This window comes from Mytilus californianus, unplaced genomic scaffold, assembly GCF_021869535.1.
Source record: "Mytilus californianus isolate M0D057914Y unplaced genomic scaffold, xbMytCali1.0.p SCAF_4, whole genome shotgun sequence".
NCBI classification, from domain to species: domain Eukaryota; kingdom Metazoa; phylum Mollusca; class Bivalvia; order Mytilida; family Mytilidae; genus Mytilus; species Mytilus californianus.
In genome coordinates this window covers 15,682,281-15,826,459 of record NW_026262690.1, presented here as the reverse complement: position 1 = coordinate 15,826,459, position 144,179 = coordinate 15,682,281, and the positions used below count along the sequence as shown (strand labels likewise).

The following is a 144,179-nucleotide window of genomic DNA, read 5'->3' as shown; positions in this document are numbered from 1 at the left end:
AGATCATTATGAATTCTTTTACCGTGAATTAATTTTGTTTACAAAGTTGTTTATACTTATAGTTATTAATGTTCAAGAAAACACAAAATATTACTATGAAATAAGTTTTTCACATTGTAAATCAGAGACAAACTATCTCTAACCTGACTTTTTTCTGGTACCATCTTCGTGTCCGGTGCTTTTATGGCCTACATTTGAAATGTATCATCCTAATTCAACAAATGGATATATTGGCTTATAAATAAAAAGATGTGGTATGATGAAAACTTTCCGTCAATTGAAAGAACAAAATACGAAGATGTTAACAACTATATGACACTGTACGTCATTTAACAATGAGTAAAACCCAGTTATACATGTTATAAAAAGTTATGTTATAAAATGCCCCGGTATGAAAAAATGAGAAATCATTTAAAAGAAAAAAAACGCTGTATCTGTATTACCTTTAGATACTGATGTTTATTCTTAACATAAACCCATATTGAAAAGAAAAGATGGGAGTAATATGCAAAGACAAGACACAATACAATTTCATATGAAACTCATAAATCTCGAAAACATATGCGGTGTGAATCTAAATTTTTCAATAAACTATAATAGAGCTTCATCTTCACATGTTTATTCGGGATCGTTTTCCGTCTTCCTCAAGCAAGTTTAAAAAGCAATTCATATTGATGAAGATAACAAATGTTTTCATATATATTTACCTGCAAAATAAATAAGTTCATGAAAAAGCATTATAGGTCTGCTATATACAACTTTTTATACAGCCATTGAATGAGGGTTCTTTGAATTTTAGACATAAACAAAAACATGTCTATCCAAAACAATTTTGTAATCACATAGCCCGGTAAGCAGAAAGGCAAAATAGATTTTCAAAAATATTTAATATGCACTCATGTGGGATGGTCATTTTTATATAGAATTGGAACTTAGACGATTTACTGGGAGAAAAAAGGCATAGGATAGCAAAATTCGGTACCAAAAACAAGATGTGTGGCATAAACTTAAACAAACCAGAGTTAAGTTCTTTTCTAGAACTTGTCTGTTTTGTATTTTCTTTTATGCACGTTCTGTTAATCTATACTGAGATTCATAAGGGGGAGGGTTGAGACCTACAAAAGTAAGTTTAACTCGAACACATTTCCATATACATGTACTGGTACCTGTCCAAATTTGGGGACCTCGTAAGTTGTTGTCGTATGTCATATCTTATTTGTTTTCGTTATTTGGAGAATGTTTGTGTTTATAACAGACCTTAAGAAAAATAAGAAGATGTGGTATTATTGTCAATATTAGAAAACAATCCACCAGAGACTGAAAAACGAGGATGTAAGCAAACACCACATAGTTTTTTTTTTAAATTCACATTGAACGTATTGACTCTGGGCGATTTAGATCTTGACATTTTTATAAAGGCATGTCTATTGTTGAGTATCTAAGTTGCCCTGTAAGAGCCTGTCTTTTGGAGAAGGCTTTATTTTGCTCTCTAGATGTCTTAAGTTATGTATGTGCATGGTTGGGTTGCTATCTCATTTACCAGAAGTTCATGACTTCTGCATTTACTTATACCCCACATCTACCTTCATTCATAGAAAAAGTTTGGTCTGATAGAAATGATTACACTGATATTGAAAGGCAAAGTAATTTATTTTTGAAAAATCAGAAAACCTGTTGCAGATATCAAATGATATGTCAAAGAGAGTGCCCAACTGTTTTTGAATTTATTATTATAATTTAACTGTTGAATAAGTTTTTTTTTTTATATCATCGGACATTTGAATGTTCTAGATGCACAATTAACATATTGGATAGAAAATAAAAGGATATGGACTCCGTAAATGTACATGGGACAAAATCGCACACAATACATAGAAAACATAGAAAATTATCAATGGACAGGGCTTTTATTCCCGTTCTTCATCTTGATGTAGGGTCTTCAACAATGAACGAATCATTCCAATATTTAAACATTCAAAATTTTGGTTAAATCTCTCATGCACACAAGACATGTTAGACGGGGCTATATATGTTCATGTATAAACATCCCTGAGTACAGAAGTTGACGGAGTTATACGTTACGTGTACATTAAACTTTTAGTACTGTCATGGAAGTATTATATTATATAATTTTTCGTTGGAGTTCCTGTCAATATAATACTTCCATGGTACTGTCAATTGATATTCAAAATCAGCATGAATGTCGGTCTACATCTTTCATTAATTGAATAGCTGGCAGATGATAAAACAACGGGTGGTTGTTGTTTAAACTCACACCTTAATATGGTTAAGATAAGAACACAATAAACGATACTCATGCCAAGAAATCCTCGCTAAAAATTCCGGTCGACCTCCTACGGCATCCATTAGTAGTTAAAGATTTGATTTCATTCAATAAATTAATTTATGACCCGCGTGTACGTCTCACTTAAAACACAGCCATATACCAAATGGTCAAAATTAATCATCCATGTAATTTGCTCTATGGGATGTTTGCAAAATTTCAACGGAGGCAATTTCTTGGCATGGGAGAAAGGAAGAAAGACCATTCACAATTTGTCTTACATTTGTTTTTCTCTCTTTCAATTAAATAAAACAAAAATTAAACCTTTCAGATGTAGAGTTCATAAGAAGGAAATATTCCCTGTGGAACACCCCCACCCCCACCCCTTTTTTTGTGCTCTCTATTTTCAACCCTCTAATCTAATTAAAACTAAAACTTTGATTTCTAACCGATCTATTCATGTACCGGACCGGCAACTTTTTTTATTTAATAAGAAAATCTACAGTGCCGTTCTACACATGCATGTTGATTGCTTGGAGTCCCCGCCCGAAAAGAAAGAAATAGTCTAACTCCAAGATACTATATTCCTGAATCACGTGATTTTTACTACGTGGAGCTTAAATTAAAGTAAATACCGAATATGGAAAGTGAAACTAAAATTCATAACATAAAGTCCGTTGGCAAATAGAAGAAAAAGAAGATAATTTTTGGCAAAGGGTACCGGGGTAATCCTCTTTGTGTTCAAAATATACATGAAATATTTGCCACTGCCGCTTGTCTCGGTTCTATGAATGTTTACCCTGAGTTTTCTATCTGTTACATGCCAAGAAATCCTCGCTAAAAATTCCGGTCGACCTCCTACGGCATCCATTAGTAGTTAAAGATTTGATTTCATTCAATAAATTAATTTATGACCCGCGTGTACGTCTCACTTAAAACACAGCCATATACCAAATGTTCAAAATTAATCATCCATGTAATTTGCTCTATGGGATGTTTGCAAAATTTCAACGGAGGCAATTTCTTGGCATGTGAACATATCTTTTTCCTTCCAATAAATAAAATATGTATTATACATTATAAGTGTTTACAAGAAAGAAAAACAATTAAATGTTACTTTTCCCGAACCCTACAAAACTTTAATAGCAATACACAAATGCTATGCTTTGCATTTTTAATTAATTCATCATCCAACTTTTAGTACAGAATTTCAAATTCATATTTTTTCCTTTGTCATTAGGTGTGTACTGCAAATAAGCTCTTTGTAATTCATTTGCAATTTTTTAATCATACAAAATGTGTTTAAGTTCTATCTATATATTTAAATTATCCGGATAATGTTTAAAAGTTTAACAATTTTTAATAAGGACTAAAATTCAATTTAACATGTTCGTCATCATGAATTTATTTTAAACAATAATTGAAAAATTATTAACATTATTATTTTTTTTTTTTTAAGTTTCGACGCTATCTTATATCAAACATTTTCCGTCTTTCCCAATATGGTATGTATAGATATCGGTTTCAGTTCTTTACAATATACGTATACATGAACTGATGTTTGATAACGAAATAATCACCATATTCAAACTTCAAGGGACACCATCAAATGTAAACTTAAAATATTTTTTTTTGCAACTTCAGAAAGAAGAATTATACAAAAATAACCTGGGACATGGCGAAATAATGTCACTGCAATAATGAATTTTATAGGATTTTTTTACTACCACTCGTCATCATTGAATTTGGTTAAGTTATGTAGGAAAAACGTATCTTTTCATGGGAAATTTTCAAATCATTAGGGACACCACTTTAAAATAACATAAAATAATTTTTTTTACATCAAAATAAAGATAAATCTAATAACTTTTTCACCTGCCATGGCAATAGTTTATGATTGTACAAATAAAATGTTGACAAATCATTTTAAAGCAACTGTCATGTTTTTTCCATATACAACAATGTAAAATTTTATCAGTCCAAAAGTGCTCCGTTGTTGGTCACTGATAACGCTACCCCCGCTGAGCTGTCCCTAATTCTTGTGTATGCATACAATTAAATCTAAACCAGTCAATTAAAACAGCACTTTCTCTTTCAAGTGTACACAATAAATTTTCAAAATTGTTGTCAGCATATGACAGAGTATTATCATCAGCATAATTATACAGGGTACGATGTTCAATAAAATAGAATATGTCATTTATAAAAATATTAAATAATAGGGGTCCCAGGATTGAGCCTTGGGGTACCCCTTTCTGGATGTCAGCCCAACTGCTGAGTACTCCCTGAAGTTTGATTTGTTGCCTACGATCTGTAAGATAATTTTGAAGTAATTTCACTGATTTAGAAGAAAGACCGTAGGCAGATAATTTACTTAAAAGAATATCATGTGGTAGTCTACGTTAAGTACTGTATATTAAAGTTTCCCGAGTATAAATCCTTGTTTATAATATCATAATTAGGAAACCTTTAACTATATATAAATACGTTTGAAGTCCCGAAATCTACAAGGAAAAGCACCAAATTCAGTATTTCCGATTTCTATTTATCTACAAAACGAGAGTATTTTATTTTTACCAAGCAAGGAGAACAAGCACTTTAAATGAACATGGAGAATAAGCACTTTTAATCTCGAGGCATGTATAGTTAAATCGAAGGAACATGCTGAACGAGGCACCCGTCTTGCACGACCGAACGTAGAATAAAAAAGTAAAAACACGTTGATCGTTAAATTAAAAAAAAAACGGCGAAGACGTTGTAAGAAAATTACCATTAACAATCTTAAGTTTATATTAAGTTTGACTGGACTGTTTAAAAAAATCTGTTATGACGACGTATGTATGACTATACATATCTCACAGGATAATCATAAGAATGACTTGTTGCCCAAGAACGTCATATTTTATTTTATCAGTTATTTTGAAATCTTCAGAAATGTCAGGTTAAAGAGGCATTGCAGCCGTAACAATTGTGTTCTGACACCCCGAGGACTCAGCTATTTTAATGTCTGCATCAGCAACACAATCACGATGCTTGTTCCGTACATGAAAAAAGTAGACTAGTTTCCGGAACGAAATATAGTTACAAAGTGATTATTAGCATATTTTTTATAATACTTTTTAATTAATTCTATTACTTTAGTTTTATTATTACTAGATTTGCCATATTTTTATTTTTGTCAAATTTCCGATGTGTACGCAACTGCGTTTTTGCGTACGGGTTGCTACGCGACTGGTAGACAGTCAAAAGCTTTCGAAAGATCCATAAGTATAGCTGCCACATACATATTTTTATCCAAAGCTGTTTTCCAATCTTCAAGGATTCTAAGCAAAGTTGTCTGACATCCATGACCTTTTCTGAATGCACATAAAAAAGCATGAAATATATTTTCAAAAAATTCAGTCAACCTAGCACGTGGGATTGTCACGGGTTTCCTACCGAAGATCGGTGATTCTCTCCATGCACTCTGGCTTCCCACACCAATAAATGACCACCACGATATAGCCAATAGTGCTGAAAGTGGCGTTAAACACTAACAATCTATCAATGTATTTTTAATTGGTAAAATTTAGTGTACTCCAACTATCGGAGGGAGATATAGAGGAAAGAAGATCTTTTCAGCTTGCAGCATAATATTGTTAGTTTCTTTCCCCATTACTTATAATTTCCCAGTGAAGCACGACTTTAAATGTGTTAATCTGAACAAATGGCTCATAAAACTTCGAAGCCGTCATGCAGCATCAAAAAAGAAAAATTCCTTATTGATAAAGTCCCATTTCAGCAGTTTCTTTCTAAATCCACACTCTTTAGATTTTTCAAGTTTGGTAGTAACTGTAATGCAAATGCAAACCATGCGTTTTCCGGTGCAACCTGCGATCTAAAGAGGAAAGTAGACCAAAGAGAAAACCAGTGGTATGGAATTTTGATGTCTCAGCTATTTGAATCAGGATACAGTTTCCTCCAGTCTAAGCTTGATAGGAAAAAATCAACTTGTTCTGATGAGAAATTGACAGCATTGAAAATATTGATCAAATTCTTTGCTGAAAAAGGTAGATACTGTCATACATGTTGACACAAGGTATCAGGTCCTATTGCGCCCAATACACTTTCGCACCCATCACGTTCGCACCCCACACGTTCGCACCCTACACGTTCGCACCCAATTTTTATTTAAATTCAAGTTGAATTATTAGATATTTTATTTATATGTATATACCCAAAAAAAAAATATTTTCCTGAATAAAATTGGGGAATTATTATATGAATGTTTTTTGTTTTTTTTCCCCATCAATTTGATGATTAATTATTAAATGTTAATTATGTACAAATGTATAATTACTGCTAATTGGTATTTATACACAACCAAATTTGGTATTATTGTTGTGTGTTTGAAAATCATGATTGTTGTTTTAACTTGCTTTGATGTAAAAACTGCATGTATTTAGCTTAATTGGTATGAGTAAAACATTGAAAATTTTAAAAGAAAAACACGATAGATAATTGATTTTAACAGCTTGGCCCCTTTGATCTCACTTTAAATTGAAACAATGAAAAAAATATATCTAACTAAAACATAGTTTAAGATTTATTCAGCACAAAAAAAACGTGAGAATCTCACTATATTTTGAAACAATGAAAACATAAATTTATAGCAATACACTAACCAAAAGATGATTAAGATTTATTCAACACAAAAAAACAAACAATGTTAGAATCTCACTTTATTTAGAAATAATGAAATTTTTTTTTATAGAAATACACTAACCAAAAGATGATTAAGATTTATTCAACACAAAAAATGTTTTCAGAATCTCACTTTATTTAGAAACAATGAAATTTTTTTTTATAGAAATACACTAACCAAAAGATGATTAAGATTTATTCAACACAAAAAATGTTGTCAGAATCTCACTTTATTTTGAAACAATGAAAAAAAATATTTACAGCAATACACTTACCAAAACTCCATTACAAAATTATTAAACACAAAACCAATAAAAAGGGTGGGAACGTGTAGGTGCAAACGGACTTTGGGTGCGAATGTGTAGGGTGCGAAAGTGAAAGGGGGCGAACGTGAATGGGCGCGAACGTGTTTTTGGGCGAACGGACCCAGATTCTTGACACAAGAACAATAAAAAAAGTGACTCTAACATTGTCTTAAGAAAAAGTGGAAAAAAATCAATAATTTGTTTACACCTGTAACCACATTGATGACATTGATGAAAAGTAATTTTTAAACCATAATTGTACATTTACATTTTATAAATGAAAGTACCTTTATCTGTTGAAATATGTTACATGTATTTAAAATATAAATGCAAATACATAGTGTCTTATGTTCATTATTTATCAAGGTAATTGCATAAGAAGCTTGTTACACTGAAATTTAGAGAATGTTTATCTATATCCTGCATATTGCATTATTGATAGAATAAATTTGGGAAAAATCATGAACATACAAAATCTAAAGCTCTTTCCAGCCACCAATTTCAGAGTGTTCCACATTGTCCTTAGCATGTTACAGATTTAAACCTGTTTCCCACAACTAAGTTTTCAAGCTCTACAACCTGTTCATTGTCATGAGAAGTTTCAATATACATGTATATATATATTGTCTGTGTTTGAATATAATGATTTGAAAGTTATATTTGTCTGTTCAGGTTAAAAAATTAAAATGAATTATTTTTACAAAGTAGATTATTTGTTAGAAGATTTTTCTTATTTTTTTTTGAAATTTTAAGATTAGATCATCTCGATTATTGTACATGTATGTGCAGTCTTCTTGATGAATTTACATGTAATGTTAACATGTTGAAGGCCGTACTTTGACCTATAATGGTTTACTTTTACAAATTGTGATTTGGATGGAGAGTTGTCTCATTGACACTCATACCACATCTTCTTATATCTATCATAATAAGGTCTGTTTAAATTTGCCTTTAACTAGTTTCAAAGTGTTACTCTTTGCTGCATATAAATCAATAATGTGGTATTTTTTCCTGTCTTTCTATACTCATGATACTTTTTTGCCACTAGATTCCCAACTGTCATGACTTTACATACATTTAACATTTTAGGGAAGAGTTTCATGAGTTATAAGTGTTTTTTTTAATGTTATTTCTAATGAGAAAAACCACGGTGGCATGCATCATTTTAAAAACTATGGATTATTGTGGGAAAATTGTCATCGTGAAAAAAATTTATTTCTTTCAAAGTCTTTATACAATTCATATTTAATTTCATAGTTAATTGTAAAAAAATTGCAATTGAAAAACTGATGGAAAAAAAATATTTGTAATAAAAGTAACGCATCCATAGCAGGAGATGCTTACCCTGTCAAAGCACCTAATTTTGCTCTTTAATTTGAGTTCATGCGATTCCCATACAGAAAAAATGATAGGATGGCCAACTGCATTGCTCAACTGGCTGCCAGTTGAACAAACAGTTGAGGGCCAGTTGAGGGCTAGCTGGCCATCAGTTGAGCAAATAGTTGAGGGCCAGTTGAGGGCTACCTGGATTTTTGCCATGCAAATTAGGTAGCCCTCAACTATCAAATGCTCAACTTTATGCAAATTAGTTGAGCAAGGTTGAGAAAATATCATAGTTAAGGGCTAGGTGTCCAACAGTTGAGCAATTAGAGTTGAGGGCTACCTGGCCAACAGTTGAGGACCAGGTCATTAAAAGTTGAGGGCTAGGTGGCCAATAGTTGAGGGCCAGGTCATTAAAAGTTGAGGGCTAGGTGGCCAATAGTTGAGGGCCAGGTCTTTAAAAGTTGAGCATTACATGTATCTGGTCATTGCAAACTGATGACTACACATTGTAGAAAAAATAAATTTAAATTGTGTATTTTATATAGCCAAAATACTGCTGAAAGATCTTAACACACAACAGACTACATGACAGCTTTATCCTTGCTTTTTAAAAGTTATTATCTAGTAAATAAAATCTAATAATTGTACTATTACTAATATAAAATATAAGAAAATACTACTTATCTATATGAAACCCTGTTCTTATAGATATTAACAATATCGGGGTACCTTACTGTTAAAGCTGTAGCGGTAAGGTCATTGTTAACAGCTTTAGTGCAATAAAACTTTATTCAAGTGTTAAAAAAAAAAAAAAAAAAATAAAATCTAGTTAATCCTGCAGCCATATTAATCTTTATGCAAGGAGAAGTATTTAGATATATATTGAAATACTCAAAACAGAAAGTGTTGTTCAACCAGAAAAAATTATATATATTTATCCGTCATTTGTGGATAGATGTCTTATTTTGCAGTCATACCCCAGATCTCTAGTTTTATACCAAATACTTTCTAAAACAAATTGTCTTAATAATAAAATAAATATGTCTCCTGTCTTACACATTTTGATAATATATAAATTAATGCATAAATATATTGTCTAAAATTTTTCTTCACTCTAAAAAGTTAAGAAGACACTTTAAATATCACTATTTTGAACTAAAAGAGCATATACACTTATTCAAAATGGTGGAAATTCTAATCCAATGTACTTACCAAAAGATGTTTCCATAAATATGTGTTAAAACATCAATCTTCCTAAATCCAAGAGTCATGTCATCAGAAGAGTAACACTGCACTATTCAATGTCAATACAGTTATTTGTAACTTTTTGATCAACATCCATTGTAAAATTCATATTTTATTCATGATAGCTAGAAGACATCTTTGCTTGCCATGTGCATGCTCAAGCCCAGTTAAAATTTTAAATGTTTGAGGTTGTTTAGGGTATTTTGACAGTGTGATCCCTTTGAAATTTGCCCCTAATAATAGCTGTTAATTACCGTAATCATGAATATTTGATATATCTTATAATAAAAAAAATACTGTTTGTTTTTTTAATTTATCTTTATGTTATGAGTTATAGTTAAGTTAAAATACAGAAAAATGTATAAAAACATGTGCTTCCCTTAATTTGGCCTCAAACTCTGTGTACATTTATAATAGTACTTCCTGTCTACTTGCATTATACACAGAGATAAATGGAAAACAGATGGCACATAACATTTATATCACCAGCTCATATTTCTAATTGCTCAACTTTTGCTCAACTATATGAAAAATTAAACCAAAGATCAATTGCTCAACTACAAAAAAAATCAAAGTCTGAATGCTCAACTTTTCTTAAACTACAAAAAATTCAAAAAATTCAAAGTCTGAATGCTCAACTTTTGCTCAACTATATGAAAACCAAAGATCAATTGCTCAACTTTTCCTCAACTTAATGGCCAGCTTCAGTTGAGGGCCAGTTGAGTGACATCTATCAAACATACAGCGCTTGGCCAGGTTTGAGTTGAGCTAAGATGCTCAACACCTAGCCCTCAACTATTTTGCTTAAAACAGCTAGCCCTCAACTGTCCACCACATGGCCCTCAACTGGCCTTCAACTTTTTTTTTCTGTAGGGGTTCCCACAGTTTATTTTTTTTTATTTACCATAAGCATGATAAGTATCTTTGAGATTTGAACAATGGTAAACTACCATTACCTCTTTCCTCTATATATAAATGTATCGATATATAACATTGGGTGCAAAATTTAAGAATTTAATAGACGTAACATTCAATCATATTTATTCAAAGAAAGTGTATTATATTTAAGCACTTATATGTCTTATAGTCATAATACAACATCTATAGACCTGTTGAAACTATTACTGTTACAGCTTTAAGAAAGAGGATTGATTATAAGTTATTCAGTTTTATAAGAATTATATATATTACTATTCAGTTGACATGTTGACAGGTCATGAGTTGAATTTTAGGTACCATAATTGTTTTGTTTCGAAAATGGTGACTTTTTTTTCAGATATATATGCATGTATGATGTTGAAAATTCTATTGAATTAAATGATAATATTATAAACATTGACCTATCACTTCCTAAAGCTGTAAGTGCCATGGACCACTTTTGTGCCATTTGACCTGACTACTGAGATCACTGCCATGGGGCAATAAAAAATGAAAACAACACATTATTAATTTCATGTCCGAACTTTTGGGATGCATGTTGATTTTCATAGGATAAGGATACATAGACTCTTCATTTTTTGTGTAGTCTGACACTACACGAATTGAGGACCAGTCCATTTTTTAAATGGATTTCAACTGTGATTTTCATTTGTTGAAAAGCATTATATTTTTACCTGCTATATTGAAAACAAAACTGAGTGAAGAATGACAACTTCAATAACAAATATCTATATCATAGAAACATTTTGTTTCAAGGATAAAAATTATTAAGATAATGTCAAATGTCAACCTGTCAACTAGTTATTCTAATATACTATATCTACTTGCCAACTGTCCACCAGTCAACCTCAAACTTTACACAATGTCTTCTTTTCAAATGTCCACCTGTCCACAGCCAACCTTTAAACCTCATTATCTAATGTGTATTGATATTTTCCATGCTAAAATATGAAAATTTCATGGTCCAACAACCTAGCTGAAGGTTTTATTTTATTGAAAGGACAATGTTAAGGGGTGAATATAGCATCAATTGTAACAATTTTGATTCATGTTTGTTGTACTGATTTTGTGTCATGGGTGGATACCCTATATCCTTTCTTTTCTATTATTCTATATCTATTTATCATGCAGTATCATCAGTTGTTGAAGTAAATCTGGAATCTACAAAATGTATAGCTTAAAAAATATTGTGATAATTCTAGCTGACTACACTAAATGATGTTTTGCTCATGTATGTTTTCTATACATGTAATTAATGTTCAAATTTTGTATACACACCAACAACTATTAAAACTTGGTGAAACTTTTGCTCATGTTTGACCAGAGCCAATCCTTTTAATTTCTGCCATTCTGATATGTTCTGCATCAAGTGTATTCATGGTTGACATATCAGAATGGGAGTAATTAAAGGATCTCATTCTAACAAGATTAAAGCAGAGCATATTGTTAAACCTCAGTGCTTTATCCAACCACATAACAATGTACTGATGTTTTTATTCAGCTGAATATTTATGTCTTTCTGCTTCTAGATATTCATGAGAAAAACATACAGAATACTTTGGAAAAGATGAAAAGTACAGAAAATAAACAAAGTGTACTGGCAATGGCATTAGCAGAACACTTGTTTGGGAAGCTTTCTCCGGGACAACAGTATGTTGTTGATTCAAGGATAAAAGACAAAGGAAATAATTGTCAAGAAAAAATAGATAACAAATGCAAGTGTGGCTGTGACACAGAAATCTGTTTTGGTGCCACTGGAATAGGTAAATAGTAGCATGTCATTTAGTTTTCTATGAAATCATTCCCTACCAGGTTTAAAATATTGTACTCGGACATAGTTTCTTCTATAAAAGAAACATCAGTGACGCTTGAATCAGAAAAGTTAATAAGGCCAATTGACATGATTGAAGTATGAAATTGAAGAGCATTGTCAACCCAAATTCCTTAAGGTTTTCCAAATACAGCTATTAAAGGTAATTTATTCCTAGCGTAGAAAAATCCTTAGTATTTCGAAAAAATTCAAAGTTTTGTAAACAGTTAATTTGTAATTATGTCCATATCAATGATAATTTATGTGAATACAGAAGTACTAACTACTTGGCTGGTAGTATGGGCTGGTACCATTCTTGAGAGCCTGGTATACATTTGTACATACATGTATGTAATAGAAAAACAAAGGATATGGTGTATCCATCCATGACACAAAATCAGTACATACATAGCAAGCAAAGGAACAGCACTTTTATTGCTGTTTTTCATCTCAAAGTCACAGTGAGGCCTTCAACACAGAGCAACAAAAAAAAGTTGCCTCACTGCAAGTTTAAGACAACCCCTAGCACCAGTTTGAGCAGAATTCTTTGCAAAACGATTCGGATAGACTTTGTAAGATATGTATCACCACAAAATGTTTACATATATTTCACCTTCAGCCAGGGTCAGTACTTGTTCAAATGAATTTTATTTACTGGTTCAGGTAATAATTTTAGAGTCATCTCCCTTTGTCATTAAGTTTTTGATTTACTTAAATGTGTAAGAAAGTAATATCTTCTTGATTTTCTCTTGATTTCATTGCTATATTAGGGTGTCTAATAGCCTGTTTTTAAGGGTTTCTTTGCTATTTATATATAAATATACTTTCATGGACAATTAAAATCTTATTTGTTTGTGTTTTTGTTATTTTCAAGAAGTGCTTATTTACCAGCCTCCAGAGAACATTTTGCCAGTTACTTAAATTCTTTGCATAGAATAGTTCTTTGTTAAGTTCTTCAGATGTAAAAGTTCAAATTCTAGTTAAAATCATTACACAAATTACACAAGCCTGGAAATATTTGAGACACGTTTATACATCCCAAAACTTAATAATTTTAGGGATTGTAAGATAATTACTTCTATTTTTTATCATTTTATAAGTATTGTAAAGAAAATTTACATCTGTCAAATTTTCTTTCATCTTCCAATATTTACAAATTCACTGGAACAAGTATAACCCCAAAATTGTTGTTATATCAGTGTTAATATCTGATAAATGTGTTTTCTTCATCAATCAAATTTTACAGTGAGTAAATCACAGTTTTTAATCGCAATGTTTTCTACAATATGCTTAAAATATTTAAGCCTATACAATTTTCTTTATCAGGTCTTTGTCTTACCTGCAATGAAAGTCCTGGAAGGCGAGAAATACATTATAGGTGTTGCTTTTACCGTGGCGTCTTTATTGCCAGTATCAAAAATTGAAGTTTTCAACTTCAGTCAATTTGATTGGAACTACTTGTGATAGATCAATGATATTTTTTATTAAGTTGCATTACTATTTATACATATCAGTTTGATGACTATTTAAAGCCCTGCCTCCTAGGTCATGGTCCATTGACTTTCAATTAATAAGCAATTTTCAATGTTAAGTTTTCTACTCAAGTTAGTTTGATAGGAACTACTTGTTATAGATCAATGATATTTTCTATAAAGTTGCATTACTATCAGTACATCTCAGTTTGACGATCATTTTGGTGAGCTACCCTCTTTGTCATGGTCCAGCAACTTTGAATCAATCAGCAATGTTGCTGTCCATCAGATTGTCTTTCATAAATTGTTTGCAGACCTGAGAGATATATCTGTGTCAGAGGCAACAGTTTATTTTTCAATTTTCTTGATTTTAACATTTTTCTTAGAAGTGAAATAAGTTATTTAGTAGACCCTTGTACTAAATATCTGTGTCAGCATTGATTCTTATTTTCCAATAGTCTTAATAGGCTGACTTGTGTATGTTATCCGTTCATGCCTTTAAGTTAAGAAAAAATAACAATTTCTGGTTGCGAAATTGGTGGATATAAATGTAAGTAGAGTTTTTAGGCATATTTGACATTTATCTAGCACAAGCAATGACAATGTTTGTTTTGTATGTTTGGATGCTGGTTAAATGCTATTCCCTGAGGGTATCAGCAGTGTAGTCAGTGCTTTTATTAATAATATACCTTCTCTAAATGGGTTCTCAGTTGATAAATTTAGAAATTATTGAGAAACTAAGGTTCAAAATTCTTCAAGCAATGTTTAATCTACAAAAATTTTACTATATTCTTTTAAGGTCCTTTCTCGTCATACAGCTTTCTATATGTAATCAATCAGAGATGGCTTTGAGAGTTTCTGATGAAAGTTAACCCAGGAAAGCACTTTGGGCCGCACATTTATATCTGTTTTTTTTCAATTTTGATTCTTAAAAAGATGTTGTTGAATTATAAACATGATAAATGACATTATTTTTAAAGGACATGCAGATGTATGGCACGGATTTGTAGACATTATGATGACATCCTCAGATCACAAGCCAGAATCAACAGCCAGTGTATATTTAGCATTAAATGATGATGGGCCATCTCAAAATAAAAAAATCAAGACCTCAGGTAAAAGTGTTCTAAAATTATTAGTCAAAGATCACCATTAAAATAATATGTTATTTATGGAATCCTTATGTTGACTTTTTATAATTGCTTATCAAGAAATGAGGATAATGTTGCTAGTCTAAGACAAAGTTCTAATTATAATGTGCTTTCTATGCAAAAGCATATGGTATGAAAAACTGTGCATGCATTTTTAAACAGAAAAATCTTGGACTGACAAAAGTTCTAGATTGTTACTGTTTCTGTTTAATTAAGAATGGGCCACAACTAAAAATAAATGAGTGTAATTTTTTATTAGCATAATTGAATTCTTAAAGATTTATAAATATATATAATGGTAATAAATTTGAAATCAATCTTCCTTCCATTTACACGAAAGGAGTTGGTTAGCTAACTCATAATTTTGGCCCTAAAAATCTGATTTTTTTTTATTTCAATAATGTTGTGAAAATTAGATGAAAACATATGTTACAATGTCCAATTTCAGTTAAAAAAGATTTCCACAAATTGTGTTATTAGTGATGTATTTGTGATGTCATAAATATACATTATTTCATTAAAACCTGATTTTTTGCATAATTTGGCAGAATTTATGACATTTTCTTTTTAATTTACAGTGGTGCCACCCCTCTCCCCAAAATATTTTTTGCTGAAGTATTCATTATATATACTATATTCTTTCCTTTTCCAACAAAATTTTAATGGTTGAAAATGGTGACAAATTTCTAGAAAAAAGACTTATAATAAATGATATATATTCCTATTTCAGGCTAATATATTTATAGTATATGAAGCAGATATACAATTTTTATCACGCCTGCAATGCAAGTCCCAGAATGCAAGACATAGGGATTACTATCTGGCGGGATCAGTAATGTAGGTGGTGTAAACTTTTTGTTTAAAGCTTTATATTTCAGAAAGTCCTGGATATTTCATTCCTTGTATGCAGATACCTTATGTTATGAAGTTTGTGTCCATTGTCCTTGACCTCATGTCCATGGTTCAGTGACTGCTTGAAAAAAGTTTTTTTGTCATGTGAATTTCTCACTTATTATAAGTAAAGGGATAACTATATTTGGTCTACATGTCTGTCTGACAGGGTTAACCTGACTTCGATCTCATTTCATGGATCAGTTACATGATTAGGTCTGTTTCTCAGATACTATAAGCAGTAAGTCAACTATATTAGGTGTATGGAATGATTGTAAGGGGTAAATGTCAGTCTGGCAGGTTTCATCTGACCTTGAGCTCATTTTCATGGTTCATTGGTCACTTTTTTTTATTTTTGTGTTTTGATCTGTTATCAAATGCTATAAGCAATATGTCAGCTATATTTAGTGTATGGAATGATTGTAAGGTGTACATGTCTGTCTGGCAGGTATTATTTGTCATTGACCTCATTTTCATGGTTCATTGGTCAATGTTAAGTTTTCTGTAGTTTGGTCTTCTTCTCAGATACTATAAGTAAAAAGTCAACTTTAGTTTGTGTATGGAATGATTGTAAGATGTACAAATCTGTCTGACATGTTTCAATTGACGGTGACCTAAATTTCATGGTTCATTTGGTTAATATTTAATTTTCCTGGTTATGTCTGTTTATTAGATATTATAAGCAAAAGGTCAACTAGATTAGGTGCATTGAATGATTGTAAGCGGTACTTGTCTATCTGACATGTTTCATTTTACACGGATCTCATTTTCATGGTTCATTGGTTAATGTTAGGTTTTCCTTGTTAAGTCTGCTTCTTAGAGACTTAAGCAATAGGTCAACTATATTTTGTGCAAGGAATGATTGTAAGGTGTACATGTCTGCTAGGGTTAATGTGACCTTGTTGTCATTGATTATTGATAATGTTTAGTTTATGTGATTCTTGTATTAAAATTTTATTTTAAAGACTTTCAACATTAAATCAATCATGGACATGTCAGCATGTGCACTCTTGTTCTTATCTTACTTTCAAAAACAATACATTTAGGAATACATACACATTATATTTACTCAAAACAATTGAAGTTTTTATAAATACATGTTTACAGGGCTGTTTATTGGGGTTACTGGCTCTAGTCCTTTATGCATGGAGACTTTGCAGGAGTTATTACCCTGAAATGGCTTTTGTAACCTTTTTGTGCCAACTATCTCTCAATTTTTTTTATATATATGCCAATTTAGGGTTTTGACCAAAATTTTGCAGAACATCGAAATGGGATAGTGCGCTAAAGGGACATTGTTTATTATGAATTGTCAAATTATGCAACAATATCATACTTATTTATCAATAAGAAAATACACACGAAATGCTGATATATATTATCAAGTCTATGCATTGTTAATTGTTTAGTTTAGACTTTTTTTTTAAATTTGATTTAAGTATGTAATAAATGAGAATTTAAGTCAAATCAGTAAACATGAATTTGACAGCTAATACCCCTTTTAAAAAAAGTATGAATTTAAGAATTAAAAAATTAAATCTAAACCCCCAATTCAAAACTTCTTTTTCCTAATCTTACTAACATCTAGCAAAAAGATGTATAAGCAGTTCAACTATTAAATTGAAATATCAAAAGATATAGCCAAAAAATGAAAAAAGTAATTCCCATTTCATACACCAAAACAAAATATGCCATCCATCCATCTTCAAAGTCATGTAATTTTATCAGAATCAGTTATCAATCCATAGAGGAGTCAGGAATAATAGCATATCTATTTATATGCTCCCTCCGTAGGTAATGGGGGTCATTTTAAAAGTGTTACCCTTGACTGTCAGTTCTTCCGTCTGTCTGTCTTTCCGTCCCCTCTAACCTAAGTTTTCCTCATCTAAATTTTATGAAACGCATACACGATGCTCAGAACCAAAACTTGCAGACAGAATTCCAACAAAAATTTTAGTCACACTTTTGGAACTTTCAAACACCTTCTTCCAATTTCACAAAATACTGATAAGGCTATTTTGGACTGATGTCTCAAGATGTTCAGTGTCAACTAAGTGGATTTTATTGCCTCTTTTTCTGATAAAATTGTTCATTTCTAAACTTTTATGATTTCAGAATTCTTCACTAAAGAGATGGATTTAATTTGTAGGTTAAATAAATACAACATTGATTAATGTCTTATCATCTGATAATAAGGCATAATCATTATTTGTTGCTATCTTAATCTACATATAAAGAGCTTTTGATTTTCATTTTCTACAAAGTTATCTTTTTATGATTTATGCATTCATCAACCATTTTCCTATATTTTGTAATTTATTTATGAACAAGATAAAATAATGTTTATCAGTCTTTTCAAACTTGCATCACTAAGTACAGTAAATTAAAATAGAGTCAAATGATTTGTGCATTTATATTCATTGAAGCATTCACATTTAATTATATTTATAAATTCCAGATGGAAATGAAGAGGAGGACGATTACAATTTAAGTGAAAGCGTTAAAGAATCTTCTTTGAATAAAATCCAGGATAGAGCTACTTCAGAAACTGTTGTGTTTGCCCTAGCATACCAGATAATAAATCCAATTTCTGCAGTTTTCATACCAAACATTATCATTTGTCCAAATGAGTTTTATATTGTAATGTATGAACCTGTTCATGATGTTTTAGTGTGGTCCACAGAGTTTCCACTGATATGTCAGTCAGATTTTAAATTACAAGGTGTGTCAATTGTTGCACTTTGGATGGTTTTGAATTACAAATTATTTTGTAATGGAGTTGAAGAACTATTTGATGATGTCAGTGAAATAAAAGCAGAATTTTCAAACCAAATAGATGTTGAAAATTGGGAGATATACAAGAGCAAGTTGGAGATTGGAGTTCAATCATTTGGTGCAGCACCACATATAAACCTTGTTCATTCTCTTCGTGAAGTTGACTTTGTTTTTCCAAAGTTGAAATGAAAAAAATAAGAATTGCTCAGTGTTTTTATTATCGTTAATGCATTGTCTGTTATTTCTTCATGGCAATCATAAGGTCGTAGTTATTGAGTTCTTCCTGCAAAACAGTTGAAGTATTCAAGTTTGTAAACAAAACATTGAAATAAATAGGATCCATGTACAAAACATTTGACCTATGTAGGATCTATGTACGAAAATTGACGTATATAGGATCCATGTACAAAACATTTGATATAAATTGGATCCATGTACAAAACATTGACGTATGTAAGATCCATGTACAAAACATTGATGTATGTAGGATCCATGTACAAAGCATTGATTATGTTGGATCCATGAACAAAACATTTGACCTATGTAGAATCCATGTACAAAACATTTGACTTATGAAGGATCCATGTTCAAAACATTGACGTATGTAGGATCCATGTACAAAACATTTGACTTATGTCCGATTCATTTACAAAACATTGACGTATGTTGGATCCATGTACAAAACATTGACGTATGTAGGATCCATGTACAAATTAATTGATGTATGTAGAATCCATGTACAAAGCATTGAATCTTATGTATGTAGGATCCTTGTACAAAACATTTGACCTATGTAAGATCCATGTACAAAGCATTTATGTATGTAGGATCCATGTACGAGACATTTGACTTATGAAGGATCCATGTACAAAACATTGACGTATGTAGGATCCATGTACAAAACATTGACATATGTAGGATCCATGTACATTGCATTGGATGTATGTAGGATCCTTGTACAAAACATTTGACCTATGTAGGATCCATGTACAAAGCATTTATGTATGTAGGATCCATGTACAAGACATTTGACTTATGTAGGATCCATGTACAAAACATTGACTTATGTAGGATCCATGTACAAAACATTTGATGTATGTAGGATCCATGTAAAAACATTTGATGTATGTAGAATCCATGTACAAAGCGTTGATGTATGTAAGATCCATGTTCAAAATATTTGACTTATATAGGATCCATGTACAAAACATTGATGTATGCAGGATCCATGTACAAAACATTGGCGTATGTAGGATCCATGTTCAAAACATTTGACCTATGTAGGATCCATGTTCAAAACATTAATGTATGTAGGATCCATGTACAAAACATTTGACCTATGTAGGATCCATGTACAAAACATTGACGTATGTAGGATCCATGTACAAAACATTGACGTATGTACGATCCATATACAAAACATTTGATGTATGTAAGATCCATTTATAAAACAATTTTTTTTTTTTTTATTTTGTAATGTGTTTATTGGCAAAAGCTTCATATATAAATCATCATAGTAATTAATTCCTTAGTACATCAGCAAAATTGAGACAAGTACATATAGTTGATATTTTTAATCATTTGACAAACTTAAAATTAATAATAATGGTAAAAAAAAGAGAAAACTAACCTGGGTAGCATGGATTGGGTAGATATATTTATTACGTAAAAGTTTACTTGTATAGTCATTCTATTAGTTGGAGCCAGGGGTTCCAGCAGGAGTACGCTCCTTGCAATGGTTAATTTTATAAAATATTATTTTTTCAATAAACAAATTTTCTTTAAGATAATTTTTTAAGGCTACAATATTTACTTGTCCACATTGCATTTTTGTTTTGTATATATAATATTTAGTTAATAATATTATGAGGTTTCTTATGTAGTTTTTTTCTGTTTTTTCTAATATCCCAAATAAGACTATATCTAAATTAAGTGGTAGTTCAATTTGGACTTCTGAATATATCCATTTATTAAGGTCTTCCCAAACATCAAATACTTTTGGACATGTCCAGAATATGTGTTCTATAGTTTCTATCGAGTCCGTACAGAAAGTGCATTTATTGTTTTATGAGACTTCAATTTTGTAGAGTAATTTATTTGTTCCCAAAATTCTGTGATTAATCCTGTATTGGAGCCACTGTAATTTTGAATTTTTAGTAACTTAAAATGGCAGTCTATATACTTTATTCCAAATAATATTCTGTCTATTTAGGATTACTGACCACTTTTCCTGTGATGTGATATTTATTATTTTTTGGTTTAAAACATTGTACATGTCTTTTGATCCTTTTGTAGATTTCAGAAATATAGCAATAGTAGTTGGTATAATTGGCCCATAAAGCTTTAAAAGCTGATTACATTTAATATTAAGACTTTTCATATAGGAATTAACTGCTGAGATTACTCCTTGAAATATAAGAAAGTTGGTATCAATATGATATGTTTTTTGAAATTCCGGCAAGTTCATTAAATGCCCATCATTATCAATTAAATCATTTATTAGCCAGACTCCCTTTTCAGTCCATTTTTTATACAGAGGGATTTGATTACCAATCTTAATTTGTTTATTATTCCAAAGATTAGATACGGTAAAGTCATATTCGTTCTTAACAGCCACTTTAATTTGGAGTTCAGTCCAAGCATTAAAAACCTCCTGCCAAAATGGATTTCTTACTTGTGTTCTTGGACCATCATTGAGCAATTCATTTAATTTAATTTTTTCAGAACAAGTTAATAACTTACAATAATTATTATTCTGTTTAATTATTCTTCTTATCCAAGTTAGTTTTAATCCTTTTATATATTGTTTTAGATTTAACATGTTAAGTCCACCCAGTTCATATATTTGAGCAATTGTTTCTCTTTTAATTTTGTCTGGTTTACCATCCCAAATAAAATAAAATAAATTTTTAATAAATTGATTAAGTAATCCATTGTTAAGATTTGGTAAAGTTAAAAATAAGTGATTGAGTTTTGAAATTATAAGACTTTTAATTATAGTAATTTTTCCAATTGGGGATAAATATTTGTTTGACCAACTTTTCATTGTTCTTTCTATCTCTTTAAGTTTGGGTTCGTAATTTAGTGTTTCCATTTCTTGTAAGTCAACCGAATATTTAATACCCAGGAGCGTAAATCTGTTGGAACCCCACTCCAATCCCCACTGTGCACACATTGTATCTTGGTTATATTTCTTTTTCCCAATCCAAGCTACCTTTGTTTTCTCTAAATTCATCTTGAGACCAGACCATTCAGCATATAATTCTAAAACACAAAGAGATGCATCTAAGGATGTGGTGTCATCAGCATATTGCGATATCAAAAATTCTGAGTCTTCAATAGTAATACCTTTAATATTTTCGTTTTTTCTAAGTAGTATTCCTAAAATTTCAGCACATAACAAAAAGATGTAAGGGGATAAAGGATCCCCTTGCCTGCAACCTCTCTCAATTGTAAAAAAAGTCTGAAAGAAAATTATTCTGTGTTACTGCTGATTTGGTATTTGTAAAAAAAGTTTTAACCCAGTGTTTTATGGAATTTCCAAAGTTTAAAAAATCAAGAACCTGTTCTATTAAAATCCAGGAGATAGAATCAAAAGCTTTTTCAAAATCAATGAGGAGGAGAATGCCTGGGATATCATTTTCTTCGGTGTAGTGTAGTAAATCATATATCAATCTGGTATTTTCACCACTAAATCTACCAGGTATAAATCCTGTCTGATCATTATTAATTAAGATTGATAAAACCGATTTTATCCTTTCTGCAATGCAACTTGATGCTAATTTGTAAATAGTATTTAAAAGACTGATCGGACGCCAATTTTTCATGTATTGCTTTGGTTTGTCACCTTTTGGTATGCAAGTTATAATACCTTGTTTTTTTTTTTTAGTAATAGACATTTCCCCTTGATTATAACCATATTTAATTGATCTATGTACAAATTTACCTATATTTATCCAAAAAAAATTTAGGAATTCATTTGTGTATCCATCAGATCCCGGGCTTTTCTCATTTTTCATTCTTTTAATTGCATCAGTCAACTCCATAAATGATATTTCCCCTTCTAAGGACTCTTTCATATTTTCCGATAATTTTGGTATATCTTTATTGGGTATAGCATTATTCAAATTAATAGATTTTATTGTCTGATTTTTGGAATATAGATTTTTGTAATAATTTTTGGCTTCGTTTATAATTTGTTTTTGGTTTTCAATTATATTTCCTGATTTATCAATTATTTTAGGAATTGTTTTATTTAAGTAATTTTTTGTCTCTAAATTCATGAACTATTTTGATGGTTTCTCTCCTTCTTCTACCCATTGTGTTTTTGACCTTATATATTGACCCCTCAATTTAGTTTGTCTTAGAATTTTGAGATCTGTTTTCTTTTTTTCAATCTGTTCCAAAATTTCATCTGTTTGGGTTATTTCTTCCAACTTGTTTATATCTTCAGCTAGCAGATATTCTAATTTATTTGTTTCTTTCTTTTTAAATGAAGCATATGATATTGTTATTCCCCTTATTTCAGTTAATAATGTTTCTAAAAATAATTGATTACTAATTGTGAACTCGATATCACTAGAGTCTACTAAGTTTAGGTTTTCTCTGTTATATACAAGAGAAGCATATTGCTCTTTAGTTTTATTTATAACCTCTTTAATAATATGGACATAATCTGGATCATACAGAAGAGAGTTGTTAAATTTCCACAAACCCCTCCCAATACTGAAGTTATTAAGTTTTATTTGTAAAATAATAGGCGAGTGATCTGATCTATAACTATTTTGTATCTTTAAGTCATGTATATTTGGGTAAAGGCTCGGAGAAACTAAAAAATAATCTAGTCTGGCCTGCTTTATAGGGTTTGGTTTCCTCCAAGTATACCTTTTACTCTCTTGATATAATTCTCTTAAGGGATTAGTTAAATTATAAATTTCCTTTATATCTAGAACTTTTTCTTTGGCTTTTGGATTATTCATATTTAAGTAATTAAAAGTATCAAGGTCTTGATTTTGCACTAAATTATAATCTCCCGTCACAATGACAGTCTGATTATCAAATTCCTCAATTATTTCACCTACTTTGTCATAGAAATCAGGGCTGTCACTACTTGGACCATATAATGTAATTAAAGTAACATTGTTATCTTCAATTTTAATATTCAATCCTAATAAATTACCATTTTTATCTTTTTTACTTTGTAAAATCTTATATTCAAAATTATTATTAAATAAAATGGCCACTCCTCTTTGATTTGAAGAGAAGGAACTAAAAACACATTTTCCACCCCATTGATTCTTAACAAATTGTCGTCTTTTTCAGAAAAGTGAGTATCTTGAAGACAGTACATGTTACAATCTTTTGCTCTTAGATAGTCTAAAACATCTCTTCGTTTTTCAATTGAATTAAGTCCTTGGCAGTTGTATGAGACAATCTGAATAAGATTATTTCTCATTCAGAGTATATATGACACATTTGGTTTGATAACATAATTTAAATATAAAATGACTGAAAAATGTCCCACACAACTGACAATAAGTAATGAATATCTTAACCAATGTATGTTGTGTAGTAATGGTCTGGTCTCTGATTCAAACATGATACTAATAGTAATCCTGCTGCTATGATTTTCTATACTTATATTTGCCAATAAAATAATAAACAAAATAATAAAACATGGAAAAGAAAAGAAATGAAAAAATGTTTAGTAAAAAATAAATAAAAATAATAAATAAGAGTAAGTTAAAAAATACAAAATATATACCTGCAAAGGGTATAGTCACCCAGTTTACTGAAATTACCGTTTATGCTCAGCTGGAGGGGGTATTTGTAATACTTTGGATTAAAGGTTTACATTACGAAGTGTACATTGAATTGAAAATATATCTAGATTTATGAGTAAATAAGCTGCACTCTTCACATAATTATTTTCAAGTTTAAATTTGTTGATATTTTTTAAATATAGCACAACTCTTGTTTCCAAAAAAAAAATTTTCAAAATCGTTTTTTTTTAATCTTGATTAAGGAATGCTTTAATTTTCAATATCAAAGTTATAAAGGACTTATCACTGTTCATTAAGAAATTACTTCAAATATTGTTATTATACTCTATATGGTTATGTCAACATTGTTTTATTGCAACCACAAATATGATTATGTATTTTGCCTCTTGTTACACATGTATGTGTCTGAGTGTTTCAAAATAAAGTATATTATATAATTATATGTATCAGTCATTTTGAACTGATCAATATTCTTCACATAGGATACATGTAAGTAAGTCATGGTTTTATAGCGAAAGTTTTTGTAAATCATTACATGTGTACATAAGTAAATCTATTTTCTATAGAACCTATATATCATAGAGAACAATACAAAATTAAAAAGTTCTCCAATTTGCCATCTCAGAATCCAATGCATTGTGGGTGAAACGTACACCAAATTATTTTGATTTGTTTATGAACAATATAACGTAACGTCATTGGCCAAAAATCCATTGTTCGTACACCAACAATTTCAAGAATAATCATTTTACCCATAAGCCTTTGGTTTCCGAAACAGCGAATTGTCAAGTTTAATAACAAACATGCTAAAGGCAAACGTAAAGCTAATAAAAAAAAAAATTAAAAAAATAAATAAATAAAACTTTGGTTTAGATAAAAAACAAAAGCAAGAAATTTGCATATCAAAATAAGCTAATAGCTATGATCAAAAAGCAAATAAACAAACACACAAAAAAGCAAAGAAAAAAAAACACAACATAAATAGCAAAAAAAAAAGTGCACAACAAAAAAAGAAAAGGAAATGCAAAAACATAAAACAAGCACATTGTATACTCAACACTGTGTGTCACATTTTTACTTACTGTTCTTTTTTTTAAGCCTGAAATATATATAATGAGTATGTAATTTTGAAAGCATGCATATACATGTGTAGATCTAACTAGCTTGTGGGAAAATTAAGTGTAACATGGAGGCAAAAAAAAAGCTTAGTAAGGTAAGTAACAGAGAGCCTCCCTCCTTAGAAACCAATTATCTTTTGAGTTTGTACGAGTTTGTAGGAGAATACGGGTCCCGATAATCTTGATTCTAGTTTGCAGATGTTCCTCATTCCTAATTTTGTAAGCCATCTTTGCAAGTTCATGCCTCGATTCTTTCATGACTGGGGGTAGATCATCAACAATGCGCATTCGTTTGTCAGACAAATTGTAACCTGTAGATATGGCATACTGTTTGTCTGCATAGTGCATAAAGCGGATTATAATAGGAGCAGGCCTTTTAGTTTGGTCAGATGTTTGCCTTGACGGAATACGATGGGTGTTGGCAATCGGGAAGCTATCAGCCTTTTCTTTATCGATTTTTAGGTCTTGAATGAAAAATGTTTTAAGCACCTCGTATATATCTTCATTTTCACTTTCCGGTACTCCATAAACAAGGGCGTTGTATTTTCTTTCATGTTTTTCTAGCAAAACCTGTTGCTCATGCAGAATTGAATTTTTTTTTTCTAGACTTTTTCTGAATAGATCCAACTTCTTATTTTCTATCCTGTTTAAATCTAGTTCAATTTGTTCAACACCATTCACTAGCTCAAGATGATACTCCCGTAATTTTTAAACCTCAAGTTTTGTGTTTATAACATTGGTTTTTACCACATCTACCTCAGATTTTTTTTCTATTACTATGCGCGTGAAACGGTCCTCTATATAATCTAACTTGTTGGATAAAGTGCCTACTTTTCCGTCTATACCGATAATAAGCTGCTTCAGTTCAGAAATAGACTCTACGATAGCCATGGTCATAAAAGAAAGAGTTATTGAGTTTTCTATGCGATGAGAGATAAGTCTCTCGTACCTTGTTATTTGTACATGTTCAAAATCCCCTCACAATAACATCACCTGCACAAACTTTGAATTAAATCATGTTCTCTATATTACGTGTGCATAAACGGTATAAAATTTTGTTGTTATTTACATGTTTTCTGAGTGAAACTATACTTTTTTTCTACTCGTCAATTTTTTTCCATGGGCAGCGCCATTACAGGGGAGATAAGCTTCACTGCTTAAAACATTTGATGTATGTAAGATCCATGTACAAAACATTGACATATGTAGGATCCATGTACAAAACATTTGATGTATGTAGGATCCATGTAAAAACATTTGATGTATGTAGAATCCATGTACAAAGCATTGATGTATTTAAGATCCATGTTCAAAACATTTGACTTATATAGGATCCATGTACAAAACATTGATGTATGCAGGATCTATGTACAAAACATTGGCGTATGTAGGATCCATGTACAAAACATTTGACCTATATAGGATCCATGTACAAAACATTAATGTATGTAGGATCCATGTACAAAACATTTGACCTATGTAGGATCCATGTACAAAACATTGACGTATGTAGGATCCATATACAAAACATTTGATGTATGTATAGGATCAATTTATAAAACATTTGATGTATGTAGAATCAATCCATTTTCAAAGCATTGATGTATGCAGCATCCTTGTACAAAATATTGATGTATGTAGGATCCATGACAAAACATTGATCAATGTAAGATCCATGTAAAAAAAACATTTGACCTATGTAGCATCCATGTATAAAACATTGACGTATGTAGGATCCATGTACAAAACATTGATGTATGTAAGCTCCATGTACAAAATATTGACGTATGTAGCAGAAGGATGGGGTTGATTACTTTAAAATTTATTCAATTAAATTACAATTACTTTGCTGATTTAAGGTAATCGATTACATTACAATTACACCTAAATTCAAATGTAATACATTAGATTACGTTTAAAAAAAACATTTGACCTATGTAGCATCCATGTATAAAACATTGACGTATGTAGGATCCATGTACAAAACATTGATGTATGTAAGCTCCATGTACAAAATATTGACGTATGTAGCAGAAGGATGGGGTTGATTACTTTAACATTTAATCAATTAAATTACAATTACTTTGCTGATTAAAGGTAATCGATTACATTACAATTACAACTAAATTCAAATGTAATACATTAGATTACGTTTCTTTAAAGTAATCATGATTACTTTGGTTTACTTATGATTACATTGTATATTGTTATATTAAAGAATTTCTTATAAACTTTTTATCCTCACAAAAAAGCTAATTTTTGTGAAAATTTTTGTTTTTTTATTTCATTAATTTATTCATCTTATTAATAATTTAGACTAAGAACTGTGTTACATGTGTACATTTTGATAACACAGACAAGTGTCCTTTCTCTGTAAAAGAAATAACACTGTTTTTTTTTTAAATTGGCCAACTGCAAATTTCCAATTAACAAAAAACCTGAACAAATAATGAAAAATTGATTAAGTAGTTTTATTGTCTGTGGGGATATACTTGACACTTACATATGTTTTTACAGGTATTAATCATTAGTTCAATATTTTTGACAAACAATACGTGAGCTTGGGTATTAAAAATTAATTGTCTTAACTTCAAAATCAATAAAGTCATTAGTAGTTTATTTTCAAAAGTTATATAATTGTTTGAAATAACTATTATAGTTATTTAGCACATATTAAATAATTTATGGAAACAAAATTTATACCAATTGTAAAAACAATAAATTTCCATTAATAATTAAGTGGGCTCATTTATGATGATTATCAAAGTCAAAATTGGAACTAAATTCCCTAGATGTTCTATGCTATTTAATTTTCCTGAAGTTATAACAAAATATTGTGTAAACTAAAATTGGAGTCAATATCAGAAGTATTCAATCAGGGAACATAAAATGCTTTCAAAGCATTTTCTTTTATCACAATGACTCAATCTCACAATGAAACATTTGGAAAGGTAAATTCCTTTAGAGAACTGTTTACAAAATAAATCACACATTTCCACTCTACATGCCCAACTTGGTTATACTGAACTTGTTATATAGAAGATATGATCAATCATATTGAACTATGCTCAATCATAGTAAATACTATTTTGATAATTTTTTTCATTCATACTTAACATCTTATTTTTATATTGTAAATCAAACACTATTTTCATATACAAAATTTGTAATAAGCAAGTAATCATATGAATGTAATCACAAAGTATTCTAAAAGTGATCATGGTTACGCCTGATTTCTACATTGTAATTGATTAAATTACGATTACTTGTAATCAGAAATTGCATGATTACTGATAACATGCGATAACATTGCAAAATGTAATTGATTACAGCTGATTACGGTTACCCCATGCCTGATGTGGGATCCATATAAAAACATTAACGTATGTAAGATCCATGTAAAAAATATTGACGTATGTAGGATCCATGTACAAAACATTGATGTATGTAAGATCCATGTACAAAACATTGACGTATGTAGAATCCATATACAAAACATTTGACCTATGTAGGATCCATCTACAAAACATTTGACCTATGTAGGATCCATGTACAAAACATTTGATGTATGTTGGATCCATGTTCAAAACATTGATGTATGTAGGATCCATGTACAAAACATTGATGTATGAAGGATCCATGTACAAAACATTTGATGTATTTAGAATCCATGTACAAAACATTTGATGTATGTAGGCTTTATGTAAAAACATTTGATGTGTGTAGGATCCATGTACAAAACATTTCATGTATATAGGATCTTTCTAAAAACATTTGATGTATGTAAGATCCATGTACACAAGATTTGAAATATTCACATTTCATTTGAAGTGTATGTGGGATGTATGTACGCATCATTTAAAGTATGTGGGATCCATGTGAAGTAAGTGTGATGTAAATACACACATTTTAAGTATTCTTGTTCTTTTTGTAAAACTTTGAAGTATATCTGGTGTATATAGACAGCATTTGAAGTGTTTGTGATGTACATGTAGGTGAATTGAAGTATGTATGCAATAAATGGCTTTTTTACTGGAAGGCTTCACCAGGAATTGTCTTGCTTTTTACAAATGTTTAAGAATACAATACATGGGTACGCCTATCCGGCAGCATCGACACCTTGCACACACTAGAGTATGGGAAGTTTATTAATTAGAAGGTGGAAACACTAAATAATCCATATCTTCTATACAGATGTCTTAAGGTCCCCAGTTTTTACATGGAATGTTGATTTTCTTTGACCTACTTCTATTTGTCCATTTAAATAATTATTTGCTATTATTTTGCATCTATTGTCATCAATCGTCATCGTAAACTTTGCAATAATCTTCTCTTGTGAAAATGAGAAGATGCGGTATAATTGCCTTTGAAACAACTCGCCTCAAGAGACTAAATGACGTAAAAGAGAGCAAATATAGGTTACCATACGGTCTTAAACAATGTGTAACCTCCATAATGCATAGCAAGCTATGAAAGGCCCTAAAATAACAAATGTAAAACAATTTAAAGCAGAAAACTAAAGGCCTCATTTATTTTCAAAACAACAAACGACAACCACTGAATTAAAGGTTTTGACTTTGAACAGGCACATTCAGAATGTGGAGGGATTAAACATGCCGTTTGTTGGTGCCAAACCCTCCCCCTTACCTGAGACAGTGGCATAACAGTATTACATAAGCACAAACTATTTAAATCAGTTGAAAAGCACTTAACTCAATAGATCGATGCAAAGCACAATAAAGCTCTTAAAAGATGCACAAAAGACACAATGTACAAATCTGAGAGTACTCGCAGTTACTGAAAGCTAGTTCAGAGCCAATAGAAACTAATAAAAAAAATCATGTATCTAAGGATGAAGTATCAATCAGTACACATCCACCATCCTATGAATTTAGACATTAACAGTCAGAGAAAAAACAGGACCTTGTGCAATGCACAAATATAGGTATACATGCACTGATTGGACAGGACCGTGAATGAACATATGTGTACAAGGCTTATATTTATTTTGGTTTTAATGTATTGATAACAAGCTCACTATTTATACATATAAAACAATATTCAAAGAGGATAGTGTTGAATTGGTATCCTTTTAGAAGATAAGTTAATTTAAAGGATTTATAAGCTTACCAGGGTCGTATCTAAGTTTTCGAGCTCGGTAAACAACATCACCGTAAAAACTGGGATTTGCTATCCTGCTTGAAATAAGTTTTCTACAGGTACAGCCAAACTTCCAAACCAAATGAAGAATTTAGTAAATGTTTTAAGTAATATGTGGTTTCACAGATGACGAAAGGTTTTTGATGCAGCCATGCTGGATCTATATGTTCACTCCGGTTTTTAAGATGGTGTAGAACTCTAGGTCGAAGACATATCATGAAACTAGCCAAGTGTTTTTATGACTTGCAGAAACTTTATACACCATTTAATCATCAACTGCCAACTTTTGACATGTTATTTGCACTTAAATTTAGAAAAGATTAGTCGAACAGCTACTGTATTTTAGATCTACACTTGCATATAGTTTCCTTTAAATCAAAATTTATATTAAATTACTATTTATGAATTAATTCGAAAAAGTAATATATCAAATTTAAGCGGTTGGTAGGAATTATGCAAAGTATTTTATCAGTATCTTATACTTGTGTAAGTTATTGAATAAAATTTGGTACAAGATGTGTATAAATTGATATCAAAGTTGATTCCCACACTTTTTTGAAATGCTATTATTCCAAATCTTTCCTTGGGCAAGTAAGAGTACTGATACAGTAACATTATGATAGACATTATTTACAAACAATTTCATTCAAAGGCGGGAGTATTAATTGGAGTCACCTCCATTTTATGCCAATCTTAATTGATCTACTTTGAATAAAATTATTCTGTAAATTATGTCTCAAAAATAAATGATTAAGGATTAAAAAGATACATTTCGTGATAAAAAAAAATATTATGTATAAAAAAGCAAGTAGGGTCTATTTTAGTTGTAAAATCAGTGTTATAATCATCTGATATTAGTCAATAATTTAGGATAATTAAGTTATGCAAAAATCATTGAGTTGCTTGAAACAATGAACACAATTGCAGAACTCTAACCTGGACATTATCTGCAATCAAATGTATTTGTTTATTTCCCATTATATTGCTATTTAACAGTGTGAGGTATTTATACATGTATTTTTGAATACAGAATTTTTTTTTCTCAATGAAAAAAAACACCAATTCAAATAAAAGTCAGTTATTTAATTTTTGTGTTGTTAAAGTGCATTTTCGATGCCTCTTTCTGGAAATTATCAAGTCAAACTTCCATAAAAAATTGAAGATTTTTGTTTCAAATCATGTCACAATTATTCAATTGAAAAAAAGAAAATTTTAAAAATCAGTGCTTCTTCTAAAAATTGAAATATCAAAATAATGTGTATCAATATTGAAAAATGTTCCATCTTTGGGCAATTGGATTACAAATGTTTTAGAAATGTTATGGAAATGAAATAAAATCATTCAGCTTTAGTGTCATATAATATTTAACAAAAATCAATAAATGATCCTATGAGGAGACAGAAAAATTGCATACTTTGTTTAAACACAGAAAAACTCCCGAAAACAACCATTTACAAGTAAATTAAGGGAAACAAGCTGGAAAAAATTTAATGCAAGAGTGATATACATGTATCACATTTTTTTTGTTCACCACGATACATGAGAATATGATTTGAAATTATGCACACAACTTTTCCAGTCATTCTATCAGTGATTTCAATCACTGTTATTGTCAGAAGTACCTTAGAAGAAGGACACTTTTTTGAGAATTTCATGAGCTGAAAGGGTTGACATTAAAAAGGAAAAATAACATTTGTAATTTTTTAGTATAATAATTAAAATGATGACGATCTATGTTTCAATCCTTGTGTTGTCTGTTTTTTTTTAACATGATTTTAGATTGTCGCTTGGTTTCATCTCTGTTTAAAGTGTTTTAATACTAGTTAACAATTATGGCCAACATCACTTATCCAAAGTTTTTGACGGTTGTCTCTAAAGGTCTTACAGGAGCTTGTATAAAGAAAAAAAGGTTGAAAAATGAGATCAGTAAAATGTCGGACTATCCATAGTTTAAAATGGCTGGATCACAACACCAACGATACTTTGATTTTTAATTGTCGTAACCACTGTCCCGTCGACTTTCCCCAAATGTTACATCCCTAAATGTGCAATTGTTATGGGCAACACGACTAGTATCATCCTTCCGAAGCACCTGAGATCACCTAGGGTTTTTGTTGGGGTTCGTTTTGATCATTCTTAAGTTTTTGCTCATGTTTTTTGTAGACTGTTTTCGAGTTAGGAAAATCTCTTTGGTATCTTCCGCCTCACTTTTATTAGCGTTATTGTCCTTACATATCGATTTTTGGTGATAAGATTGCTGTCAAGAAATCTGAAAATAAACTACTATTGACTAAACGTTTATATCGACTTTCCAAGACGCTCACGTCAACTGTTTTGTGGTTTACATTAATGAATAACTCAGATTCTTCAGATTGTTTTGAATTAAAGAGTAAAATAAACAAACAGATTGAATCTAAACAACTATCCGTTAATTTTTTTTTCAGAATCCTCATGTTTTAATATCTCCCTATTTTAGTTGCGTTTATTTTTACAATTCGAAAAATCAGTATTAAGCAATGTCTATATTCAGCATGATGTCAATTTGGCAATTCCGCTGCATTCTATAGTTGAAACTATTTCTGTCAGGTAAATACTGAAGTCAGTACTCAAGTGGTGTATGGTGTTGTTCCAATCAGGAATTGATAAAACTTTAATACTGATCTTAAATTTGGAAATGGAGAACTACAATTGTCTCTATCAAAACATAATCCAAACGGTCTGTTTGTGTATTTAAGCGCATGCGTAGTTTTCTTGAACTGCTTATATAATACCTTGGGGTTCATCGACTACTAGTAATTACTTGTAGTCGATGAACCTCGATCAAGGTATTATATTCAATTTGGATTTATTTCCTACACGGAAAATTGCGGATACGTTTTATCAGATGAATCAAAAGTAATGTATACTTTAAACTTGAAACTGTGAACATTGTTTTGAATGAAATATGAAATTGGAATTGTTATACCAACTATTGATCCCACATTCTTGGATCTCACAATCAGCAAATTTTATTCACTAATATAAATGTTTATCATAATAAGGAACTGCATTGCTTGCAACTGTCTGCAATATTGCTGTATTGTGAAGTGTTTGTCCATATCATACCTCAATATAATTTGAAATTATTCAACCAGTTTTCTTATCCTTCCGCCCGTTATTTCGTTTTATCAAGTGAATAAACAATCCGAGGAGGGGTTAAAAAATTGTAGACACATGTTGTACCTCTAAAATGCTTTAAAACAACCAATTACAGGAGATTTTTGGGAGAAAATGATATTGAAAATTAATTTAAGTTTCATGTCCCTGTTTCTTTTGGTCCAGATTCAATGAGTGTAAAGTGTACAATACCTTCTGGTAGAGTACATCGTGATCCCATTTTCATGTTTGTTTAATTAAAATTAAGTTTTCGTTATTATGTCAGTTAATATCAGTTAAAAGGTTTATTCGTCGCCCTTTTTATGAGTTCGCCTGACCCTTAAAGACATACACAATTTTAAACAAAATCTTCTCTGAAACCACATACCCCAAACATTTGAAACTTGACAGAAATGATATAGCACATGTCAAAATGGCCAGTATAAAAAGATCTACATATAAACATGACCAAAATCGTAAAAAGATTTCTTATAGGAGTTATTGTCCATACAGTACGTTTCTTACCAATTTATTACCATCATGCGACGAAAGCCAAAAAGCAAGACATAGCGATCCTTATCAGTATCGGTCTAGGTTCCGTCAACTTCATTCAGGTTTTGACCCTAAATATGACCTTTATGTTATGACCTCTTAATCAATAAGGATTTTCTCTAACTATATTTGGCTACAATCTCAATTACCCTAGTTACGGTAAAAGAAAAAGAAAATCGGTATATTCTTAGTAATAATGCCCTTGACATTAGACTTACCTACCTCAAAAGTAATCGGAATCTTTGTATCTTTATGTATGATCATATATCTAATATGTAATGATGAACACTGACATAATCTATAAGAATGAGCATCAGAGACTCACGTACTAAATTTTCCTCTAACCGTAAACATTCAAAGCATTTCGTTCTGTAGTTTTTCTTAACTTGGTTTAGTCCAACTCAAGCGCTTAAGCCTTTGCTGTCACTGAATTAAGTAACCGTGATAAACGAAATACAATCAGGTCAAAAAAACTTATAAACAAGCAAAATTAGTTTTAGTTTGTTGAATATAATAATTATGATCGTCACAAATTATTAAATAATAAAAAAAAACTATTTACAGTAATGTTTAAAAGTTGTCAAAAGGGACGGTTTTAAGTTCTGAGAATAAGTGTGAATTATATCTAAGGTAAATAGAATAATGGATTGATTACATGTTTTATCATTATAATGAAGACGTTTTCCATTTTGAAAAAAGAGTTGTTTGATATTTGAGTATTTACATCATCGATTTGGTAAATTACTAATTGTAATCACTATACAAATAGTAGCTTTTGTTGGGACGATTATGACATTCAATATTGTTTATTCTGTTTTTTCTAAGTCGTCTCAATCATTGGATAAAAAATTATATTTCTATTATTGACTGGAGTAATTATCAAATTGGTATTGATCAAGTTTGACAATGTTCTAGCATTTCGATGACTTCATTGGTGGCTATACTATGAATTAGTCTGTCATTAAGGTTAATTTTCATTAAAAACTTTGACAAAATGTAAAAAAAGTAGTATTACTTTATTAAATTAGTCAACTTAATATGAAGATGGCTATCTCATGAACGAAACTAGTGAACAAATGATGGAAAATGAGGACAAAAAACAAAATGATGAAGACTCTTATTCAGAAAAAGAAATCTGGATAAATTTTACACAAACAACTGGATTTCACGGATTAAATAAGATTACTTTTGAGAGAAATAACCCTAGACAGTTGATCAGAAGGTAAAATGTTGTCTAAAATTAGATTATTTTTGAGAGAAATAACCGTAGACAGTTGATCAGAAGGTAACTTGTCGTCTTAAAAAGATTACTTTCGAGAGAAATAACCCTAGACCGTTGATCAGAAGGTAAAATATTGTCTTAAATAAAATATAATTAATTTATTTGTTTTGCATTTTTTAGTTCCCTATCTATTGTTAAGTTCAGAACTGAAAAACGTTTGTATCTTTTTATTTGTTCCGAAATTTAAGCACACAGACTTCAACATTGGTTTTTTGAGGTTTATTTCAAGTAAATTCTTATTTATATAATCTTTTATATGATAGTTCGAAAATAAAAAAAAACAACTTTATAAATTGATAATTTAAAGAACAATACATTATTAAATACTTTAAGTGTATTTCAATGCAAACACACTGTTGTTTCTATTTACAGTATTTGTTGGATAGTAGTTTGGCTAATATGCGCTGTTTTCCTGATTTACACAGTTGTTGGATAGTAGTTTGGCTAATATGCGCTGTTTTCCTGATTTACACAGTTGTTGGATAGTAGTTTGGCTAATATGCGCTGTTTTCCTGATTTACACAGTTGTTGTGGAATTAAAGAATTACTACAGCTACCCGACAATTTCAAATACGTATATTCAACTTAAAGAACAATTGTCATTCCCGGCCGTCACCATTTGCAACTTGAGTCCACGTTCAAGTCAAGGAATAAAAAAGGATGCCAAAACTAATAACCTTTATATGGCTACAAGTGCTTTGTTCATGTATAGCCAAAATATCAACTGGAGCGACCCATTCTATGAGCAGGAAGGATATTTTGCAGCAACAACAAACAAAGACCTTTACACTAGCTCAAAAAATGTATGGGAATCAGTTTACTATTCACTATTCGACAACAATCATGTACAACAGAAAGATGGATTTTCACCAGTGTACACTGACATGGGCTTATGTTTACGATTTAACTCGGATGGTTCCCAATACACAACCATGTATGGAGCAATGTTCAACCTACAATTGCACATTAATGTTATGACATATTATGATTATTTCAGTCATTCCCTTTCATCTGGAGTGAAAGTAAGTAATTTTCAGTATTTGCTCCTGAGAATTTGATAAAAATAAAACAGTTTATTATTAAATGAAATGAAAAAGGCTTATGACTAAAAATCGAAACAAAGGAAAATAACAATTATTCTTACATACATCTATTTTGTATTCTTCTTGCAGTGTAATTTGTATTAATTGATACTTGTAAGCCATTTCTATGTAACATGTTTTACATGAGAAACAATTGATTTGTTTAGGTAGCTGTCCATGACCACAGTGTAGAACCAATCATGACAAATGAAGGACTTGTTATTAAGCCTGCTTCGGAAGCTTTCATAGAAATACGAAGGAAAGATGTGTGTAATATTTAAGTATAAGACGTAAAGAAAGAAGAATTGCATTTTCCAAGTAGCATTTTTTTTTTAATTGTCTGCGCAGAAAGCTCGAGATAGGGATAGTGATCCGGCGGCGGCGGCGGCGGCGGCGTTAGCTAACTTCTTAAAAGCTTTGTATTTTAGAAGGTGGAAGACCAGGATGCTTCATATTTTGTATATAGATGCCTTATGTCACATGTCCATTGTCCATGACCTCATTTTCATGGTTCAGTGACTACTTGAAAAAAAGTTAAGATTTTTTGTAATGTTAATTTCTCTCTTATAATGAGTAAAATGATAACTATATTTGGTATGTGCGTACCTTGCAAGGTCCTCATGCCCGTCAGACAGTTTTCACTTGACCTCGACCTCATTTTATGGATCAGTGAACAAGGTTAAGTTTTGTTGTAGTCAAGTCCATATCTCAGATACTAGAAGCAATAGGTCTAGCATATTCGGTGTATGGAAGGAATGTAAGGTGTACATGTCCAACTGGCAGGTGTCATCTGACCTTGACCTAATTTTCATGGTTCAGTGGTTATAGTTAAGTTTTTGTGTTTTGGTCTGTTTTTCTTATACTGTATGCAATAAGTCTACTATATTTGGTGTATGGAATGATTGTAAGGTGTACATGTCTAGCTGGGAGGTGTCATCTGACCTTGACCTCATTTTCATGGTTCAGTGGTCAATGTTAAATTTTTGAGTTTTGATCTTTTTTTCTAATACTATATGCAATAGGTCTACTATATTTGGTGTATGGAAATCTTTTATGATGTACATGTCTGTCTGGCCGGTTTTATTTGACCTTGGCCTCATTTTCACGGTTAATAGCTCAGTGTTAAGTTTTTGTGTGTTGGTCTGTTTTTCTATTTCTATAAGCAATAGGTCAACTATATTTGTTGTATGGAAGGATTGCAAGCTGTACATGTCTGCCTGGCATGGTTCATCTGACCTTGACCTCATTTTCATGGTTCATTAGCCAATGTTTAGTTTTCTTGGTTAAGTCTGTATCTTAGAAACTATAAGCAATAGGTCAACTATATTTAGTGTATTGAATTATTGTAAGGTGTACATGTATTTCTTGTTTGGTTTACATGACCTTGACCTCATTTTCTTTGATCATGTTAAGTTTATGTGATAGTTGTAGTAAAGCTTTATATTTAGAACTATCAACATAATATCAATGATTACAATGTAGTAAAGAAGGCGAGACATTTCAGCGTGTGCACTCTTGTTTATCTTAGAAATGTAAACTGTCAATTGTACATAGCTATTAGTCATTCCATTAAAAACATGTTTGCATTGCAAAAAAGAGGTGAATTATACCAAAGGGACATTAAAGCTCATAAGTCGAAAATATACTGACAACGCCATGGCCAAAAAAGAAAGTGACAAACAGACAAACAACTGTACACAGAACACAACATAGAAAACCAAACCCAACTAAAAACTACGGGTGATCTCAGCTACTCCGAAAGAGTAAGCAGATCCTGCTCCACATGTGGCATCCGTCGTGTTGCTCAATGTTAGTACAAATCCGGTGATAAGTCTAATTCGGTAGGTCACATTCGGGCAAAAAGGGAACGAGATTATAGTTACGACAATTTGAACATATCCGTTGTCATCTGTGAAACGGATACTCCATAACAGTCAACCAACTCGTGATGGCGTCCGTAAAATTTACGAAGGGATGATTTCAACTTTACAAATGATCGGCTCACCCATCCGAATGAATTTCGACGTCTTTAACTTAATCCATTTAGTGTGCTTTGTTTAATCTATGAGTATGGGAAAGCCCGACCTTGTAAAAATTGAAAAAGGGCTTTGGACTATTTTTCAGTTTGTTTGGTTTTTTTTTTTTTGTTTTAGGGGAGGGGGTAGTTTTGCTTAGTTTTTTAAATGTTTTGCGACACTGACGTCAAATAGAAGCTGAAAAATGAAAATAAAAGTAATTCCAAATAGACAAAATATTCAGGAACAAATATTATAGCATGGTTTATAAGTAAGTTTGGAGGCACGTAGTATCGTAGACATTACCAATATCCCATATTTGGAGAGGTTGGGCGCTCACAAACCGGTTCAATCCCACCACATTCGTTATGTCACAAAGAATGCATATGCCAGGAGGATTACGTCAAATGGTAGTTGTTGATTTCTGTATGCCATTATAGTTTTTCGTTTAGTGATGTCACAAATGTAGTTTAAGGTTTCAGATTTATTTGCTACAACTCATATAAAGCCTTCTGTAATGAAAAATGGAAATATCCTAGATATTCTTACTGGAACTGTGTTGAGATTATTAAAGCTTTAAATTTTCTTCTTGACAACATTATGGTCATGATGCACGTTTCAGGAATAAAGTTTATCGACAGGTTGTAGATATTCCTATGGGCACCGATTGGACCCCTTTTTTAGCAGACTTGTTCCTGAATTCTTATGAATCACAGTTTATGCCCAAACTAAGTAAAGATCCGCCTAAATGACATTTAATTGATGAATTTAAAAACACTTACCGTTATATTGGTGATATTTTTGCTTTAAATAATCAAGAAATTTAGCATTTTACTGCGGAAATTTACCCAAAGGAACTTACTTTAAATAAATCTTACACAGACAGTAATAATTGTCCTTTTCTAGATTTTAATATTTCAGTATCACACAGGAAAATTTATACAATAAATTTACAACAAAAGAAACGCATTTTTCATTCCCGACGGTTTTCCCCTATTGGGACGGGGATGTTCCTTTGGTCCCTTCTAAAGGTGTGTTTATTTCACAACTTGTTCGCTATGCTCGTGTCTGTAGTCGCTTTTCGGATTATGCTCGTGTCTGTAGTCGCTTTTCGGATTATGCTCGTGTCTGTAGTCGCTTTTCGGATTTCAATAAACGTAATTTGTGTATAATAGTATAACTGATAAATCATTAATTAAGTCAAGGATTTAGTTACCACAAATTAATTACCATTTTTTTCATAGATACAAAGATTTGGTTAGGAAATTTGGCTGTACCTGTAAAGGTCTTATTAAAAACGGGATATCACATCCTAATTTTTACGAAGCCCGTATATTTAGATACGATCCATGTTAACAAATTAATCCTATGAACAAATTATTCTTAAAGTTTATCAATTTAGCACAGAAGTCATATCTTTATATATTGTTGTATTGGTACTAACATTGAAATTGTTTTTGAAAAATTAAACATAATTTAATATATATTCCTATATATGTACAGTTATGAGGACATCTACATCTACATCCTGTCGATACTGTTTATTTATATGTTGGCATTGCACAAGGTCGTGCGTTTCTAAGAATGTTTATGACGCTTTCACGCTGGAAGTGTACTGATTGATACTTTAGTCAAGGAGAAAATGATTTATTTATAAGCTGTAATTGGCTTTGAACTAGATTTTAGTTATTACAAGTACTCTTATTTCGGTGCTTTGTGTCTATTGGTTTTATCTTAGTTGGTTTTGTGCCAATGATCTTTTGAGTTAAGCAAATTGCAACTGATTCTTTCAGTTTGTTCTTATGGTGTGCCGTTACACTTCTGCCCCAGGTCAGGGGAAGGTTGAGCGCTCACAAACATGTGCCTGTCTGAAGTCAGGAGACTGTGTTTCAGTGGTTGTCGTTGGTTCATATCTGTCATATTTTTTTCGTACATTGTTTTGTTATAAATTAGGTCGTTTATTTTCTCGTATGAATTGTTTCACATTTTTCATGTCGGGCCGTTTTAGACTATACGATATGGGTTTTACTCATTGTTGAAGACCGTAGTTATTTGCATCCTTTATTGTTAGTTTTCATATTGACAGTCATACATTCATAGAATAGAAGTTCATTCATTAAATAAGTTTCAAATGGAATAAATATTATTTCCACTGAAACAAAATATGACAGTATCTGTTTTTGACGGAATAAAGGGTATAGAATAGTTGTCGTAACTGGAACGGATATTCAATCTCATACTTGCATTAAGAAGATACAAATCAAGGTAACAAACAAAAACTAAGGGAATTGCATGAACTTCAAAAGGGACAGGTACTTCGATAGGATAAGCTTCTCCTACTATTCTTGCTTCACTGCCATGCCAATCCACATTCAAACAAAATGTCACAATCGGTAAATTTACAGATCAGACGACTATTCTGGTATCTAAAGACCTAAGACCTCGAAAAAATGTTAGTGAGACAAATAAGATGTATCGGTCTACCAATTCGTGATGGTAATCATAAAGGTTATGTAGTATAACTCTATTGGAACAGTTTTTGTGTCAAGAGCACACTCCTGATATTGAAGTCTGAATAGTGTGAACATGCACGAGTGTAACGTATTGATTGAGATATGCATACGCCATACGAAGGGACAGAAGGCATGCTACTGCTGAGAAATGAGAATATGACAAAATTAATTTGAAATCAACACGTTTGTCATAGAATATAGTTTAAAGTCGTTCACATGTGTCGATATCTAGGAAAGGATGAATCAGTATTTATACCAAAGTTTAAGAAGGAAAATCTGTAAGGAGGATACTTCGGCAATGCAACATGTCCTTATTTCTATATTGAAAATCTAGTCTAGAATTATACGCGAGGTAATTTTAAAGAATTTTCTTTATTTTAAGTATAAGTTTTTACCTGCCCCATATACAGCTTTTGGAAACAATACCTGTGTGAACAAACCCGATTACAGCTCCTCTAGTTGTTATCAGGCATGCTGGAATGAAATAATTCAGAATAAATGTGGCTGCACAGATTTTTTGTCAAAAGGTAAGAATAACCTAACATAACAAGTTTGTAGGATACCGATGTTTTTACATATTTGTGGAATTAAGTATATTTGGTCAAGTACCCTCGAGATTGAAAATACAGGAAGTCGAAAATTTAAAACGTTTTGTACCAAAACCAATAGGACCTAAACAGAACAGCAAAAAACATCCAAAAGTCAACTGTTCATTTCGAAGATAAATCTTATAAAAGTAAGCTTTATCATATTAACATAACTTTGAAATAGAATGCTTAGGTTGTCAATTAAGAAACACTGGCATTTACACATCCATGGAGAAACAGCAAGAGATCAAGTCAAGTGATGATAAAATTCCCCCTTCATTCAGGAAGCTTTTATTATGTCCTATTCTAGTATTTAAATATTAATTTTCTGTACAACGAATTTTTCTAAGACCCATAAAATGGCATGAAGTTATTCCAATCAGTTACTTAACTAAGGGTGCTTGATGGTTTTGGTTATCTCTTCTAAATGTACACAAACACTCGATGTTAGGCTAACCGTCACGGAATATCAGTCCCACGGACGTCCATTAGTATACTCAATTGGTCGTCGAAAGTGAAGTTAATGTCCTGTTTTATACTACATATTAAATTTTCACCGTATGCGACTTTAACACTTATTGTGGCACAGAAAGTTAATACCTTTCCGGAGTACCATTGCTGTAGGGTAGTCTGTACATTTGTGACTTTTCATTTTGATTGTCTTTTTGGTATCATCTTAATATTTTAAACAAAAACCCACCAAAACACTATATATACATTATAACAATCTGAAATGAAGTTGAAATAACTTTTTATACTGTTTGATGTCTGAATTCTTTGGTTTCACCTCTAAACAAATATAGGTTGGAACGATCCAATATTCTTTTCACATGTGAAGACCAGCTACTGTAAGCGAGGTCGAATTTCCGACTTCGAAGAATTTAAAAAGCTAACACCGATGTTAATTCGTATAAACATGCATACAACGTGTTCGGTACTACATATTCATTTTAACTCTTCATATAATAAATGCTATGAAATAATTAGGCAAGATCAAGAGACTAAACCTACATGGAAGCCAAATCAACCATACCAAAAGCAGATTCTAAAGAAAAGAACTTCACTCTCAATTCATTTGTTTGTTTTCTTAGCGTTCAGTATGAAACATTCTTTGTCAGGGCAAATACGAGTCCGATAGCTAAGTTCTGCAATGTGAATCTATATATTGGACAGGTAGGCGCAATTCCGGACTGCAGGTAGGGCAGAAATTTTGTCTTGTAAAAAACACCTAAGAGCCCTACAATGCGTTGTTACTATGGTTCTTTATCTAAGATAGAGCGTAGATGTTTTTCATATAAGAGGCATCTGCTATACCATCCACATTCTAAACGGACATGACGGAGAAAGTAAAGAGTTAATAAGTTCATTATACGACGAACGAGACAAAATCAACAATTAATTTAGCGAAATTCGTTCATCTAATTTCAATGATTCATGAATCTTCAACTTTTTATAGTTTGAATATTGATAATAAGATATGCCTATCCAATTTACGTGTCCTCGATTCGATTTTTAGTACACACTTTCGAGTGCAGCTAAGGATGATTGTTAACGTGGTTTATGAATATCGGTATTATCATATTGCATTAACGAAATATACATTTGAAGATGAATTAATGTCAAATACAACCTCTCAGAACTATTTTTTCGGACATTTCAATTGAAATCTGAGGAGAAACTATCATATAACGATATAATACAATTGAAATAAATATTAAGGATTCAGAAACAAGCAAATTTGCTTTTACAAATATGTCTCCTAGTACACAAAAGATACACTTATTGAGCAATACATAAATATAAATATTGACCTGCTTTGCAATAGATATATGAATATGAAAAAGGTGAAAAATACAATATAGAAAAAAATTAAGAATAAACATGAATTTTTGTAATGTATACAGTGTGAAATGCTTGGGTTTTTTTTATCTGATGATGAAGCAGTTACATCAAGGGTTAAAACGTTTGCTTTTGATAATGTATTTCTGCACCAAACTAAATATATGACTTTTTTGCTCGTCTGAGAGTACCGTTGAGCCAAAAGGCAAAATTTTGTGTCAACTTGACAGGAAGAACTGAAACAGAAGCTAATAGTTCATGCCTTAAATCAGTGTATATGGACAAGATAACAGGAAGTGATAATTTGTTTCGAAATCACCACAACGGCAGTTTAGGGAGTCTACTAAATTACGAAGGAATAGATGAGAATTCAATGAACTTGAATCCATTCTTAAGCGAGCTTGAAGAATTTGATCAAGACGACATCCTGCATAGTAATACATTGGGACCTTACTATTTTGGGGTGCGAATTTGTTTTTGAATAATAGTAGAGATTCGCATTTTCTTATGTTTAAGTTGAGTGTGTTCCATAGTGTTGTTGTTGCCTGGATAAAATATTCAGAATATAAACGGGTCGTGTTGACTTGTGTAATATTATTTCTTTGTCTTGTATAATGGTCATGTCTACTTCCCCACCGAATCAGGCATTAAGTCTCTTGAATACTCTGGAGTTTTATTATTCAACATTTTGTGAAAAAGAATTAATCTATGATTGCATCGTTTATCAGATTATTTTTCCCATCGAGTTTCCGCATATAAATTATTAATACTGGTAAGTTTAGTACCCCCGTAACGATACGCGCCGCATCAAGCTAGATATTTTCAACTTTAGTAATAAAATTCTGATTTTGAGAGTCTTAATCTGCATAATCGAGAACAGGGCGAACAATTGATATGTAATTTTTTTCAATTGTAAACCTATAAAGAATTTTTTCTTTTTCTTTTTTTCATTTTCATCATTATATTTATTCTTTTGTAAGATATAGAAAATATATATATTCAACAGGGTCATTCCAGGATCCGTTGCTGGAGAACATGACACTTAATGTTTGTGTTTATTTACTATTTGTAGCTCTTGGATATTCATTTTTAATGAAGGATGGTAGGGTCTATTTAGTTTTTTTGAAATTATCATACTTTTAGTCTGTTGGGCATTGAAATTCACTAGCCATTTCTTTTACCAATTATAAATTTTATATAATCATTAATCAAAATTGTAGCTGCTTCTGTTGGATATTCAAACATGATATATGATAAAGCATCTGCAAATAGTTTAATTTGAGCTTGAATGTATTCGACAATTTATAAATATAAAAAGGAGAGGACCCAGAATGGACCCCAGTTGGACGCCTGCATTTACAGGTAGCCATTGAGAACTTGAACCATTAATTATCACCCGCTGGACTCTATTTATCAGAAAATTTTCAAACCACTTTGATAAAGAACCCGATATGCCCGTTTGTTGAATAGCAGTCCTTTATGCCAGACACGATCAAAAACTTTACTTATGTCACAAAATACTACCCTAATTTTTTTATCGCTATCTAAAGCTTTTCCAAAATTTTCTCCTTGAATTTTGTATCTCCATTAACAAGAATTAGTTGTAAGTTGTTCCCTTGTTTTTGTATGAATGATTGAGGTGATACTTGTTCATGAAAGTTTTTAATGTCGGGTAATTCGTGTAAGCGATTTTCAATTCCTTTGATTTTTATCAAGTTTACTCAAAACATTACCCAGTTTTGGTACTAATGTGTGATATTAGATCTGGAAATGTATGATATTCAGTTGTATCTTTAGACGAACATGATTACACCAAACCTTCAAGCGAATTATTTCACGAATGTAACATTGTGCCGATTACACTAAGAATACATTATCATAAATCATTACTAATGTATAAGGCAAAACATGGCTTAGGTCCAGAATATATGTCCAGTCTTATTTTATCAGCTTCTGCTAACCAAAAATACAATACGAGATTTTCGTCCTCAGATAATTTTATAATTCCAAAACCAAATACAGAGTTGTATAAGTCTAGTTTCTCGTACAATGGACCAAAAGTATGGAATGCTCTTCCTAATTCAATTAAAAAATCAAACACAGTATTAGTATTTAAACATAACTACAAATCTATGTACTTTTAACATTACCATGATATTTGTACTGTAATGCCATATATAATAATTGTTTATTGTATTTAAATTGTATTACATCTTTATTTATCAATATTATTGAATATGTATTGTTTATTTTTAATGTAATTATTATTGTATTAAGAGAGCCTTATTGAAAATTGGTGTAATCCAAATGAGTTACTCTCTCTAAATAAAGATATTATTATTATTATTATTATTATCGAATTTAAAATCGCTCTACTGCTTTTCTACGTTAATGTATGACGTAGCTAGGATTAACTAAATTCGGATCTCGTGTAAAAAGTCATTACTTTGTGTTCAAGTATTTTTTTTTTAAATTATTGCAACAAAGTAGTCAACGATAGTGATATTATATGTTCTTTATCGAAATCATTCAAATAATGTCTTTAATACAACAATTGATGTTTAGTTGTACTATGTTTCCCAAGCAAGTTAAAGATTTTACCAAGAAATTACTTTATTTTTTTCAAAACTGTTCAATTCTATTATACTCGATGATCATGAATTCGTCGATGCGGTATAATTTTATTTATATTAAATGTGTATTTTGTAAACAAGAATACAACTGTAATGAATCTGATAGGATATCTTATAAGCAAACTAAAAAAATAACCGCTGCATTTGTTTGCACCTGTCCTAAGTCATGAACCTGATGTTCAGTGGTTGTCGTTTGTTGATGTGGTTCATAAGTGTTTCTCGTTTCTTTGGTTTTTATATAGATTAGACCGTTGGTTTCCGGTTCGAATGGTTTTACACTAGTCATTTTTGGGGCCCTTTATATCTTGCTGTTCGGTGTGAGCCAAGGCTCCGTGTTTAAGGCCGTACTTTTGACCTATAATGGTTTACTTTTACAAATTGTGACTTGGATGGAGAGTTGTCTCATTGGCACTCATACCACATCTTCTTATATCTATATAAACGCTCTTTCAGATCAACACTGTTATTTTTTTTTCAATTTTACAGGAAGTGGCCCGTATTGTTCCTACTACGATTACCAGACGTGCTCAAATCCAACATTTTGTAAGTAAATCCTATGCTTTTGTTTTTATCACCCATGTATGTGTATCATCGAGTTTCTATGTATGTCATGCACTAGAATTAACTTATTCATATTTAGCTCACCTGACCCTTCCACCTGACCCGATGGGTAAAGTGAGCTTTACCCATCATTTGGCGTCCGTCATCGTCGTCTTCTATTAACTTTTACAAAAATCTTCTTTTCTGAAACTACTATGCGAATTGGAACCAAACAATTATCATTGGGGTATATCTTTGTCTGATGATCCTGCGTGCCAAACAACACGGCATAATAAACTTAATATATACCATAGCGGTTAAATGCAAGTCTTGTCTAATATCTTGAAAATCACTATAGATAGAGAAACCTGTCAATGACAAAAATGTTCAGAGTGCTGATATCTACCTACTGTCTATTAACACAAAACTGTCTGGCGTCTTTTTTTTATAATTTTGCATGCTATCTTGAAAACTAAAAGAGAGAAACTTTATATAATGATAAGCAAGACAATATCTACATGACCAAAATCGTCAGTTGACTCCCAATACGAGTTATTTCCCCTAAATGACCGTTTTTATCGAAGAAAATATGTTATTGCTATTTATTTTTGAAAAGAATAATAGAAATTTTTAATAACAAAAATGACCCGAAAGAAAAATTTACAAACAAGTCAATATTGCCTTAATCGACTCTTCAAATGAGATATTCCCCTTAAATAACAAATATAATTGAATAAAAGAATATGCGGTAAACACACCAGTGATACAAACTACAATTTATAGAACAGAACTAGAAGTTAATTATACTAGAAAGGGGAAATATTAATGATAACTAATCAGTGTAAGCGTTTCATAGTATACTATTAATATACTTATCATTGCAGCTAACTGTTGTTTATCATATTAAGTATAACTGAATCAACCCTTTTTTCAGGGCACCTACTGATAACATACCATAAGGAGACATGCGACTGCCCCCAAGCATGTCAGTATACAGCATATGACTTTTCATTCTCAACTGGAACATATCCATCCGAATTCTTTGTGTCACAAATTTCTGAAATAACTGGTTACCCCGAATGGTTTGTCAGGTATATATTTACAAACCACTTTTCTTATAATATCAAAACTGTTCAATACAGAAAATCACATAATTCATTACCTTAGTTACACAACTAAATGAAGGTAGCACTCCACATTTAGGAAATGGACTTAAAATTTACTGTCATAATTTCTTACCATCCTGTTTTCCTGGCTTCGTGACATATCAAGATAACTGTTTGTGACATACATGTTTATATATATGTAATTTGTGTCTTAGATAGATTTCCAATAGTACAAGTGTTAAGATATTTTTTGTTGGTATCCGTGGCAACTTTAGCATTAATTTGTCATGAAATATGGAGAAAAGAGGCATGCAAATATTAAATGTGTCTCTAAAATTCAGTCCAAATTATAATTTAAATTCTTATGAGTGAAATCTATTCTGAAACTGTAAGCTCCATATAATATTTCCATTTATTTTAGTATTATTTCTGCACTGTTATTACAATAAATAACAAAAGTAACATTGATACATGTACATATATGTAAATTACAAGGTTATGTAATAAAGAGCAAACATTTGTTTGATGAAAGAAACGTATATTTGAAATGTATTTTTTTATTCATTATATGTTTTAAATTAATGTAAGTCAAATACACTTTATACTGCAGCTAGTGTACACTTCATGTTAAATCTTTATAAACCATATATAGAAACAACTGGATATTTCGTGCAATGCCGATTGCATGTCACGTTACTTTTCTTCACAATCTGAGGTACGTTTTTTTTTGTGTTAACATTTTCATAAACAAAATGTTAGCAATATTTTGCTACAGTATAAAGCAATATTAGGTCAATGACAGAAAAATATCAACAGTTTTGTATTCGGCACGAATTTGTTAAAGGGCTCGGTAAGCCTCACCCCAACCCAGTTTATAAGCTTCATACAAAAAAGTTAATACTTTTCTGACAGTGTCCGAATATTGTATATAAATCAGATATTTGGTCATCTTTGTTGATGTAATTTAAAACATTACAATAACACGTTGTCGAAAGTTTTCTTCCATTCTCTAAAAGTTTGGTTGTTCTCTAGTTATTCATGATAAGGACCATTCACAGCATTATTTGTATATTTTAAAGTTAAGTGACGTTTATCGGACTTCTGATGGATTTGTATTGTTTTAATGTTGTATTGTGGACTTGTTTGTCCTTTCGTTGTCTTTCGTTTTCAGCTTTGGGTTGTAAGTTTCCCTTCGACTTATGCGTTTTGAAGGTCCCGTAGGTAAAATCCGCATATTTTCTATGAATAGAATACATACATATATATGGCACCCTCGTTCCCCCATTGCCAGGGTAACGGCAGCCATTTTGAAAATTCCAAAGTCAAAGAGCGCATCTACACATTGTAGACATTACGCTCAATATTGATGGTTTGGAGAAGGCATGAATTCCTTAAAACTGTAAGAGTCCTGTACTGAAGCCTGAGTTACATGAACCAAGTGATGGTAGGGACTCATTCTATGTTTTTTTCATTAATGCCCTCTGCGGAAACTGTCCTTAACTTTCTTATCCAAAAACTTTCCTGAGCAAGTCTGCCGGCCCTTGACCAACCCTCGTTGTGGTCTATGATAGTGATGGTAAGGTTTTTAGATCAGCTTGGGCGTGCCCAGGTGATCTCAAATGACGAATTACGGGGAGGTCGGGCTTGCAGGTGTAGTCACTTCGATGACCATTCATATATATATATAACATATTCATATTTGTGTTCTATTGATTTTCCTTTCAGGACAAATTTTGCACTCATCCGGATTTATTTCAAAGATTTGTCTATCACGATGACTGAACAGGTTGCGAAATATGAAAATGCTGGAGACATATTTGGTAAGGTCCATGACATTCTTCAAACCATCTCAGTTTTTAAAACAAAACACTATGACATTGCTTTCCGTGCATGCGACACGTGAAAATGAAACAACGGAAATTTGAACACAAAACATTATGTAAAACAAGAAATGAAATGTGCACGGTAAATAAAAAGATGTCAAGGGCAAAAGAAATTGCACCGAAGACCTACAGCAGTATGACCGACAGGACAAAAAGATAAAAAAAAAGTCCATAAAACACTATTCAGAACGATAGTCACTGAGCAACATGAAAACAACACAATCTGGGGTTTAATTCGGATGCTCTCCTAGAGTGAGTAGTGCGGGTTGTACCTCCATTTTTGCTGTACTGTTTTTACATGAACACTCAAAGATTTTTTAGGCATAACAAGACGTATGAGTTTATTGGTAGGTACCAAACATGACCATTTGTGAATCATAAAAAAAACACTCATAAATGGAAGTTGCAAACTATTTATTTTTTTTGGAAATGAACAAAATCTGAATTTTTCAAAAAGTCAAAAATCGTTATCGAAGTCAAAACAGAGGATTCAAAACAGATGATACCCTCGAAGACTATAAGTCTACCTACAAAACTTGTTTCCACCATGTTTGGATCCGAAATTATATATACATGATATAGTATTATCAATTCAAATTAAGTTGGTTTACATTAGATTTTTGCTTTTTGCAGCAAACCTAGGAGGACAACTAGGACTGTTTCTATGAGCCAGTATTTTGACCATTACCGAACTTTTGGAGTTTATCATATTTCTTATTTGGTCTTTCATACATCGGGTCAAGAAAAAAGGAAGCGATGATCAAAGCAAAACACCTGTGGAAAGATTTAAACCGACCAAATACTGAACTCTATTAACAATATTGAAATCAGATATTGTCACTTTTGTTGTTGAAATACCCATCTTTATACGATGTACCAATAATTGCAGAAGTATGCCATGTCCTGGCTTTTTCTCCCTGCACAATTATGCAATAGGGATTGAACTTAATAGTGAGCATTTGGATTATATAAATATTTTATATCAAGTTTATTTATTCTAATACTATTAGTTACATAGTGTGTTAGTGACATAATACGATATAAACGGGGTCAGTAAATTCCATCCCGTATATATCGTATTAGGTCACTAGCACACTATGTAACGAATTTATTCAGACTAGAGTTGTCTCATTTACAATCATACCACATCTTCTTATTTGAAGAACTTCTTCCATTAGTCTGCATAAAAAAAATAATGTCAACAATAACAATATAATATGAACAACCTTGGTATAACAATATTAAACAGAACTTTCAATACATTTAAATAATCAAATAGTGTAAAAGTCGTAACTCCACTACTAACCGTGTATTGAAATAAGCCCCGCCGCCCTACTAACCTAATATGGAATAAACACGGTCTCCACGCGGACGCTTTTAACCAATCATATTCCTAGAAACGTATAGGAGGTAAGATAATATTACTTATTTTAAGAACATTATTTGTATCTGCTATATATCTTAGAAAGTATTTTTGTGACTTATGTTATTGACAGTAAACATTAAATTATATGATCCTTATATACAACAGTGATACTTTTAAAAGAAAAGCGAAGGATAAAACCAAGTTCTAACTTTTTTTATAAACAAAAAGATTAATTTCGATGTAGATAGCTAGAAATACAAAAAATAACTAAAAAAGTTTCCTTCCTTCTGAAAAATAACGAATTTTACTCACCTCAAAACCTAAATAGTATGACGCTTGTATGTACTATTACCTTGAAGTAAAGTTAAGGATTGGAAAATATAACAAGTAAGTTACATCATTACGTATTCATTGCTACGGTTTATGTTCTTATATAGAAAAGAGTAAAATTTTAAACTAAGAGTAATAATCACGTTTTATATTTTCGCCGATATCATTATCAGCTCAAAAGTTCGTGGCCATAAACTAGCAATTATAATCTTAGAATGATTAGTCTGCAAGTAAGTGCATCCATTCATGTTTAATTCATATTCTTTTAATAGATAATACGTATATTCCTACTTACTAAAAGCTCTTGTGTCTTGTTTTCCCCTTTTTCCTAATGTTTTTTTGGGTTCATTGCTATTTAGATTAGTGGGATGATTGGAATGATAAATATTAAGCCATTAAAATAATTATTACTTCACAATCAATAAACAAAAATGATTTAGCAAGATTAATTGGAAACTAATATATAGAGAAGGATCAATAACATGAATATAAAACCATTGCATCCTAAAATATAATATGCTTTCAAAACAATTAAATTGTTTATGTCAGCACAATATCCATCAAAATATTATCGTTTTTATAATGTTTATATTAAAAGAATTGGAAATTATTCGGTTCAAATAGAACACAAGTGACATAGAATTAAATGATTTTTTTTGTCCGTTTCAGAAATTGAACTCAGTAAAAGGAAAACAATGTAATTGTTACATGTATGATTTACGTCATAAAGAATCGAAAACTTGAAGCATATACTCTTAAATTCAAATGCTAAAGATAAGAAAATAGTTTATTATTTTTCACATATTGATTGTGGTAAAATAAGCAACATAATTTACATATATATACTGTACACATTAAACAACCGAAAAGCAGTAAAAAATGCTGGCAAGTGTCCCCTTGATAAAAAAAAAATCCCTTGCATAAAAGCCTCCTACACAGAATCACTTATCCCTTTTAAATATGTGTGATGCATTTTTGGATTTTCTTTTATAACATTTTTAGTAGATATTTTATATTATTAAAGTTCTTTGTAAATTTCGATTTTATTCATTGCTTTGTTACTTTGATTCCTAGGGTAGCATTTGTTTGGTTGGTGGCTGTCTTCCTGGAATACTTACACTAGTGGGTGTCTTCCTGGAATACTTATACTGGTGGGTGTCTTCCTGGAATACTTACACTGGTGGTTGTCTTCTTGGAATACTTACACTGGTGGGTGTCTTCCTGGATTACTTACACTGGTGGGTGTCTTCCTGGAATACGTACACTGGCGGGTGGCTTCCTGGAATACTCATACTGTTGTTTGTCATCCAGGAATACTTACACTGGTGGTTGTCTTCCTGGGAGGCTTACACTGGTGTATGTCTTCCTACAATAAATACAATGGTGGTTGTCTTCCTGTAAGACTTACACTTTAGACAATATCTATTCTTCGAAACAAAACAACAAAAATCAAATAGACAATAAAAATCAGGCGAGACAAAAATTTGATTGAAATGAAACGGAATAAAAAGGAAAATAATCTAAAAATTAAAATATTGAAAATAAAACTGAAACAAATATATGGAATAAGTTGCATATATAGCTGGTTTTTTTTTAATAAAATTTAACAAAATGGAGGTATATACTGTTACATAAAAAAATTAAAATTGTGAAATGTGACTATTCATTATGTAAATTTTACACAAATATATGACTTGTGTCCTTAATTTATGTTATTGTGACATGCGCTTTTCTATTATGTGCTTTTGATTGTTCTTTATTTTCATTTATATTTATGTGTTTATTTACATGATTATAAGAATCCTTGACCTATAAATTAATTCGAGTCATCCGAGTTTTTGACACGACCGAGTTTGACACATCGAGGTTCGACTGTTTATTGAAATGATTATAAAAATAAAACATATTTCCTATGTAAAACATTTTGTATTATGAAATCATCACCGATAAACAATCAATAAACGAAAAGGAAGTCGATTGTAACAGAAAACCCAGCAAAATATATACCCGTCTATTCCAGCGTTTTCAATTTTTAGATGTTGGTTACTTAAGTTATGCTGAGAAACTTATATGGAATCTCGGGGTGAGGATGCCTATATACAAGGTGAAAGGACGTGCCGCTAGAATAGGTCACATTTTGCAGCTTGGAAATATCTGAATAGGTAGGGAAAACTGTCAGAAATATATGATAAGGTCAATAAAGTTACCATTACTTGTTATATGAAAAACACTGTATTTTTTCACAGCCGAAAGTCTCGCCGTAAGTAAACGTTACATAAGGAGTCTGAGCCTCAGATCTGAGCTCTGAGCAAAGGTGATATTTGCTAAATTATGCCGGAATGTGATTCTCGTCCGCTCCTGGAATAATAATTAAAAATTATCACGTATCAAATTTTCCCTCTGTTGACACTTTGGTATTCCACTTATCCAACACACCACACGAAACCCAACCGATTTGGGAAAAGGTTACATTTTTACCTACATAATATATGAAAGGTGTACATTTTTAAAATCTAAATTATATGCAAAGGGTGGGGCAACAGAACCACAGCGACACCCCTACCAATTAATTATTGAAGCCACTATCCCTCTGAGTATGGAATACTGTACGACATTCAAGTACTGCGCTTCATATCACGATTTCCTGCAGATAGGGCTTCATTTTACAAGAATGCCATTGAGTACTTTATGGGTAAGTTTGAAGTCTTAAAGTGTTATGGACACCACCATGTTTGCATTGGTCATTATCGAATAATTGTGTCATAGGTCTGATCACAAATATGTTATGTATGTCGTGAGACATACCACGCCACGGATACCCATAGTAGATCGAGATCTGTTTTTCATTCCAAAGCATATGAGGCAAACCCGGTTTTTGTTTAGATTTCGTTTCTTTTCTTCACCTTAACGCTATTCTATTCCTTCTCCCCTTTTGTGTATCCTTTTCTTGTATGATGATGTAGATGATGATGGATGGCTGCTTAACGTCCAGCGGCAAAATAATATACATATTCAGGACGACAATTTATTGTTATATGAATTTTCCCCCATGCTGTGTACTAGACCGACACGCTGAGCCGACCAGTCTTTGCTCTTACTCCTCAATGCCGCGTGCATAGCGAAGAAGCAGCAAATACTAATTTAAAGTCTTTGTTTTGACCCGGCCGGGGTTCAACACGCTACCACGAGACAACTGAAGCGGTTTTTCTTGTATGCAAATATTGTAACGTCAAAATAAGATATTAACTTGAATTGGGTCTATTGCAGATCTTTGACATTTTCTATTTTATTAATTCATAACTTTAATAGAAATGTCGGCACATCAATTTTATTAATTTGCCGAATACATATAACGGTATTGTACTATAAAACGAAAACTGCTGTTTAATCCAATACAAAGAATTAAAATAGTTTTGTAAGTGGTACTTTAAATAAAGCATCAAATATTGAAAGTTAGGTCCTTAGTGATGTTTCTTTTACTTGTCAATGTTATTTTGTATGCAATTTTCGATTTGGTAGCCCCGTGTGGTAATCATGCGGTCTCGTTAATATTTACTCAGAAGTATTTGTCTTACCCTATTTCGACAAAGAAATTAGAAATGATTTAAAAGGCGATTTGTGAAAATATTTTAGGACATTGAAATTAAAACTTTTACCAATATTTTGCTCAATACATATATTTCATTTCTAATACCTCTCTTAACAAATCCTACATTTTAGCTCACCTGGGCCAAATGAGCTTTTCTCATCACTTTGCGTCCGTCGTCGTTAATTAGCACTACAATCTTCGCCTTTGAGACTTCTAGGCCAAATCTAACCAAAGTTGGCCACAATCATTGTTGGGGTATGTTTTTTAAAAAGTGTGTCCGATGTCCCCGCCGGTCAACAAACATGGCCAACATGGCTTAAAAAAGAAACCGCTATAAAAAGAGAAAATCTTACATGGTAAAAATTTTAAAATGTGGAGATCTACTTATTGGACATTTTTGGCATATTTAGTTTACATAAAAACTGTCAGACGACTTTTTGAAGAATTTATTGCCTGTACATGACGATTTTTTCCTCTTTTTTTTCCGTGTTTGCCTTTTATCATGAAAACTATAATAGATAGAAAGAAACTTTTATAGCGAAAATGTTCAGTAAGACAAGATCTACATCAAAGTCAAAATGACCGAAATCGTCGGAAGAATCGTTAGCGCTATTGGAATAATAGCTCTTTAATGGCGATTTTCAGTGTTGGAGCTTTTGATTTTGCCATTTGACAAAATACTTTCCGTTTTGAATTTTCCTTTGAGTTCCATATTTTGTTATTTTACTTTTGACTTTTATTTTGAAAACTAATAAATTGAGAGAAACTTTTAACAGCAAAAATGACCATCAAAACAAGACCTACAAATAAGTGACATGTCAAAACTGTCCGACGACTCCTTGTAAGAGTTTCTGTCCCTTTGATTTTTACCAATTTTGTTTTTTGCGTTTATGCCTTATATCTAAAATATAAATAAGCAAAATTGATCAGCAAGAGACGATCAACGAGTAAGTAAAATTGAGAATGGAAATGGGGAATGTGTCAAAGAGACAACAACCCGACCAAAGAGCAGAAAACAGCCGAAGGCCACCAATGGGTCTTCAAAACAGCAAGAAAATCCCGCACCCGGAGGCGAGCTTCAGCTGGCCCTAAACAAAAATGTGTACTAGTTCAGTGAAAATACCTTGTTAGGACGGCCATGTTCCTCTTTCCGCATCATTTCTTTCATTGCAACTTGAAGAAAGGTATTAATAAAATACCGATCTTTAAGGTAAATTCAAAACGGGGGAAGTTCATGAAAAAAAATTCAAACGGTAGACACTATCAACCAACAGAATGGAAAACAACTGTCACATTCCTGTCTTGGGCAGGCATTTTCCGAAAAACAAATATTGGGTTAAACCTGGTTTTATAGCTAGCTAAACCTCTCACTTTTATGACATTTGTTTATAGTTCCGTTATATTGACAAAATTCGGTGAGCAGCCCAAACAGACATAATAGATTTATGTGGCAAACATTGGGATCCAGCAGTCAAAATTGTGTAAAGATACATCACAGACATACAACATACTTGATTTAAAAATTCAACCAAACATACAATAAATCTGAGAAAGACACCAACAAAAACGTTTTTGTAGTAAATACTGTATATAGTTTACACTTTCTTTGTAAAGTGCAAATTGAGTAAAATACAAATACAAGGGTAAACAAAAATGAAAATAACACTGTAAACACCTCTTGCGCGTTCTAATGCCATCTTTGAACCAACCAGCACCAGGAACACTCGAGGCCAAAACAAGCCATTAAAGGGAAAACTGTAAAGTAAATAACAATATATTTAACTTCAGCACCTAGAATCTCGAACGGTTTACAAAACATGTTTTAATAGAATTTTCTTACAATTTGACGAAAGTTACATACACTTGACGAATCATAAGTAAGACCTGTTTGAGGGATCCTTTTATTTGACTTTTAAATTTTTGTCAAAATATGACATATTTATGTAATCTTAATCGCGACTTTCATGGGACCTAGATAGCGTTTCGAAAAGTTTAACACAATAACTTGTTGTTTTTTCCTTCACCCAGTTTTTTTTTCATAAATTTTGTCCTTACATTGTAGAGGCTTTGTCTGACAAATCTTGATGATTCACATTGACAATTTTATGATGGCATACTCATTGATAAAACTGATTGTGAATATTGTCCTGAAATTTAGAGCACCATACACCTGACTGAGACTTAGGTCTTTAAGTTTTCTTATGATATCGTTTTTTATGCGTGTAATACATGTATACTGTTTAATCATCAGTATTAAATCCAGAAAATATATAGATTGTTCATGTGTTTTATTGATACACATTTGAACATCTGAGTGTATATGTATGTCAAGATCTATAATTAGTTGATCTATTTATAATTAGAGCTCAATGGCCGATTTAGGAGAGGGACGCACCCAACGAGTCTCCACTCGGCAGACATATTCCTATTCTGGATCCCCGCCTTGGTCTATTACATGCACAACTAAACCAGAGAAAGAGATGGAGTAAACTTCCGCAACACCTTTTTCTAGGTGTTTTTTTCTAACTTGTTGCTTGTTTAGGTGTCAGACCACCAATTGAAAACCTCTATATCAACCAATTTTATTCTCAGCTTTCTAAATATTTTATCGTAAGTTAAACTTCATATAAGCCGATGCGGGTATATTCTGAATTGTACATATATCACCTTTCTATAAGGCAATTTTCAACAAATGTGTAACGTCTTGTAGTGAAAAACGACTTTTCAGTAGTCTACTGCGAAATCTTAAACAAGTACAGTTCTAAACTGTCCTTAGAACAGTTCTACCCTAGAACTGTTCTAAGTAGAACTGTCAGAATCAATTCTAGGTAGAACTCTCAGGATCAGTTCTAGGGTAGAACTGTCTAAACCTGTTCTAGGTAGAACTGTCCAAAACAGTTCTAGTCGTAGAACTGTCAGCATAACTGACCAAATCAGTTCTAACCGTAGACCTGTCAGAACTGACTAAATCAGTTCTAACCGTAGAACTGTCAGCAGAACTGTCTAAAACTGTTCTAGCCGTAGAACTGACCAAACCTGTTAGGATTGTAGAACAGTTCTAAATGACGTCACTGCAATTTTTTAATATATATTATATTCTTTTGACTTATTTATATTTAAGACAAAGAGTTCTTAAAACTGTTCTATGGATAGAACTGACTAAATCAATTCTAGCCGTAGAACTGACCAAATCAGTTCTAATCGTAGAACTGTTCTAGTCGTAGAACTGACCAAAGATTTGGTCAGTTCTAGGTAGAACTGTCTGAAACTGTTCTAGGGTAGAACTGTCAGGATCAGTTCTAGGTAGAACTGTCTAAATCAGTTCTAGGTAGAACTGTCTAAATCAGTTCTAGGTAGAACTGACCAAATCAGTTCTAGGTTAGAACTGTTCTAGCTAGAACTGTCTAAAATGTGTCAGGATGACAGTTCTACATACTGTCCTAGAACAGTTCTCCTGACAGATTCTGACAGATTTGATGAGAGGTTATAAGTGATCTCCACAGTATATTAGGAAGCGCATTAATCCTCAGTTTGTAATGAAAAATCAGAGACAAGTAAATTGTGGCTCAAAATGGTTTGAATATTTTTCTCTTTCACCAAAATTTTATTTCTGCAAATTTGTTTGTTAATTTAATAAAACAATGACATCAAAAGCACTATTTTAGATTCGTTCTTAATTGGAGTCATTGAACTAGTGGTTTGACTCCTTTATCTTTTTTGTTTTGAATCTTTTAAAGCTTGCTATGCAATGTGGACTGTATACAGTGAAATAACGTTCATATGGAACTCTTTTTGCATTGTTGTTGATGATCATCTATTTTTTGGTAGGCTGTTTTCTCGTGGACATTTATTCTATATCTAACTACAAGTGTCTCAATCAAACCAGTTGTGCATCTAGGATGAACTGCAGATATTACTAGTTGAAAACAAACCATGAAAATCTTTTAAGAATACAAAGGCATCGACCATTTACCTTTTAACTTCAGAGGGTATAGTTTTTATTCTATTTCACATTTGTTACATGCGGTCACAAGTTTCGCATTATTTTTATGATTAACATTTAAATTTTATGTAATGAAAAAAAACCTTCCAATTTCATCAAAACAACTGTTTTTTCCCACTTCTTTTAGAATTTTTTATAAATCTGTCCTTACATTATAGTATCGTTGTCTGACAAATCTTAATGATTCACGTTGACAAGTTGGTGATGTCATCCTCGTTGATACAAATGACTGTGAATTTTGTCGTTAAAATAAGAGTACCATACTGCAACAATTTCATTAAAATATTAATGGTTTCAACATTTAAATACTTGAACAATTCCCGCTCAAATGTGTGTAATCGAGGTTAAAATAAGCAATGTATCAGACGTAACTGTATTTTAACTACGTTTCTTTATTTTCAGATATTAAATGCGTGTTTTATTTGCAACATTCTTTTTTAAAGACACATTTGATTCTGAGAAGAATGCCGTTTTTTTCTTTAGGTTAAAACATAGACTCTTTTTTATCGTGAGAATGTAATACATGTTCCTTTTACGTTCGTACGTACCTTTTGTCAAAAGCTCTAATAGAGATTTCCAATAAAATGACATACGTAATGTTATTGACATACGGACCTAATGGGACTGGTTATTGCCAATCATTGAATTTGATTAAATACGTCGCTCAAGTTTAAACCAAGTATTCCAAGACTTTTAAAATCACACACTGGAATTTTCGTCCATATAAAATATTTTTATCATGACGAAAAATGATAGAAATCTTGCATTTTCATTTATCACGTGGTTCTCCAGATTCCCGCTTTTATTTTCACTGACATAAGATCATATAAAAACACGTATCCTATACCTATCATACGATCGATTTGAGTTATTTTTCATGGTTTTTTTATAATGACAATTATTTTTCAATATACTTTGCATATGAACACCCCATTATGCCTTTTTTTTTCGTTATCCGATGTTTTTCTTTCTTTTTTCTTTATCCATCTTTCTATTATATTTGTTGCGGGGAAAACATTTAGCAGGATATTTTCGGACAATTTCAGAAATATCGAAACAAGTGTTTGTCAGAATCTGTCTCTCTATAAAAGTTGAAAATTGAGATAAAACTGTCGCTTCCATTAAATTCTAAACGAAAGTGTTTTTCTTCTATCATAAAATGTATTGATAAAACATTCCTTATATAGGTTGTATTTTAGAAGGTGTGCTCGATTAAGGATTGTTATGTGTTGTTTTGTTTACGGGCATACGATACAGTTTTGATCCCACGGTGATTTTTTTACAAGCTATTTTTCACCTAGCCAATTCAAATATGCAATAAAAAACATACCTTCATGTGCTACTTTAAGAGATAAATGGTGTCGAAATTTTAGACATTAACTAAAAATTTCGTTTTATGGGAAATTTCTATCCTTTGGATAGACAAACCTAACTTTTTTGTTTCAAAAGACAAACAAAAGCGGATTTTTGTAAAAACATTTGGAAAATTTTCTTTACATAAATATGCTCTAAATTTGTATAACAATTCTTTGGAAATAATTATTTTTTTTCAAAGTTTCATAATTTTAGAAAAAAAACTGCATTTTTGCTGTATATTCATCTAATTTAAAAAAATTTCAGCAGTAATTTTTTTATAAAAATTGGTACAAATAATCTTCATGCGTAATCAAACCTACCTAATTAAAAAAGAGGGGTCCATGAACTCGTTTTAAAGTTAAATCAGCCTGAATGATAAAAATCAGTCTAAAAATACATCTTTTCACGATATGTCACAGTTTGACGTCGCGAAATAGCATTTTACGTTAGCAACGTCATTAACTCCCCTGTAACTGTATCGTATGCCCTTAACGAGAATACTATCGGAGACAATTCCAGGCATTTTTTTTAATATCCCTTGAAGTAAATTAACTTATAGTATTTTATCCATTTTATAGATAAACAATTAATGGGGGGTCACCGAATTCGTTTTACTGCATAAATCATTAACTGAAATGTGTTAGGTAAGAAACATGGAACAACATAAATTTATAAGATTTCGTTGCCAGATGCGGATCCAGGATTTTGAAAAAGGTGGGATCTAGCCAACGTTAGAAGTGGAACATGCCGCTTTCCCCTTAATCCTCCTTTTGGATGAGCTATGCAGTCAAAACAGCTCTCTTTCGACGTTTAATTCCCAATGCAGTGTAGAATATGACGATTTTGCGCAACGCTAAGATATAAGTATTTATAGGATGCAGGGCCATGTATATAAGTGTTCGTTGCATATGTATTTTACATATGCATATTTAGGACGAGAAGATGAATATGAACCAGACTTTGTATTATAACACAGGAAGACATGTCACCCTACCCGGACACATGATTTTGACTCAGGACCGACCAACCTTTGCTCTTAATTATTATATTCCATGCATTTTGACAAAAGCGCTAAACGTATAAAGTTAAAAGACATAGTGGAACTTAAACTTTAAAATCCCCAAATCTGTACAAAAGCATTTTAGAGGAGGCCATACATATAATTCTGTCAATTATTTTTGTTTTGATCAGGACCTGTTTTTAATTCAATACTGAGAATTAAACCAACAGTTTCATTGGAATATATTGATTAATGCGCATTCGAAATATTATTATTTCATGATAAAATTCCACAAATCTAGATTTATATTTCATAGACAAGATCTGTGTGCTAGTGTGTGACCTATCAAGAGTATGGTCATCTACCATCCCCTCTTTTGGGTGTTTCCTTAGCGTTGCGGAATGTACCAGTATGTACTCTATACAAGATTGTATTCAACATTATAACATGCTTAGAAGGGTCGTCCGTTAGGTTGTCCTGGATGTTTAAATACACAGCCACGTCCAGTAGCAGTGAGGACGTCTAATCAAATCTAATGTAGGTGCGTACATTAGTTCTACACGGAACAGAACCAGGGATCCATAGGGGGCCTGTTGCAAGACAAAATGTCTGCCCCTTTGTAACATGCTCTTTTTTCCCAGGTACGATTGAAATTTATGCTGTTATCATGGTCGACCTAGTATACATATCAATGGTATTATTTTGTTTTACTTGTCCTGAATATGCATGCAGTTTTCTTCTTTTAATGCCCGGCAACAACAATCAATTAATTAATTAATCAAACATGATTAAATTATAATTTTCTTGCATTTGTAAATGCTGAAAACTATTTTTCTATTCAGATTTTCAATTAACTGTCCACTCCCTACTGGCATTAACGTCTTTTAACCAAGTTGAGGCTTTGACTGCCAAGATTCAAATCATTTGCTTCACCAGAAATAAAATTCAAGTAACGCTACTGTCGATTGATTGATAGTTGGTTGCTTAACGTTCAATGGCAAACATTTCATGCATATTTAACGTGCGCAGAGAGCGTGGCATTCTCTCTACAAGAGGCATCTGAATTAACGTCCTCACTATGACCGGACGTGACTGCGTACTTGTACATCCCGCACAGCCAAAATGACGCCCCACCTTGGCATTGGTTTAACTGCCGGTCGGAACAAGACCAATAGTGACAATATTTCTATTCCCCGCTCACCCTGGAGGGGTTATTGTTGAGGCGAGCACGCTACCACAAGACCAATGAGACAGTAATGAATATGGAAGAAACATATTCATTTACATGTATTAATCAAAACATTTGCAACAAGAATATGTGGCATTTAATCTTAAGACACCGTGCCACTTCACATGATCATTATGTTCAGTGCACCGCTTAATCCGGGTCAAACTCTAATTTGGTATATAATTTTAAACGTTACTTTTATATTTTGAACGGAACGGAAAAACTGACGGATGCACTGAACAGTAAATATAATATCCCTATTGCTATCATAGGTTGGTCATTTAAAATAAAATTACCATCCTACTTAACAAAACTTTAAACAAATATCCCGTGCATGTTCTTTTTGCATACGTATTTGCATAAGTTAAACGACAAACATTTTAGAAAAACAATTAAAGGGCAATGACGTTAAATTACGCATACGTTTGTAAGGACACTTCCTAGTATCAATACATCACTATAATTAAAGACAAGAAGTAAAAACATTAACTGAATCAGTAAAGTGAAATCATATTTTTTCTTAAAGATGCGTCCTCATAAATTCCATTTGGTAAAATTCTACGGAAAGGTGACAAAGTACTACCAGAAATATGCATCAGTGATCTGAATTTCTACCTCTGACAAAAGTATCTTGAAATAAAATATAGAAGTATGCTAAAAAAAAAAGAAGAAGCAAGTCGTGTACACCTTTTACATTCCGGCGTGTTTGAAATTCTTTTTTTAATCTTATAACTTATAAAATGAAAAATGAGAATATCATCTCGCTTCAAATTCCATTATTTTTATTTTTTCAAACTTAATTTTGTTTTAGTTGCTTTAAGAATTTATTGCTTGAGAGATAAATATATGGGTCAAGTGAAATGACGAAGTAATGATCGGTGCATTTGATTACCGGTAACTGAAATAATTATTCTCTTGAAAGGTTGTTGTCAATAAAATTATTCCAAATTTATTAACAAAATATGTAAAGAATTAAAATAACAGATTTTGCTAATTTTTAAATAGAATCTGTTGCAACAAAGTATGTGTATTCAACGAGCCAAAAACTTATGCAGTCTATGCTCCCTTCCGTCGTCCTTTAATGCAATAGGCCGAGATATGGGAAGATAGGTTGGTTATGTCGAGTAATGTTATTTTATTGGAAATCTCTATTGAAACTGATTCTCTCCGATGTAACCTTGTATTAACACAAAAGTACAGATATCACTTTTAAATACATTCTAAAACATTTACCGTTGTTATTCGCATCTTATTAGTAATTATTATGTTTCTCGTACACAAAATAATATTAAACTATATTTGTCACCCTACATTTAACTGTTATATCTTTAATAGAACTAAACAGTGAAAAATGATATATTCAGCTCTGAGAAAATTATTCATTATTTAAAAGCAAATGCGTGAAATACCTTCTCATACAGTTAAACAGTCTTTCTTCCGATGATCTGATAATTTTAACTTCTTACTGGCCTCTCACATATAATTCCGATTTCAATTGAAATTTATGATAAGTTCGAAACACCACCAAATTAGTAATTAAACAAATCTGTAGGAAGACAAATAAACTATAGTTGTTAATTTCTATGTCATTTCGTCTCTTCTGGAGAGTTTTCTCACGGGCAACCATATCACAGCTTCTCTTCTTATTTTAAAAAATACAAATAAAACATTCAAGTTTTCACGCACAGTGTCTGTCAACAAACCAATAATTTTCTACCGAGAGCCTTAAAGAGAGAAAATTAATTTACCATGATAATTCTCTGCATAATTTGTTATTTTATATCAATGGTTAAGAGTGCTAGGTATAACAGTACACATTTATCATTTTAGTTACCTTATTCACCATTAACGTAATTTGCGATGCACTACTGCACCGTGACATTGTGTGCCAAAAAGGTTAGCGCTGGTAGGTTAATCTCCCTCCCATAGGGTATGCATCGAATTGTTGATCATTACAATTTCTTTTTTCACAACTTTTTTAAATAGATATAAGAAGATGTGGTATGAGTGCCAATGAGACAACTCTCCACCCAAGTCACAATTTGTAAAAGTAAACCATTATAGGTCAAAGTACGGCCTTCAACACGGAGCCTTGGCTCACACCGAACATCAAGCTATAAAGGGCCCCAAAAATGACTAGTGTAAAACCATTCAAACAGGAAACCAACGGTTTAATCTATATGAAAAACGAGAAATGAGAAACACTTATGAACCACATCAACAAGCGACAACCACTGAACATCAGTTTCCTGACTTAGGACAGTCGCAAACAAATGCAGCGGGTTTAAACGTTTTAATAGGCGCCAATCTCCACCCTAACCTGAAACAATAGTGTAACATCACAACATAGAAAGACACACTATAAAATATCAATTGCAATGGCTTAACTCAATCAAAAGACATATTAACAAAAACAAGTGAACATACACTGAACGAATAAATTTGATCTATGACACAATGTTAATACAAAATTAATAAAACAAGGGGTTAGATGTAAAACAATATCAGAAAGACAACCATAACCTTGGACAAAATGCCGCCAAATAAAATAACGTAGACAGGTAAATAAAAATAATTTTGTTGTAAGGTATACATAGAGTACGGAAATATTTTTTACAAAATAAATAATTTTGTTGTTCATAGTACGAGAGCAGAAGTGAAATTTATCGTCATACTAAACACTTATCAAAGGTGGTAAATATTGAAAATAATGAGACGAATTATTACACAAAATAAGTAAACATTAAATAACAAAAATACATTACAAATTGTATCAACAGGTCAAATAACACGAAAGTACAATTTGAGAGTACTCGCAGTTACTGAAAGCTAGTCAAAAGCCAAAAACAATTAATAATAAAAAAACTTATTAACATCCAATTATTTATTTTCTTGATAAAAAATTGCAATTTTTTGTCGTACAATGTTGCAAAACCAGTATTGTTTTTATTTGTTAGTTTTGCTGGTACTGTTTTTTTTTTTTTTTTAATTAACACTAGAAAACTAGTACTTTGGATGGGAGACCGAGTGAAACTTTGCCATTCTCAATATCATTGAAATAAATGGATCTTTAAAGATCAAAAAACTTAAGGTTCTGTCAATGCGATAAATACTAATATTCTGCTTCTGTATTGATCTTTTTTTTATAAAATAAAGTAGAACATTTTTTATGTTTACTTATAGGGTGAATGTAAAAATAGAAAATCGATCTTTGTCCTGTGTGAATAACTACTGGAGCAGTTGTGAATTTTGATGTGCTTTATTTTAAAAAATTTCACTTTCATGATTTTATAGTATGCCTTCTTCTGTAAGACTGTTGTGTTAATTAAGGATGTATTCTTCTGACGTTTCAGTCTCGTTGAAATCTCGTTCTGGAATTATTTCCAAAACATGTGATAAAAGTGGAAAATATCAATGAATTTAAAAAAATTTATAATCAAACTTAACTCTGTGAAAAAATTATGTATTTACAATAAGTAATTTTTGAGTGAAAAAAAAAATCAAATTTTATAAACCAATCAAGTCAGTCTCATAAGCCAAAATGTTGAGAAAATGGGTGAGGGGTACAAGAAATGATTTTACCAGATACATGTACATCCCATATCAATTTTTTCTTTTCAAATTTCTTAGATGTGTATTTTTTCAATCATTTATAACAAAGAATTTGAAATGACATGCTTTTCGTTCTACAAAAAGAGAAAAATCCCAAACTTACAAAATTGTCAACATGGTAAATTTGTCACGAAAAAGCAACAAAATTGTATAAAACTTTCTTATATTAACACCTACCCATAGTTTTTTTAAGTTAAGTTTTTTTTTATTGTTCCACTTCATCTTAAGTGAAATTATGAAAAAAAGTTTAATTGTGAAATTGTGATTTTTTTCATGATAATAGCCCAAAAGTGGGTAAAAATTGATGAAAAATGGAAAAATCATCAAAATTGGGTACTTTCAAATGGCTGTAGCAAAAAAAGAAGTTCACCACTATATGATTTTTTCTTCACCAATTATCTTTTAACAGTCATATAAACCCAAAAATCAGGTTAAGAAAAAAAGTTTAATTCTAGAAATTTTTGGCTCCTCAGAGGTGTACATCCTTTATAGGCAAAACATAGATTTATGATAAAACTTGACCTAAACACTTTTAAAATATTTATGTCTTCTACAGACAATAGATAAAATGAACTTTGCGTCGTAATATGTCTTTTATTTTTACGGTCTGCAAGAATTAGCTGGAAATGAATATTAACAGCACTTTTATGACGTCAAATTTGTTCTTATTCTCCACTTATTCGATACGAATTCTTTGTTTGACTTCTTCTGTAAAGAGGAATAAAACATAACACGACTCCGCTAAATATAACCAGACCGCCAACAAAATAAAAAGGAATGCTGTAACTGCCGGTGCCATCATATAACCAACCTGAAAGTAACATTTCTATATATTATATAAACACATTAAGTTAGAAATAAACTTCAATCTATAACATGTATGAGATCACATCTTCTTATATCTATAAATAAGAGCAGTATTTCAGACTGAAATATGAAGTATGCCCTATTTGTTGAAGCTTAATTTTTTTGTGAATCATATAACAACTTTATTTTTGCATGGTTATGGTTAATTTTAACGTTTTTCGTATTGCCAAAGGCTATAGTTTCATTGCTGTTTGTTTGGTCGTACACGTTCCCAATTGCTCTTGCATTTTCTTGTTTTGGTGTACATCCGTCTTACTGCCCTTGCTATTTTCTAGTGTGGTCGTACATCTGCCTTGATACTCTTGATTCGTCTTGCTTGGTTGTTTATCTGTACTATTTCTCTCAATCTTTTTTAGCTGTACACTGTCTTGTTGGTCATGATTTATTATGTTTGGTTGTACATCTGCCTTGTTTCTCATGATTTGTCTTGTTTTTCCATACGACAACCTTGGTTGACCGTACACCAGCCTTATTGCTTTTGATTTGTTTAATTTGTTTGTACATCTGCCTTGTTAGTACAAGGTATTTTGTTTTTTTAATTTTAATAAGAAGTCACTTTCTATGTTCAATGTTTTGGTAGTTTTTGTTTTGTTCAATGTTTATCGATGTCAATTCTCTTAAAAGTCGTCGCTTGACCTTATACTTTGTTAGTGTCTGTGTTCTTTTTACAGGTAAAAGTCTTGTATATCCGTCGTCCTAAAATTCTTGTTTCTCTCTTTTTATAATTTCAAATTGGTTTTAGGGTTTGAAAATTTAAATGATCGATGGATTACAAATTAGGTGATGTCTTAAGGTTGGGTAAGATTTAATTACCAATCCGCTGTTGTGAGATGTCTAATCTTTATTTCTTTTCAATGTATTTTATAAGAGTAACATGTGTCACGTGTAGCTGGATCTTCTAACCTTTCCTGAGCCCCTGGGGACAATTGGTTTTAGATGGTTTCTTGTTGGACAGTCTTTAGTTTTCAATGTAGTGTCCAGTGGAAAGGTTTTCATTTTCGTCGTATTTCGTTTTTGCAACGGAATTGTCAGTTTTTCTTCGACTAATGAGTTTTGAATGGGCCCTTGGTAACCTCCTGCCTCTTTTTGAATAACTTATAAACCTTACCACATATTGGTGGGCCTAGGATAGTACCAATTCCCTGGAACATCATTAGTAGTCCTAATGCTTTATCTAAGCGTTCTGACCCTAGGAGGTCAACCAGTATCACAGTATTCAAACTTACAAATACACCTTTATTAATATAAAATCAAATGTCTGTTAATTGAGAAAAAAATCTAACATAATTGTTTTTTAGTATGACCTCTCATTTTATGATATTTAGTGTAATTATGAATATAATATGTGTTATCAGCCGTGTATCACCTTCACTGGTGATCCAATGGATGAGTCTGTTGTAGAGTTGTCACCTGTTTAGACGTACTTATATCAAATACTTATTTCTGTGACTCCATCTTACGATCCTTTACGACAGATAATTTAGCTAATTTGCAATCAATTCCATCTTCATGTCTAATATATCATGAACTGTGTTACAACTCTAAATTCTACTAAAATTTTAAGTTCAGTCTAGGTGGCCGAGTGGTCTAGAGCGCTGGCCAACAGTGCAGGCGGTGTTGGCTCGATATCCCAATAGTATGAGTTCGAATCCCGGCGTGGGAAGAACAAAAATTTGCTTCTGCAAATTTGCAGATTTAACATTGTTGTGCCGATATTTAGAGTAATTATGTATATATATATATATATATATACAAGTCTAAATTGAAAACAACGTTCAAACCTATGATTGCGTTGGATAAAAACCGCAATTTTTATACGTGTGCATGCAAAAAAAAATTCTTGGTAGAGGGGTCTAAATACAGCACAAACAACATTTTCCAAAAGACCGAAAAAGTGAAAAAGTATATTTTAACAAAACGCATTTGACTAGCACGTCGAACAACGGATATTCTTAAACCCTGCTGACTGCCACTGGCGAATGCCAAATAAACGGATCACAAGATGTAACAAAATGGAAATTAAATATTGATTTAAAACAAAACAGAAAAAAATAAACTTGCGGAAAAGATGGTCAACCGCAAACAAAAGGTGCAAAATTAGTACACCATATCCGGATTTCGACAATCAATGTCTCTCTATATATATAACTACAATGTATATTGATGTATATCCCAGCTGGTGGAGTGATCAAGAGCGCTTGACACAGTGCAGGTGGAGTTGCCACGATATCACATAAGCAAGGATTCGAATTCCGCTGAGGGAAAGACAAAATTTGAGAACGCAAATTTACAGATATCCGATGGAAAAGTTCTGTCATTAAGTTGCCACATGTTTAGACGTATATATATATTATTTTGTCTGTCGTAAAGGATATATATATATATATATAAGTACGTCTGAACCAGTGACAACTCTACAACAGATTTATCTATCGGATCACCAGCAGTGATGGTGATACATGATCCATAGCTGCGTACATTCTGTGTATACAACTCGTCTAAACATCAGCCCAACAATGTTAGATCTATAGATTTGCTTTCGCAAATTTTAGTTCTTCCCTCGCTGGGATTCGAACTCATGCTACTGAGATATCGTGACACCAATTCGCCTGCACTGTATCCGACGCGCTAGACCACCCGACCACCTAGGCTTCACAAAATTAAAGCTTTCGGTGGCCGGGTGTAACCTTTCCTCGTCAGTTTTAATCTAGCGTCGTAATACAGTACATGAAAATTAAGGCATGAAGATGGAATAGTTACAGATCAGCTGAAATATCTATTGTAAAGGATCCTACAAATTATTGCAAGATACAGTCACAGAAATAATTATATCTATAAGTACGTCTGAACCAGTGACAACTCTACAACAGATTTATCCATCGGATCACCAGCAGTGATGGTAATACATGGCTGTGTACATTCTGTGTATACAACTCGTCTAAACATCAGCCCAACAATGTTAGATCTGTAAATTTGCTTTCGCAAATTTTAGTTCTTCCCTCGCCGGGATTCGAACTGGTGCTACTGAGATATCGTGACACCAATTCGCGCTATATAATTATTTCTATGACTGTATCTTGCATTAATTTGTAGGATCCTTTACAATTGATATTTCAGCTGATCTGTAACTATTCCATCTTCATGCCTTAATTATCATGTACTGTATTACGACGCTAGATTAAAACTGACGAGGAAAGGTTACAGCCGGCCACCGAAAGCTTTATTAAGCTTTATTAAAATGAAGCCTAGGTGGTCGGGTGGTCTAGCGCGTCGGATACAGTGCAGGCGAACTGGTGTCACGATATCGCAGTAGCATGAGTTCGAATCCCGGCGAGGGAAGAACAAAAAAATTACGAAAGCAAATTTACAGATCTAAAATTGTTGGGCTGATGTTTAGACGAGTTGTATATACAAAATGTACACAGGCATGTATCACCATCACTGCTGAGGATCCGATGGATAAATCTGTTGTAGAGTTGTCACTGATTCAGATGTACTTATAAATATAATTATTTCTGTGACTGTATCTTGCATTAATTTGTAGGATCCTTTACAATAGATATTTTAGCTGATCTGTTACAATTCATTCTTCATGCCTTATATATCATGTACTGTATTACGACTCTAGATTAAAACTGACGAGGAAAGGTAACAGCCGGCCACCAAAAGCTTTAATTTTGTGAAGCCTAGGTGGTAGAGTGGTCTAGCGCGTCGGATACAGTGCAGGCGATTTGGTGTCACGATATCTCAGTAGCATGAGTTCGAATCCCAGCGAGGGAAGAACAAAAAATTTGCGAAAGCAAATTTACAGATCTAACATTGTCGGGCTGATGTTTAGACGATTTGTATATATTTATATATATATATATATATATATATATATATCAGAATATAAATATATAGTATATAGAAATATAAGGAAATGTTTGATTTCTCATTATTTGCTATGGTATACAATGAAACAGGATTATGTCAAAGAAGAAAAACAACTGTGATCTTTCAACCGTATCAATCGTTCTCTACGTTACTTTTTAGTCATTTAGCTCTTCAACTGTTTCGGTTCTTATACATCTTAGACTTTCAAATATTCGGTTTTGATGAAGTTAAATCCAGAAAGCACTTCGGACGCATGCAATTTATAACGTGTTGTTTCCATTTTTCACTTATATATAATGAAAAGTCATTTGTCAATTTAATGTATAATGGAAAGTGTATTGTCACTTGCATGTACTTCTGCATTACCTAATCAAATTAAGATTAATTCGAGTGGATTTTGCCTAGACACATGTTTACAGATATAATCAACAAAAGTAGATCTTCAATAAAAAGAAAACGAATCTTTCGATGAACTTATAAATTTCAATGAAAGAATATCGCCCGGCCCCAGCAAATCCTTAGAAGGCTTTTAGACGTCAGAGCAATCTTGGATAACCAGTTAATGTCAGTAACACTTTGAAAATATATATCATGATTAGTCATACACCTATGTTTTTATTTTTTAGTTTCCTTAATATTATCATTAATAACATTAACGGTACCAATTTTTCTGCACCAGATGAAAGCTATTCGGTGATAGTATTTACTTTCTCTAAGGTTTTGCTAATTGTATTGTATAACCATTGGCCAATTTTTTTCATTTTAAAGTTCTCCGTTGATCGGTATAAAATGACGATATTTTGGCTTTTGAGAACTGCTGTGTAAAAAAAAACACTCAGTAATACGAAATATTAAAATTATACGAGAAAAAAACAAATAAAAAATACCTGGCAATATTTCTGTGCAAAGACTCGAACTAAATATTTTTTTATGTGAATACATACATTCCTATTGGCCATAATTCACCACACTTAAAAATAACTTATACTTTATCGTTATCTATATTTATGATATTATCTTCGAAATTTCTTGAAATTATCCACAATCATACAAAGTTTGTTATTGGCATAGATCGGTGTGCCTTATAAAATATTTAAAAAAAATGCAATTTAAAATTCTAATAAGATGAAATACTAGAGAGAAAAACTACTCACCAATAAACATTCCATAAACAGATGAATACATCATGAGATAAACTTTACTATCATTAAGTGGGTTCAATACATTAGCAGTTCCACAAATGACCAGCGATATGCCGTAAAGCAAAAGCCGATTTACACACTTTTGATCTGCAATCCATCCGAAAATAATACGTCCAAATGTATTTGAAATGCCAATTATCGAAAGTAGAAATGCACTGTCAAACTGGTTCATACCCTTTTCCTCGGCTCTATCTGGTAAATACACATATGGAGTATTAAATCCAAGGGCGGTGAAGTAATTCGACACAACAAATATGGTAAATGCCGGGTTTGTTAATAAACCAAAGTCAAAATGTTTAGAAAAGCAGCTGGACACAGAATTGGTAGAAGGGTCTGGTGATGTAGTTGATTTCGTTTTTAAAGCTTGTAAGCCTTCATCTTTGTTTTTCACGATCGTAAATATTTGCTTACTTGTCATCGATGCTTCTTTTATTTCGATTTCATCTTCTACAATTGATAAATCAATTGCTTCGTTCTTGATTACTGACTTGTCCGTCTTTTTCCCACTTTTGTTTTGAACCGGTCGAAAGAAAGCGCCACACAAAACTATGTTCAGTATGAACCCTGCTTCCATTAAAATTGCACCTCGCCAACCATATTCGTCTATTAGAATACGCACAACTGGAGCAAAAACAAATGTGCCTACTCCTGAACCACTAACAGATATACCTAGAGCAAATGATCGTCTCTTTTCAAAATGTTGTCCAACACATACTAATGTGGATAAAAATATACCACCAAATCCTAAACCTTTAAAAAAACATTTTACGTTGTTTTACTCTTTGAAATGAAGGATTGAAAAAAAAGTATATTTAACAAATATTTTATCTAAACCATTCTTTACTTGCGAAGTCACTACTGCATATAGTTTACATATGTAGGTAAAAAAAAGAAGAAGATGTGGTATGATTGTCAATGAGACAACTATCCACCAGAGTTCAAATGACGAAGATAAAGGCAATTTTAGGTCACCATACTGCCTTCAACATTGGGAAAAAACCCATAAAAGTCCCTGACAGGAAAAATGGAAAACAATTAAAACACGAAAAGCAACGGCCTACTTTATATATATATTTATGTATTGATTATCTAAACTACGAAATAAAACCTTTAAAATTCAACTTGCCCCCAGTTAACGTTCTACAACTAATCTTTATGTGCTTTATAACCACTGTCATGAATTTATCATTAACGTTTGTAATAAACCTTTTGGATGTAATGAAAACAATTATTTTTTGTAAACATTTCTTTTCCTATTTAATTGAATAGTCATTTCAAAAATGTGATTGCAAATCTATTTACTGCAACTCATATAAATCCTTATATCTGTAATGAAAAAGATTAAGATGCTATATATACTTACTGAAAATGTGAGGAGATGATTAAAGTTGTTAATTTTCTACTTGACGATGTCTACGTTTTGGTAATTAAGTTTATCGACAACTTGTATGTATTTCTATGGGCATAAATTGCAACCCCTTATATAAAGACGTGTTCCTGTATTTTTATGATTCTTAGTTTGTGGCCAAACTCATAAAAGACACGTCTAAATTTCATTTAATTGATAAATCCAACAAATACTTACCGGTAAATAGATTATATTTTTTCGTTAAATAATAAAGAATTCTTTAAACATTCTGCCGAAATTAACCTAAAGGAACTTCCGTTTGATTAATCAAATATAAACAGCAATTATTACTTTCCTTTTCTAGATTTAGAAATTTCAGTTTCATACGGGGAACTCTGTACAAAATTTACGACAAAAGCGATAATAAATCGTTCCTTATTGTTATTATTTTTTTTTACGATGATGTTCCTTTGGTCAATCTTACGGTGTTTATATATCCCAACTAGATCGCCATTCCCATGCATGTATTGTCGTTTTAGATTTCGTTAGCGTAATATTTGTATCACTGGTAAATCAAGAGCTAAGTGAATTCGTTACTACAAACTTTTTAAATTAAAACCATATGTAAATTCTTTCATAGATACACATATTTGCTTTGGAAGTGTAAACTATACGTCTGATACTAAAGTAAAGTATAAATTATATCATTTCTACGATTTTCTCCAGAAAAAAAAATATCCGTGTTTGCGTTGTAGTCTTTTTTGAACAATAAAACAGTATATTTTTTATAAATTATTAATTAAACAACAAAGATAATGAACAGAATACAAATAAAAGATATTTCACCAAACCTTAGGAAAGGCAACTTCAATAATAAAGCGTAATACTAACGTAACCTTTTTCCTGTACACAAATAACAGATTCAACAATCATGTCATTAGGCTTTATATTTTGCCTGAATAATAATACAGCTTAAATCATATCTTAGTCATCCTCGAGACAAATTATTCTGACGTCAAATAATAGCTTCCTTTCTGCTTGATAGATAAGAAAAATCAAGAAGCATTGTTGTTCTTCATACCACCACTATAAAATTCATATTGTACTGTGTTATGATGTTTTTTAGAAACTTGTAAATCATTCGTTTATTTGAAGAGGATCTTTAACAGGTTATATGTCTTTTTTTCCCATTAAGTCTAAAACTTCGTAAAATAATCTAATTCACTGTCATGATTATGGTATAGATTTTAAAACGCTATCAATATACGAACAGACCTCCATACCTTCTCTTCTGTCCTAAATCCCACATAAACAGAAAGATTAATGGAATACCTACCCTTAAGTAAACAACTGTATTTGGGGAAAACTCTCGGATTATGGGTCCTTAATGCTCTTCAACTTTTTACTTTATTTGGCCTTTTTTTTTCATTCGAGCGTCACCGATGAGTCTTGTATACAATACGCGCGACTAGCGTACAAAATTATAATCCTGGTATTTTTGGTGATTTTTATTATACCACATCATTGCAGGATTTTGTCTCAAAAATGTTAATCACATTTTTCTCACAATTGTTAGTTCTCTACTAACTAACTTAGTCATGTCTTTTTACAAATTGGAAATCATTTTTACAGTTATTGAAACTGTTATTCATCTAATGTTGATAAAATATATTTTTGTTTCTCATTTACCTGTTAAAATTCCAAGTGAACAGTACAAATAATATATACTGGTAGCAAAACAGCTAATAACAAATCCAGCGGCAGCTATAAGAGCACCTAATATGCACATTGATCGACATCCAAAACGGTTAGTCAAAGCTCCGGTAATTGGTCCTATAAAAGGAGAAGAAAATTTGAAAAAACGATAAACTAGTACGTTTGCCTTAATTGTTCTAGGTATAAGGTAAATCTATACATTTTTTTCTGGATATGAGCGATTAAACATGATGAAGATAAATTACGAATTTAATTAAAGTACCTTTTCAAAACAAATTTGACAACCGATTGCGTTATTATGTCTCAGTCGTAACGATATTAAGCCTTTAAGACAGACTTAAACTGAACATTTGGCATTAATTCCTGTCATCTGATACACAATTTTAACCACATCACAAAGCTGTTGTACATGTTTTACCACAAAAACTTTAAAATATGAGATGAAAACAACTTTCGTTCTAAATAATAAGAAAAAAGTATAATACTTCCATTTATTTGTTTTGTTTGGTAATGTGATTATTGGCCAAGATTTATGTATCATTATTATTAATATAAACAAAGCTAAATGTATATAATCCATATTAAGTAACACATGAAAAAGGCAAGACAAGTGCTGGATTGGGAGCATATCTTTTTTGGAACTAAAAATTTACTTGTTTTGTGTTTTCTGTTAGTTTGAGTCAGGGGTTCCAGCAGGAATACTCTCACTGCAATGCTTTATTTTATTTAAATATTATTTTGTTAAAATCTTTTTTCGTACCTAAACTACAGAAAAAAACGTAAAACAGTAATAAATCATTGGACAGATTTCATATAACCTTAAACTAGATACAAATCGAGAAAAAACCAAAACTGGTGGAATCGATTGAACTCTTACATGAGCGATACCGGATACATCGACTGCTATGAATGCATCCCTCGCCATGTGAATCCACACTCAGTGGAAATGTAACAATCTGGAATAGGATTCTATTGGTAATTTCAGATCAAAGGACTATTAGTATTCTTGTATGTAGGGATCTTGGACCTCAAAGATATGTCGTTAGTAAGATGGGACACAGACGCGTCTTACCGGTCACTTTTTCAGTTTCGTTTTCAGCTGATCTTCCTTACAACTTATAACATAACATGTTGGTGCAGTTTTTGTGTCAAAAATACACCCCTATTAATGATGTCCTTAAATATGACGATGCACGGGCGTAACCTAATAAATGAGATATGTACACACCATAGAATGAGATAGAAGGTATAAAGTAAAGGCAACTGCAGCTAATCGATGTTCAAATCTCATAAATCCTTTAAAAAAATAATATTTAAGGTAAAAAAAACTTCAGGAATCGCATGAACTGCAAAAGGAGCGAGACCGGGAGTTTCGACGGGATAATCATCGCGTGCTATTAATGAAACGCTCGCGGTTTTATACTTCTGAAAAATAGGCAGTTGACTTTTGAAAAGCTGAAATCATCATGTTTTCATAGCTTCTAGTTTGCAATAGTCCATCTGTAACAATATCGAGGAAAATATAAGATATGAAGCAAACCTTGCTATTTCGGAAGTATCCTCAATATCAAGTTTACAAAGATATATTAAATGCAAACACAAACTTCAATGTGGGTTCTTGAGTATATTGAGTGACAATATTTCATCAGTATATAAGTAAAGTTTAAGCACTTAGCAAGATACTTTTTTTCTTTGAAAAGGTTTTGGTTGAATTTTGCATTATATCATTACAAAACAAGCTAACCAGTAGAGGTGTACAGTATACTAAGTACCCATCGGAACACTAACACTCTGCTGAAATACCAAAATTGAAGGACCTCAGCTGAAATAATGACTTTTCAACTTTGAAATGACTGGTGATAAGCTTGGGTTTGATATTCTTTCTGATATTCATGTTCTTATGCAATACGTTAAATCACCACAGTATTTACGTTATTACTTCTATAAAGATACACATATGTCATATATAACGTACAGCAAACATTTAGTTGCTTTTAGGAGACAGTTTGAAAGAAGGTGTTTATCTAGTATTTGAAAAGTTTTCGACTATTGCTAAGCAATTGCATTATATGAGTTTAGTTACCGTTTATCTTCAATATTTAAATATTTGTATGTGAGTGTTAAAAAGGTCGTCATCTTTCTCCAAAATAAGCATGAGGAGACTTGCATTGAACTGCATATAAGCTTATGGTTCTGATATTCTACAATTACATTCTTAAGTATCTCAAACCAATAAAACATAAATTTAAATATTCCAATTACAATCTGCTATAAATGTCATTTGATTGGTTTAAATGAAATGTTTCAAATATTTGCCATAATCTCCAAAATAATTTTGGTTTGTTTCTTTCTTTGGCTAACAGTTTCCATGAAATAGCACTAATAAGCAAGAACGTCAAATTGGCCTCTAGGTCAAAAACAATGAAACTCAAATGAGAAGACCGGAGCACCCAAATATGTATGCTATAAAAATTCACTAGAGCACTTTGACCCAAGCTCATCAACTATTTCAAATATTCGGCTTTGAGGGTTCCTCATGAAGGTAAATCCAGAAAAGAGATTCAGACGCATGGAATCAATAACGTGTTGTTTTCATTTTTTTACAGCACTGGGTCGATACCTCTCCTGGTGGACTATCAGTCCTCGAGGGTATCATCAGCTCAGAAGTCAGTACTTCGGTACTGACATGATTTATAACAAACCTTTCTAAAGTCGTCTGTTTATATATTTTTAAATTATAAAGAAACTAAGTGTTCAACTCCCTCAGGCACATTTGACCTTAGATGGATTTGGCTATTTGTAATGTATTTTTTGGTCATATACAGTTTGGTACAGACCAAGCATAGCATAAAGTAAACGCACGTTAACGCCGCATGCAAATATTTCATTTTGTACTCCAATTTTCGCTTTTCGGCTTCCAAATATTCGGCTTTGAGCGTTCCTAATGAAGATTAATCCAGAAAAGCGCTTCGGATGCATGAAATTAATAACGTGTTGTTTCCATTTTTTTAACGGTTTCACAGGAATTGCGATAACAATCAAAGTTCAAAATTTGAACAGGACTTTGACATTTGCCCTAGGCCTTAATTTCCTGATATGGACCTAGGACCTCATATCAGAAAACTCTTATTTTCCTATCACATACGGTTTATTAGTTGTACTGACAGGTCATTTATGTCAAACACAAAAAAAGGAAATAATTCTTATTACATGTAACCGGGTCGCTTTGGTCTAAATTTTACAGATTATCCTGAGGACGTTGGAAGTTGGAAACAAACTGAACGATATCTTTCCCGATTTCTGAGGAGAAGCGATGCGGTGAGATAAATCCCAAATGGCAAAGTGTTTGATCAAACAGGTTGAGTTTCATGAACGCGATAACTGTTCGATATCATATACCAAATAAATCATCTACAAGTTGCAAAACAAAGCGACATTTCAGAAAAAAGTGGTGTAAGAAAAACTTAATTTAAAACCACTTGTCCTCTAGTTGAAAGTCTGTCGGACCTGAAAATTCCAAGTCTCGAATATGCAGGATTAAATGTATTCCTACCAAACAGCTTATTTTGAATAAGTCACGTTATCAGTTTCTGAGGATATGCAATAATAAAAGTTAACCTAGACCTTTTACATTTACACCAATTTCCTGCTTAAGCATCAATGACCTCAAATCAAAAGACTCAAAGTGACTATGAGGTAAAGTTTATGAGTTACAGCGACATGTCATTTATGTCTTACTTTAAAAAAGTAAATGAGGAATTTATTACATGTTACTGGGTCGTTCTAGTTCCAATTTAACCGATTAACCTGATTAAGGATGTTCGCTCCTCTCGTTTTTGAATTTTTGCTAGATATTCGGAATCCTCAGGTTTTATCCATGTAGTGCCATTAAAAAATTTTGTCCACTAACCCCTACTTTTCTTTTCATAATTTGATTACATATAGTTTAAAATGCCATCTTTAAAAATCTTATGAAATCCTTGTTATTTTTTCATTCTCTGTGACACAAAAAAGGTGCCAATGTTAAATGTATGAAAAATCTAGAGAGAATCATTTCCCGCCAAATTTTCAATGGCATATATCTCGAAAACAAGCACACAGACCCTTGATTTTTTTTCTACTTTTATAGTTCCTTTATAACAGTCTTTTTAAAAGTTTGTTATTTTGAAACAGAGGAGCGAAGTATCGAAAAGTATTTAGAGAAAAAAATTAACCGATATGTTATACTGTTTCAGAGTAGAAGGGATAACAAGAAAAATATTATACGAGGAGATAACTCCTGTATGTATATGTCGTCGGTTGAACAGGATTGGGGTTTAAAAACACTATGACTATTCGATATCATATATCAAATATCTTATCATCGCGTTTCGACAGAATTGTGGAATAGCCTTGTTAATACAACAAATAGGTTTACCAAGGTACGTCGACCGGGATTACAAGAGAGAAATTAGAACTGATACTGGTAAATGGTGGTTTGTTGGATAGGGGCAGACATTTTGCTCTGAAGTAGGTAACTTACACACTCTTCAAAGAAATGTTGCACGCGTTCTTTTATGTGCATTTTATTGACCGTCCGATTCTGACCGGAAATGGTTTCATGATTATATATCCCGCATAGCAAAACACGGACGTTCAATTAAAGCAAGGGTTTATTGCCGGACGGACGAGGTTAAGGTATGACCATATTTCTATACCCAAGTCACAGGCAGTTAGACAAATAGCGCCTTCTCAAAAAGGGAGGTGTGTAATAGCAAAGATTTAATCGTCTCTTTTGTCGTATAGCTTAGTTTCCTTTTTCCATATTGTGTAATAATACAGGTATGTTCTTACTGTTGATTGTAATGAATAGTTTTACCAAATAGAAGTTCTTTTGGGATAAATACACTTGCATTGTTAAATCAACTCGGGGTTATCAACAATACGTAATGAAGGTATGTGAAATCATTAAAAATGTCGATTAATCTGTCAGAATTTTAAAATAATTTTCGTTTCTGAAGTTTTCCCAATAAAACAGGATAGAAAGATCTACAATATAGGTTGCAGTGCCCATTGCGTTTCCAATAATTTGACAATATAAAATATTGCCATAACCAACAAAAAGTTGTCAAGTACGAAATAAAAAGCCTTTATTTTGTCTGTAATTTTCAGAACAATGATTTTATATCTAGTAAGACTAAACAAAAACCCAGCATAGGTAACAAAGATGAATTTAAGCCCAGACATTTTCCCTGAGAAGTACCTTTGAAGCTAAAAAAATTGGTTACACGCGTCTTTTTTTAATGTCAAAAATCACTTGACTCAATTATCAAATTCAATCTGGGAAAAATATTAGTTTCATTCATTGCCAATTTGTATACTTCGAATATGTACCACTTGTATAAAACATTGTGATCGCATTGCATTTTTTTCATTTACATACATATGCAATTTTTAAAATGTGCACAGTAACGTACACGTGTACATTTTTCTCAGTGAGAAAGGTGATAAAAAAAACCACCAACACGTGGTTTAGATAGCCTGACTCGGTATGTAGTTGAATGAAACATGTGTGAAAACAAAAACAACATTAGTCTTTTTACACTTACCTACTGTTAGCATTGTTCCTGGAATAAGGGAGGTAATCCATGCGGTTTTTCCCTTTCCTTCCTCAAATTCATCTAGAAATTCGATATATAATACTCCAAGTGTAAATAACACTCCATCAGCTAGCACATGAGCCATGAAAGCAGAAGCAACGATAACCCATCCCCAACCGCCATCTTTGCTATTCTCTTGGGTGATCGTATTTGTTCTAGCAACACTGCTTTCTTCCTTTTGTTTCTCCATACTTCAAAACATGATCATCTCACCAGTTTTATGAGCAATTTAACCAAATTAATTATGACTCCTATTTTTTCGGTGGTTTTATGATAATGCGAAGTAGAAACTGTGTTTAAACGCTAATGACATACTAGTGATTCGTTTTCGTAAAATGATTTAAAGACTTACGGTGCATAAGTACGTTTTGTAATTTTTCATAAGCTAGCTTCTGTTTTGAAAATAAATATTAAGCAACAATGGTCATAAACATGCGTTCGTTACCTGGCAATGTATGGTATAACCGGAGTGTTGCCTAAATACAGCATGCAGCTGTTTAATTCAGACAAGTATGTCAACTCATTTTGTAAAGAAATCAGTATTGTTCGATGTAGGAAGATAAATGACATGACGACCTTTTTGTTTCTGTCGGAAAGAACGGGAACATGACAGACAACTTATCTTGTTTTATACATCAAAATATGCATGCGTGTTTTTGAATACAAATTTCTTTTAACAAAATGATTTTATGCATAAAAATTTAAATTAAAGTTAATTAAATTCTCTTTTACGTGTAAGAACATATTGTAAACATGAACAATTCTTGATCACCTCAGATAAATATCACCTCACAATCGGCTTACTAAATGTCCTCTATTTATTCTAGGATTGAATGGCCGAGACTACAGTGGATAATTAACTTTTTATAACTTTATGTACATAAAAAGTGCTCTCTGTTGAAAAATATTCAAGAAAATCTGTAAATTTCTTACGTTAACTGGTCCATGTATGCCGCATGTAACAATGTAAACAGCTTGATAGTTTTAATTTCTTGTGTTATTTTCCATGCCTCGTGTAGTGACGTTGCCTTATACTCAACTAGTAAAACTGAACGTCTGAATTTGTAGAAATTTACACTACTGTGGTTAACCTTTCAAATTGTTTATTTTACTACATACATATCTATTTTAAAGTTGAAGGTTATCAGTGAATCTAAATTTCCCAGTCTTCGCCCTTTGTTTTAATTGTTGAAAACCGTTTTTTCTGATGATTTGCACGACGTTGAACGATGAAAAAATAAACTTACTCAACGACTAAATTACAACAAAAGAAATTATGATTATAGTATTAACTTACATTTTTTTCTGAGCTTCCCTCTTTATTTTTCCTTTTACACAAATACCTTTAAACTGGCCATTAAATGTGTTTATAAGGTCAAGATTTTAATATATTCACGCATGGTCCAGTTATTTGCGAATCACTTCAACTGTAATGATAAATTAAATATGATGGTTTACCTAAGGTTTGACAGTATACAATCCAAACTGTGGCATTACACAATCAAAGTGACCAACTAAAGTTGACACCAGATTAACTTTTGCATTTAAAAATTGTATAAGAAGGTAAATTGTATCGGATCGGTATAGAATTAATCCTCCGTTTTCAATTTTAACATATGTTGAATTGAATTGCATTGTTAATGTTCATATCAATTAAATAGTTAGAACATTTACACGACTCATGTTGAGCGTTGTGATAAAGCGAAGCCGGTGTTAGTTAACAACTATTATATTCTGAGGAGGTGTGGGAAGGCTGTACAAATGTCATATTAACTAATGTATTATTTTTGTCTCATATTGCAAAGTTAGCCGTCATTTGCCTTTTTTTTAAATTTGATTCTAATAATGTCCATTACATGTGGTATATCCTTATCTAGTGAACGAAAACAGATATTTGAACATAATGAAATAATTAAGCTAGTAATCTCAAACACGATAAATAAAGGCAACAGTAGTATACCGCTGTTCGAAACTCATAAATCGATAGAAATAAAAATAAATCCGGGTTAAAAACTAAAACTGATGGAAACGTATCAAATATAAGAGGAGAACAACGACACAACAAAAACACAATATTAAAATGTAACACACACAGAAACGAACTATAATACAACAATGGCCAATTTCTTGACTTGGTACAGGACATTTTAAGAAAAAAATGGTGGGTTGAACCTGGTTTTGTGGTATGCCAAACCTCCCGCTTTTATGGCAATGTTAAATATAAAATTAAAATGACAACATTACATGACATGATTACAATACAAATAAATAGGAGAACATATAGGAAAAAGAAACACACGAATAATAGCTAAAACAACCAATATTGAATAAAAACCCGTAGTGTCATTACATTTCTCATTTCGAAATTGACATTTCGAGTTCGAGCTAGTTATTTCTAAGTGCGAATGTCAAATTGGAGATTCATTTCCAACTTTACTTTTCTCAATTCCTATTTGACATTTCCCGATTCCTCTTTGACGTTTCTCAATTTCTTTTTGACATTTCACAATTTCTATTTGACATTTTCACTTCCAACTTTTAACATTTCCTTTTTTTTATCTTTTTTTCTTACGACATTATATATTTATGTATCCTGTAATATTCTACTGATAACCCAAGTTAGTAATCAGCTGTTGATATATATGTATATAAACATTTCCTAGTTCCTCTTTATTATTGCTCAGATCAAAATTGACATTTCTGACTTTTAAGTTGACATTTATCAATATCAACTTGATATTTCTGACTTCCTTCGAAATGTCGAAATGCAATTGTCGAGTAATGTTAAATTGGAACGAAGAATTGTCATATCGAGACTGAGAAATATCAAATTGACAGCGATTAATATCAATATTGCAGTTGAGAAATGCAAAAATGATCATCAACAAGACCTACAAATACGTCACATGGCCGAAATTGTCCGACGATTCCTTTTTTTTTTTGAGTTTTTGCTCTCTGATTCCTTTTTTTTCACACATTATTTTTTTAACAGTAAATGTTAATTTCTATGATAAAGCCGAAGATCGAAAGTTGATCGAAAGTACACGTGGTCTTAAATTATACATGTATGCAGTAACGTTGCAATATGTTGTGTATTCTGCTCGCTCTCCTGCTCATTTTAATTTTGCATTGTGAACAGGAATAAACATATTTAATAACAATACTAATTCAGTGTAGTAGGGGCCTCGGTGACCGAGTGGTCTAAGTAGTTACTACTGTAATCACTAGCCAGTAAACACTGAGGTTGTGAGTTCGAACCCCGCTCGTGCGGGTGCACTCGACTCCAATCTTAATTGACTAGGATTGTCAGTTTTCCTATCGAAGGTCGGTGGTTTTCTCCGGGCACTCTGGCTTCCTCCACCAATAAAAACTGGCCTCCACGAAATAGTCCAAAAGCGGTGCTTAAAAGTGGCGTTAAAACACCAAAAATCAAATCAAATTCAATGTAGCTGTAATAAATTATAAAAAAAAAAATTGCGAATTTCAGTTAATGCACACCAATTGACTGGACCAAGTGCAGTCCTGTATTAATGAGGTCACAGCTAAGACTTGTATCTAATAATTATCATTTCATTTAAAGGAATTCGAAATATTCCCTTGTTTTAAGTATTATTTTCTTGTTTTTTTTTTTTGCTTTTGATTTTATTTATGTTAATAATGTCCCAGATTTCATTTTTGAAGATTTTGAAGATATCAATGACCTTATCTTTCTTGTCAGACATATAATATGCTTTATAGATGGAAAAGAAAATTATAGTTAATAGATAGTTCATATCAAAATAAACTTCATCTTTAATTTTATAGCCGGTTACTAAACTGTTAAGACTAAGTATATGCTGATCAATTCTTAAAAATGCTAAAAGCTGGTCAATTTTATGCCAATAATGAACATTATATGAACAGGAAAAAAAGAAGTGTTTATAATCATCATGTTGCTTACAATGGAAGCACAAACCACTTGGTACTATTTTCCATTTATAAAGTAATTCATTACAAGCTAATATATAATGTATTATTTTCCATTTAAACATTTTGAATTTGTCGTTTTTAAGGTAGTTAAAAATAAAATTAAATGTGGACTTCAATTTTGTAGTCATTTTTTTATGAAGAATTCTTTCCCACATTAAAACTCCTGTCGGTTTATCATGTTGACTTTGCAAGAAAGTATATACTTCTTTGTTACTCATATCTGGTGAAATTTCATGTTTTAGTCGTATATTTAACTTCACTGTTGTTAAATATAAAATTAAAATGACAACATTACATGACATGATTACAATACAAATAAATAGGAGAACATATAGGAAAAAGAAACACACGAATAATAGCTAAAACAACCAATATTGAATAAAAACCCGTAGTGTCATTACATTTCTCATTTCGAAATTGACATTTCGAGTTCGAGCTAGTTATTTCTAAGTGCGAATGTCAAATTGGAGATTCATTTCCAACTTTACTTTTCTCAATTCCTATTTGACATTTCCCGATTCCTCTTTGACGTTTCTCAATTTCTTTTTGACATTTCACAATTTCTATTTGACATTTTCACTTCCAACTTTTAACATTTCCTTTTTTTTATCTTTTTTTCTTACGACATTATATATTTATGTAACCTGTAATATTCTACTGATAACCCAAGTTAGTAATCAGCTGTTGATATATATGTATATAAACATTTCCTAGTTCCTCTTTATTATTGCTCAGATCAAAATTGACATTTCTGACTTTTAAGTTGACATTTATCAATATCAACTTGATATTTCTGACTTCCTTCGAAATGTTGAAATGCAATTGTCGAGTAATGTTAAATTGGAACGAAGAATTGTCATATCGAGACTGAGAAATATCAAATTGACAGCGATTAATATCAATATTGCAGTTGAGAAATGCAAAAATGATCATCAACAAGACCTACAAATACGTCACATGGCCGAAATTGTCCGACGATTCCTTTTTTTTTTGAGTTTTTGCTCTCTGATTCCTTTTTTTTCACACATTATTTTTTTAACAGTAAATGTTAATTTCTATGATAAAGCCGAAGATCGAAAGTTGATCGAAAGTACACGTGGTCTTAAATTATACATGTATGCAGTAACGTTGCAATATGTTGTGTATTCTGCTCGCTCTCCTGCTCATTTTAATTTTGCATTGTGAACAGGAATAAACATATTTAATAACAATACTAATTCAGTGTAGTAGGGGCCTCGGTGACCGAGTGGTCTAAGTAGTTACTACTGTAATCACTAGCCAGTAAACACTGAGGTTGTGAGTTCGAACCCCGCTCGTGCGGGTGCACTCGACTCCAATCTTAATTGACTAGGATTGTCAGTTTTCCTATCGAAGGTCGGTGGTTTTCTCCGGGCACTCTGGCTTCCTCCACCAATAAAAACTGGCCTCCACGAAATAGTCCAAAAGCGGTGCTTAAAAGTGGCGTTAAAACACCAAAAATCAAATCAAATTCAATGTAGCTGTAATAAATTATAAAAAAAAAATTGCGAATTTCAGTTAATGCACACCAATTGACTGGACCAAGTGCAGTCCTGTATTAATGAGGTCACAGCTAAGACTTGTATCTAATAATTATCATTTCATTTAAAGGAATTCGAAATATTCCCTTGTTTTAAGTATTATTTTCTTGTTTTTTTTTTTGCTTTTGATTTTATTTATGTTAATAATGTCCCAGATTTCATTTTTGAAGATTTTGAAGATATCAATGACCTTATCTTTCTTGTCAGACATATAATATGCTTTATAGATGGAAAAGAAAACTATAGTTAATAGATAGTTCATATCAAAATAAACTTCATCTTTAATTTTATAGCCGGTTACTAAACTGTTAAGACTAAGTATATGCTGATCAATTCTTAAAAATGCTAAAAGCTGGTCAATTTTATGCCAATAATGAACATTATATGAACAGGAAAAAAAGAAGTGTTTATAATCATCATGTTGCTTACAATGGAAGCACAAACCACTTGGTACTATTTTCCATTTATAAAGTAATTCATTACAAGCTAATATATAATGTATTATTTTCCATTTAAACATTTTGAATTTGTCGTTTTTAAGGTAGTTAAAAATTAAATTAAATGTGGACTTCAATTTTGTAGTCATTTTTTTATGAAGAATTCTTTCCCACATTAAAACTCCTGTCGGTTTATCATGTTGACTTTGCAAGAAAGTATATACTTCTTTGTTACTCATATCTGGTGAAATTTCATGTTTTAGTCGTATATTTAACTTCACTGTTGTTTTATATTGACAACAGTTTTGTAAGAGCTTTCTTGTTTTAAAATATTTTGCCAGTGCTTTGGTATAGCTTTTTTAACTAATGAAAATTCTCTAATCCAGTCTTGTTTATTCTTTAAATTTTTTAGTACAGTTTCTGATGAGATGTATCTGTTTTCATCTAATATATTATTGATGTACAAAATATTACTATTAATCCAGTTTTGAAAGAACAGACATTTCCCATTTTCTTTGATAAGATGATTTCCCCATATAAGTTGTTTTCTAACCCCAAAAAAGTTTCTTGGTATGATTGTTTGACCTCCTTTTATTTCTACACATGTTTTAATTAATTGTTTATAGAATTCAGGTAAAGATTTATAATCTATTTTATTAAGCAAATTAACATTTGTTAAATTCATTCTGAATAAAAGAAAATCTTTCCCAAATTTATCAAGGTAAAATCTTGGAATAATTTTCAAGTTATCATTTTCCTTTTTTATTAGTTTTAATACCCATCTGATTTGTAATGATTTTAGATAGCAGTCTAAATCAATCATTTGTAATCCTCCCTCAAGATATGGTTTACATAATATAGTACGTTTAACTTTATCTTTTTTTCCACTCCATATAAAATTATATATTAAATTTTTGAATTTTTGCTTTATTTCATGTGTTACTATCATACTTGATGCAATGTATGTTAGGTTTGGTAAAATTAAAGACTTAACTACAGTTATCTTTCCTATTAATGTTAAGTTTCGTTTGTTCCATCCTTGAATTAATTTTTCACATTTATCTATTTGCTTTTCTGTGTTTAATTTATGACATTCTTGATAATTGTATCCAAAATATATTCCTAGACTTTTAATGTGGTCTTGTTTCCAGTTTATATATTAAATTTATCTTTTGAATGTTTAAGTTTCCCAAGCCACAAACCTTCTGTTTAATTTCTATTCAATTTAAGTCCAGAAAGGCTTCCAAAAGTTTCAATAATGTTAAGGGCTATACTTATTTTTTTGCGTGTTTTTAAAAACAATTGAGTATCGTCTGCCAATTGACATATTTTTAGCGAGCAAGATTTTCCATCTAATTTGATTTCAAATCCTTTTAGTTCGTTATTTTCCATTAATTTAATTGCCATTATTTCAACAGATAAAACGAAAATTAACGAGGATAACGGACACCCTTGTCTAATCCCACGGAATGTATTGAAGGGGCAGACACCCATTAATTATTTGAAATACACCCTTTTATATCTGTATACAAAGTTTCAACCCATTTAATGAATTCCTTTTTAAAACAAAATTTTTTTAAAGATTCAAACATGAAACACCATCCAGTGAGTCGAAAGCTTTAGTAAAGTCTAAAAATAAAATTGCACCATCTACTTTAAATTTTTCAGAATATTCAGTGATGTCTTGGAATTGTCTAATATTAAATCCTATGTATCTGTTTTTTATGTAACCTTTTTGATCAGAGTGAATGATTTTGGAAGTACTGATTTTAATCTTTGCGCTAAGTCATATGCTAATAATTTAACATCATAATTTAATAATGTGATAGGTCTATAGTTACCAAGGGAGAGTGGATCATTTTTTTTTATACAAAAGAGATATAGCTCCAATTTTTTGGGAGTTGGTTAATTCACATTTTTCAAAGCAATAATTGAAAACGGGTACTATCAAATCTTTAATTTGTTCCCAGAATTTTCTATAAAACTCAACATTTAGTCCGTCCAAACCTGGGGCTTTGTTCAGTTTCATTTTAAATATAGCCTCTGTGCATTCACTTATAGTAATTTTTCCTTCACATGTATTGCTTTCATTTTCATAATTTTTGTTACATTCTTTGATAATTTCAAAGTACTTTTTTACCTCTTTTGTGTCAGATTTTGTTGAAGTATATAATTTAGTATAATAATTAACTTCTAGATTTATTATTTTGTTTTGGTCATATGTTACCTGTTTATTTTCATCATACAGTTGAGTTATAGTTTTTTTACTTTGCCTCGTTTTTTCTAGGCCAAGAAAAAAGGATGTGTTTTTCTCCCCTTCTTCTAGCCATTTCACACGTGATCTAATTTGATTTCCTTTAATTTTTTCATTATATAAGCTTGCTAATTGTTTTCTTTTAGGTTAATTTTCCTCTCATGTGTATTGCTGTTACAATCAATTTCAGCAGATAATGTTTTTAATGTGTTTTCTAAAATTTCAATATTATCTTTTTTAATATTTGCTTTTAATTTACAGTATTGAATGGTATAATCCCTTATCTCAACTTTAAAATTATCCCATAAAATATATAGGTTAAGAGATGTTTCTGCTTTTGTTTTATATGTATTAATCAACTTGAAATAATTTTTAGATACTGTTTATCATCTAGGATGCTACTGTTTAATTTCCAGTAACCTCGCCCTTTTGAGTTTCTATTTATGTTGATTTTTAATGAAACGGCGTAATGATCAGTGTGTTGTAGAACCATTGGTCTTATATCGCATGAAATGCAATTTTTATTAACTTCGTCACTTACTAAAAAATAATCAATAGATTCTGATAAGTTTTTTCTTCTCCAAGTAAATTGGGTTTTATTTATGTTTTTGCCTCTCCAGATATTGGTTAGTTTTAGATTCTTAATCAATGTCTTGAGGTTATGAATTGGTTTATCAAATTTTTTATTTCCTAATTTTTTCTTGGTATCTTTTATAGATAATATGTCGTTGAAGTCACCCCCAATTATTAACTGGCCAATACTATGATCTTCAATTAATTGTTTTACTAATTTAAAAAAAGTATTTCTTGTTTTACAATTATTAGGTGCATATAGGTTCACTAAGGTGTATATATTGTCATCTATTTCTATATTAACTAGTATGATTCTACCTTCTGAGTCTTTATATTGGTCAATAATCTTGTAGTTTAATCTGCATTTTATCCTTATAGCCACCCCTCTTGTATTTCTTAACCCATTATTTAAAATCAATTCACCTTTGAATTCTTGTTTTAGCTTTGATTCTAAGGTGTAAGTAAAATGAGTTTCTTGTAGGAATACTATATTACATTTTTGTTGATTAGCCCATTCAATAATTCTGTCTCTTTTTTCAGATTTTTGTAACACGTTGGTATTTACAGTGCAGACATGGATACAGTTTTTGTGTATCATATTGTATTAATATTAAGAAGGTGAGCTAGTATAATTAATGAGTTCTGTTCAGTTTGAAAGTAAGTTGAACCTGTAAATCCACATGAATTTGAATTTAAGATTTTATCTTTATCCTTGCTTTGTTGGTTTTTTTTTGTATGACATTTTTATCAGTATTATATTCTTTATATATGTACATCTATATACAACCATAATTATCATGATTATTAATGAGCAAACATTACACAACATATCAGTTACTGACCTCAATATATAGGTCGTGATTTGGGTCAACAATGTGACTTGAAATACAGACCCCTTTGTGTCCAAAAAAAAATATTTTGGACTCATTAAGTTTGTATACTTACATGCAAATACAGTCAATAGAAAAATATATACAAAGATGATTAATAGAAAAAAAAACATGACTTTAAACTAAACACTATATAAACAAAATTGTTAAATGGTTTACATGTACTATAAAAATACATACTGGACTACTATTTACATGATATTTACAGAGCCAATGTTGTATAGTATTGTTGGCTACTTGATAAGCTATACTAGTATGTTTATGATCAATATTTGTATTGTATGACTTATGGATGTTTTGTGTCAGTTATAATAATCGATCTTTGTTTTGATTTTTGAGGTTATGTGTATGGATTCACAGATGATAATCCCATATCCGCTTTAACCAAAACTATTGAAGGATTTATTACAATTATATAGGAAAGAGTTTGTTTCCGACAAGCTTTTTGAAAACATAAATGTGAAGTGAATGTACATATGCAGCTATGCAATAAGTGACAAAAAAAGACACAAAGAATTTTAATAACAAAATTAAAAACCAATAGTTCAGAGAACAATTGAAGGTCTTTCCACCTGATACAATATATTTTGATGTTAAAAATTATAAAACTCGGTTAGAAATGTAATTTTCAGTGCCAAATGATAGCTTATTGTACGCTGAATTTATAAATACATGATTTCTACACATTTATGATAAAATGTTACCTCCGGTTTGAAAAATGTCAAACTCGGTCTCATCTGATAGCTTACTTGACACTGATTCCAAAAATATATGGTTCTATGTACTTTAACATTAAATAAGTACAAAAAATTGCTACTTCCGGTTTACAAAAGGTCATTTCCAGTTAATTTCTTCAAAGTCCCATAAGTTTATTATGTATCAATCAAAAGTTAAAGCGAAGGTCAAAATCTAGAACGTCAAATCAAACTTTGACCTTGTCCCGAATTTCAAGGTCATGAAACAAGAGTCTCAAATCAAAAGACTATAGGCCTCTACTATATATTGGTAATGAGTTATATTACCATACTACTAATATTAGATATTAAATGGGCGTAAACTCCCATTGAATGTCTACGTACCCTTTCAACTAAAATTTATGTATTACGACATGTCGCAACTAACAATTCTGTAAAATTATTTTGTCGATTTCTTACAAGATTTCTGAAAATTAGTGATAACAAGCCAAATTCAAAATTACCACTGGACATGAAAAATTGTACATGACCTTGACTTCAATTACAATGTCATAAGTCAGTGATCTAAAATCGAAAGATCCCAAGTCATTCACTTGCATGGTTTAAGAGTGATGCTGATTTCAAATACATAAGGGGAGAAAACTCCTATAAGGGTTGACCAAAACACATCGACTTAAACGGGTTGAAGTTGCGCCCTGACGTAAACAATTACATGGCATACACATCATACCATTAACCTTTACTGTTTCTTTTACAATAAAGATAACAAGCAAATTTTAAAATTTAGAACATGACCTTGACCTTTGACCTTGACCTCAATTTACTCCAAATGGACCAAGGACTTCATATCAAAAGACTTTAGGCCTCTATGACATATAATGTATGAATTTATCCAACATATCACCTATGTTAACTTTTCATAGGGAAATAACTCCCATAAGATGTCATCCAATCACATCAGTTAAATTTAACCAAACCATAAAGAGCAGACGAACAATTTGGTGCAAACAGTTTGTTTAAATCTTTTACGGTTTCAGAGATATAAAAATAACAAGAAAAAGGGAACGCGGGGAGATAACTCCTATAAGAATAAGTGTTCAGTTACACAGGATGAGTTTTAAAATCCTCATTACTGTACAACATCATTGGCCAAAAAATTATTTCGATATGTTGTAAAACAAAAAAGCATCTCAGACGGCAGAAGAAGAAAAAATAATCAGAAGAAAAAAAAAGTCTTTCCACGAGAAGTGGAAAGACCTAAAAAAGATCTAAAGATGTTCAGATTGTGCACACGCTGCTTACCACTGGACATGAAAAATTGTACATGGTTACAAAAGGATTGTTAATTACCAATAAGAGAGGAGATATGTAGTTGTTGTTAAGTAGACTGCTAATTGAGTGATATACAATTAAATGATGACTTATAGTTTTATGGTCTATTAATTTTTGAATTGGGATAAATGATACATGTAATGATAATAAAATATTAATTTAATACATCATTATATTCATATAGTTGTGACTTGGTTCTTATACAAACACATGTAAATTAACTACAAGTATGTATATAATTAGGTATCAGTTGTTTTGGACCTCTTGGCATTAGAATCACTCTCTTTGTCGTGAATCTTCTCAGTTGTTGTTACTGGGGACTTCAAAAAGGTAATACTTACAGGTTGTTTTGATGGAGTTTGAGATTGTTTGGTTGATTCTTGTGTGCTCTGATTACCGGACATGGATGAGGTTATTTGAGCTTGACTGGGATCACCCTTTTTATTACTGTTCTTTTTTTTTTTTATTTTCTTTCGTTTTTGTGGATCAGCTACAGGATTGATCATAGATTGCGACTGTCCATTGTCATCTTCACATCCAGTAGTTGATGCACCTTCACGTTCAGTAGCTGATTCGCCTTCATGCCCGCTCACTCCGGTAGCTGATGCACTTTCAAATGTTACAGCATTGTTGGTTTGGACGGATATTGGTGTTGCATCAGTGCCAGTTTCAGATTCGGAAGTTACATCATCCGCATCACTTGTTTCTTTGTTTTCTTTATCTGATTGTTCGGGTACATCTGAGAAAGTACCTTTGGAACAGGCATTTTGTTTGTGTCCTTCTTGTCCACATGATCTGCATACCCAATCATTGGTACAATCTTTTGTTTGGTGACCTTCTTGCAGACATTTCGAACATTTTTTATTTTGAAAGTTATTTGTAGGCTGATCACGATAGAGGATGGTGGCTCTATATTTGCCAATGAGAATGGATCTTGGAATGTGCTCTGTTAGCGGTCCATCACAAATGATGATCCTGTCTCCGGTTAGGCAGTTGGTCAGTTTGTAGTTATATCTTAATCGTTCTCTAAAGTTGCTCAAAATTGAGCAACCATATTTTTCCAACTCCCTAATAATTTGTCCGTCGTCTGCTGAAAGAGGTACGTCTTTTACTCTTATTCGTACATTGTTGATGTTTTCATGTGCAGTCACACGTGGATTTCTTGAGTAAGTCCAGACTGATTTACCACGAACTGTGATGCATTTGGATATAAGGATATCTCTTTCAGATTCGTCATCAAGGAAAATTCTCCATAAGCCTCGGATTCTTTGAAGGCCAATAATTGTTCTATCAGGTACAACTTCGCTGACAGCTTTGTACATTTCAGTGTGTGTCAGGTATATTTTTTTCAGAGTCTCTCCTTCGGATATTGATCCAAAGACATCTGATTCCAATGTAAATACAGGTTTAACACTAACCATGTCTGAGGGTTCAATTGTTTTAGGGTTAATTTTTTCTGCATAGGACGCCATTTTGGGTTCACTTTCTTCATTAGATTTTGCCATAACTTGCCTGAATTCAGCTATTCTAAAGTTTTTTTTCTACAATTAGTCACTAAAAGACTAGAACTACATACAAGCAAGCAGCTATAATACTATGAAGTGATTGTCGATGAGAAAACAAAGTTAATTACGATTTTTGTCTTTAAGTAGTTACACACCCGTTACCTTAGTCAAGGGCCGTAACTTAAATTGTCTCTGATTTTTACCGGCTTTGTCTTATGTCTAAAAAAAAAAATAATTAAAAAGATAGATTTAAACTTTAATAAGCAAAACTTATCAGCAAGACAAGATGTACTTGTTAGTCTTATGACCAAAATCGTAATTTCAGTGTAGTATTCTTTTTTCATTATGAATCTTTTATTTTTGACATAATTGTCTGATATTAACATACTTGATTACATCTCTTTGCTTTTAAATTGATTATATTTTTAAACTATTGTTTTGATGTCTTCAAAATTAAAGCCTTTCTTTTCAATACTCTAGTTCAGAGAAAGCTTGTTCGCGACCAAGAATTCTGAGTGGGTCAAGTGTTTAATTAAAATTCATGCGAGAATATGCGAGATTTGGATGAACTGGGGGCAAAGTCATTTGGTACAAATCAATATTCGATGTTAAGGACGCACGCCTTTTTCCCGTTTACCTGTGAAGTTGTTGAGTGTCATCTGTTTTTTGGTTTATGTTTATGTTTAATAAAGTAAAAATACTATTGTGAAGAATTTCGAGACCTAGTGTTTGAAAATAACGGCAGAAAATTGGGAAAGAAATTTGAAGGAAACTTGAAACTGATTAACCTTGCAAATAACTAAAACGAAATGTTTGCCGATGATAAAGAAAGAACGAGAGCCTACAAGTCCCTGGAAGCTTCCAAGAACTTTGAGGAAGTTTATGTGCAGAAATATCATCTTTGGAGATTGAGAATAATTTCCTGATACATGCTGACGTAATGGCATTAATTGCCAAAACAGTATATCATTTAACGGTGACACTATACATAATTTATTCCCTTTGGCATGTGTCGGGCAGTTATAGATAAACAGTTTAACCCATATGATTGTCATGTAACACGGAGCTTTTTGAAAAGTTGTTACTGGTCATAACACAAAGCCGATATCACGAATGATATTATGCGAAGTATTCAATAAAATATAACCATGGATTCATAAATGTTATGTTTTCAATATTGTATAAATATTCTGATCGTTTAACCTTGAATTAGTAAATACGTTCCTTGTTCAACCCATAATAAAAAAGTTCCCATAAAAACAAACAGGTCGTCGTATAGAATTAAACTCTTAGCAAAAAAGCCACACCCACTAATAAGCTATACAATGTCTTGACTCGGACTGTTGCATTTTGAACAAACAAGTGAAAAGTCCAACGCAATATAGAACAAAACAGTTTCAACATTCATATATCATTATCATGATCTTGACCTACATGGATATTCATTTAACTTGCAACTGGACGATTAAACAAAACGGTTATTGATGACTGCATGAAAAACTTTAACCTCAGACAAAACCTGAATTTACCTGTTAAGGAAAAACATAGAAAGACACATTATAAAAATATCAACTGAAATAGCTTAACTCAATCAAAGGACATATTAACACCATTGAACATACACTGAACAAATAAATTTGACCTATGACACAATGTAAAAACAAAATAAAAAAACTAAGGGAAGAATAATAAAAGTAACATGTTATATCGGTAAGAAATGTTAAACAATTAAAGAAAAACAATATGCTCGAACAAAAATATCAGCCATTTGCAATAACTTTAAACACAGGTAAATGAAAATAATTTTGTTGTTAGGTATACGTGTACAGTACCAATAGAGAAAGGAAATATTTTTACAAAATAAATAATTTTGATGTTCATAGTACGAAGTGAAAATTTATAGTTATACCAAACACTTATCAAAGCTGGTATATAGACCAGATATAACCCTGAATAACATAAAATAACAAAAAAGCAATACAATTAGTATCAACAGGTCAAATAAACAAGAAAGTACGATTTGATAGTACTCGCAGTTACTGACAGCTAGTTAAAAGCCAAAATAATGCATATTTTTAAATAAGGTTTATTTCGAGTCTATACTCGTTTTTTCTTTATCATATTTCCCTAGTCTCTGTGATTTCCTGATGCTATCAATATCCAATGCTATTTTGGCATCTTTAAAAATTTGGACTATACTCTCTACATCATGATCTATTCTTTCTTGTTTAACCTCAGACTCATTTTCTGTTATACCAAATATGATTAGATTATTCTCCCTTGTTTTCCTTTCGTTTATTTCCTCTAGTACTGTGGTTACTGTTCCCTGTTTTGGAGGCACTTCCCCTTCAATATCCTCGTTTACATTATTAGCTACTGCCCCTCCATTCAAGGCTTCTTCTTTAACTATTTCTCTTACTCTTTCCTCATCACATTCATGTTTTGTTATTTCCTGATTTACTATTTCTCTTACCTCTTCTTTGTTGCATTTCTTTTCTATGGCGCTTTCTATATTACTAATTCTTCGCTCATAGTTGTACATGATCTCTCGGCATTTCTCTTCAATTTTCAGGTCAGTAACTATGTGTTCCTCTACTATCTGTCTACATGTGGCGCAGAACCACATTGTGTCTGAATTGCTTAGTATGTCGTATTCTGCTTTTGTTTTATTTAAGCATTTGATTCAAAAATTATCTTTACATCTTTGACATTCAAGGAGTTTAGCGTCTTCATTTTTATAGATCTTTTGATATATTTTACAATCCCATGGGTCGTCCTTTTTTTGATCACTTGTTGCATTTGAGGTTAATCTATTTCTTCTTGTTGCCAATTCTAATCGCTTATTTGTTTTAATAATTTTAAGATATGGATTCCCTATCATTAATTTGGAAAATTATATATTTGTTTATTTCAGATTTTAGAGCTTCCCTAATAATGAAAAATTAATAGTTTTGTATTTACTAGAAGAAAAAGTTGCTCTAGATGATAATATAAATTTTTAAAGTTGATTTTATGATAGAGCTTCTCTATCTATATCTTTCTTGGCTTATTTATCCCTTTTTTTGGGGATCTGTTATGTTTTTAATTAGGGCTTCCCTAAGAAATTGATCGTCTAGTTATATAATCTTCTCTACTCTCTCTTCTATTCGATAGGTCGAATAGGGCTTCCCTATCCGACCTATTTAATTTACTTAATTACTTTTTTAATAGATAGAGCTTCTCTATCTAATTTATCGTTTTGACCCCCTGTTATTTTTATTTTTTTTTGTTTTTTTTTTTTGTTCTATACTTGTTTTTTTTTTTTATCTTTTCATCTAGAATTAAGGCTTCCTTAATTTTAGTGTATAGATTCTTAGTTTTGAATCCAGTATGTTAAACAAGGCTTCCTTATCTAACTACTCTGCTTGTTATATATTGATATAGTATTTTTGATCAGCATCCTTGTTCGGACAGCTCAAGTGCTAGTTCGATGAATTTCAACATCCACAATTTTGTGACGGCTCTTATTGGATGTACCCCGTCTGATGTGAAATTGTTATTTTTCATATATTTTACTTTGCGTCTTTTTTGGTTTTGTTGGATAGGATGAAATCTTGTGAAATTCTCGGAGTTTTATGTAGCCGATTTATCAGTTTTAAATGATCGTTGAAGTAGTCGATTTGTTCACTGACTTCTTTGTCGATGTTTGTGGCTAATTGTACTTTTCTGTGTCCTTTGATAGATTTTTTTACCAGGAGTGATGGATATACCTTCTTTTTACTGGTCAGGTTTGAGTTTATTATTTCTTTGTGTTTGTTTGCTCTAGTTATTTAATAGTAGGGGCACTCTATGAATAACACTGTGGCTGATGGTTTTGTTCTTTGAGGTCCCTGTATTGAGTTAGGGTTTCTTCAATATTTTCGTACGGAAACTTTCTACATTGTATTGTTTTGTGTAATTTTTGCGTTATTTCACATGTACCTAACCATATAAGGATTATAGGGTGATCCAAGTCTTTAATGGTGTCTATGAGTGCTTTTATATGGCTTGTACTATCTACAGATCCTCCTCTCTTGTATAAAACTTTAAATGTTTGTCCAATAGATTCAGGGATGCAGTCTTTTAAACCTACACCTTTACTATCTGTGAACAAGATAGTGTCTTTTCCCAGATGTGCTCCCTTAACCCTTTGATATATCTTTTTTCTTTCTTATATAATCTTCCTCACCGACGTATATATATATATATTTATTTGGTTGTTATAACTACTATATATTTTGTATAGGCTATAGCACAAGACTAGTTAATAATTAATAGCGATATATGAAAAATAGGGCTTCCCTATTTTTGTTTACTATCAATATTGATTTCGGAGAATGCAAACTCAAAGTATATAAATGACAAATATAATAGGGCTTCCCTATTTCATTTACTTTAAATATCGGTACAAGAAAAACTTAGAAATTAAATCATATAATTGTCAAATAATACAGTTATGTAGTAAATGCACGACTTTCCAGGAACGTGGTTTGACCACAAACTCAGATCAGTGATATAATTTACATTTTGGTATGAGGAAGTTCAAATTTTTGTATATATGTTGAATTAAGGTTTGGACAATATGTATATTGTGTTTTTTATGTCAATGTGTACAGATTAACAACATAAACCACGGATTTATTTCTGATTTTTCTTAGCTCTATCTTTCACAACTTGTTGTAACCGGAATCGGAACAATCGAGTCATGTATATAAGTTTTTGTTGCATATGTATTTTACATATGCATATTTAGGACGAGAAGATGAATATGAACCAGACTTTGTATTATAACACAGGAAGACATGTCACCCTACCCGGACACATGATTCTGACTCCGGACCGACCAACCTTTGCTCTTAATTATTATATTCCATGCATTTTGACAAAAGCGCTAAACGTATAAAGTTAAAAGACATAGTGGAACTTAAACTTTAATATCCCCAAATCTGTACAAAAGCATTTTAGAGGACGTCATATATATAATTCTGTCAATTTATTTTTGTTTTGATCAGGACCTGATTTTAATACAATACTTAGAATTAAACCAAAGTTTCATTGGAATATATTGATTAATGCGCATTCGAAATATTATTATTTCATGATAAAATTCCACAAATCTGGATTTATTTTTTATAGACAAGATCTGTGTGCTAGTGTGTGACCTATCAAGAGTATGGTCATCTACCATCCCCCCTTTTGGGTGTTTCCTTAGCGTTGCGGAATGTACCAGTACGTACTCTATACAAGATTGTATTCAACATTATAACATGCTTAGAAGGGTCGTTCGTTTGGTTGTCCTGGATGTATAAATACACAGCCACGTCCAGTAGCAGTGAGGACGTCTAATCAAATCTAATGTAGGTGCGTACATTAGTTCTACACGGAACAGAACCAGGGATCCATAGGGGGCCTGTTACAACACAAAATGTCTGCTCCTTTGTAATTTTTTTTCCAGGTACGATTGAAATTGATGCTGTTATCATGGTCGACCTAGTATACATATCTATGGTATTATTTTGTTTTACTTGTCCTGAATATGCATGCAGTTTTCGTCTTTTATTGTCCGGCAACAACAATTAGTTAATTAATCAATCAAACATGATTAAAATTATGATTTTTCCTGCATTTGTAAATGCTGAAAACTATTTTTCAATTCAGATTTTCAATTAATCGTCCACTCCCTACTGGCATTGACGTCTTTTGACCAAATTTGAGGTGTTGAGTGCCAAGATTCAAATCATTTGCTTCACCAGAAATAAAATTCAAGTTACGCTACTGTCGATTGATTGGTTGCTTAACGTCCAATGGCAAATATTTCATGCATATTTAACGTGCACAGAGAGCGTGGCATTCTCTCTACAAGAGGCATCTGCTTTAACGTCCCCACCATGACCAGACGTAACTGCGTACTTGTACATCCCTCACAGTCAAAATGACGCCCCACTTTGGCAATGGTTTTACAAGACCAATAGTTACCATATTTCTATTCCCCGGTCACCCTTGAGTGGTTACTGTCAAATCGAGCACACTATCATAAGACCAAAGAGGCAGTTATGAATATGGAAGATACATATACATGTACATGTATTTATTAAAACATTTACAATAAGAATATGTGGCCTTAAGACATAGTGCCCCTTCACATGCTCAAATTTCCATGTTCAGTGCACCACTTAATCCGGGTCAAACTCTAATTTGGTATATAATTCTAAAAGTTTTATATTTTGAACGGAACGGAAGAACGGACGGATGCACAGACCAGTAAATATAATATCCCCTCGCTATCATTAGTTGGTCATAAAACAAAAAAGATCATCTTACTTAACAAAACTTCAATCAAATATTCCGTACATGTCCGTTTTTGCATAAGTTAAACGCCAAACATTTCAGAAAAACAAAAAGTAAAAACATTAACTGATTCAGTAAAGTATAATCATATTTTGTCTTGAAGATGCGCCCTCATAAATTCCATTTGATAAAATTCTACGGAAAGGTGACAAAGTACTAGCAGAAAGATGCAACAGTGATCTGAATTTCTACCTCTGACAAAAGTATCTTGAAATAAATTATAGAACTATCATTGAGGGGGCGGACAGGAGGGTACGTTTCTCCTTTCTCCCGTCGCTTCTCTCCTTTCTCCCGCTCCCTCTCTCCTTTCTCCTGCCCCTCTTCTCCTTTCTCCCACCCCCTTTCTCTTGCCTACTGCCCTAAAACATGAAAAACTAATGTATAGGAAGCTCATTTTCATAAAAATCGATCAAATATCTTGGTTTTATGATGGCTCGTCCCTGTATTATCCTTTCACTAGATAGAAGTGTTGTTTGTTTTGCTGCAAGAACCTCAATAACTTTTTCACTGACTGTTAAGCTGTCTGTTTGCATTGCATATGTAAGTCTGATGCACGCCGTTTCCAGATGATTTATTTTGTAAGTATAAATCTAATCATAGAAACGCAGGATAATGTTGAAGAATATGGTGAATTTTTGTGCCACTATTAATGCAATTTCGTTAAGAAACCAATTTGTTTTAAAATGGTTGCCGAAAAACGTTGCTTGCAAAATAGAAAAATAAAATTCATTTGGAAAAGAATACGGGATTTGATTTAGCAAAAATACATAGTTCAAGCAGCCGTGGAAAATCAGGCAGAAAATGGTTTGTTGGAATGGAATTGACAAAGAAGAATAATTAAATTGTCTTTGAACTTGTCTTTTTTGCCGCACAACTTTCCCTATGTTCCAAGTGTAACTGGCCAGTTTCTGAATATTATTAAGACTGTACAGGAAATATGGTTCCGGAAAATTTAAAAAATAAATTGCCAACACTGTAATCGTATAAGCGCAGTTTACACGGGACAGCAACAGATCTGAATGATGAAAAAGTTAACAAAGGCTCCACATTTTGGGAGTTCAAATAAAAATGTTTAACTTTGTCTTTTCAAATGTATTTTTGCAAGTTTGCAAAGTTTATCCACAACTACGCACACAACCCACACGTTTACATCATACAGAGTATATACTGTATTAAAAATATGTATTATTTTATCTATCATTTTTACAACTGACGGAATGATTTTTATTAGTAACATTTTTTAATGGCTGCATTAAAAATGTGTCTTTTCTGAACATGCTGGAAATATTTGCCATCGGACATTTTGCAACCACAAATCAATCAATTTAAATTGAACTTGAAAATCACTGTTTACTTAATCAAATTTTTGAATCACTTTATCCATGCATGCATGGAAGTAGCGGTGGCATTACCTCTGTCTAGTTTGGTAGGATTAAGTTAAAGAATTTTTTTTTTCTAAGCTGAATGTGCACCCAGTTAGTTCGAAATAAATCAAATCATTAGAATTATTAACACTGGACACTTTTAATTTGCAAAACACTCATTTGCAAATCCGCCGCCGCCTCTCCTTAGAGCTACAGTGTCGTGTATATAACCAAAATGTGCGGAATTACATGGGATTCAATAAATTCATTGCTTTTCTGCTGTTATTATTATATATATTTTGTAATTTGATTTAGAAAAACATGAGATTTTCAATATCCCATGGGATTAGGCAAATCCCATGGGATTGACCATTATCCCATGGGATTTTGGTTAAATCCCATAGGATTTTTTTGGGTCCCATGGGATAATTGTAGTCCCATGGGATATTTGTTGTTCCATGGGACAAAATAAATCCCATGGGACTATAATTATCCCATGGGATTTTTAATATCCCATGGGACAGACAAAATAAAATATTATGGGATTCAAATTATAAATATACAGTAATGTGTATGTTACAATGAATTCTGTTTGGTAGTAAATTGTTTTAAGATGAATCTTTTTAGTTGAATATCTTTTTTTCCTTGGAAATGTTAATGCAATTATATTGTTCTATAACTGTTCAAAACTAAACTTTTAAACAACAAAGCAGATAATGTAAGTATCAATATATGTTTATTTATGAATTCTAGAATACTTTTTTGAAACACAATTTTTTCCCATTTGGAATCAATGAAAACTCTATTGCTTTTTACATAAATCTAATTTTTTTTCAGGATATCCCTCCACCCAAAAAATTAATAGTTTCTTATCATCCAGCATTGTGTGATCGTAATGTATAGTCCATTTTTTGGCCATTCAGCACAAAACATTGTCATTATTGTGGTTTTAATATCTTTAGATATTTAATAAAACTTCGATTCATTGACTAAGTGATGAAAATAATAACTGATCCGACTTTTGTCTTTAAATTTATTCTGGTCTTGTTTCTGTGTTTTCTCCTTTTATTCTAAGTGATGAATTTTAATCCTTTTTTTTTTTTTTTTTTTAACACTTGAATAAAGTTTTATTGCACTAAAGCTGTTAACAATGACCTTACCGCTACAGCTTTAACAGTAAGGTACCCCGATATTGTTAATATCTATAAGAACAGGGTTTCATATAGATAAGTAGTATTTTCTTATATTTTATATTAGTAATAGTACAATTAAATACAATGTTCAATAATAATATGACATACTAATCCGAAATTAATTATCTACTGTTTTTTTACAATTAAATACAATGTTCAATAATAATATGATACACTAATCCGAAATAAATTATCTACTGTCATCTCGTTTATCAATTGCATGGTTTAAATGTGTGGAATATCGATTTTCTTGATCGGATGTTTTACCTTGTTTAAAGGTAAGAGCATGCTTTTTAATGGATGTTTATTGTGGAATTTGCCGATTTTATATCTTTATCCTTGGATTTCAAACTTATTAGGTGAGTAATTTATTTATTTATATAGTTAAGATATCTGTCTGCTTAAGAATATCATAAAAATGTTTTGTTTTTTTTTTTGAAGAAAACAAATTTCTGTTCTTTAGATTAAATTTTGAAACACCTGGAGTGCAGTGTATTCTTTGTCTAGATTGTATGATCTAAAGTATTCGTCAAATTCAGATTTAAAGAGAATGAATACATTAGTAGATTTATTTCTTTGGTTTGATACATAGTACGATTTGTAGATTGCAAATCCTATAATTGTCAGAATTATATTGAATCCGATATACTCGCTATCTGTTATTTTGTAGCCTATTACTATATCTTTTAAGTTGATTTTTTTATTAAAGTTCATTTGAGATAAAATTTTATTTATAATTTCCCAAAATTCTTTTAGAAATTTACATTCAATAAAAAAGTGATGATACGTGTCTTTAAGTTGACAAAGTTGACAATAGGGGCTAGATTCGATTTTCCATTTGTAGAGATTTTCTCCATTTGGGAGAATGCAGCTTATCAATTTCCATCTAAACATTTTTAGTTTATTCAGTTTTAAATTTTGGTGTATAAATTTAAACGTATATTTGGTAAAATTGTAATTGATTTCTAGTTCTTTTTTCCATTTATTTATGCCGATGTTTGGAGAAATTTTTTGTCGAACGAGGTATTGATATACCTTTTTGTTGCTTAAATTTTCAAATTCAATGTTTTCTTTGTTTATATTGATAAATAATCTGTTAAAATTTACATTTGATTTGATGGATTCTTTCTTGGCTAAAACTTTTAGCCATGAGGTTGGTATTGCTTTTTTGACTATCGAAATTTCTGAAATCCAATTTTTAGTGTTTTGCAGTTTTTTAAATATTTTTTCGTGGGCAATTTTTCCATTGTCGTCAATAATATCATTAAGATAAATGAAATCACTGTGTATCCAATTATGCATAATAAGCGGCTTGTTTTGAAATTTGATAAATTTATTACCCCAGATAACTTGCTTTCTTATCTCGACAAAGTTTTTCAGTTCTGTGTTTTTCGTTTCATGAATTAAAATCCAACTTTTTATTATATCTAAGTAAAAATCTGGAATATCCTTAGTTATATCTAGTTTTTTTAAGGTTTGGTTATTTAAGTTCATTCTAAAAATAAGGAAATTTTCCCCTAATTTGTTTAAAAATAGCTTTGGGATCAATATCCAATTTTCTTGTTTTGCCTGTAGCAACCTAGAGACCCATCTTATCTTAAGAGAGGAGAAGTAGCTTTTTATGTCGATCATATTTAGCCCTCCCTGGTTGTAATCTGCTACCAATGTATATCTTTTGATTTTATCTTTTTTACCATCCCATATAAAACTAAAGATTTCTCTTTCTAGTTCAAGTATATTTGAGTTACTTAAAACTGTAACGTTCGCTAAAAAAGTAAATTGTGGTATAATGAGGGTTTTAACTATTAGAATTTTACCTAAAATTGTTAAGTTTCTTTTTTTCCACGATGTAATTAGATTTCGACTCTTTTCATATCTAGTATCCCAATTCAATTTTTCACAATCTTTTTTATTAATGCCGAAATATATTCCTAACACTTTTACGGGTTTATCCGTGAAATTAATTTCATCTACTTTATCCCTACAATGTTTGAGTTTACCAATCCAGATTCCTTCTGTTTTATTTTTATTTAGTTGTAGTCCGGAAAAAGTTCCAAAAATTTCGATTACATTTAATGCTGTTCGGATTTCTTCTTTCGATTTGAGGAATAGAGTTGTATCATCAGCAACTTGCGTGATTTTCAAGCTATGTGTTTTACTATCAATTTTTAATTCTATGCCTCTTATATTTTTGTTTTGCCTTAGTTGGTTGGCCATTATTTCTACTGACATTACAAAAAGTAGAGAAGAGCACGGGCATCCCTGCCGGATACCTCTAAGGGGTCCAAAAGGGGAAGATATCCACCCGTTATTGAATATAGAGCTATTTATATTTGTATACAAGGTTCTTATCCAATTTATGAAGGGTTTATTAAAACCAAAATATTCTAAAGTATGATACATAAAATTCCATTCTAATGTGTCGAAAGCTTTCGAAAAATCTATGAATAAAATAGCACCTTCTATATTGAACTTATCTGCGTAATCTATTACATCTTGTATTTGGCGTAGATTAAAACCTATGAATCTGTTCTTGATGTATCCTGTTTGATCAGCATTAATGATTAGATTTAGGATTTTTTTTATTCTTAAAGCTAAAGTGTAGGAGAGTATTTTATAATCACTATTTAATAATGATATTGGTCTGTAGTTTGTGAGTTCCAACGGATCATTTTTTTTATAAATTAGATTCAGTAAACTTTGTCTTTGCGTAAATGGCAGTTGTATATTTTCAAAGCTAAAGTTAAACATTTTTACAAGTAGAGGTCCAAGAAGTCCCCAAAATTTTTTATAAAAGTTAATGCTTATCCCGTCCATTCCTGGACTTTTATTTAATTTTAGATTATTGACTGCAGTAGTTAATTCTTCTAGCGTTACGTATCCGTCACAAGATTTACTTTCTTCTTCTGATAATTTATAATTGCGTTTTGTTTCAGTAATGTATTTTTGAACATCTATATCCGGTTTTTGTTTAGTGTCGTATAAATTAGCATAAAAATCCCTTTCAAGCTTTAATATTTTATCTTGATCTGTTACTATTTCCCCATTATTGTTTCTCAGTTTAAGTATTGTCTTTTTCGTTTGTTTAGATTTTTCAAGACCTAGGAAATACGCGTTATTTTTTTTTCCTTTTTCTACCCACTCTTGTTTTGATCTTATTTGAGCTCCTTTAGCTTTGTATTCATATTGGTTTTCTAGCTCTTTTTCTAATGTGGATATTTTTTCTTTTATAAAATCATTTTCTTCATTATTTGATTTCTCATATAATATTTTTAGTTGTGATTCTAAATTACGTGTTACATTTTTCCTATTTTTTGCTTTAATTTTACTATACTTAATACTATATTCCTTTATTTCCAATTTGAAGGAGTCCCACAGAAGTCTTGGATCTATTTCATTTTTTTCTATCTTATTACTATGTTTTTGTATTATTTTACTTATATTGCATTCATAATCTTGCTCGTCGAGGATACCGTTATTAATTTTCCAGTAACCCGGGCCTTTAGTTTCAGTTGAGACAGATTGTAATTGTATGGAAACTGCTTGGTGGTCAGTGCTTTTAATAAGAATAGGCCTAATATCACACGACTTAACGTTTAACTTGAAATCTTTTTTGACTAGGAACATGTCAATTCGACTAGAATGGACTGGATTTTTACGTCTCCATGTATATTGGATCTTTTGGGGGTTAACGTGTCTCCATATATCTATTAAGTCATTTGATTTTATTAAATTTTTTAGGCTATTGACTGGTTTACTAACTTTTTTACGAGTATTTGAATTTTTCCTATCTACATTTTTAAGGGCATCATTCATGTCTCCTCCTAAAATTATTGTACCTATTGCGTTTTTGTTTATAAAGTCATTTAATTTTTTGTAAAAGCTATTTCGTTCAGATTCTATATTTGGGGCATATATGTTTATAAGAGAATAAATTATATTTTCAAATTCGATATTTATCATGATTATTCGACCTTCTATATCTTTATGCTCATCTATTAATTTATAGTCTACTTTTTTATTAATCAATATAGCTACCCCTTTGCTTGATGTCGTCCCATGGCTATAATAAAGAGAATGATCTGATTCGATAGTTAGAACGTTTTCTAGAGATGTATTGAAGTGAGTTTCTTGAATAAAAGATATTTTACATTTCTGATTTTTTATCCATTGGTAAAATCTCGATCTCTTTTGTTTATCTCGAAGTCCTTTAACATTAGCTGTACAAATGTGCAGGTTATTTAACATGTTTTAATTAAAAAAAATAAGTAACTTAAAGTTGATTTTTATGTTTATTTTAATTAGTAAGTGTACTTTATGTTGGGTCGCGTTTTTAAAGTACATTTTATTTCACCCACATTTAATCGTCGTTTTATAGCGTGGGAGTTACCTGTGAAAATGATTACGTTTATCAATTTTCTTTTGTGTAATTGGATTGCAACAATATTGTTATAGTCTGTTTCACGAATGAATTTGTCCAATATTGAGATGATAATTTTGAAACATATAATATATGTTCATAGCAATTACTGCATACCTGAAATACAAATCACACAACATATACATAGAACTATTAATAAAATTACAAATTGACACATTTCTTTGCTTTGTGCAAATTAAAACAAATGTATGGTTTTGACTGAGGAAAACTAATATACTGTCTCTAATTTTCTCAGCTAGTAATGTGGTTATATTTTCAAATATTTCGAAATCTAATGAAACGGATCTGTTTGTTTTTGATATTTTGTTTTTCATAACATTTTTACATTGTTTATTTGCTTTTTGCATAATATTTTCCTTTTCTCTATTTTCAGTTACTTTATCGGATTTATGCTGTGAAGATGTACTAAGAATAGTTATTAAGGTGAGTAAATCTTTACTTTTGTTTTGATCTTGTTGAGTACATCTACTATAGATTAAAGTTGTAAACCTAAAGGGTTTTAAATAGAAAAAAGACTGGTTAAATTTTCTAATATAAGTGTTTTTATCTCTGACAATTTTTGTTTTTAGTATTATCAAATATACTTCTGTTAATAGTATCATATACATGAAAATATATGGTATAATGCAATATGTGCTAAATTTCACGTTTCTTTTTTTTTTATATTTACTCTTGTTACATTTGTTTTGGAATCTTTATTCCATTCAATTATCTTTCTATAAATTCTAAATACACACAGACATAAATACAAAGAGAGACAAGACATATAAACATACACATATTTTTTTTTGTTTTTTTGTTTTTTTTGTTATACATAAAATGTTTCTATAATTTATAGATGGACTGATTGTCTTTTCCCATCTGGTTGATTGGGAGTAGGTGGGGTTCTTTCCTTGGCAGCATTCGTTTTACTGTTTGGGGTTAAAAATTTTGAAATGTCAGATTGTGCAGATGAAGGATCTCTTTTTGTTTCTGTCTGTTTTGATGTCTGTTATTTAGAAGAATCACTTGAAGTTTTGTTTCCTTCTTTTTTTGCAGACTTTTTTGCCTTCTTTTTTTCTTTTTTTTGCATCTGCTGCTGTTATTTCTTTGTTCAATGGCATTGAATGTGTCAGATTGTCTTCGTCTTCTCCATCTGTTAGTTCAGGTTGTTCATCAGTATCATCTCTTTTGTTATTTTCTGTAAGAGCTTGAATTTGTTGGCTTTCTTCGGTATTTGTATTTTCATCAGCATTAGCTGTTGTTGTTTCTTGTTGCTCATCTCTTTCTGTTTCAGAATTTTTTTCCATCTTCTTTGCCAAAAAGGTTGGGCAGTCAAACATCTTATGACCATATTCATTGCATAGTCTGCATTTCCATTCATTTGGACATTTTTTTATATTATAACCTTTCAGTTGAATTTTAATCCTTCTGAAAAAGAACCAATAAAAATCCGAAGTTATGGATTATAAAAAAATGTTTGCATACATGGAGCAATAACATGATTTTCAATAAAAATAGCTATGGCGCATTGCGGTATGGATTTTACTGATTGTTGAAGCAGAGACATATAATAATATTGTATTATATGTCTCTGGTTGAAGGTTGTCCAGTGTCAACAGTTGCTAATCTCCTACATCCTTTGGTCTCTGGTGGAAAGTTGTCAAATTAGCAATATACCACATCTTCCTATTCTAATATTATATAACAATCAATTTATGTATTCTTCTTTATAACATTTGGGTATTTTCCCCAGTTATATATATATATATATACAAGTCTAAATTGAAAACAACGTTCAGACCTATGATTGCGTTGGATAAAAACCGCAATTTTTATACGTGAGCATGAAAAACAAATTTCTTGGTAGAGGGGTCTAAATACAGCACAAACAACATTTTCCAAAAGACCAAATGAGTGAAAAAGTATATTTTAACAAAACGCATTTGACTAGCAGGTCGAACAACTGATGTTCTTAAACATATATATATATATAGATCAATGTTAAAACTTTAGGCAATTACAATAACATTCCATTTTTCACAAGATTTTGCAATATATTATACAAAACGCCAACAATAGAAACAGCACTTCTTTAAGCTTCTGAAGTTCTGAAAGAGTTCCACTTGTGTTTTATTTCAATGAGAAAATACCTTGAACTCTTTTGACATGTTGGAAATTATAACATTGATACAAAAAATTGTATAGTTTATTTTTTTTATTTTTGTGTTGTTCGGTTGCTGTCTCATTTTTATATATGGTTATACATATATCCTAAATCTTCTTTTTGTTAATACTTTTAATTTATTAATAGTAAAAATGGGATATTTTTTATTTTGATAATCTCAAAACATTATAATTCTATCAAATAACTTATTTCCAAGTTCACAAAACACCAATGTGTCAGATATTAATTTTAAGACATGTATAAACATGATCAACAAGCAGTTGACAGGATGTCATGCAAAAATCTCACTAATATTAAACTTTCACAAAAACTCCATACTCAGCGAGTACTATTAAAGTTCTTAGTACAGGACACCATGCCTGGCAAACACTAGCATGTGTCAATGTCTAGTCAATCATGTAATCGGGCTCAAATTCTTAGTTTAGCACTGAATTTAAAAGTTCACTACATAATGAACATGTGTATGAAATTCAACTTCATGGTAAGCTATGTACCTTAACCTAAAACTTTAACCTAAGAATGTACTATAATTTCACATTATGACATTTCTATGTTCAGTGATCCATAAAATCAGGGTAAAAACAGTAAATGTGGTGTATAATGTATAAACAAGAATGCACACGCTGAAATGTTGCGCCTTCTTTACTAATCATTGATATCATGTTGATAGTCCTAAAAATAAAGCTTTACTACAACTATCACATAAACTCAACATGATCCAAGAAAATGAATTCAAGGTCATATAAACCCGACAAGAAATACATGTACACCTTACAATCATTCAATGTACTAAATACAGTTGACCTTTTGCTTATAGTTTCTAAGAAGCAGACTTAACCAAGAAACTAAACATTGACCAATGAACCATGGAAATGAGGTGAAGGTCAGATGAACCATGCCAGGCAGACATGTACAGCTTACAATCCTTCCATACAACACATATAGTTGACCTATTGCTTATAGATTAAGAAAAACAGACCAAAACACAAAAACTTTACACTAAGCAATGAACCGTGAAAATGAGGTCAAGGTCAAATAAAACCTGGGAGACTGACATGTACATCATAAAATGTTTCCATACACCAAATATAGTTGACCTATTGCATTTAGTATAAGAAAAAAAGACCAAAACTCAAAAATTTAACTTTGTCTACTGAACCATGAAAATGAGGTCAAGGTCAGATGACACCTGCAGCTAGACATGTACACCTTACAATCATTCCATACACCAAATATAGTAGACCTATTGCATAAAGTATAATAAAAACAGACCAAAACACAAAAACTATAACCACTGAACCATGAAAATGAGGTCAAGGTCAGATGACACCTACCAGTTGGTCATGTACACCTTACAGTCCTTCCATACACCGAATATACTAGACCTATTGCTTATAATATCTGATATATGGACTTGACCACCAAAACTTAACCTTAAATATAAAAAAGAAGATGTGGTATGATTGCCAATGAGACAACTCTCCACAAGAGACCAATTGACACAGAAATTAACAACTATAGGTCACCGTACGGCCTTCAACAATGAGCAAAGCCCATACCGCACAGTCAGCTATAAAAGGCCCCGAAATGACAATGTAAAACAATTCAAACGAGAAAAACTAACAGCCTAATTTATGTACAAAAAATGAACGAAAACAAATATGTAACATATAAACAAACGACAACCACTGAATTACAGTCTCCTGACTTAAGACAGGCACATACATACAGAATGTGGCGGGGTTAAACATGTTAGCGGGATCCCAACCCTCCCCCTAACCTGGGACAGTGGTGTAACAGTACAACATAAGAACGAACTATAAAAATCAGTTGAAAGAGGCTTTAAACTCATCAGATAGATAAAAATACAAATACTACAAATACAAGTGGATGTGGTGGGTACTTGTACATCCATACAACAAAAAGACACTTAGTACAGTTCTGAGAGTACTCACAGTTACTGACAGCTAGTTCAAAGCCACTAACAACTAATAAAAATAAAATGCTCCGCTGGGGCGCAGCTTGATACGACCGCAGAGGACGAACCCTGAACAGTTGGAGCAAGTATGGACACAACATTCAAGCTTGATACAGCACTGAATTTGGATTGTAATTAAATATTTGACACAGCATAGGTTTCTGACACAGAATGAATGTGGTCCAAGAACTTAAAAAAATTTAATTTACCTATTCAAACCATATCATTATTATTTGCTTTTATATTTAAATCAGAAATAACCAATCTAAAATGGAAAATTTTAAAGAAAAAAAAGGAAAAAAAAATCCTCCCCCCCCCCCAAATTTTTTGAACCCCCTTATGATTAATCACCCCCAAACTCAATCCCAGCCTTCCCTTTGTGGTATGGTACCTTGCATTACAATTTCAGAGAGATCCATACACTTGAACACAAGTTATTGTCTGGAAACTAGAAAAATGCTTGTTTTTTTGGCCCCTTTTTGGCCCCAAATTCCTAAACGTTTGAGGGAATTACCCCCAAACTCAAACCCAGCTTTCCCTTTGTGATATGGAACCTTGTAGTACAATTTCATAAAGATCCATACACTTACACACAAGTTATTGTCCTGAAACTAGAAAAATGCTTGTTTTTTTCCCCTTTATGGCCCCTAATTCCTAAAATTTTGAGGCAATTACCCCCAAAATCAATCCCAGCCTTCCCTTTGTGGTATGGTACCTTGCAGTACAATTTCAGAGAGATCCATACACTTTAACACAAGTTACTGTCTGGAAACTAGAAAAATGCTTATTTTTGGCCCCTTTTTCTTTTCCTAAACGTTTTGGGCAATTACCCCCAAAATCAATTCCAGCTTTCCCTTTGTGATATGGAACCTTGTAGTACAGTTTCATAAAAATCCATACACTTACACACAAGTTATTGTCATGAAACTAGAAAACTGCTTGTTTTTTGCCCCTTTTTGGCCCCTAATTCCTAAAATTTACGAAACGAGACGGGGGAAATGAAAACAAAATAACAAACACCATTCAGATCCTGATACATATTTTTCAATACCTCTGAGTAAAAATTACGTTACTCTGTATTCAGTCACGTCATCCTTTTTCTGCAAAATTATATATATATGCATATTGGTCAACTTTAAAGCAATTTATCTAAAAAACAAGGATGGTGACATGTGTCCATATGCATACATGGACTCCCTATAAAAGCCTGCAAATTGTTAGTGTTTTGTCTTTCTTAGTATATAAGAGATCGTAATGAATTAGTGACGATGCTCGGAGTATTTATGAGGTCGTTTTCATTACTATGACATTTTATGGAATTTTATGCGACTGTCATACAAGTCAGAGATTTGGCTAGCTATAAAACCAGGTTTAATCCACCATTTTCTACATAAGAAAATGCCTGTACCAAGTCAGGAATATGATAGTTGTTATTCATTCGTTTGATGTGTTTGAGCTTTTGATTTTGCAATTTGATTACGGACTTTCCAGTTTTTCCTTGAATTTGGTATTTTTGTTATTTTACTTTTTGTAAGCACTTTCTTTAAGCTTTTTATTAACTTATTTGATAAAATAATTGTTTTCCAGCTACATTTTAATAATTTTGATATACATTTTTTGTCTCCCTTTTCTACTCCATTTCTCCTTTCTCCTGTCCCTTCTCTCCTTCCTCCTGCCCCCTCTCTCCTTTCTCCCGCCCCTCTCTCCTTTCTCCCACCCCTCTCTCCCTTTACCCTGTCCGCCCCCTCATCATTAGTATGATAAAAAATTGAAGAAGCAAGTCGTCTACACCTTTTGCATTCCGGCGTGTTTGAAACTCATGTTTTAATTTTATAACGTATAAATCAAAAATGAGAATATCATATCGCTTCAGATTCCATTATTATTATTTGAGAGATACATATATGGGTCAAGTGAAATGACGAAGTAATGATCGGTGCATTTGATTACCGGTAACTAAATTAATTATTCCCTTGAAAGTTTGTTGTCTATAAAATCATCCCAAATTTAATAACAAAATATGTAAAGAATTAAAATAGCAGCTTGTGCTAATTTTTAAATAGTATTTATTCCAATAAAGTATGTGTATTCAACGAGCCAAAAATTCATGCAGTCTATGCTCCCTTCCGTCATCCTTCAATGCAATAGGCCGAGATACGGTCAAATAGGTTAGTTATGTCGAGTAATGTCATTCGACATACGGACCTAATGGGACTGGTTATTGCCAACCATTGAGTTTGCTTAAATACATCGCTCAAGTATAAACAAAGTATTCCAAGACTTAATTTTAAAATCACACATTGGAATTTTCGTCCATATAAAATAATTTTATCATGACGAAAAATGATAGAAATCTTGCAGTTTCATTTATCACGTGGTTTTCCAGATTCCCGCCTTTTTTCACTGACATAAGATCAGGTATAAACACACGTATCCCATACCTATCATACGATTGATTTGAGTTGTCTTTCATGGTTTTTATTTTGACAATTATTTTTCAATATACTTTGCAGATGAACGCCCTATTATACTTATTTTTTCGTTATCCAATGTTTTTCTTTCTTTCTTTCTTTCTTTCTTTCTTTATATATCTATCTTTTTATTATATTTGTTGCGGGGAAAACATTTAGAAGGATATTTTTCTGACAATTTCAGAAATATCGAAACCAGTGTTTGTCAGAATCCGTCTCGTGATAAAAGTTGAAAATTGAAATAAAGTTATTGTTTCCATTTAATTTATAAACACAATTATTATTCATTTAAGGAATGGCTGTAATATTTGTTTCTGTCTATGAAGAAATAACATCAAAAATGTGGTGCACACTGAATAACCCGCGTAGCGTGTTATTTTAAAGTGTGCACCACATTTTTCATGTTTTTTCGAATAGACAGAAAACATATTACAGTCATTTCTTATAATTTAATTCTAAATTCCATTTTAAACCGTAGTAAACAATGAAAAAACGTTGATGACGTCTCGGTCACATGCCAAAATTATGTCTATGAGCTGATAAACAAAACAAGGTCAGCCAATCAGAAGACGCGTTACATCCAAAATTAAATTATTTATAATTATAAAACGTATTGATAAAAAGATATGTAGGTTGTATTTAGAAGGCATGTTCGATTAAGGATGTTCTGTGTTGTTTTGTTTTACAGGAATGCTATCGGAGTCCATATACAAAAGACGTTTCCAGGCAAATTTTTTAATATCCCTTGAAGTTAATTAACTTATAGTATTTTATCCATTTTATTGATAAATAATTAATGACGGGGGGAGGGGTGTTCCACCGAATTAGTTTTACTGCATAACTCATTAACGGAAATGTTATAGGCAAAAAACATAGTACAACATAAGATCATAGATTTCGTTGCCAGATGCGGAGCCAGGATTTTAACGTTAGAAGTGGAAAATAAAATATAAGAATTAATAGGATGTAGGGCCATATATATATATATAAATGTTCGTTGCATACTAGTATGTATGTTACATGTACATATTTAGGGCGAGAGGATGAATATGAACCACACTTTGTATTACACCGCAGGAAGACATGTCACCCTACGCGAACACATGATTCTGACTCCTGACCAACAAATCTGTGCTCTTACTCCTAAATATTACGTGCTTGGCATCAAGGCAGCCAATTGTCGATTTGAGCCGGGCGAGGATCGAGCTCGATACTTCCCTCACTCGAGATGTTGTATAGCTTCTATTGACGCAATGAAGCAATCTCCTCAAAAAATTTTGACTATTAAAAAAGAGAGATACAGAGAAAATATATACCGTGTATTTCATAGTATAGAATATACAGAGTGACGACGGTTCAAAACATCTTTACTCTTTACTCACTCATTTCTCGTTATTAACGTCTTGAAAAAATATACGTCAAACTTTCTTTCATAAAATGAACAAGGTAGATGCAAATATCTTTTTTTAAGGAACAGACAAAGTAAACCTCGCAAAAAACTGATTCAAACAAGATGTCATAACTGTGAAGCTGACATGATGCTTGTTTTTTGTTGTTTTTTTTTTTACAACGAACTTGTTACTTTAGGTAAAAGTAGTTTTCAACAGACAATTGACAATCCTACATTGTATGTTGTACTCTTCCTACTGACATGTATATTGGTAAATATAAGCAAGACTTCATAGTTCACCCAGTTATTATATTTCATGCATTTTGACATAAGCTAAACGTATAAAGTTAAAAGACATAGTGGATCTTTAACTTAAATATCCCCAAATCTGTGCAAAAGCATTTTAGAGGAGGTCATACATATTATTCTGTCAATTATTTTTGTTTTGATCAGGCTTGGACCTGTCTGTAATTGAATACTGTAAATTAAACCTTTAACCAGCAGTTCATTGAAATATATTGATTAAACGCGCACTAAAAATATTATTATTTCATGATAACATTCCACATCTTTGTCCCAATGTGTGACCTATCAAGAGTATGGTCACCTACCCTCATTTTTGGTAATTCCTTAGCGTTGCCGGATGTACCAGTATGTACTCTATATAAGATTACATTCAACATTATAACATGCTTTTGTAAATGCTGAGAACTATTTTGCGGTTCAGATTTTCAATTAACCGTCCACTCCATTTTGGCATTGACGTCTTTTAACCAAGTTGAGGCTTTGACTGCCATGATTCATATCATTAGCGTCACCAGAAATAAAATTCAAGTTAAGCTACTGTCGATTGATTGATAGTTGGTTGCTTAACGTCCAATGGCAAACAATGTATGCATATTAAACGTGCAGAGAGCGTTGCATTCTCTCTACAAGTGGCATCGAATTTAACGTCTCCACTCTGACCGAACGTGACTGTGTACTTGTACATCCCGCACAGCCAAACGGACGCTGGCATTGGTTTAACTGCCAATCGGAACAAGACCAACAGTGACCATATTTCTATTCCCCGCTCACCCTGGAGGGGTTATTGTTGAGGCGAGCACGCTACCATAAGACCATTGAGACAGTAATGAATATCGAAGATACATATACATTTACATGTATTAATCAAAACATTTGCAACAAGAATAAGACACCGTGCCACTTCACATGATCATTATGTTCAGTGCACCGCTTAATCCGGGTCAAACTCTAATTTGGTATATAATTTTAAACGTTACTTTTATATTTTGAACGGAACGGAAAAACTGACGGATGCACTGACCAGTAAATATAATATCCCTATTGCTATCAAAAGTTGGGAATTAAACTAAAATGACCATCCTACTAAACAAAACTTTAAGCAAATAGCCCGTGCATGTACGTTTTTGCATACGTATTTGCATAAGTTAAACGACAAACATTTTAGAAAAACAATTAAAGAGCAATGAAGTTAAATTACGCATACGTTTGTACGGACACTTCCTAGTATCAATGCACCACTATAATTAAAGTCAAGAAGTAAAAACATTAACTGATTCAGTAAAGTGAAATCATATTTTTTCTTGAAGATGCGTCCTCATAAATTCCAATTGGTAAAATTCTACGGAAAGGTGACAAAGTACTACCAGTCAGAAATATGCATCAGTGATCTGAATTTCTACCTCTGACAAAAGTATCTTGAAATAAATTATTATAGAAGTATGCTAAAAAAAAAATAGAAGCAAGTCGTGAACACCTTTTACATTCCGGCGTGTTTGAAACTCTTTTTTAATCTTATAACTCATAAAATGAAAAATGAGAATATCATCTCGCTTCAAATTCCATTATTTCTATTTTTTCAAACTTAATTTTGGTTTAGTAGCTTTAAGAATTCATTGCTTGAGAGATAAATATATAGGTCAAGTGAAATGACGAAGTAATGATCGGTACATTTGATTATCGTTAACTCAATTAATTATTCTCTTGAAAGGGTGTTGTCAATAAAATTATCCCATAGTTATTCACAAAATATGTAAAGAATTAAAGTAGCAGATTGCGCTAATTTTTGAATAGCATCTGTTGCAACAAAGTATGTGTATTCAACGAGCCAAAAATTCATGCAGTCTATGCTCCCTTCCGTCATCCTTTAATGCAATAGGTAACAGTACACATTTATCATTTTAGTTACCTTATTCACCATTAACGTAATTTGCGATGCACTACTGCACCGTGACATTGTGTGCCAAAGAGGTTAGCGCTGGTAGGTTAATCTCACTCCCATGGGTATGCATGGAATTGTTGATCATTACATTTTTTTTTTTCACAACTTTTTTAGATAGATATAAGAAGATGTGGTATGAGTGCCAATGGCACAACTCTCCATCCAAGTCACAATTTGTAAAAGTAAACCATTTTAGGTCAAAGTACGGCCTTCAACACGGAGCCTTGGCTCACACCGAACAGCAAGCTATAAAGGGCCCCAAAATGACTAGTGTAAAACCATTCAAACACGAAAACCAACGGTCTAATCTATATACAAAACGAGAAACGAGAAACACTTATGAACCACATCAACAAACGACAACCACTGAACATCAGGTTCCTAAATTAGGACAGGCGCTTACAAATGCAGCGGGTTTAAACGTTTTAATAGGTGCAAACCTTCACCCTAACCTGAAACAATAGTGTAACATCACAACATAGAAAGACACACTATAAAATATCAATTGCAATGGCTTAACTCAATCAAAAGACATATCAACAAAAACAAGTGAACATACACTGAACGAGTAAATTTGATCGAAGACACAATGTAAATAAAAAATTAATAAAACAATGGGGTTAGATGTAAAACAATATCAGAAAGACAACCATAACCTTGGACAAAATGCCGCCAAAAAAAATAACGTACACAGGAAAATAAAAATAATCTTGTTGTAAGGTATACATGGAGTACGGAAATATTTTTTACAAAATAAATAATTTTGTTGTTTATAGTACGAGAGCAGAAGTGATATTTATCGTCATACTAAACACTCAAAGGTGGTAAATATTAAAAATAGTGAGACGAGATATTACACTAAATAAGTAAACATTAAATAACAAAAATACATTACAAATTGTATCAACAGGTCAAATAACACGAAAGTACGAAAGTACGATTTGAGAGTACTCGCAGTTACTGAAAGCTAGTTAAAAGTCAAAACAATTAATAATAAAAAAACTTATTAACATCCAATTATTTAATTTCCTTGATAAAAAATTGCAATTTTTTTTCGTACAATGTTGCAAAACCAGTATTGTTTTTATTTGTTAGTTTTGCTGATACTGTTCATCTTTTTTTTAATTAACACTGGAAAAACTGGTACTTTGGATGGGAGACCGAGTGAAACTTTGCCATTCTCAATATCATTGAAATAAATGGACCTTTAAAGATCAAAAAGCTTAAAGTTCTGTCAATGCGATAAATACTAATATCCGCTTCTGTATTGATCTTTTTTTATAAAATAAAGTAGAACATTTTTTATGTTTACTTATAAAGTGAATGTAAAAATAGAAAATCGATCTTTGTCTTGTGTGAATAACTATTGGAGCAGTTGTGAATTTTGATGTGCTTTATTTTAAAAAGTTTCATTTTCATGATTTTATAGTAAGCTTTCTTCTGTAAGACTGTTGTGTTTATGAAATGAAATCTCGTTCTGGAATTATTTCCAAAACATCTGATATAAGTGGAAAACATCAATCAATTTAAAAAAATTTATAATCAAACTTAACTCTGTGAAAAAATCATGTATTTACAATAAGTAGTTTTTGAGTAATAAAATTTTCAAATTTTATAACCAATCAAGTCAGTCTCATTAGCCAAAATGTTGAGAAAAGGTGAGGGGTACAAGAAATGATTTTACCAGATACATGTACATCCCATATCAATTTTTTCTTTTCAAATTTCTGAGAAATGTATTTTTTCAATCATTTATAACAAAAAATATGAAATAACATGCTTTTTGTTCTAAAAAAAAGAGAAAAATTCTAAATTTACAAATTTGTCAACATGGTAAATTTGAAACGAAAAAGCAACAAAATTTTATAAAACTTTCTTATATTAACACCTACCCATATTTTTTTTAAGTTAAATTTATTCAGATTGGTCAACTTCATCTTGATTGAAAGTATGAAAAAAAGTTTAATGGTGAAACTGTGATTTTTTTTCATGATAATAGCCCAAAAATGGGTAAAAATTGATGAAACATGGGAAAATCATCAAAATTGGGTACTTTTGGCTAAAGCAAATAAAGAAGTGCACCACCATATGATTTTTTCTTCACCAACTATTTTTTTACAGTCTTATAAACCCAAAAATCATGTTAAGAAAAAAAGTTTAATTCTAGAAATTTTCTCAGAGGTGTACATCCTTTTTAGTCAGAACATAGATTTATAATAAAACTTGACCTAAACACTTTTAAAATATTTATGTCTTCTACAGACAATAGATAAAATGAACTTTGCGTTGTAATATGTCTTTTATTTTTACAGTCTGCAAGAATTTACTGGAAATGAAGATTAACAGCACTTTTATGACGTCAAATTTGTTCTTATTCTCCACTTATTCGATACGAATTCTTTGTTTGACTTCTTCTGTAAAGAGGAATAAAACATAACACGACTCCGCTAAATATAACCAGACCGCCAACAAAATAAAAAGGAATGCTGTAACTGCCGGTGCCATCATATAACCAACCTGAAAGTAACATTTCTATATATTATATGAACACATTTAGTTAGATATAAACTTCAAGCTATAACATGTATAATAGCAGAACTTCAGACTGAAATATGAAGTATGCCCTATTTGTTGAAGCTCAATTTTTTTGTGAATCATATATAAAACTGAATGCTTTATTTTTGCATGGTTATGGTTAAGTCTAACGTTTTTCGTATTGCCAAAGGTTATAGTTTCATTGCTATTTGTTTAGTCTACACGTTCCCAATTGCTCTTGCATTCTCTTGTTTTGGTGTAAATCCGTCTTACTGCTCTTGCTATTTTCTTGTGTGGTAGTACATCTGCCTTGATACTCGTCTTCCTTGGTTGTTTATCTGTACTATTTCTCTCAATCTTTTTTAGCTGTGCACTGTCTTGTTATTCTTGATTTATTATGTTTGGTTGTACATCTGTCTTGTTTCTCATGATTTGTCTTGATTTTCCATACGACAACCTTGGTTGACCGTACACCAGCCTTATTGCTTTTGATTTGTTTAATTTGTTTTTACATCTGCCTTGTTATTACTAGGTATTTTGTTTTTTTAATTTTAATAAGAAGTCACTTTCTATGTTCATTGTTTTGGTAGTTTTTGTTTTGTGCAATGTTTATCGATGTCAATTCTCTTAAAAGTCGTCGCTTGACCTTATACTTTGTTAATGTCTGTGTTCTTTTTACCGGTAAAAGTCTTGTATATCCGTCGTCCTAAAATTCTTGTTCCTCTCTTTTTATAATTTCAAATTGTTTTTAGGGTTTGAAAATTTAAATGATCGATGGATTACAAATTATGTGATGTCTTAAGGTTAGGTAAGATTTAATTACCAATCCGCTGTTGTGAGATGTCTAATCTTTTTTTCTTTTCAATGTATTTTATAGGAGTAACATGTGTCACATGTGTAGCTGAATCTTCTAACTTGTCCAGAGCCCCTGGGGACAATTGGTTTTAGATGGTTTCTTGTTGGACAGTCTTAAGTTTTCAATGTAGTGTCCTGTGGAAAGGTTTTCATCTTCATCGTATTTCGTTTTTCCAACGGAATTGTCAGTTTTTCTTCGACTAATGAGTTTTGAATGGGCCCTTGGTAACCTCCTGCCTCTTTTGGAATAACTTATAAACCTTACCACATATTGGTGGACCTAGGAAACAACCAATTCCCTGAAACATCATTAGTAGTCCTAATGCTTTATCTAAGCGTTCTGACCCTAGGAGGTCAACCAGTATCACAGTATTCAAACTTACAAATACACCTTTATTAATATAAAATCAAATGTTTAATAATTGTTAAAAAAATCTAACATAATTGTTACTTTCGTATTTTTAGTACGACCTCTCATTTTATGATATTTAGAGTAATTGTGAATATAATATGTGTTTTCAGCCGTGTATCACCTTCACTGGTGATCCAATGGATGAGTCTGTTGTAGAGTTGTCACCTGTTTAGACGTACTTATCAAAGAATTATTTCTCTGACTCCATCTTACGATCATTTACGACAGATAATTTAGCTAATTTGCAATCAATTCCATCTGCATGCCTAATATATCATGTACTGTGTTACAACTCTAGATTCTACTGAAATTTTAAGTTCAGTCTAGGTGGCCGAGTAGTCTAGAGCGCTGGACACAGTGCAGGTGGTGTTGGCTCAATATCCCAATAGCATGAGTTCGAATCCCGGCGTGGGAAGAACAAAAATTTTCCTCCGCAAATTTGCAGATTTGACATTGTATTGCCGATATTTAGAGTAATTATGTATATATATATATATATATATACAAGTCTAAATTGAAAACAACGTTCAAACCTATGATTGCGTTGGATAAAAACCGCAATTTTTATACGTGTGCATGCAAAACGAATTTCTTGGTAGAGGGATCTAAATACAGCACAAACAACATTTTCCAAAAGACCAAAAAAGTGAAAAAGTATATTTTAACAAAACGCATTTGACTAGCAGGTCGAACAACGGATGTTCTTAAACCCTGCTGACTGCCATTGTCGATTGCCAAATAAACGGATCACAAGATGTAACATAATGGATCTTAATTATTAATTTAATACAAAACAGAAAACAATAAACTTGCTGAAAAGATGGTATACCGCAAAGAAAAGGTGCAAAATTAGTACACCATATCCGGATTTCGACAATTAATGTCTCTCTATATATATATAACTACAATGTATATTGATGTATATCCCAGCTGGTGGAGTGATCAAGAGCGCTGGACACAGTGCAGGTAGAGTTGCCACGATGTCACATAAGCAAGGATTCTAATGCCGCTGAGGGAAGGACTAAATTTGCGAATGCAAATTTACTGATATCCGATGGAAAATTACTGTCATTAAGTTGCCACATGTTTAGACGTATATATATATATACAAGTCTTAATTGAAAACAACGTTCAAACCTATGATTGCGTTTGATAAAAACCGCAATTTTTATACGTGTGCATGCAAAACAAATTTCTTGTTAGAGGGGTCTAAATACAGCACAAACAACATTTTCCAAAAGACCAAAAAAGTGAAAAAGTATATTTTAACAAAACGCATTTGACTAACAGGTCGAACATCAAATGTTCTTAAATATATATATATATATATATATATATATATATATAGAAGTCTATAAAAAGGACCAACCAGCAAATTTACTATGTACCGGATCGTCTAGAATAGACGATACTGTGCAGATAAGGAAAAAATTATATAAGTCTAGAGATTTGCACAACGATACTAATATAAGATGGTATTATACGAAGATGTTGTTAATAAATCGTGTTGACAAATATTTCGGCTTAACAAATAGCCTTCTTCGGTGTCAATTATTTTAACAATACTGATAATATGTATAAAAATAGCTCAATAATACAGGTAAGTTTTGGTCTATTGATTTAATCCAAAATCCTGAACATCATAATATAAAACAAAACTCAATACTCAAATATACGTGACTGTGTATATTTACAACCCAAAATGAGTGAACAATAAAACTTAGTATTTTTTATTGATGCCGTTTGGATGATGTACATTTAGTTCCTTTATCCAAAAGCTTTCCCGAACCTGTCGCTGGGCATCACTCCAGTGAATGTTCTGTTCAATCACTAGGATCTTCATGCGGTTAAAGTCATCAAGTGTATGACCAGACTGTCTGAAATGCTGAGAAACTGGGAGAAGTGGCTTCTTAGAGATATCACTCCTATGGCCATTGAGGCGTTTGTGGAAAGGCTGCTTTGACTCACCAACATATTGGAGGCCACAAACCGAACATTCTAGAATGTAAATAACATTCATACTTTTGCAGTTAACATTGCAAAATATCTTATAGTTATTTTCGGTTGCCTTACTGTGAAAAGTTGATGAGTGATGCATCTGTAGGCAGCATTTGCAGCGTTTTTCATCACACGAACGACATTCTCCAGAAGTACTTCTATTATCAGACACTTCAGCCCGCACCAGCAGGTTACGCAGACTATTGGGTTGCCTAAAAGCTATCATGGGAGGCTCGGGAAAAATCTTGGATAGTTTGGAATTCTTTTCAACTGTTTTCCAATGCTCACGAATGACACCGATGCTGTTTTTGAGAGATGGGTGGTAAGTAAGAACACATGGAGTCCTTTTATTTTTATTTTTATATTTGTATTCTAACAGTTTACTCCTTGGAATAGTTTCCGCTTTCTGAAAGCCTTTTTGGATAGTTTTGTGTTTGTAGCCCCTTCTCTTCAAGCGGGTTTCGAGTTGACGTAGTTGTTTTTTTGTTGTTTCTGAGTTGGAACATATTCGCTTGACTCTGAGTTGTTTCTGAGTTGGAACATATTCGCTTGACTCTGAGTTGTTTCTGAGTTGGAACATATTCGCTTGACTCTGAGTTGTTTCTGAGTTGGAACATATTCGCTTGACTCTGAGTTGTTTCTGAGTTGGAACATATTCGCTTGACTCTGAGTTGTTTCTGAGTTGGAACATATTCGCTTGACTCTGAGTTGTTTCTGAGTTGGAACATATTCGCTTGACTCTGAGTTGTTTCTGAGTTGGAACATATTAATTGTGGCCTCCAATATGTTGGTGTATCAAAGCAGCCTTTCCACAAACGCCTCAATGGCCATAGGAGTGATATCTCTAAGAAGCCACTTCTCCCAGTTTCTCAGCATTTCAGACAGTCTGGTCACACACTTGATGACTTTAACCGCATGAAGATCCTAGTGATTGAACAGAACATTCACTGGAGTGATGCCCAGCGACAGGTTCGGGAAAGCTTTTGGATAAAGGAACTAAATGTACATCATCCAAACGGCATCAATAAAAAATACTAAGTTTTATTGTTCACTCATTTTGGGTTGTAAATATACACAGTCACGTATATTTGAGTATTGAGTTTTGTTTTATATTATGATGTTCAGGATTTTGGATTAAATCAATAGACCAAAACTTACCTGTATTATGGAGCTATTTTTTATACATATTATCAGTATTGTTAAAATAATTGACACCGAAGAAGGCTATTTGTTAAGCCGAAATATTTGTCAACACGATTTATTAACAACATCTTCGTATAATACCATCTTATATTAGTATCGTTGTGCAAATCTCTAGACTTATATATATATATATATATATATATAGTTTGTATTATATTTGCCTTCGGGTTTATATGATCCGTTCATCCTATTTTGACTCCTCAAAATTCAATAGTCTATCCTAAATTCAGGTAAATTGTATGGCTTTCAAAATAGCGTTTCGATTCCTAACATCACTGAAGAGGGATTAATTGTCGAAATCCGTATACGGTGTACAAAAACCTTTGCACCTTTTGTTTGCGGTATACAATCTTTTCCGCAAGTTTATTGTTTTCTGTTTAGTATTAAATTTATAATTCAGATCCATTTATTACATCGGTGATCCGTTTATTTGGCAATCGCCATTGGCAGTCAGCAGGGTTTAAGAACATTTGTTTTTCGACCTGTTAGTCAAATTCGTTTTGTTAAAATATACTTTTTCAACTTTTTTGGTCTTTTGGAAAATGTTGTTTGTGCTGTATTTAGATCCCTCTAACAAGAAATTTGTTTTTGCATGCACACGTATAAAATTTGCGGTTTTTATCCAACGCAATTATAGGTTTGAACGTTGTTTTCAATTTAGTTTGTGTATATATATATATATATATAAGTGCCTATAAATAGCAACACATGACATACAAATCTATGGGAGTGTGGATTAATCAGTACAGAGATTAATACAATTACACAAATAAAATTATAGATTGCCTAACAATGTAATTTTAACACACTATTTAGTATGTCAATATTAGAATGTTTAAAATATTTACAAAACGATAAAAATAAACGCAATATTTCGCTAGACCAACTAGCTTTATCAAGCGTGCATCTATCCAGGTGAAATCGGATGTAGATGATATGAAACTTTTGAAGCTCAATGTACATGTTGCACATGAATTTAACTGCCTTGTAAATATTACACAATTTGGATGAAGTTCAAGATTATATACAAAATTGGTGATTGAAGTTTGCAACGTCCATTGACCAATATTACAAGATAAAAAGGACGAAGCTGTGTACTAAATTATTCTTTATCTTTCCTGTATCTTTCTCTTCTTTTTCGTTAAGACCATCAGGTTCTAAAGTGTGCAGCTGGTGGATCCAAAAGTTTTCTCTTCTCCTTCTCGCCGTGGTGTCCCACTCGGTGTTGACTTCTATGATTTGGAAAGTAACATTATCAAAAGGATGTTTTTTTGTGCGAAGATGTCTTGTGAGAGGACAGTTTTTGTTGGTTTTGTACCATGAACGATGGTTATTGAGCCGAATATTGAATTTATCCATTGTTTCTCCAACATACTGAATGCCACAAGTGTTACATGTTAATATATAAATTGAGTAATAAATCGAAGGAATTGCTTATGTTGCAAAGCTGCCAATACAAGCAGTTCTTTCCTCAGCTCCGTCACTAAACAAAGTTATACCATCTACTCAAATTCCAACTGTAAAACGGAGAACTCAATGTATTTTTTATACGTGTGCATGAAACAATTTCTTGGTAGATGGGTCTAAATACAGCACAAACAACATATACAGACAAAATAGCTGATCTGAAAGATACACCATCTACTTGCCACTATACATCATGTACTGTGTTACAACCCTAGAAAAAGCCGACGAGGAAAGGCATTACATCGACCACCGAAAGCAATATTTTTATGTTGTCTAGGTGGTTGAGTGGTCTAGGGCGCTGGGCACGGTGCAGGTGGTGTTGCCACGATGTTACAGAAGCAAGGGTTCGAATCCCACTGAGGGAAGAACAAAAATGTGCTAACGCAAATTTGCAGATGTAACATTGTCGGGCTAAATTTGAGACGAGTAATATATATATTATGGTGTTAGCCCTGTATAACCACGTGTTATCTGATGGAAATGTCTGTCATAAGGTTGTCACATGTTTAGACGTGTATCATAAAATTAAAATTTGATGTGGCGGCATGGTAATTTACATTATCATCCTTCACGACAGACAAAATAGCTGATCTGAAAGGTACACCATCTACTTGCCAATATACATCATGTACTGTATTGCAACCCTAGATAAAGCCGACAAGGAAAGGCATAACATCGACCACCGAAAGGAAAGCTATATTTTTATGTAGCCTAGGTGGTCGAGTGATCTAGGGTGCTCGACACGGTGCAGGCGATGTTGCAACGATGTCACAGAAGCAAGGGTTTGAATCCCGCTGAGGGAAGAACAAAAATTTGCAACATTGTTGGGCTAAATTTGAGACGAGTTATATATATATATATATATATATATATATATAGATTGCCTAACAATGTAATTTTAACACACTATTTAGTATGTAAATATAAGAATGTTTAAAATATTTACAAAATGATGAAAATAAACGCAATATTTCGCTAGACTAACTAGCTTTATCAAGCGTGCATCTATCCAGGTGAAATCGGATGTAGATGATAAGAAACTTTTGCAGCTCAATGTATATGTTGCATTACGTTTGATTTATACATTTTATTATACATTGAGCTGCAAAAGTTTCTTATCATCTACATCCGATTTCACCTGGATAGATGCACGCTTGATAAAGCTAGTTAGTCTAGCGAAATATTGCGTTTATTTTCATCATTTTGTAAATATTTTAAACATTCTTATATTTACATACTAAATAGTGTGTTAAAATTACATTGTTAGGCAATCTATAATTTTATTTGTGTAATTGAATTAATCTCTGTACTGATTAATCCACACTCCCATAGATTTGTATGTCATGTGCTGCTATTTATAGGCACTTATATATATATATATATATATATATATATATATAAAAATATATATATATATATATATATATATATATATATATATATAAACAAGTCTAAATTGAAAACAACGTTCAAACCTATGATTGCGTTGGATAAAAACCGCAATTTTTATACGTGTGCATGCAAAACAAATTTCTTGGTAGAGGGGTCTAAATACAGCACAAACAACATTTTCCAAAAGACCAAAAAGTGAAAAAGTATATTTTAACAAAACGCATTTGTCTAGCAGGTCGAACAACGGATGTTCTTAAACCCTGCTGATATATATATATATCAGATATAAATATATAGTTTAAAGAAATATAAGGGAATGTTTGGTTTCTCATTATTTGCTATGATATGCAATAGATATAAATTATAATTACAATAAAACAGGATTATGTCAAAGAAGAAAAACAACTGTGATCTTTCAAACGTATCAATCGTTATCTACGTTACTTTTGAGTCAAATAGCTCTTCAACTGTTTCGGTTCTTATACATCTTTGGCTTTCAAATAATCGGTTTTGATGAAGTTAAATCCGGAAAGCACTTCGGACGCATGACATTTATAACGTGTTGTTTCCATTTTTCACTTCTTATATATAATGAAAAGTCATTTGTCAATTTAATGTATAATGGAAAGTGTATTGTCACTTGCATGTACTTCTGCATTACCTAATCAAATTAAGATTAATTCGAGTTGATTTTGCCTAGACACATGTTAACAGATATAATCAACAAAAGTAGATCTTCATTAAAAAGAAAACGAATCTTCAGATGAATTTATAAATTTCAATGAGAGAATATCGCCCGGCCGCAGCAAATCCTTAAAAGGCTTTCAGACGTCAGAGCAATCTTGGATAACCAGTTAATGTTCAGTAACACTTTGAAAATATATATCATGATTAGTCAAACACCTATGTTTTTATTTTTTAGTATCCTTAATATTATCATTTATAACATTAACGGTACCAATTTTTCTGCACCAAATATAAGTTATTCGGTGATAGTATTTACTTTCTCTATGGTTTTGCTAATTGTATTGTATAACCATTGGCAGATTTTTTTTTCATTTTAAAGTTCTCGGTATAAAATGACGATATTTTGGCTTTTGAGAACTGCTGTGGACAGATGTAAAAAAAAACACTCAGTAATACGAAATATTAACATTATACGAGAAAAAAATACATAAAAAATGCCTGGCAATATTTCTGTGCAAAGACTCGAACTAAATATTTTTTTTATAAAAATGTTAGAATATATACATTCCAATAGGCCATAATTCACCACACTTAAAAATAACTTATACTTTATCGTTATCTATATTTATGATATTATCTTCAAAATTTCTTGAAATTATTCACAATCATACAAAGTTTGTTATTGGAATAGATCGGTGTGCCTTATAACATATTTTTAAAAAAGATGCAATTTAAAATTCTAATAAGATGAAATATTAGAAAGAAAAACTACTCACCAATAAACATTCCATAAACAGATGAATACATCATGAGATAAACTTTACTATCATTAAGTGGGTTCAATACATTAGCAGTTCCACAAATGACCAGCGATATGCCGTAAAGCAAAAGCCGATTTACACACTTTCGATCTGCAATCCATCCGAAAATAATACGTCCAAATGTATTTGAAATGCCAATAATCGAAAGTAGAAATGCACTATCAAACTGGTTCATACCTTTTTCCTCGGCTCTATCTGGTAAATACACATATGGAGTATTAAATCCAAGGGCGGTGAAGTAATTCGACACAACAAATATGGTAAATGCCGGGTTTGTTAATAAACCAAAGTCAAAATGTTTAGAAAAGCAGCTGGACACAGAATTGGTAGAAGGGTCTGGTGATGTAGTTGATTTCGTTTTTAAAGCTTGTAAGCCTTCATCTTTGTTTTTCACAATCGAAAATATTTGCTTACTTGTCATCGATGCTTCTTTTATGTCGATTTCATCTTCTACAATTGATAAATCAATTGCTTCGTTCTTGATTACTGACTTGTCCGTCGTTTTCCCACTTTTGTTTTGAACCGGTCGAAAGAAAGCGCCACACAAAACTATGTTCATTATGAACCCTGCTTCCATTAGAATTGCACCTCGCCAACCATATTCGTCTATTAGAATACGCACAACTGGAGCAAAAACAAATGTTCCTACTCCTGAACCACTAACAGATATACCTAGAGCAAATGATCGTCTCTTTTCAAAATGTTGTCCAACACATACTAATGTGGATAAAAATATACCACCAAATCCTAAACCTTTAAAAAAAAAACATTTTACGTTGTTTTACTCTTTGAAATGAAGGTCTGAAAAAAAGTATATTTAACAAATATTTTATCTAAACCATTCTTTACTTGCGAAGTCACTACTGCATATAGTTTACATATGTAGGTAAAAAAAAAGAAGAAGATGTGGTATGATTGTCAATGAGACAACTATCCACCAGAGTTCAAATGACGAAGATAAAGGCAATTTTTGGTCACCATACTGCCTTCAACAATGGGAAAAAACCCATAAAAGTCCCTGACAGGAAAAATGGAAAACAATTAAAACAAGAAAAGCAACGGCCTACTTTATATATATATTTATATATTGATTATCTAAACTACGAAATAAAACCTTTAAAATTGTTTCAACTTGCCTCCAGTTAACGTTTTACAACTAATCTTTATGTGCTTTGAACTAGCTCCATAACCACTGTCATGAACTTGTCATTAACGTTTGTTATAAACCATATGGATGTAATGAAAACAATTATTTTTTGTAAACATTTCTTTTCCTATTTAATTGAATAGTCATTTCAAAAATGTGATTGCAAATCTATTTGCTGCAACTCATATAAATCCTTCTGTCTGTAATGAAAAAGGTTAAGATGCTATATATACTTACTGAAAATGTGAGGAGATGATTAAAGTTGTTAATTTTCTACTTGACGATGTCTACGTTTTGGTAATTAAGTTTATCGACAAATTCTATGTATTTCTATGGGCACAATTTGCAACCCCTTATATGTCGACGTGTTCCTGTATTTTTATGATTCTCAGTTTGTGGCCAAACTCATTAAAGACACGTGTAAATTTCATTTAATTGATAAATCCAACAAACACTTACCGGTAAATTGATTATATTTTTTTGTTAAATAATGAAAAATTCTCTAAACATTCTGCCGAAATTAACCTAAAGGAACTTCCGTTTGATTAATCAAATATAAACAGCAATTATTACTTTCCTTTTCTAGATTTAGAAATTACAGTTTCATACGGGGAACTCTGTATAAAATTTACGACAAAAGCGATAATTAATCGTTCCTTATTGTTATTTTTTTTTACGATGATGTTCCTTTGGTCAATCTTACGGTGTTTATATATCCCAACTATTTCGCCATTCCCATGCATGTATTGTCGTTTTAGATTTCATTGGCGTAATCTTTGTATCACTGGTAAATCAAGAGCTAAGTGAACTCGTTACTACAAACTTTTTAAATTAAAACCTCATATAAATTCTTTCATAGATACACATATTTGCTTTGGAAGTGTAAACTATACGTCTGATACTTAAGTAAAGTATAAACGATTTTCTCCAGAAAAAAAAATATCCGTTTTTCCATTGTAGTCTTTTTTTAACAATAAAACAGTATATTTTTTATAAATTATTAATTAAACAACAAAGATAATTAACAGAATAAAAATAAAAGATATTTCACCAAACCTTAGGAAAGGCAACTTCAATAATAAAGCGTAATACTAACGTAACCTTTTTCCTGTAAACAAATAACAGATTCAACAATCATGTCATTAGGCTGTATATTTTGCCTGAATAATAATACAGCTTAAATCACATCTTAGTCATCCACGAGACAAATTATTCTGACGTCAAATAATAGCTTCCTTTCTGCTTGATAGATAAGAAAAATCAAGAAGCATTGTTGTTCTTCATACCACCACTATAAAATCATATTGTACTGTGTAATGATATTTTTTAGAAACTTGTAAATCATTCGTTTATTTCAAGAGGATCTTTAACAGGTTATATGTCTGTTCTTCCTATGAAGTCTAAAACTAAGTAAAATAATCTAATTCACTGTCATGATTATGGTATAGATTTTAAACGCTATCAATATACGAATAGATCTCCATACTTTCTCTCTGTCCTAAATCCCACATAAACAGAAAGATTAATGGAATACCTACCCTTAAGTGAACTTAGCTGTATTTGGGGAAAACTCTCGGATTATGGGTCCTTAATGCTCTTCAACTTTGTACTTTATTTTTTTTTTTTTTTTTTTTTTTTTTTTGCCATTCGAGCGTCACCGATGAGTTTTGTAGACAATACGCGCGACTAGCGTACAAAATTATAATCCTGGCATCTTTGGTGGTTTTTATTATACCATTTCATTGCAGGATTTTGTCTCAAAAATGTTAATCACATTTTTCTTACAATTGTTAGTTCTCTACGAACTAACTTAGTCATGCCTATTTGCAAATTGGAAATCATTTTTACAGCTGCTATTCATCTAATGTTGATAAAATATATTTTGTTTCTCATTTACCTGTTAAAATTCCAAGTGAACAGTACAAATAATATATACTGGTAGCAAAACAGCTAATAACAAATCCAGCGGCAGCTACAAGAGCACCTAATATGCACATTGATCGACACCCAAAACGGTTAGTCAAAGCTCCGGTAATTGGTCCTATTAAAAGAGAAGAAAATTTAAAAAAACGATGAACTAGTAGATTTGGTTTAATTGTTTTAAGTATAAGGTAAATTTATACATTTTTTTCTGGATATGAGCGATTAAACATGATGAAGATTAATTACGAATTTAACTAAAGTACCTTTTCAAAACAAATTTGACAACCGATTGCGTTATTATGTCTCAGTCGTAACAATCTTAAACCTTTAAGACAGATTTAAGCTGAGCATTTTGCATTAATTCCTGTCATCTGATACACAATTTTAACCACATCAAAAAGCTATTGTACATTTTTTACCACAAAAACTTTAAAATATGAGAAGAAAACAACACTTTCGTTCCTTTTTGTTAGTTATGTGATTATTGGGCAAGATTTATGTATGATTATCATTAACATAAACAAAGCTAAATGTATATAATCCATATAAAGTAACACATGAAAAAGGAAAGACAAGTGCTGGATTGGGAGCATATCTTTTTTGGAACTAAAACGTTTACTTGTTTTGTGTTTTGTGTTAGTTTGAGTCAGGGGTTCCAGCAGGAATACTCTCACTGCAATGTTTTATTTTTTTAAATATTATTTTGTTAAAATTCTTTTTCGTACCTAAACTACAAAAACAAAACATGAAAGAATAATAAATCAATGTACAGATCTCATATTATCTTAAACTACTATGTATGCATCCCACGCCATGTGAATCCACACTCAGTCGAAATGTAACAATCTGGACTAGGATTCAACGGTAATTTCAGATCAGGACCTCAAAGATATGTTGTTAGTACGATTGGACACAGACGCGTCTTACCGGTCACTTTTTCAGATTCGTTTTCAGCTGTTCTTCCTTATAACTCATAACATAACATGTTGTTGCAGTTTTTGTATCAGAAACGCACCCCTATTAATGATGTCCTTAAATATGACGATGCACGGGCGTAACCTAATAAATGAGATATGTACACACCATAGAATGGGATAGAGGGTATAAAGTAAAGGCAACTGCAGTTAATCGATGTTCAAATCTCATAAATCCTTTAAAAAAATAATATTTAAGGTAAAAAAAAAAACTTCGAGAATCGCATGAACTGCAAAAGGAGCGAGACCGGGAGCGAGACGGGATAATCATCGTGTGCTATTAATGAAACACCCGCGGTTTTATACTTCTGAAAAATAGGCAGTTGACTTTTTAAAAGCTGAAATCATCATGTTTTTCATAGCTTCTTTTCTGCAGTCGTCCATCTGTAACTATCGAGGAAAATATAAGATATGAAGCAAACCTTATTATTTCGGAAGTATCCTCAATATCAAGTTTACAAAGATATATTAATTGCAAACACAAACTTCAATGTGCGTTCTTGAGTATATTGAGTGACAATATTTTATCAGTATATAAGTAAAGTTTAACAACTTAGCAAAAAGTAAAATCACAAAAATACTGAACTCCGAGGAAAATTCAAAAAGGAAAGTCCCTAATGAAATGGCAAAATCAAAAGCTCAAACACATCAAACGAATGGATAACAACTGTCATATTCCTGACTTGGTACAGGCATTTTCTTATGTAGAAAAGGGTGGATTGAACCTGGTTTTATAGCTAGCTAAACCTCTCACTAGCAAGATACTTTTTTCATTTTTATACGCCCGTCAAAATTTTGACGGGACGTATTATGGTATACAAATGTCGTCTGTCCGTCTGTCTGTCCGGCGTAAACATATAGCACCGTAACTTGAGAACGACTTATCCAAATTTCATGAAACTTAATATAGTTGTTTCTTATGATGGTCAAACGATCTATATACTTTTAAGTGAAAATAAGATTAAAACTTTTTCAGTTACGGGACTTAGTAACTAAAACAGGTGTGTGTTTTTTTTTCACATGTTGCGCCGTATCTCAAAAACAATTTATGAATATTGCTTAAAACTTTACACACTTCTTAGTTATATTAATCTTAAGATCTGTATACTTTTTGGTGATGAATCTAAATTTTATTTTTGGGTTATTGAGTATTTTTGTAAAAAAAAAAAGGGGAAGGGGTTTTTCACATGTCGCGCCGTATCTCAAAAACGATTTATGATTATTGCTTAAAATTTTACACACTTCTTAGTTATATTAATCTTAAGATCTGTATACTTTTTGGTTTTGATTCAAAATTTTATTTTAGAGATATTGAGTTTTTTTTTTTTTTTAAAAGGGGGGGGGGGGGGGTTTCGCATGTCGCGCCGTATGTCAGAAACTATTTATGATTATTGCATAAAAATTCACACACAAGACGACGGGCGTATCATGCGCACATGGCGCAGCTGTTTATTTTTTTCTTTGAAAAGTTTTGGTTGAATTTTGCATTATATAATTACAAAACAATCTAGCCAGTAGGGGTGTACAGTATACTAAGTACCCATCGGAACACTAACACTCTGCTGAAAAACCAAAATTGAAGGACCTTAGCTGAAATAAAAACTTTTCAACTTTGAAGTGACTGGTGATAAGCTTGGGTTTGATATTCTTTCTGATATTCATGTTCTTATGCAGTACGTTAAATCACAACCGTATTTACGTTATTACTTCTATAAAGATACACATATGTCATATATAACGTACATCAAACATTTAGTTGCTTTTAGGAGACAGTTTGAAAGAAAGTGTTTATCTAGTATTTGAAAAGTTTTCGACTATTGCTAAGTAATTGCATTACATGAGTTGAGTTACCGTTTATCTTCAATATTTAAATATTTGTATGTGAGTGTGAAAAAGGTCGTCAACTTTCTCCAAAATAAGCATGAGGAGACTTGCATTGAACTGCATATAAGCTTATGGTTCTGACATTCTACAATTACATTCTTAAGTATCTCAAACAAACAAAATATAACGTCAAGTTTGATGACCAATAAAACATAAATTTAAATATTCCAATTACAATCTGCTATAAATGTCATTTGATTGGTTTAAATGAAATGTTTCAAATATTTGCCATAATCTCCAAAATAATTTTGGTTTGTTTCTTTCTTTGGCTAACAGTTTCCATAAAAAAGCATTAATAAGCAAAGGTCGAACACAAGAACGTCAAATTAGCCTGTAGGTAAAAAACAATGAAAATCAAATGAGAAGACAGGAGCACCCAAATATGTATGGTTATACTGCTATAAAAAGTCACTAGAGCACTTTGACCCAAGCTCTTCAACTATTTCAAATATTCGGCTTTGAGGATTCCTGATGAAGGTAAATCCAGAAAAAGGATTCAGACGCATGCAATCAATAACGTGTTGTTTTCATTTTTTTACAGCACTGGGTCGATACCTCTTCGGTACTGATATGATGTATAACAAGCCTTTCTTAAGTCGTCTGTTTATAAATTTTTAAATTACAAAGAAACTAAGTGTTCAACTCCCTCAGGCAAATTTGACCTTAGATGGATTTGGCTATTTGTATGGTACTTTTTGGTCATATACAGTTTAGAGCAGACCAAGCATGACATTAATTAAACGCACGTTAACGCCGCGTGCACATATTTAATTTTTTAACTCCAATTTTCGCTTTTCGGCTTTCAAATATTCGACTTTGAGCGTTCCTTATGAAGGTTAATCCAGAAAAGCGCTTCGGATGCATGAAATTAATAACGTGTTGTTTCCATTTTTTCAACGGTTTCACAGGAGTTGCGATAACAATCAAAATTTAAAATTTGAACAGGACTTTGACATTTGCCCTAGGCCTTAATTGCCTGATATGGACCTAGGACCTCATATCAGAAAACTCTATTTTCCTATGACATACGATTTATTAGTTGCCAACAAATATCGTGAGCCTACAAAGGTCTCGATGGCGTCAACTTAGGCAATATTCTTCATCATTAACTAGTTCAGTCGAAAACACCTCCTTATTTTAAAGATCAGTTTGTACCAATAATTTCTTATACCTATACCAAACAAATTGCAACTAAAATTTTCAATTACAAACACGTTTTGCAGGATCTTAACATTGACGATTTCAAGTCTAAACCTCCTGATTGCACCTGTGCTAGTTCCCAATTCACATAAAATCCGGCTGGCCACGTTATTACTGGAGACCTCAACATTGTCAATAACACTTCCCTGCGAAATTTGTTATCCAAAGGTCCGAAATATCGTGAGCCTAAATCCATCAATTGCAAATACAACTTCAAAATACTGATGGATTCAGTCGAGGATTATACCAGGCAATGGGCTAAATGCGAGAAAGAAGACGTAGATACTCTTTCCGAATGGATTAAGGGTATGAGGTCGTTGATACAAATCCGAATAAGAAACTAAATGGGACTATCAATACCCACGCTACGTCAATTTTTAAAGACCCAAATGTTGCAAAACACATGTCCTACCTCCATGACAAATATGTTGTTGTCCCCGCAGATAAAGTCCAAAACAACATCGTTTTTCTGTGTAAATATCATTACATAAACCGCTTGATCAATGAATTAGGTATTGACAATTCACTTGGAAACTCAACATATACCCTCATGACACTTACCAAAGAGGAAATCCTGAATAATCATAGGTCTGTTCTATGTTCCATCACTGTATTGGATACCTAAACTACATAAGTGTCCTTACAAACAACGGTATATTGCTGGGTCTACCAAGTGCTCCACGAAATCTCTTTCTAAGTTATTAACATCTATTTTATCAGCAATCAAAGCCGGAATCAAAGTTATTGTAAAACTGCCTATTCTAGAGGTGGCGTGAATCAGATGTGGATACTAAAAAATTCCAAAGATCTTTTAAAGTACATACAATCTAAGACTCTCTCATCTTGCAATAGTATTAAAACATTTGACTCCTCTACACTTTACACAAGTATTCCCCATTCAAAACTAAAAGACAAATTGAAAGAGTTGGTATTACTTTGTTTCATTAAAAAGAATGGCGAACGTAGATACTAGTATCTTGTCTTGGGGAGGGATAAATCCTATTTTGTAAAGAATCATTCTGATTCAAACAAAAAATTCTCTGAAACTGACATTATCAAAATGCTTGATTTCTTGATTGACAACATATTTGTTACGTTTGGAGGACGTGTTTTTCAACAGACTGTCGGAATTCCAATGGAACCAATTGTGCCCCTGTTCTTGCCGACTTGTTTCTTTATTATTATGAGGCTGACTTCATACAGGAACTTCTTAGAAAGAAAGATAAGAAGCTAGCAATATCCTTTAACTTTACGTTCCGCTATATAGATGATGTTCTCTCACAAAATAATACAAAATTTGGTGACTATGTTGAACGAATCTATCCCATCGAACTAGAGATAAAGGATACTACAGATACAGTTAAGTCTGCCTCATATCTTGACTTACATCTAGAAATTGACAATGAGGGTCGGTTGAACACAAAACTTTACGACAAAAGAGATGATTTCAGCTTCCAAATTGTGAACTTTCCATTTCTATGTAGCAACATTCCAGCAGCGCCTGCATACGGAGTATATATCTCCCAATTGATACGATATTCCAGGGCTTGTATTTCCTATCATGATTTCCTTGATAGAAGATTGCTGCTCACAAGGAAGCTAGTAAACCAAGCGTTCCAAATGATGAAGTTGAAATCATCCCTTCGTAAATTTTACGGACGCCATCACGAGTTGGTTGACCGTTATGGAATAACCGTTTCACAGATGATATCGGATATGTTCCTTATGTCGTAACTACAATACCCTTCCCTTTTCACTAATGTGACCTACCGAGTTAGACTATTTACAGGATTTGTAATAACATAAGCAACACGACGGGTACAACATGTGGAGCAGGATCTGCTTACCCTTCCGGAGCACCTGAGATCACCCCCAGTTTTTGGTGGGGTTCGTGTTGCTTAGTCTTTAGTTTTCTATGTTGTGTCATCTGTACTATTATTTGTCGGTTTGTCTTTTTATTTTTGGCCATGGCGTTGTCAGTTTGTTTTCGATCTATGAGTTTGACTGTCCCTCTGGTATCTTTCGTCCCTCTTTTGTACTGACAGCTCATTTATGTCAAACGCAAAAAAAGGAAAAAAATCTTATTACATGTAACCGGGTCGCTTTGGTCTAAATTTTACAGATCATCCTGAGGAAGATGGAAGTTGGAAACAATCTGAACGATATCTTTCCCAATTTCTGAGGAGAAGCGATGCGGTGAGATAAATCCCAAATGGCAAAGTGTTTGATCAAACAGGTTGAGTTTCATGAACGCGATAACTGTTCGATATCATATACCAAATAAATCATCTACAAGTTGCAAAACAAAGCGACATTTCAGAAAACAAGTGGTGTAAGAAAAACTTAATTTAAAACCAATTGTCCTCTAGTTGAAAGTCTGTCGGACCTGAAAATTCCAAGTCTCGAATATGTAGGATTAAAAGTATTCCTACCAAACAGCTTATTTTGAATAAGTCACGTTATCAGTTTCTGAGGATACAATAATAGTAAAAGTTGACCTAGACCTTTTACATTTACACCAATTTCCTGCTTAAGCATCAATGACCTCATATCAAAAGACTCAAAGTCACTATGAGGTATAGTTTATGAGTTACAGGGACACATCATTTATGTCTAACATAAAAAAGAAAATGAGGATCTGATTTCATGTAACTGGGTCGTTCTGGTTCCAATTTAACCGATCAACCTGATTAAGGATGTTCGCTCCTCTCGTTTTTGAATTTTTGCCAGATATTCGGAATCCTCAGGTTTTATCCATGTAGTGGAAAAATTTTGCCCACTAACCCCTACTTTTCGTTTCATAATTTGATTACATATAGTTTAAAATGCCATCTTTAAAAATCTTATTAAATCCTTGTTATTTTTTCATTCTCTTTGACAGAAAAAAGGTGCAAATGTTAAATGTATAAAAAATCTAGAGAGAATCATTTCCCGCTAAATTTTCAATGGCATATATCTCGAAAACAAGCACACGGACCCTTGATTTGTTTCTACTTTTATAGTTCCTTTATTTATATACCATCAATTTATAACAGTCTTTTTAAAAACTTGTTATTTTGAAACAGAGGAGCGAAGTATCGAAAAATATTTAGAGAAAAAAATTAACCGATATGGTTTACTGTTTCAGAGTAGAAGGGATAACAAGAAAAATATTATACGAGGAGATAACTCCCGTATGCATATGTCGTTGGTTGAACAGGATTGGGGTTTAAAAACACTATGACTATTCGATATCATATATCAAATATCTTATCATCGTGTTTCGACAGAATTGTGGAATGGCCTTGTTAATTCAACAAATAGGTTAACCAAGGTACGTCGACCGGGATTACAAGAGAGAAATTAGAACTGATACTGGTAAATGGTGGTTTGTTTGATAGGGACAGAAATTTTGCCCTGAAGTAGGTCACTTACACACTCTTCAAAGAAATGTTGCACGGGTTCTTTTATGTGCATTGTATTGACTGTCCGATTCTGACCGGAAATGGTTTCGTGTTTATATATCCCGCATAGCAAAACACGGACGTCCAATTAAAGCAAGGGTTTATTACCGGACGGACGAGGTTAAGGTATGACCATATTTCTATACCCAAGTCAAAAAGGGAGGTGTGTAATAGCAAAGATTCAATCGTCTCTTTTGTCGTTTATCTTAGTTTCCTTTCCCCCCATTTTGTAACAATACAGGTATGTCATCACTGTTGATTGTTATGAATAGTTTTACCAAATAGAAGTTCTTTTTGGGATAAATACACTTGCATTGTTAAATCAACTAAGGGTTATCAACAATAATGAAGTAATGAAGGATGTCAGAATTTTAAAATAATTTTCGTTTCTGAAGTTTTCCCAATAAAACAGGATAGAAAGATCTACAATCTAGGTTGCAGTGCCCATTTCGATTCCAATAATTTGACAATATAAAATATTGCCATAACCAACAAAAAATTGTCAAGTAGGAAATAAAAAACCTTTAATTTGTTTGTAATTTTCAGAACAATGATTTTATATCTAGTAAGACTAAACAAAAACCCAGCATAGGTAACAAAGATGAATTTAAGCCCAGACATTTTCCCTGAGAAGTACCTTTGAAGCTATAAAAATTAGTTACACGCGTCTATTTTTTAATGTCAAAATCACTTGACTCAATTATCAAATTCAATCTGGGAAAACTATTAGTTTCATCCATTGCCAATTTGTATACTTCGCATATGTACCACTTGTTTAAAACAATGTGATCGCATTGCATTTTTTTCATTTACATACATATGCAATTTTTCAAATGTGCACAGTAACGTACACGTGTACATTTTCTCAGTGAGAAAGGTGATAAAAAAACAACCAACACGTGGTTTAGATAGCCTGACTCGGTATGTAGTTGAATGAAACATGTGTGAAAACAAAAACAACATTAGTCTTTTTACACTTACCTACTGTTAGCATAGTTCCTGGAATAAGGGAGGTAATCCAAGCGGTTTTTCCCTTTCCTTTCTCAAATTCATCTAGAAATTCGATATATAATACTCCAAGTGTAAATAACACTCCATCAGCTAGCACATGAGCCATGAAAGCAGAAGCAACAATAACCCATCCCCAACCGCCATCTTTGCTATTCTCTTGGGTGATCGTATTTGTTCTAGTAACGCTGCTTTCTTCCTTTTGTTTCTCCATACTTCAAAACATGATCATCTCACCAGTTTTATGAGCAATTTAACCTAATTAGTTATGACTCCTATTTTTGGTGGTTTTATAATAATGCGAAGTAGAAACTGTGTTTAAACGCTAATGACATAATAGTGATTCGTTTTCGTAAAATGATTTAAAGACTTACGGTGCATAAGTACGTTTTGTAATTTTTCATAACCTAGCTTCTGTTTTGAAAATAAATATTAAGCAACAATGGTCATAAACATGTGTTCGCCACCTGGCAATGTATTGTATAACCGGAGTGTTGCCTGAATACAGCATGCAGCTGTTAAATTCAGACAGGTATGTCAACTCATTTTGTAAAAAAATCAGTATTGTTCGATGTAGGAAGGAATGACGACCTTTTTGTTTCTGTCGGAAAGCACGGGAACGTGACAGACAACTTATCTTGTTTTAGACAAAATATGCATGCGTGCTTTTGGATACAAATTTCTTTCAACAAAATGATTTTATGCATTTAAATTTTAAAAAGTTAATTAAATTCTCTTATACGTGTAAGAACATATCGTAAACATGAAAAATTCTTGATCACCTCAGATATATTAAAATACAAAATAATATCTTTCGTATTAACAGACACAATGACGAGGTATTTGATTCACCAGACATGCAATCATCTTGCTATACAGTAGCAACATCTAACATTACTGTTCGTATTCAGAAAAAAAAACATTTCTAAATTGAATTGATGGATTCATAGATGAGAGTAACAGGAACTAATATCCCCTAGAAAAATATCACCTCACAATCGGCATACTAGATGTCCTCTATTTATTCTAGGATTGAATGGCCGAGACTACAGTGGATACTTAACTTTTTATAACTTTATGTACATAAAAAGTACTCTCTGTTGAAAAATATTCAAGAAAATCTGTGAATTTCTTACGTTAACTGGTCCATGTATACCGCATGTAACAATGTAAACAGCTTGATAGTTTTAATTTCTTGTGTTATTTTCCATGCCTCATGTAGTAACCTTATACTGAACTATTAAAACGTAATGTCTGAATCTGTAGAAATTTACGCTACTGTGGTTAACCTTTCAAATTGTTTATTTCACTTCATACATATCTATTTTGAAAGTTTAAGGTTATCAGTGAATCTAAATTTCTCAGTCTTCGCCCTTTGTTTTAATTGTTGAAAACCGTTTTTTCTGATGATTTGCACGGCGTTGAACGCTGAAAAAATAAACTTACTAACCGACTAAATTACAACAAAAGCAATTATGATTATATTATTAACTTACATTTTTTTTCTGAGCTTCCCTCTTTATTTTTCCTTTTACACAAATACCTTTAAACTGACCAATAAATGTATTTATAAGGTCAAGATTTTAATATATTCACGCATGGTCCAGTTATTTCTGAATCACTTTAACTAGTTTAGTTTAAACATATTTAATTGTACAAAACAAATGGATTAGATACAAGTTTTTCAACTTACTTCCGTCTTTTCCATAATATACATGAATATACATTATATTTACATTGCACATTACATAAATTTGTAATTTTCTAATAAGCATGAAGGCATGAAAAATAATTAAATAAATAACATTAATTGTTATTACAATATTTATAAACAAGAAAATAAATCACTTTAACTGTAATGAAAAATTAAATATGATGGTTTACCTAAGGTTTGACAGTATACAATCCAAACTGTGGCATTACACAATCAAAGTGACCAACGAAAGTTGACACAAGATTAACTTTTGCATTTAAAAATTGTATAAGAAGGTAAATTGTATCGGATCGGTATAGAGTTAATCCTCCGTTTTCAATTTTAACATAGGTTGAATTAAATTGCATTGTTAATGTTTATATCAATTAAATAGTTAGAACATTTTACATGATCCACTGCAATATTTTTATCCTAGTCAATAAGTGTGTCAGTAAACCAGACAGTTCATCGTTTTGTTTTGGGCATGTATATTGTGCATATTAGTAAATGGTAGGCCTTTTTGTAAATAGACAACCACATCTGCGGTTTTCTAGCATTTAGTAATGGGAAAAACTATTATTCCATTTTCATGTAATACTCTTGACTCATGTTGAGCGTTGTGATAAAGCGAAGGCGGTGTTAGTTAACAACTATTATATTCTGATGGGGTGTGGGAAGGCTGTACAAATGTCATATTAACTATTGTATTATTTCTTTGTTTTATATTGCAAAGTGAGCCGTCATTTGCATTTTTTAAATTTGATTCTAATAATGTCCATTACATGTGGTATATCCTTATCTAGTGAACGAAAACAGATATTTGAACATAATGAAATAGTTAAGCTAGTAGTCTCAAACACTATAAAACAACCAATATTGAATAAAAACCCCGTAGTGTCATTGGATTGTAAACATTTCTCATTTCGAAATTGACATTTCTGAGTTCAAGCTACTTATTTCTAAGTGCGAATGTAAAATTGGAGATTCATTTCCAACTTTACTTTTCTCAATTCCTATTTGACATTTCTCAATTCCTTTTTGACGTTTCTCAATTTCTTTTTGACATTTCACAATTTCTATTTGATATTTTAACATTTCCTTTTTTTTTAACGACATTATATATTTAATTACCAAATATGCTTGTTACATTGTTACATCAAGAGTCCAACCTTTTCTTGATGTATCCTGTAATATTCTACTGATAACCCAAGTTAGTAATCAGCTGTTGATATGTATGTATATAAACATTTCCTAGTTCCTCTTTATTATTGCTCAGATTAAAATTGACATTTCTGACTTTGAAGTTGACATTTATCAATTTCAACTTGATATTTCTGACTTCCTACGAAATGTCGAAATGCAAACTGAGTAATCTTGAATTGGAACGAAGAATTGTCATATCGAGACTAAGAAATGTCAAATTGACAGTGATTAATATCAATATTGCAGTTGAGAAATGCAAAAATGATC

At 31.8% G+C, this 144,179-nt stretch overlaps 2 protein-coding genes across 4 annotated transcripts; one reads left to right on the top strand and one right to left on the bottom strand.

The window, feature by feature from the left end:
* The first annotated feature begins 5,953 nt into the window (after positions 1-5,953).
* LOC127737565 (uncharacterized) lies at positions 5,954-19,082 on the top strand. The gene is made up of 4 exons (XM_052248398.1): positions 5,954-6,333; positions 12,309-12,542; positions 15,042-15,176; positions 18,562-19,082. The coding sequence occupies exons 1-4, from the start codon at positions 5,991-5,993 to the stop codon at positions 19,065-19,067; spliced, it is 1,218 nt and encodes a 405-aa protein (XP_052104358.1). The 5' UTR covers positions 5,954-5,990; the 3' UTR covers positions 19,068-19,082.
* Positions 19,083-66,891: 47,809 nt separating this feature from the next.
* On the bottom strand, positions 66,892-141,286 carry LOC127737563 (monocarboxylate transporter 12-like). 3 transcript variants are annotated; one of them, XM_052248396.1, is made up of 5 exons: positions 140,990-141,286; positions 132,482-132,625; positions 129,393-130,190; positions 121,723-121,848; positions 66,892-67,401 (listed from the first exon to the last, which is right to left on the bottom strand). In XM_052248396.1, exons 1-5 carry the CDS (start codon positions 141,228-141,230, stop codon positions 67,256-67,258), a joined length of 1,455 nt encoding a protein of 484 aa, XP_052104356.1. In that variant the 5' UTR covers positions 141,231-141,286; the 3' UTR covers positions 66,892-67,255. The 3 variants fall into 3 exon arrangements, with proteins under 3 accessions (XP_052104356.1, XP_052104357.1, XP_052104355.1); XM_052248397.1 differs by lacking the exon at positions 121,723-121,848 and adding an exon at positions 68,566-68,691; XM_052248395.1 differs by lacking the exon at positions 66,892-67,401 and adding an exon at positions 120,211-120,584.
* Between the last annotated feature and the right edge of the window lie 2,893 nt (positions 141,287-144,179).

Coding starts and splice junctions, on each gene's coding strand:
- LOC127737563 (XM_052248396.1), bottom strand. CDS start 141,230: ATGGAGAAACAAAAGGAAGAAAGCAGCGTTACTAGAACAAATACGATC. Junction 130,191..132,481: donor TTCACTTGGAATTTTAACAG/GTAAATGAGAAA, acceptor TTTTTTTTAAAG/GTTTAGGATTTGGTGGTATA. Junction 121,849..129,392: donor TGTTTATGGAATGTTTATTG/GTGAGTAGTTTT, acceptor ATATTAATAAAG/GTGTATTTGTAAGTTTGAAT.
- LOC127737565 (XM_052248398.1), top strand. CDS start 5,991: ATGGCTCATAAAACTTCGAAGCCGTCATGCAGCATCAAAAAAGAAAAA. Junction 6,334..12,308: donor CAAATTCTTTGCTGAAAAAG/GTAGATACTGTC, acceptor TTCTGCTTCTAG/ATATTCATGAGAAAAACATA. Junction 12,543..15,041: donor TTTTGGTGCCACTGGAATAG/GTAAATAGTAGC, acceptor TTATTTTTAAAG/GACATGCAGATGTATGGCAC.